General features: G+C 42.1%; 5 protein-coding genes across 9 annotated transcripts; 1 reads left to right on the top strand and 4 right to left on the bottom strand.

Moving 5' to 3' along the window:
• Window positions 1-2,970: 2,970 nt before the first annotated feature.
• LOC143337823 (inactive phospholipid phosphatase 7-like) lies at window positions 2,971-11,135 on the bottom strand. Its single transcript, XM_076757710.1, has 3 exons — window positions 10,909-11,135; window positions 9,997-10,747; window positions 2,971-4,468 (listed from the first exon to the last, which is right to left on the bottom strand). Exons 2-3 carry the CDS (start codon window positions 10,481-10,483, stop codon window positions 4,080-4,082), a joined length of 876 nt encoding a protein of 291 aa, XP_076613825.1. The 5' UTR covers window positions 10,484-10,747; window positions 10,909-11,135; the 3' UTR covers window positions 2,971-4,079.
• Window positions 11,136-11,574: 439 nt separating this feature from the next.
• Window positions 11,575-23,355, top strand: fam78ab (family with sequence similarity 78 member Ab). 2 transcript variants are annotated; one of them, XM_076757709.1, is made up of 3 exons: window positions 11,575-12,051; window positions 12,840-13,143; window positions 17,994-23,355. In XM_076757709.1, the coding sequence occupies exons 2-3, from the start codon at window positions 12,881-12,883 to the stop codon at window positions 18,517-18,519; spliced, it is 789 nt and encodes a 262-aa protein (XP_076613824.1). In that variant the 5' UTR covers window positions 11,575-12,051; window positions 12,840-12,880; the 3' UTR covers window positions 18,520-23,355. The 2 variants fall into 2 exon arrangements, with proteins under 2 accessions (XP_076613824.1, XP_076613823.1); XM_076757708.1 differs by having other exon boundaries at window positions 11,585-13,143.
• A 9,067-nt stretch (window positions 23,356-32,422) lies between these two features.
• Window positions 32,423-60,673, bottom strand: nup214 (nucleoporin 214). Of its 2 annotated transcripts, none has more exons than XM_076758281.1 (35): window positions 60,524-60,673; window positions 59,539-59,734; window positions 59,227-59,381; window positions 58,546-58,744; window positions 58,385-58,455; window positions 58,210-58,273; window positions 57,918-58,021; window positions 57,225-57,331; window positions 56,993-57,059; window positions 56,319-56,442; window positions 52,287-52,445; window positions 51,242-51,686; window positions 51,030-51,160; window positions 50,835-50,923; window positions 50,317-50,400; window positions 49,768-49,917; window positions 48,944-49,102; window positions 48,741-48,844; window positions 48,481-48,660; window positions 47,930-48,105; window positions 47,288-47,596; window positions 46,978-47,145; window positions 46,430-46,541; window positions 45,027-45,090; window positions 44,273-44,339; window positions 44,022-44,106; window positions 43,774-43,826; window positions 42,154-43,671; window positions 40,468-40,535; window positions 40,196-40,373; window positions 39,942-40,094; window positions 37,974-38,145; window positions 36,126-36,274; window positions 34,949-34,982; window positions 32,423-33,527 (listed from the first exon to the last, which is right to left on the bottom strand). In XM_076758281.1, the coding sequence occupies exons 1-35, from the start codon at window positions 60,563-60,565 to the stop codon at window positions 33,491-33,493; spliced, it is 5,973 nt and encodes a 1,990-aa protein (XP_076614396.1). In that variant the 5' UTR covers window positions 60,566-60,673; the 3' UTR covers window positions 32,423-33,490. The 2 variants fall into 2 exon arrangements, with proteins under 2 accessions (XP_076614396.1, XP_076614397.1); XM_076758282.1 differs by having other exon boundaries at window positions 40,196-40,370.
• A 4,419-nt stretch (window positions 60,674-65,092) lies between these two features.
• nacc2 (NACC family member 2) lies at window positions 65,093-89,852 on the bottom strand. 2 transcript variants are annotated; one of them, XM_076757843.1, is made up of 7 exons: window positions 89,627-89,852; window positions 71,732-71,913; window positions 70,848-71,606; window positions 69,022-69,198; window positions 67,647-67,752; window positions 67,307-67,404; window positions 65,093-67,211 (listed from the first exon to the last, which is right to left on the bottom strand). In XM_076757843.1, the coding sequence occupies exons 2-7, from the start codon at window positions 71,841-71,843 to the stop codon at window positions 66,679-66,681; spliced, it is 1,785 nt and encodes a 594-aa protein (XP_076613958.1). In that variant the 5' UTR covers window positions 71,844-71,913; window positions 89,627-89,852; the 3' UTR covers window positions 65,093-66,678. The 2 variants fall into 2 exon arrangements, with proteins under 2 accessions (XP_076613958.1, XP_076613959.1); XM_076757844.1 differs by lacking the exon at window positions 89,627-89,852 and adding an exon at window positions 72,941-73,337.
• A 2,833-nt stretch (window positions 89,853-92,685) lies between these two features.
• Window positions 92,686-97,129, bottom strand: tmem250 (transmembrane protein 250). 2 transcript variants are annotated; one of them, XM_076758983.1, is made up of 2 exons: window positions 96,910-97,129; window positions 92,686-96,650 (listed from the first exon to the last, which is right to left on the bottom strand). In XM_076758983.1, the coding sequence occupies exon 2, from the start codon at window positions 96,439-96,441 to the stop codon at window positions 96,022-96,024; it is 420 nt and encodes a 139-aa protein (XP_076615098.1). In that variant the 5' UTR covers window positions 96,442-96,650; window positions 96,910-97,129; the 3' UTR covers window positions 92,686-96,021. The 2 variants fall into 2 exon arrangements, with proteins under 2 accessions (XP_076615098.1, XP_076615099.1); XM_076758984.1 differs by having other exon boundaries at window positions 95,254-96,650; window positions 96,938-97,105.
• Between the last annotated feature and the right edge of the window lie 11,188 nt (window positions 97,130-108,317).

The following is a 108,317-nucleotide window of genomic DNA, read 5'->3' as shown; positions in this document are numbered from 1 at the left end:
TTTAGCAGCATGATAGCACTTGTTGTGATGTGATAATGTAATATGTACAGCGTGAAAGCAGAGGTAAAACAGATACTCTACAGTAGACGAAAGGAAGGCGACAAACACACTAAAGTCACGAGTCTCCGAAGCTGATTTGACTAGAGCATGTTTCAGCATCGACTTGCAAGTATGTTGTACTGCATGCTAATGTTTTGGTTTATCCTCAGTGTTGATCTCTTTCCATGTGCAATGAGTGACTTATTTCAGGAATCATAACAAGATGAATCTGCAGTGTCTTGTGCATTCTCAGCGGCCACAACTCACTCACTGATGCATCCTCTCAAAAGTTAAGCCTTTCATTTCAGAGAGCTTAACAGTGAACTCGGCTGTGTCTATGGTTACATTCACATTGTCATATCCTGGCTTTGATCTCATTCTCGGTATGACTGATTCTTCTTACTGGTATGACTGATCTATTACTGAAAATGTGCCCTTTATTGAATCAAAACATTTCCCCCTATACGTAGAATTTACCATCCTCTCCTCCCTCGTCATGTAAACATACTCACCTGTGCAATTATGTAGCTCTTACAACAATAAATGATATGGTTTTAATCCCTATTGCATTAAAAATTATTTTATTATATTGGAAAACAATCCTTTCTTTCTTCTAGTTTTTCACTTATCTACATATTTACTCATTCACTCACCCTGGTTCTCTGGATCCTCAGAACCTAATAACAATGGGCATCTCTAATTTTTTAACAGCATGGCATCATTTTTACTTCACAAGGAAGTTGTCTGTAAATGAGCAACTTCTGCTTCTGCTAGCGCTCATAATGGTCAGACTGGTTCCTGATGATTCCTCCAGAGGGCGCACTTGTCTTTCCCTTCGTCAACCGTTCGTTTGAAAAGGCTGCAAATGTCCTGTATGCTTTTTAAAAATCACAAAAACTCAGTTGTGTTGGTGTTGCTCTCGTATAAAGTCATATTTGCGGTGCGCACATTTCAACTAGAAACAAAAAAGAACAATGGATAACATGAATTATCAATAACATCATAAATGTCTATTAACAGTGAGCCATTAAGATATATACTTATTGTGTGCCACTAAACACTCAACCAGTTTGGCCCAAACCAGTTTCTTGGGGGTTTATTTAATTTTTATGCAGCTATTTTGCAGACTACTGACAAATGCTTTAATTAGCCTGCAGGGATTTCAGGGGTGATATATTACACAAACAGAAGAAACATTTCCAAACATACTAAAACTCAAAAACCACTGACAGTCACCAGAATACCTGTGTGGGCTTATAACATGCTCAGAGCCACATACCTGCTGCATGCACAGATGTTGGTGGCACCTAGAGGGTTGTGGTGTCTAATGTTTCCTCTATCTATTGTATGCATAACTCAGAGCATGGCACAAAGGGAGCACAAAGACACAACAGTAGGACATGTGGTGTCTGTTGAGTCAGTGCATGTGGACCCTGCAGAAACAGGCCTGAGAGCACTATCAGCACTTACTCACAGGGATATTTTGGGTACATGCTATGCAGGGTTGTGGAGGCCTGGAATTTGGCGCAGAATCAAACAAACCTGCACTGGGACAAGCTGTAATTTGGTGATGCTGCTCATGTTTTGCAGAATAAATCCACATTTTATTTCACCTTGAGAAGCCTCATGTAACATGTGAAGTTAGGCTACTGCAGCTGAATAACTACTACTTCCTCTTTTTGTAAATGATTCTTTATCTATTTCTGTGCATACGTATTGATATTAAGTGTGTTTATGTGCAAAGTTTGTCATGGTGGTGGTAGTAATAGACATGAATAATCATCTTCTGGGAGCCACAAATGTCCACAGTAAATTTAATGGAAAACTGTCCATTATTTCTCAAACCTGCACTGGTCAAACGTTGTTGTATGATACTGTTTCTTGCTTTGTACTGAAGTGTTAGAAGGACAAACCAAACAGCTGACTGACAAGACACTGTATGCCAGTTTGCAGCTGTGGTACTTAATATCAAAGTTTAACCCCGTCTACGCCACATCTTTTGACATGTGGTCCAAATGTGCTTGAAATGTTTGACAACTTTTTCTGATGTCTATCAGTGCATACATGACCTGGTAACACATAGACTCTGTCTGCCAGAGGGTATTTCTGTAAAGCAGTTTCTGTTCCTGCTATCTGAACTGTTGCAGAGCGCACACACCAATGCATTGGTGTTGTTTCCTGTCAGATCTTTCTGTGGTAAGAGTAGTGTGACAGGAAGCTAGTGTCAAACCTTAGTCAGAAATATTCTTGCGTCAGTGTATGAATGTTAGTCAAGTAAACAATTAGGTCTAAAATGACATGAATGCAGTTAATGGGGAACTGCAAGACTAAGACCGAAACACTATTTATTGATTAAAAAACACTCAAGCTTTATGCCAATTGAATCCCTAATTTGCATGCTGCACAGAGCTCTAGTTGCATTGCAGCTGAAAATGTAATAGTGGATCTTCACATTTCTTTTTTAGTTTGATGCCAGGATACCAAATATTTTCGTATAAGTATACATTTATATAATGTATTTTAAACATACAACGACTAGAAATGCAAATGTCGGATGGATTCTAGTTCAAGGCTTTAACTTCTCAACACAGATCACTTTATTTCCTTGAAATTTACCTGAAAAGTACAATAACCACGTCAGAGCTGCCTCATCACTTGAGACCATGGACCACACTTCTTTATTCTTTTGCTGACCACGTTGTGCAGCATGTGATGCTTTACTGTCCATGTGACATTAGAAGCAGTCAAAGCTATTTGTCATGGACTTAACTTCCTTCAGCTGATTCATCAACATGATTTATCAAATCACGTTAAAGGGTGTCTTCCTTATTCTAGTCATTTAAAAATGAATTTAAAAGCAAATCGTGTTGACTGTAATCGGTCTTTTTGTGTTCACACATACAAATAAAAAAAAACAAAACACAAAGGCATCAAATTTTACTGACAGCCCACCTCGGTTTATTCATGAGATGGAGAAACAAAGTGAAAACATGATATACAGATCCCTGTACAGAAAAAAAGCAAACTAATGTACACAAAACTGTATTTACACACCAAACCAATGCACTGAAATATGTTTGCCACAAAAAAATAGCAGGTTTCATTCAAAGGTCCATAAAAAAGAAAAGCATTCAGAAAAGAAACATATGATTTATTCAAAACTGCTATTTTATATATTTTACTTTGTATGCCATCATTCACACACACACACACACACACACACACACACACACACACACACACAGACTTCATTTGTTTTGTGGGGCACATAATCAGTATCGCTCCTGAAATTAAAGAGCTTATGAGAAATACATTGTTAACAAAAAAAAATCACTTCATTAAACCATAAATGGCACATTGAAGAAAATTATACTCGACCCCATACAAAATAAAATGAATTTGGCGGCATCAAAAATAAGTTCATATTAGATAAACATACAGTAAAAAGATCAGAATCCAATCAGAGATAAACAAATATATTAGTCATGCCAATCAGGAATAATGTGGAATATCCAAATAACAATCACATTATATTTCATGTTACATCCAATATGACAGCCGTACACCAAACTCTATTCAGTGTTCAACACGGTTTCACTGTCCCAAAACTGAAAGCACTATTACTAGCCCAAAAAAAAAAAAATCCTTGAGGGAGGAGCAAGAGGTTAGAGAGAAGGAGGAAGTAAAAGGAAGTAGCATGGTAATAAGAATGAGTTCAGTCATGGATGAATCATATCAATGTTCATACTGTGAGAATCAAAAACTCCTACACGTACTTGTCAGTTTGCAGTTATCTGTATTTTCCCTTTATTAGTTGTACCTAATTTAAATTAAGCAGCAGTAGAGGCGTTAGACTTGTAACGGTCTTGTGACCTGCTTGTTTAGGGCATTACATGCAAGCATCTGATTTCAAATATTAATGTTTCTCTGTTCAAACCCTGTGATAAGAACCTCAGACCCCTGCAAAAATAACTACACAAGACCGTGATGTTACGACGTTAGTGTATCAAATAAGCCTTGTGTGCTAGCATATCAAAAGCTCAGGAAAAGGGGCTCCAGCTGAGCGTGCTTATGGAAATAAGAGTCTGACAGGTGCCTGATGAGAGCCACACCGTCTCCATCAAGGAAAAATGGAGCATGCCCAGTGCAAAGCCACACACCATGTCAGTGAGGTGGTGTTTCCCCAGCAGCACCCGGGACAAGCCCACCAGGAAGGCCCACAGCACCAACAGGATGCGAAGCGGCACAGCCAGGACCAGGTGGGACAGCAGGAACTTGGAGACCATGGCGGCCCGGCTGGCGTGAGCAGCAGGGAAGGAGTAGATGTCCATGGCGACGCAGTCCAGGAAGCCTGGCGTCATCTCCCAGGGTCCCCTGCGCTTCACCAGTCTCTGGACTCCAGCCACAGTCATGACATCAAGAATGAGGGCTGTTGTGAAAAAAGATGCGTTACTTAAACACAACAATGTAAAAATGTTAGCACTGTCATTGTGAACATGCTAGCATTGTTGTTGTGAGCATGTTAGCACTGTCATTGTGAGCATGTTAGCATTGTTGTTGTGAGCATGTTAGCACTGTCATTGTGAGCATGTTAGCACTGTCATTGTGGACATGTTAGCATTGTTGTTGTGAGCATGTTAACACTGTCATTGTGAGCATGTTTGCATTGTTGTTGTGAGCATGTTAGCACTGTCATTGTGAGCATGTTTGCATTGTTGTTGTGAGCATGTTAGCACTGTCATTGTGAGCATGTTTGCATTGTTGTTGTGAGCATGTTAGCACTGTCATTGTGAGCATGTTAGCATTGTTGTTGTGAGCATGTTAGCACTGTCATTGTGGACATGTTAGCATTGTTGTTGTGAGCATGTTAACACTGTCATTGTGGACATGTTAGCATTGTTGTTGTGGACATGTTAGCATGTCATTGTGAGCATGTTGATGTACATCCATACACACACAGCACCTTCCACATTATTTTTAACTTCTATTTTTAGATTTTTTTTTTTTTTATCATTGATATTGCTATACTTCTGTTTTATTGTACTTTTAAGCACAACTCTAATGCCCTTACAGTTTCTTATACTTGTAGAATCGAGAGGTAACGCTAAGGAAATCTTGATGTCAGCATGTTGCTAAGTGGGCCTACAGCCTCACAGAGCCGCTAAAAGGACTTAAGTAGACGCTAAGTCTTGTTAATTCTCTAAATAATGGACAGAACAATGGAGTGATGTACAGATAACTAACAGGAACATTGTGGTTTTATCAAGACCTTTCATATAATACAGTGACTCTTCACAAAAAGCAAAAGAAAAAAGACCTATAGTCCAAATGCAAACAGATATCTTGGCGACCAAGAATAACCAATAAGGCATACAACACTGAGCAGCATTTGCTTTGAGCCCACATACCAGACATTTGCAGATGCCTTTTATAGCTCCATAGCACTCCCAAAAATATCCCTACCATTGCCACCTTTAACTTCTGTTCAAGTCTGCCATCTTCACACACACTCAACCAGCCCTGCGCTAAATAACTGTCAGTCATCTGACATATTGGTTATGCTTCCCTGCTTCCCATTTCAGTCGCCCACTCGCTGTCCTAACGGGGCCATTATTTTAAACTTCTATTCCAGCTCCTTAAAGGCAGGCTAGTGGTGTCATGTTCAGGTTTGCTGGGGAAAAAATCAAAATGCTCAAACAAGAGATGAAGGAACAAAAGAGAGGTGGGCAGACAATGAAACTGGTGAAATGTGAGGGAGGACAGTTGTGGAGTTTGCTCCATGGTGTCCTCTGGTAGTCTACAAAGCACTGAGGGGAGGAAGAGGGTGTGCCAAGCAATGATGCATCATATAATCAGCTGTAAGGAGAAGCCTTCAGCTGACTAATACAACAGTGACAATATAGTTCATTTAAGCAGGTTTGTTTGGCCTCATCGGCACATTAAATGACCAAACTCTTCAGGAATGTGGGGATAATTGTGCAAAATTATGTTTTTTTTTTCCCAGAACAAAGCTCAAAAGTGCCTCCTGTGCTGGCAGATAGTGTGGCTCCTTCTTCCTAGTGAAGATATTATGCTGCAGTGCTGCTACTGTTAAGACTTTTTCAGCGTTATTGGCTGTGAAACACTGCCAGGACAGACAGCACAACTGCAGTCAGCACAGTGCAATAACATGTTTGAAGTCAGCCCCGGGTCAGTCAGTCATTGATCGCACAAAAACTGTTTCGAGCATCCAGACGCTCTCCATCAGTGAGTCAGATCCTGGGCGCTGCGCAGATTTACTGTTCAAGGGGAAACTGCTATATTGAGAATGGAAACTCTATCCCTAAGATGTGCAACAGGTGTGGGCAGATGAATGGCCAGGCAGCCATAAATCAACTTGCATTGTGAGGAAATCCCATAATGCCCATTGTTTCTCAAACTGGAGAGCTAAGACGAAGGAGTGCAAGAACAACACTTTATTCTTCTTTCCAGTGTCAGCAAAGGTGAGAGTCTCCCTGAGTATAATTCAACTGTGGCCAACCGAGAGCGGTAATTATCCTCTGTGGTTTTGTCACTACGAGCGACCTCTTTCACACACAAGTAGTCATGTGATCCATCATTGATATAAAAAAATACTGATTAAAGCTGCATTAATGGTTGTTATTGCTGAATTCCTCTGCTAAGAGAAAGTCAAGAGGTGCACACAGCAAAGCCCCTTAAAATGGTATGTAAAGCTAAATACTAAGCAAAGACAAAGACAAAAACAGTGAGAACATGGCCAAACCATGTGTGGTTGTTACTGTCACCACCCATGCAGGTTTCAACTACAGTACAGGAAGTTTGAGTTAGATTTTCTTGCAAAAGTGGTGATAGTGATGTTGATATATGACAGAGCAATTGTGCAATAAGCTGAAACCATTTCTGTAATGGACGCATTTTTACCACAGGTCACTGATGTGCATTTAAAGAGTGTGTTAGAAATCTACTCACAAAAGATAAACTTTAAATATGTCAAAATTAGACAAATGAAAAGTGTAGTTGCAACTAAAATGCGACCTTTTTCGTCTTTATATGAGTTGTCCACATATTTATTCTTTGAATGATTGTTAAAATGAGAACTGTGCGTGCTGTGAGGCAAACTTGGATTCTCTGAGAAATGGAGTAAGTAGGTCAATGGAGCAACTAAGTTATACAGAAGAAAAAAAAAACAACAGAAAACAGCAAAGAAGAACTACACTGCAGCTGATAAGGATGGGAACATCCTCTGCGCAGTCAAGGTCTGCAGCATGCCCAGTAGTCTTTCAGGCAGTCCCAGTTACTGTGTGACTACAACTGTTTTCAAAACAGTCTATGGGAAATATTTCTGCACTGCACAGTTCATACACTCATGACAGCGGACTGAACTAAACTGTTCCTGACAGGCCAGTCGGGGCTGATTACTTTCCTGTTAGGTGAAAACAAAACAGAATTTCAGTCAGCATTAAATATCAGTTCCCCACCCACTGTTCAGTATATTCATACATTTTCTGCTGAGAGACCTCAATAGGCCAGAAATGATCCCGGACCTGCAAATAATGAACAAGCATTTGGGGCTGAACAATGTCCCAAACACAATACAGGCATGTCCCAAATCCAGAGATTGACTGGCTTCCAATCAGAGCTCAATGTAGCTACAGCCTGCAGATTTGCAACTGCTTTTTGGTCAATAATCGGCGTTTGGGTCAAGACTGTGCACGTGTGCACGCCCGTACACACACACACATAGATCATCTTAAGATTCATTCTGAAAAATTTGATCTCATGTCGTCTGCTATTTGCTGCATAAATACGTTTAGATAAAATATGTTTGGATACGTTAAATCAACAACTCTCTCAGACAGCTGAACATAAGCTCATGAGATGATGATGATGAAGATCCATAAAGGTATGTATTATGTGGCTGTTGCACTGAATTGCATTAGACTGTGGAGGATGCTGGTAAAAACACAATGCCTTCTAGTTTTAAATGGATTAAATACATTTGGTACATCCACATACATATTTGTTGAGTTCCAATCTTGTGTTTTAAATTTTGGTCATGGGGCTAATTCTTAGTTTACATTTGTGTTACAGAATGTGCCTTTTTTCTCGAGTCCAGCTGCTGGCAGAGCCATTAATGCTGTTTGAAACATAGCTGATCGAAACTTCATATGAAGTTTTTACAAGATGCTTTGTGACTGTGATTCGTTTCATCGATTGTCACCTAAAAGAGGCTATTCAGAGCCTTTTTAAAATTCCTTTTTCTGGAAACTGTCTTCTGATGGCAGACACAACACACAAGGGTAAGGACTTCTTAATGTGCCTACCCAGAATGCCTTAGGCCTGGCAGACAACCTGCCTGTAAACTGCGAAGTTTATCTGAAACACAAAGGCACGCATGCCACAAAGCCTGGATGCAGCATCAGCATCAGTCTGCTCTGGGGTTGAGATTCTCCATCGGGGCCCAGAAGGCATCCACCTCCCTGCAGCTCAAACTCTCCAAAGCTGCAGCCACAGACTGGCATTTCGCACACAAGCACCTATAAAACAAGTCTATCAGGAAACTGTTTCATCTCGCTCCCTTTCTCTTTCTCTTTCTCTCAGCACTGTGGTACAGCACTCTAAAACACAGTGTGGATTTATATGAGACACGACTGACACAAGCTGATACTCACACATTAGCCTCAATCATGGGTAAGTATCAATACTCCTTCTGTCTATTTCTTCTTGCAAAGTCTCAACTTGCTGTTTTTCTTCTCTGTCAGCACAATATTTCTAATATGCCACTCATGACAATGATTAACAAAAGCTGTGTTGTACAATAAAGTGGATGAGTCTGAAAATACAACATGGTACCACTTTAGTCACAACTTATGAAGTATAAGTTTTAGCCAGTGGTAGTGAGGGAGGAAGTGCTAATACCACACTGTTGAAGTACAAGTTAAAGACCTGTATTGAAAATGTTATTTAAGTAAAAGTATGGAAATATACTTAAAATATTTAAAGTAAAAGTACTCAATGTAGAAAAATGGTACCTGTAACTACTATTACATATATATCATTAGATTATTATTATCTATATGTTAATGTAAAGGCAGGATTATACTGTTGCAGTTGGTTGATGTGATGCTTATTTTAATTTATTTTGTATTGGACTGCTACTAATGATTATTTTTATCATGTTATTAATCTGTGGATTATTTTCTCAATTATTTGACTGATTGTTTGGTTTGTAAAATTCTGAAAATAGTGAGAAATAATAATTTTCAAAATAATTGCCCATTAATTTTCCATCAATGGACTGATCATTTCCACTGTACCTGTATACACTGCTGGGTAGTTTCCTTTAAAACAAAACATCATATTTTAAGATCTTCGTATGTCCTGTGTGCAAAAATCTCAATCTGCAAAGCATCGAACTAAAACTGTCAAACAGCTGTTGTGAAGTTAAAAGGTACAATGTGAAGAGAAGCAGAAAGTGGAATGAAAAGAAAAAAAGCCACGTAAAGTACAATCACCTCAAATTCTGACTTACTTGAGTAGACGTAATTAGTTACATTTCTACTCTGCCTTATGGAGCAGTAATGAGTACTATTTTAAGGCTGTAATACTGTCTCTCATCCCATAATCTCTATTATCATACATAACATATTAATAATTTAAGTTACCAATGAGAAAGCCTTTGTAAAATATACCTTGTCATGAAGTCTTGCCCACACTCTTGCACGTAAAAAGTGCAATTTTACTAAACCCTTGTTTTTAACTATGTAGTGTGGACATGTGACTGTGGCCAAAGCCTTTTTCTGAGACTGTCACAGCTGTCTGACTTCGAACCCGGGCTGCAAAGACAGCCTTTAGACAAAGACATGATGTGAGTGCGTTTCATTGGGGACTGGCTTCTCCTGTGTGGTGCATTCTGGCCATTGACCTGCTGGTTGGTGAGTGTGGTGTGCCATTTACCGAGCAGCAGGTTGACCAGGACCTCTTGCCCGGCCAGAGTATTACTCCTTGTGAGACACACAATAGTCCCAATGATCCACGTGATGCCGTGCCCTGTAAGCGCCAACAGGGCCACCATGGAGCGGCAGCCGCCCCAGGAGGACGACGTGGAGGCGCACACCCCCATGCGCTTGGACAGACAGATGTCAATGGCGAGGAGGGAGTTCATCGCTATTCCCTTGAATGAAGGGTTCAGCTGCATACAGTCCTCCTCTGGCATTTTGCTGGGCTCTCTCCTGTCCTTGCTGCCACTGTCGGTTGGTTCTTCGCTTGGCTGGCTTGTTTGGTGCTTGATTTGACCCGGTCGCTTTGCGCTGCCTCGGCTCTCCGAGAGGTTGCCACCGGCGGCGCCGCGAAGGGGCTGATGGTTCAGGGACATGAACTCAGGTCTGCTCAGGACGCTGTTCCTCTCCCGCGCCCTGGATCTCGCATTTTGACTGGAGGGCATGTTTGGATCGGGCCGAGTTCTCCCTTGTGGGTGCAAAAGCCGATTGTCAATCTCGGGAAGATAATTCAAGTGGTGCGAGTTCACCACGACGGTGAAATGTCCCAGGATAAACCCCCTACTCCAGTCCTCCCCCTCCTGTGGCCTTAATAGATATATTTAGAGCCACTGGAATGTGCGATGGCCATGCTGTTTATACCGCGACCCATGCGCGCAGGCAGAGTGTATTGAATGGCATTTGCCTGGGCCAATCCCGTGAAACCCGATCTACAGCATGGAGATAACATAACAACATGAGCATCTTGTTCCGCCACAATATGGCACAACTACACAGCTGACAGGTGCTCTACTGCGTGTGCTGCTGTGAAAAACAAGCTCAGTGTCGAGAATGTGCAAGAGATACGCAAGACACGGTGTTGTCATCTTACCAGGCGGAGGATGAGTACAAAGCGCAAAGCATCGCTCTAAATGTCCCCCGCAGCCTCCATAACGCCTCTGATCTCCTGGCAGCGAGGGAAGGGGACTCTAGTTGAAAGCGACGCAGGCAAAACCTGAAACAGTTAACAGTCAGCCAGCATCACCAACAAAGGGTGAGGACAGGGCAGCGCAACATTCGCTTCTTCTTCCGGATCCGACGCAGTTTACGCACAACCTCGATTCAACATCTGCGCTGCGCTCGGCTGTGGAGCGGAGTTCTCCAAGGTGCTTAAACAGACAGCGGCAGGACAGAGGAGCGCACTGTCATCTGTGAGCTTTACAGAGACAAAGGGAGGATTTTCTGAGTGCTACCAGACAAAAAGCGAATAAAAAGAAAAAGAAGCGAGCCAGTAAATAAATAAATACATAAATGAACGTATTTTGTGGAACACATGACCGATCACTGAAATAAAAAACTTTTGACTTTCCACATGACATGACAGATATAGGAACAAATAACGCCACGAGGACCAGATTCGATTATTGATTAGGCTCCTCAAATGTCATACAGCAACCGGGGCTGCCCCGCATGCCTACATTTCCCAGAATGCCTGCAGCTCAGAGCGGAAGTGTCGTCTCAGAGACACTTATAAAGCTGCTCCCCTGGCAGCTGAGGCAGACCAATGCGTAGCGGGGTGAACCTGCCGTGGCAGTGATGGGACGAGCGCGGAGAAATGACGGGTCGTGCAGGACTTTCGACTGAACCGCATCCCATCGCAGACAGGACTGCAACTGTCGGCTCGGTCCCACTATGTGACAGCTGGCAGCTCTCCCCTCCAGAGGCGTGATTATTTTTATTATTATTACTATTCAAATGTAAGAATGGATCCGGTGACACGGGCGCTGAAGTTGACCCGGCGGTGTCATCTGAATGTCGCGGTGCTCCGTCTCAATGCTTGTGGAAAGGCTGCCTCTCTCTCTGGACGGTGAAATCATTTGCAGCTCTGGAGGAGAAATAACGGGAGCGGGTGTGAAGGAGATAACGGAATTACCTCTCTGACCGAAGAACTGTGCGAGCCGCCGTCCGCTCTGGATTTCTCCACGATTTCTCCCCGCTGAAGACACCGGAGACTTTCCAGAGAACTGTTGTCTAGGTAGACTTCTTTTTTGCATGTTGTTTTCGTCGGCTAAAAATAGTCCACAATTTGTGCAATTGCACCGCATGAGCCGTTAATCCGCACATGTGTAAAAACGTCCAATGTAACCCTCTTAAATCGTTAAACTACACTTTTTATTGTGAGGAATTGAGGTTATTGCGGATTAAGTGAACACCAGGCTGCTCCGCATATGTGTGAGCGTCACCTCTGAGCTGCCGTTTGTCATTTAGTGACTGGCCAGCGCAACATTTTTGATTATGACTCCAGCTGGACATACGGAGCCCCAGCCTTTGCATAGCGCAGGGATTATCTGTTAATGACATAAAGAATGACACAAAAGAGAATATGACGCCAGGATGTCACAGTAGTTTTTGTTAATTATTTAGCTCATAATTAACTGGAACCTTTTACGCGCACCTTTCCTTTGGATGCATGTTGCCAGAAGTCATGTTGTGATGAAGCACATTTAGGAGGCAATGACTCGTTGCATGAAAACATCAGTGCACTGATAAAGAAAGTTAGTGCACCTGCGCTTATTTGCTGAAGTTGCGTTTACGCACCGGAAAGCATGCGCTCCACAAATACGAACATTTTCTAAGCCTGTCTTCTTCTTTTCTCAAAGTAGTTTTGCATCGAAGATGCATGGCTTTTTTTTTTTTTTTATGACAGTTCGCTATAAGTAAACACTTTTTAAACTGGTAAGATATTTTTGAGGGGCAGAGCATGATGTGGATCCATCTGTGGTGATTTTCGTGCTGTATCCATGCGTCTTTCTTCTCCTCCAGACCTCTGGACTTTGTTGTGGACTGTGTTGCTATTTAATGCAATGGGCTGTATCCAGAGTATCAGATGTAAGCCCAAGAGTTTCCGAGACAGTATCATCGTCCTGGAGGTGAATAGTTCCATCGATCCCAACCCCACCAGCATCGACGAGTCATCCAGCGTGGTCTTGCGCTACCGGACACCGCACTTCCGAGCTTGTGCCCGGGTCCTGGTGCCGCCAGTAGCCGGCAAAGAGACATGGACCATCGGCTGGATTCAAGCTTGTAACCATATGGAGTTCTACAATACGTATGGAAACAAAGGGATGTGAGTATGAAGGCCACTTTCTTCATTCTGTCGCCGGGCTTTGATAACTGTCGTTGTAAGGTGACCAGCAGGTGTTGAGCACATCTGGTTGAGCTCCAGGGATGAATGAGAAATATATGCCCCATGTCTGGTATATTGAACACCAACACTAAAGCCCTCTGTTTCGTCTGTGCAAATGTCCAAAGTATTCCGTTTACTATCATACAATATGTGACAAAGAGTAGCAGCAAATCCTAGACGTTGGAACCAAATACTTGCTGATTAATGATCTGTTGATTGACTAGTTCATTCATTGATTAATGGTTTAAGCTCTAGTTAACATAAATAAATGGATATGCTGTATTTTGGAACATGAGATCACATTTACATATATTTTGTTAGTTGGATCCAACTCTGGCTAAAACATGAGCTCACTTTAGACACTTTTTGAGGAAGTGCTGTCACCCAAAACAGAGAATTACATGGAGAAACTTTAGGGCCACAAATTCTACAATGAACTGTTTGCGATATTAAAAGAACAATTTTAGCCAGATTGGACTTCAGGAAAGGAAACCCAACTCAAGCAAAACCCTCATAATGGGTCATGGAGAGCATCAGAAAGAGTCACACATGAAAAGAGAACCTGTGTTTCAGTGTAACTCCATGGACGGAGTTATGAGAGTGTTGGTGTTCCTGTTTTTTGTTTTACAGTAATGCTAAAATGATTCTTAAGTGGAAATATTTTAAAGTAGTGAAACTCATCTGTGGTTGCCCAGTTGGACACCAGCAATCAAACTATCAGACATAAACGTCTGCATTCAGGAAGATGAGATGAGAAGAGTTAAATAAATTGACTTGTCTCTAGGACTGCTTCAATATTCAATAAGGAGCTCGGCTATCCGGGCATCTGGCTGTGTGCCTGCAGGCTACAAAATACTCCAAAACCTGACAGATATGAGAGCAGGACATTGTGATGGAAAATAATTGGTATGACCTTTCAGATCCCTCCACTTGTCAATACATCGTTATTCTGCACCAGCGGTTATAAATGAGACAAACGTGGGCAAATTTCAGCTTTAAGAGAATCTGCTTGTGACAGAGAGAGGGTTGCTCACAGTCTATTTTTCATTCTCTCTCCCTTTTCTTTCTCTTTTTCATCTCACTGGGAGTGTGTGTCGGGGAGATTGGGACAAATGTCAGACAGGCAACATTCATCTTACATCCTTTAGTGGGCAACCACAAGCTGACATGTACCCAGACTATGCTCTATCTGTAGATACTGCAGCTGAGGATGTTTGAGTGCTGCATGTCTAAGATTAGAGGCAGAGTCCCCACCCCAGTGTGGCCCTGCATATGTGTGTGTGACAGTGAGTGAGACAGTGAGAGAAGCCTGTTACTCTCTATAAGTCCAGTATGATCAATGCCTTTTGTAAACTGCATGTCTGTTTACAGTAATTGCCTCATTCATCCAAGCTACATTATTGCCTTGCAAACATTCACTCTATTATCTAGCTGAAAGTTAATTGGCTCTTTTGTCAAAAATATCCAGCTTGGAAACACAATGTGAACAAAAAGCAGAATAGTTTGCTATTTTGAAGGCCGAAACATAAAATTGGAGACCAATTCCCAGCATACGCGGCTGGGCTCACAGTGGAGGAATGAACAGATAATCAATATATCGCCTTTCCCGTCTCATGTTTCAAGTTGCGAAAGATTCCTTCCCTGACAGGATGCCAAATAGAGTGATCTCTTCATTTAAAAGGACTTTTATTCTGAAGTGCGTCACGTCAGGTCAAATGTCATGTTGTTAGCTATTAAACGGTTATCAGCGCTTTCACACATGATGTGTACTTTAAGGCTAAATTAGACAAGACACGTAGTTTTAAAATGATCTGTGCCTAAAGTGCAGCCAAAAAACTCAAAATAAAGAGACAACCTCCTCAAAAATCACTCCATTTGTCTGAATTCAGACAAACCACTTCGCCAAAGAACAGTGATCACATGCTGGATCTAACCAACATGTAACCGATACACACATACAGAATATATAGCACTATATATAGGGGTGCTGGAATGCACCCACCCACCTTTGCAGCAGTGCTTGCAAAGGCAAATCCCCTCCTTTTTTTTTAGCTCGCGCACTGAAAATATGAACTTTTTATATCACCATGTTCTAATATTAAAATCATGAAACGACCACAGCAAGGCCACCTATTCTTGATGTTCATTTTTAAGTCGCTCTTGGGATGCAAGAGATGAGCCTGCTCTCACTGATTCTCATACTAAGTAGTTTCTTTGATGGCAATGAAGCTTCGGGGTGCCGTAATTGGACAGAACAGCCGAGGACGGTAATGAGGATGATTCCTCTGTTGGCTCTGAACGATGCGTTCAGGTTTCTGGACACATTCAACGCCTCTCCTCCCGTCTGTCTTTTAGATTGTAGGTTTGTCTGTACTGTATTCCTAAACAGGCACACACACACGCACACGCACGCACACACACACACACACACACACACACACACACACACACACACACATACACAAGCACAAGTGTGTTTTGACTACACCCTAAAAATGTAAAGCTGCTAAAAGAGGAAGTGTAGATGTGAAACTGAAATTCGTTTTTACCTGTTGTAAGTTTGATTTGTTAGCAGCATTTATAGCTGTAATGTTTCTTAAAGTGACACAAAACTTACTGCCAATTCTTGGGAGAGCAGTGTGGTAGTCTCACACACACACACACACAGGTGGTGCAGTTTAAGCTGCTGTAATTGGTTAATTAATTGCCTTGGCACTCTATTTCTTCTCTTCCACCCCTACAAAGTTGATCCTATCTTCACCACCTATGAAAGAAAGCATCTCTTGGACGTCTTTATTCAGTGTTATCAAGCGCAATTTTCATGATCTAAACCATTTGCTGTGAACATGCAAATGAATGTGGCTGGAAAGTCACAGAAACAGGAAATGAAATTCGGCGTTGCTCAGTAGAAGCACAAATTCTCAATGAAGCTGACTGCAAATAACTGCAATTTCAGACCTCATGAAATCGACTTCCACTTCGAGATTTGTCAAAGAACAAACAGGGTTCTTATTTTATGCAACATGTGGTGGTGACTCGGTGAATTTGAATCACTTAATCCAGAATTTTAGCAAACGCTTTGAACTGTTTAACTTCATTTTAATGTTGGCTATCTACTTAAGTTCAACACTTTGAACTATTGACTGTATCTCAACCATTTATCCGTTACTTTGAGGAAACTCTTTAGACTTATCTGCTCACTTGCTAACTAGTTCTAAAATCTTTCAGTCACAACCTGTGGTGTTCTGATGTGTGGACATATATATTTTTAGTCAGATCATAATTGACATTTTTTGAGCTTCTCTACAAGCTTTAAAAGTACCTGCTGGAAGCTGCAGAAGTACATCTTGTCTATAAGTACTCCTGGATGGGAATCACTGTGCTGGAGTGCATGCAACATTTACAATAAGTGACATGCTCAGGAGTCACAGTTGAGTGGTTCTTTTGTTTTCTTTGAGTGGTTAGTTTTGAACATCCCCTCCGTCACACACACTCACACCATCTATTGCAGACCATTCGGTTGTGACAAAGCAGGCAGTGAAGACACAAACAGGAAGTGAGCCATATCTCTGCAATGCTTTCCTCACTCATGATCAAAGTTCCTCAGCGGGTAGAAGACTCCACGTTGTGAAGTTTTTTCATTGCGAATCAGATGCACTTATTCACTGTTGAAATATTTTGGGTGTTGAAGTCATCTGAGGTCATGGCAAAACGGAAAATTGCTGCAAATTGTTTTGGAGGCACCAGTTGAGAGGATTATGTGATTTTTCAGAACAGAAATGTACATATGCACACACAAGAGCACGCATGCACACTGTCTCACACACACCAGGGCCAGGCTATTATCATGCCCGACATGCTAATCTCACCCCCTGGGTGAATACATAAATCACAATTTGAGGCCAGGCCAAGCAGGCAGTAAGTCATGTGGCTGTTGATCACACTGTTATCTTCTCTGTCCTGCTGATCCGCGGCTTCAGGGAATGAAAGGTAATCTTTTTCCTGCTGTGGGCAGAAAATCGATAGGCGGACAGACCGGAGGTACCAGGTCACTTAAGTTGTTCTGTGTCGCCTGCTGTGTGTGTCACAGTATTTTATTGTTGTATTGTATTTTTCCTCAGCGGTTTGAAAATTGGTGGAAAGATCCAGCTGTGAGGCTTTGAGTCAGTTCTGTCATGTCCTGTTAGATAGATGGTGATATCAAGAGGGACACTGGTCACACTGTTGTATTTTCAGCTATCTGTACAGAGAGGATTAGACAGGAGAGCTTTGTCATGTGGAATCTCTGGTTTGGTTTAGTGTGCCAGAGATTCATTTAGAGGATAATTTTGGTTTAGAACAACTTGGGTATTATTTTTATAGTTTTTGGTGTTGATTTAAACCAGTAATAGAAAAGATAAGATCAATAAAAAAGTCACTATGAACATTACTTGAAGAGAAAACAAAACCCAAACTGCCACTTGTACGTCCATTTCAGTTTACAGACAACTTCCTGGTTAAACTTTGGCTTTCTGTACTTTCTGTGCATGCAGGAGTTTTCCTGTGCACTTACACATTTCACGTAAGCTTACTTGCAGTTGCACCTCCAAAGGAAGTGGTTTGAGTAAAAGCAGCCTTGTTGTTTGTGTTTTGGATGTTTCACATGATGATAACCAATACAAATGATAAGCAAAACTATGATCAAACGAATGACCAAAGTAGTACTGAACCGCAGTTATCATTTTATCTCAACAGCCACTTCTGCTACATATCTGGGTAAATCCTCATCTGTGACTCCTTTCAACTTCCAGGTCAAGTTGGGAGCTCCCCGACCTGCGGGATGGTAAGATCCAGGCCATCAGCGACTCGGATGGAGTGAACTACCCATGGTATGGCAACACCACGGAGACCTGCACCGTCGTAGGCCCCACCAAGAAGGACAGCAAGTTCACTGTTAGTATGAATGACAATTTCTACCCCAGCGTGACCTGGGGTGTCCCCGTCAGCGACAGCAACGTGCCTCAGCTTAGCAGCATCCACCGCGACCAGAGCTTTACCACCTGGCTGGTGGCCATCAACCAGGCCACCTCAGAGACACTCGTCCTGCAGACGATCCGCTGGAGGATGCGGCTTCACATCCGAGTGGACCCGGAGAAGCCTCTGGGTCACAGGGCCGTTCTGAACGAGCCCCTGGCCCAGGAACAGCCTCAGATCCTGGGCAAGAACGAGCCCATCCCCACAAACGCCATGGTCAAGCCCAACGCCAATGACGCCCAGGTGCTGATGTGGCGGCCAAAGAATGGTGACCCTGTGGTGGTCATCCCACCCAAATACTGACCTGTTTCACTGACCAGACTGGCCTTGGATACCTTAACAGTGTCATTCTTTCTTTCGTTCCTGCTCGTCACCAGCTCTCACTGCTTTAACCCTTTCCCTGTTTTTAGCCTCTATATTCTTCTGTCTTACGTTTCAAAAAGACCGACAGAGAGACAAAAACAGGCAGAGACAAATGAAACCAGCTCTGTGTATAAAGACCAGCTGTCGCTTTGAGGTGGGGGCTTGAACACACTTTTAAAACTGGAGCGAACAAACTGCAACCATTCTACCTTCAAACTGGGTCGGGTCGCACTGTGCTAAATGAAATCATTGCAAAAATGAAAAACTAGAGCGTTTGTTTGTTTTTTTAAATTTCATTTTATATTTTGGCTGTTTGAATCAAGTGATATGGGGTTTGTGAGTGTGTGTGGAGTTCAGTATTTACGTGACCATGTCTGCGCACATGCTACATACATGGATATGCACAAACCTTGTGTATGAATACCAGTCGTGTTTTTATTTATGGGATGGGAGAGAGTGCATTCAGTTGTTTGTTGTCACACGGCGAATTGCATTGGGTGACATTCTAGATTTTAGTACTTTTTTAAAAAACATGCAAGACATTCAATCCATGCTGCCTTAAGTTTACATCGCTTTCCACTGCAAACTTTTTAGCCTTAAACAAAGTGCAATGCAGTGTTTCGCTCATTTGTCCCGACTCTTCCAGACTGTTGGTGCTGGCTTGTGTGGGTTTAGGACAGGAACGACACCACAGAAGAAGATCCGGCTCTGAAGCTTTGATGCTCAGTTGCTTTTACCTGACAAACGTATTGTCTCACGAGTACAACCAGCGTTATGCGTAGACGCAGTTACACAACCAAGTTAAGTAGCTGTGTTTCAAGTGCATTATGCAACAGAAGAGATGCTCTGACAGACGAACAGAGAACATCAGCAAAGCCAACTCTTGTCAATAGCACTCAACACGATAACGTGCAATAACAACTTGAGCAAAAAGTACTCAGAAGCACTCCTCAGTTAACCTCATTTCATTCACTTTATGCTGTGCATCGGCAGTCGTAGCAGCTTTTCCTTTCTCTGTATCACTCCATCTCAGGGCCCCCTTCTCACTTCCTTCCCTCCTCTTTTTTCACCCATCCCCTCTGACTTGCTCTCTCTTGCCACAGCGAATAACTCTTTGCATTGCTCACAGTCAATACTTTTATTAACAAGCAGTCACACACAGGGGAGAATAACTCAGAATAAGTGAAGAATAAAAACAGGATTCTCACACACTTTGTAATTGTTCCTTTAATTCAACAACATCCCTTGTCTTCCTATTATATTAAAATCCAAACATGTCTGTCTCTTGGCCGTTTTTGTCCCTCATCCTCAATCATCTTCATCTACACCACTGTTCCTCCTCCTCCTCCTCCTGCTGCTGCTGCCTTCCTCTCTTCTCTCGCTCTCGTTTTCATCTGTTGTCTGGGCTGAAAAGCAGAGCAGGAGGCATGCAAGTTTGATCCTGACTGCTCGGTTGGCATATAGATGACCCACTTCTGTGCTTTGCCAGTTGTAGCCCTCGCTGCAGAAATGTGGGGCTTTCCTCCTTTCATTTCACCGCCAGCAAATGCACAAATACACGCAGAAACAAGCGGCTCTGGTCAGCTAAAAACCAACTTTAGATGAGATGACGCCCATTTAACCTTTTAATCTTTGAGAAGGGCTTCAGCTGTGCACTGACAACTCTTTTAAAAGCAGAGAGAAAAGCTGAATTTGGCATCAGGCCGTTTTATCTCCTTATCACAGGAAGCCAAAATATGAGTAAAAAGTTACTTCTGTTCACATGCTTTCTTATCTATTAATGACCAGTTGTCCACTTTGAAATGTTAACATTAAGCAAGTGCACTGAACCCACCGAGTCCCTGTGTATTTGGCTCCAACCAAAGAAATAATTTGCATGCAAGTCTGATCATGTATTTCACAAAGATCAGTAAGCTGCTGCTGTTTTCAGTGTACAAGCTTCTCCTTACTATCGACTGTACAAAGCAGTCATACATCAAACTTGGTTCAGACTACATTTGTTTTTGTGTTTTATAGGATATTCTCTTCATTCTGCTCTAACAAAACAGAATTATTTTGTGATTTACCTCAATTTGATTTGGCTGCTATTTCTACAACATTTTGGGAACCACAAATATTCACTTTTTTTGCTGGTAATTAGGTGAGACGATCAACAGCACTTTCATGTTTGTATGCTAAATATGAAGCTACAGCCAGCAGTTAGCCTAGCAAGGTGTGCAAGAAGGGGGAAACAGCTAGCCTGGCTTTGTCCAAATGTAATGAAATACCCTATGTGTACCTCTAAAGCTAAGTAATTACATTATATGTAATTTGTTTAAGCCATACAAAATTTAAACATAGGTCTTTATGCTAAGACAACAGTCTCCTGGCTGCTGCTTCAATATTTAGCACACATATAAAATCAATCTTCTCATTTAACTCTCAGTAAGAAAGTTTCCCAAAATGTCAAAATATTTCTTTAACTCAGAGTGAAATGGTTTCACTGTGTAAATCCAATAATGTGAGAGCGCAACCTGACACCCGATGGAGAGTTAGCTCGCTAAAGGCTCTGCAGAGCACCATGCAGATTAATGCTGTAAAAGTCAAATAATATCTGGCTGAAGCAGAGCTCGAACATCAAATCACGATGTCCACTTGATGCCACCAGCTAAACTGTTCAAGTTACAGCCACATCAGACACTCCTGCTCAGCTTGGTTCAACCACGATAGCCTGTGCTCCAGGCTGGGTCGCAGGGCCTTGGTGGAGAAGGGAGAAGGAGAAGAGGAGTTAAAAAGGCTACTGGGTGACTGCTGTCATAATTAGATCTGCAGTGACACACTTAGATGCCCTAGATGGACTGCACTGTGCCGAGTCGTGCTGTGCAATGCAAGGGCTAGCGCGAGTCATGGGTGAGGTTTGAGTGAGGTCAAACAGCAAAGGTCAGGGTCAAAGTGTTTGAGTGAGGGGGGCTGTCAGAGTCTTAAAATGTACTTGTAGACAGTCGAGCGGCTGTGAGGGAACGAATATGAGGGTGACAACAAACTGAATCCATTCAGACATTAAAGCCAGCTCAAAATAACGTTGACATTTGCAAAGCACAACTTGGATGTCAACCACGAGTCATTTCAATTTGTGGTTCATTTTGAAGGCAGCAGAGAAAGCTGCAGCCTGCAACTCAGTGACCTTTAACCTAACGTAGCGCGGGGGCCATCTTTGCATCGTGGACTGCCTCGTAATGTGTTGCAATGACCTATGGACACTAGTACTCGAGCTGGACTACACGTAATGTAATTAAACCTTGACATGCAGAGTGGCACTCGGAGTGTGTGTGTGTGTGTATTCACGTGAGCGTGTGTGTTAAATCCAATCTGAGGGATTTAGGCAGGATGAGGAGTTTCACTGATTCTGCTGTTGTTGAGTCATGATTCCTTCTCTCTCTCACACAAACAAACACACACACACACACACACACACACACACACACACACACACACACACACACACACACAGTCACATTGCAGGGAAGGTAATGCCCTTGTCATAAAACAGGGACAGAGCTTGCCCTCGCAAACACACACAAACACCCTGAGGGGAAAGGAGCAGGCCTGGCGTGGTATCTGATTGTCACAGCAGTGTCACATTGGCAGTGCAGACTCATCTATCAGCCCTGCACGTGGACCATCTGCACACATGCACATGCTAACAAAGCCATATGCACAAACACAGCTGTTTACTAATAAACAGGAAGTGAGATATGTGTGTTTTGTGTCGTTAAACTAGAGTGAGGCTTTAAAAAGAAGGGGAAGAATTCAGGTCATTGAGTGGATGCCTGTCAACGATGAACAGAATTTCATGTTTTATTGTAGGAAAAGAGCACTAATTGTCTTCCATGTGTGTTCAAATTTGTTAAAGTTGTGCTCCTGGTGTGTTTATGTATGTTATGTTCACATAACAGAAGGACTTCATAGATGCTTCATGTGCTTCCTTGACTAAGCCACAGAAAAACAAAACCTCACACTGTTCATTTGCTGTATGGAGGGCAAAAAGTGCCAAAATTGGACAAAGCCAAAACTATGCAGTAGCACGCTGTGAGTGACTCAAAAACCTCTCGGCACTTGTCAATTGTTTTTGATCATTAAAATGCATTTAGCATATTTGTATTTCCAGAAAAACATCACAAACGCAAATTGCAGTCATGTGGACGATTGTTTGTCGTTGTGTTTTCTGCTTGTAGGGCTGTGCCAAGTGAAAGAAAGCCTCCTCTCCTAAACCCACGCCATTACAGTTCTTCTGAGGGCTGCTACCTTCACTTCAGACCTTTATGTCATTATTTAACCCCCATCAGAATAATTATCCCATTACTTAAACCAATAAAACATCCCAAGCTCACACTCAGGACCACCTGCCTTCATTTCCTTGCTTTTATTTTTGGTTTTGTCTCATGAAGAATAAAAGTTCATCTTGTTTTCTCTGTACTTTCAAAAATAACACAGTCCTATGGGTTAAATACAATCCTGATTATAAGACACACATAAGATCACATGAGCAACGATGTATGTTTCTCATTTCATTGGGTTTGTTTTATGGAAATACTGAAATAGTTAAAGCAGTTTGTGTTCTTTTGTTCAGCTTTGACTTTTACACCGATACTTGAAAATGGGTCAGTTCTGGCAAATATTTAAAACTGTGAAAATGCACAACACTGGGGAAGCAAACCCTGAAAAAAACACAAATAAAAATGATATATATTATAAACAATGGTCTTTTTCATTAATAAACAAAATGTATAAATATTATCAGTTGTCTTTCTTTGTCTTTTTAACTTAAATGTCCCACAGTGACATTCAAATACAATATGTGTGTTATTAAATATATTTTATTTTTATGTAAAGAGCCTTACAAAAAACAAGCATTCCAAAATAAAACAATATGCAATGTTTGGCAGAAAGCTCATATTGTCATTTTAAATTCTCAGAGATAAAAATACATGGAAACAAATGATCTTTTTGGGTTATTTTATTTGAACTAATATAGGCAATATATGTCCCCTTAGAAATTCATGTTCATTATTATTGCACACTGCTGGTCTGAGTTTAATAATCAAACTGCAACCGACAACCTTTGCTCTCTGCATCTCCTCCTTAATGACTAATTACTCTGCATGTGCCACTTTGGGGTGATTCCCTTTCCAAACATGTTGTGCTTATTGCACAAATCAGAGAAGCGGATATGCTCTCAGCCAGGACAACGATGCGCAGCCTAAAGTGCTGAATTGAAAACTCTGAAAAGCCTGCACGCATATGAACAAACCTCGAGGCTACGCATATACATGGCTGAACACATGATGTACTGTGCAGCTCTGTCAGCTAACAGATTTCAATAGCATCAGAATGGATGTTACTGCTATATATAGGTCTCTCTTTGCTGATGACAATGATGAAATGCAAAGACGATACGGTAAAGAAAGGACATATAGTGAAATGGGATATAATCAAGACCGGATAAAAAAAAGAAAAAGACAAATAACACGGTAGAGATTAAAACTCCCACGGTCAGGGATTATGTTGATTTGACATACATACAGTGAGGTGACAAACTAAAGGGAAAACTGAATCAATGACAGAAGACAGTTCAAGTCTTTCCCTCAGTCACAGATCTCAAACTACTGGACACATACAAGAGATTTTGGACCTATTTCACAGCACTGTGATCAGTCATCTGACTTCCCTTCCGTGTCTGCAGCAAGCCATCTTTAAAAACATCTCACTAATTTAAAAAAGGCTTAATCATGTCCTAAAACAGCTGGGCAAACCAATACTCAAACAGGAGTAAATAGAGCATTTGTTGGGGACTATTTTCAGCTGTGGACTGATACACATTAGCCATGCTAGTCAGTATTTTAAGTGTGTGGGATTGACTTAAAATAAGCTACAGTGTTGATCCTGATCAAGGAATGTGTGCAAAAACATGGCTCATTGATGTCTTTTCATTGGGTTTTGGAGAGCAGTGGAGGTCTCCAACAGAAAAATAACTTAGACTTGACAAAACAGCTTGTTAGCTGTAGCAATTCATTGCTAGGATTGGTCCTTTAATGGGATTTTAATGACAATAAGAGCAATGGAGAGTATCTCTGGCCTTATCCTTTCATATAGTCTACTGTTGAAACATACTGATTTAAATTAAAGCTACATTATATAAGGTGAGGCACAACGGAGCAAAATTAATTAAAATGTATGAATCTGAATTAATTGAAATGCTAGAGGACAAACAGGTATGCTGAGCAGCAATAATAGAAGAGGCCTTTTTTTCTCCCACCCCTTCTGCACTGCACCTCCATTATAACTCTTTAAGGAGTCCTAAAATGATTGCAAAGTGCTCCGTGGGGTTCCTTCATTTTGAATTCATCACTTGGTTTCTAATAGTGCCACATTCAGCATGCAGGTAAGGACTTAAAATTAATCTCTGATCCACAGCATAAGCAGGGAGCTGATGTTTTTCCTTTCAGCGCAGGCTCAGAGAATCCCTGCAGATATGAAGGACACTGACGCACAAATTTTAAGACAAGGTTGGGATTTAGCCGCTGGTGGTTTTCGACAGAGAGGCTGGTAAGGTTAAGTGATACTGTGCTTGGATTTAACTCAGAACTCCTCCTCCTGTCCTATGATGTGTCCATTTACCAAATAAAGTGCTGCATGTGATTCAAAGTGATTTTCTAAGTGCTACATTCGTCTGTCCAGCAGCAGATACTGTGTGCCGGTTCAGCTGGACTCAGATCCAGACCTGCAGCCTCTGTCTTTGCTATCCTGGTCACATTCCTGAGCTTGCAGCTATATTTACTTGGCTCAGCGTCTGTGAGTATGTTGCACTGTCTCTTTGCATCCACCTGTCCCTATTTGTAATACCAAATAATCACTGTATCACTGTATCTTCAGCCCCAGACGTTACTATTAATACTCCCATGGTGCCAATGTTAGAGCTGTGATAGCTCTCCGTCATTCTTTGAGATCTCTGGGCTAATACTGGGGCTGATTAGCGACTGATCCACAGAAATGTGCTGGCTATTTTGGTTGAAAAGACTTCCATCTTTACCAGGACTGACCTCTGTATAACTTTTCAGTTATAGCACTTGTAAATATGCAAGTATGTTGCTTTGATACATTAAGTGGTGTCAGAGAATTTGGGGGGTTTCAGCAACCTCAGAGGATTTACAATGTAAAAGCATACACATGGTAGTCATTGCATAGGCTGATTCCACTATTTTTAGACTTTGACACAGAATTTAGACCTTCAAATCCTGGCTTTAGTAAACCTTCTTTCTGGATTAATGCCAGCCAACGAGTGCTCCTGCAGCCAGGTTGTTTGCAGCAAGAAGGAAGGTTAAGGAAGAAATTATTCTTAATGATACAATTCATTAAATTTTGCAACCTGAACGCAGACAAGTGGCAAAAAAAAGTCAATTAAATTTTTGATAAATCGACACCTGCACATAATGAGACCATGAGCTGCTGGAAGTGGTGATAGTGTTTGCTACAGGTCTAATATTGAAACTTCATAACAAAGGACTGAACCTCGTCCTGCTGGTGTCAGTCAGTGTTGCAACAATATCAATCAATACAGCAAAAAGCACTCACACACAAAACAAAGTAAGTTTGTTTGTTTGACTTTTTGACACCTTCTAACACATTTTAAAGACTGTACCCTGCAGACAACATTATGTAACTTTCATTTAAATGCAATGCTGCAGCAAAGTAGATCAATACTACACTTAAGCCTGGCGTTCCCATCGAGACCTGCACAGTTATGTAAGAGATTGGCGTTCAAACAGCGGGACGACATCTGGACTGTGACTGAGCCTCGAATGGGGACAATAGCTGCTTACTGTACAGTGTAATGTAATTTTCCATTTAAATTAATGATGGCCATTAAATGCTGAACATCCCACGAGCTGGGACGGGGGCACTTATTAGCAAACTTTAATTGCCATCGGTGTAATTACAGCATGCGATGCCGCTGGATCCCACACTCTGCCAGGGCTGTTGTAATAAACCCAGACATCAGAGGCAGCTCAGCTCCTCGGGGAGAGCATCGAGATCTGTTACACAATTATAAGAAATCAACCTGAACACCTCATCTGACCTGCGCCTGCCGTGTCCATGATTCATTTCAGTGAATATTAATACCTTCACTCATATGAATAAAACATAAGACTTTGTCACTTTTCACTTGATGGTTACTTTAATTTCTCTCACTCCACAGATGCAGGAGCTCAAAAGAGGTCAGGAAAATCCATTGGGATGACCGCAGGTCTAAAACAGGTGAAAAAAAAGCAGATTGAGCCACGTTTTTTAAACCATTTCAAGTGATCCCATCAGAGAGTCATTTCACTGAGGCTGCATTGATAATTCTTCACACCGCTGTGCTGATAGGCGGTGATGAAGGTCCCGTTTGGGTTTCTGAGTGGTGACAATTGGCCAAAACATCCAGACATTTCTCAATGATTTGCAGCAGTGAGGACAAAGTGTGAAACATTCTTCGGCGCCATTTTGCTCAAACAAAATTCACTGGTGTGAGCTGTCATGTCTCGTCATTCCACGCCGCTGCGCCATGTGTAGCACCTCCATGTGTCAACAGCAAGCCAGGCTGCCCTCCAACCATGAAGTCCAGTCAGGTGTCACTCAGTAAAACAAGTCTTGGTCCATATTTCAAGCTCTTCTTTTTTTAAATTAAGTATTTTTAAGCTGTATATTGGCTTTATTAATGGTTAATGAATGATTTAGTTTTGTTTTATACACCAGTCAAATCAATGAGAACACATTTTGGGTTGTTAAAATCCCAACAGCTGGTGTTTGTCCTTTCTATTTTCTAATAATGCCATTATATTAAATCATCCATTAACAAACTCCTGGGTTTGTCACTTTCTAAAACTCATCACCTTTGCAGGTATAAATGTTGATGAGTCATCAATAATGTGTTTTAAACATCAAGTCTGCAGTTGTAAGTGTTACTGTGTTGTTCATAAATTGACTTTGGCAGCGAAGGAATGTTCAATAACTGATCTATAATGCATTAGAACTGAATTTTTGAACAATCATTAGAGCCAGTAGTTGTGGTTTTTAACACCTTCGTATGTTTGCCTTTTGAAAACTGGTCAGTCCAACTCAACAAACAATGTATTTAACGTTAAATTCACACACAAAAGCAGCTGTAGCAGCTAAATTTATTTTTTTTTTATTTTTATTTTTTTAATAGACGAATTAAAAATAACCTTCATTGAGCCTCTTCTATTTTATTTATTGACCTTTCCTTTATTGGTTTTATGTGGTATATTTTTATTTTCTTGATTATTTCCCTCTTCAAAACCTATTTTTTATGTCAGATTTTACTTCATCACATCTCCTCTTAGTTGTTTTTTTATTTTATGCTCTTGTTATTTTACCCTTGTTTTCCTTTTAGTGCCCCGCCTTACACTTCTGGTTTTACACACATTATTTATTTTATGACTTATCTATTATATTTTATGACTCTTTCATTTTTTTTTATTGCATTTTATTGAGTTATTATGAATTTTTAGATGTTTATCCTTCCTCTGGGGTTTCCTCATTACAGATTCATGAAAAGTCATGATAGTATTTCCTGTTTTTATGGAGTCAGTATTTATAATATCATCAGTTAATGTTTGTACATGGATCGGGGTGGTGCGGAGGGAATGGATGTGTCGGGGGTCGGGGTGGGAATGTTTCTTCTTTGTTTGTTTTAGTTATGTAAAGCACTTTGTGTAACATAGCTCTCTATGAAAGGTGCTATTCACATAAAGTCAGTGTGAATAGTTTTCTACCATTTGCTAACTGAGCTAAAGCTAAGAAACAATAATGGATTGGATCAGTATATATGCTGGCGAGCAGACTCATCCGCAATCAAACATGTTTCAATGTAATTAATGTAAAAGCTTAGCGAGCACATGGCCCATGAGTCCTGTGCTCATCCTCTTTGACCTATCAGAAATAAAGCAACTGGTGACTGCTGGTTTGGCCGCATGCCTGTTTTAAATGAATATACTATAAAGATGCAGATGTTGACATGTGACATGCACAGTAACATTTATTTCCCAGATGCACATGTAGCACATGATACAAGCTACAGGTTCTGGAGGTGACGTGTGCTGCCATGCCGCTGTCTAAAAAAGATAAAAGCTCATAACGGTGCTGAATCTTTTGCTACACTTTGTCTCATTGATGGAGGACAAACACAGGTATAATTTTAGGGGCGGATATGGATTCAGTTAATTTATGTACCACAAATTTGGGCAGTACAACACATCTGCTGACACCAGCAGTGTTTAATATGCATTCAAATGCAAGATGCTTGCTTAGTGAAGAGGGGAAAGTCCAGGATTCAGCAAATAAGAAAATTAACTCTGTGTTGACTGAGATTAAGGAGCTCGACCTGAAACACTCTCAAAGCCAAATAAGTCAAAATCTGATTTAATTATTACGAAACCACTGCAATCAAACTAAACCCGAAGGACTCTGGACGAGCCGTCAGCACAGTGACTTCTGGGTTCTTTTCTGACAAAGCTGATGGAATACGTGTGAAGCTTCAGCTCAAACTGGACGCCCAGCACTATAGAAACAGGGAATGCTCACCTGAGTGGGAAATTTAGAGATGACGCTGGGAAGCCAGCTGTGGCTCAGCTCTTTACACCGATAAAGAAAAACAGCTTTTGTGGCCAAAGCAAGGGCCTGACCTCAAGTGCCCTTTAGCGCAAATGAAGGAGGACTTCTCACATCAGTGGTGCAAGCAGCTTGTTGAAGCCATCTGCGATGAAGGTGATGACAGAGTGGAGCTGCAAGGTGAATACTGTCAGACGCAGAGATGTAGGTGTGCAGATATGTGCTAAATCATTTATCTATTAGAATAAGGCTTCCTGTGTCTGCCTCTATATATACAGTATATATATATATATCAGGTATCACATATATCCAGTTATCATGGATGGATCAATGGTAACATTAGCGGATACTTGAGATATTGTGATGGCGAGGCATGCACTTACACATCATTCTTTCCTTCTTCTGGTGTTTACGCTCTTATTTTAGCTGTTCCATAACGTTTACGTTTGAATAAAGGGAATGAATATAAGAAATTGGGATTAACAGTATTAAATGTGTGTCATGGGGACACCAGAAAGAGTAGCTGTTGTCTTGGTAGGTGTGATTACAGAAACAGAATCTGTCTTCAAAAGCTTAGCAACTCTGCAGCTCTGGTGATGCTCAAAGCCTTCCCCATGACATCTGTGATAACGCCTGACATCCATGATCAAGTCTATTAGATAAGACTTTAAGCCCACTCCGTAATCCATTCACATGCAAAGTACATGTTGAAATTGCATGCACCTGTTTACGTCGTGCCACATGTTAACGGAGAGGGAGCGTCGGCTTCTTCTGCAGGAGAAGGGCACTTTGTGCACACGTGGAAGAATAACTGGAGTTTGAAATTAAAACTTCCCGTATAAAGCTGCTTTGAAGTATCGGGATAAGTGATGACACTGAACTGCGTAATCCCCGTGAGTCAGTTAAAGACAGAGCTGGGAAGAGAGTGAAAGAGGAGGAACTGAGGCAGGTGGGTAATTAAAGGTCGGGAGGTCGGGATGGACTTACTGGTACAGTGGCTCCGGTGTTATTTATCATGCATTATGTTCACGTCACTGCAATGCTACAGTGCTCAAAGCTGTGCTTAGCATTTACGCATGAATACCAGCATACAAAGTGAGCATGTCCTTACATCCACCTGTGTGGTGGGAGTTAAAGAAGAGACATAGCTGGAGGTGATTAAATGTGATGATGCTTGATTATGGCAAAGTGTAATGCAAAGGTTGTCACTTTGGATTTTGGCTCCTTTCATATTCAGGGGAAAAATATATGATATGCCAAAGCCAAACTTGGACATGAATACATCCAGTTAACTCCAGTAAAAGTTGGCTTCATGCTGAGGGGGACATGAAAGTGTGGACCGAATCTCATGGCAATTGAGCCGATGTTGAGACGCTCAGACCACGAATGTAAACCTCGTGGTGGCACGAGAGGAGAATTCAGGGGCTCACCAAAGTCTTTACAATACATCCTCAGCATTGATCCATCGTGCAGATGTTGAGATATTTCACAGGACGTTTGGACATTTTGACCTGCTGGTGACAAAGTGGCTCTAATCTAAGGTTTTCTGCCTTGAATTTAGTTGATGTTTACAGATTGATTTCCTTTGACACACAGTTATAAATACAAGTGGTCTTGGTCTTATTTTGTTGCTCAGCAATGCAAAAACTGTCCTCACCGGTCAATTTTCCTACCTTAAAAAAAATTCAAAGAAACATTCAAACTCTTCATAACTGCATGGCTGCTGGACACCCCCAGGTAGCCAATAGGAGGCCTTAGAAAAAACGGTCTGCAGTGCACCACCCAGTCAGCACAGTGTGCATGAGAAGAGAAAGAGGGGGCGAGGTCTCCCTTGTCTGTAGGTGGATTATTGGATTTGGATTATCTGTGCAGACAAAATTACCCATTAGGGAAAATTGTAGCATGCACTTTCAGTGGAGCCGGTGCTCGCTAACACTGGGTAGCACTCAACTCACATAACAGTGTGTCCTGAAAAGCCCGGCTGGTACATGACGTACAGGACGGGAGACGCCCGAGTGACCAGAATCAGCAGCACACAGTTCATAATAATGCCTGAAGACCCAAAAGATGCTCACGCTGCGGAGCGCAGTGGCACATGTAGGGATGATGAATATGTCAGCAAAGCAAGGCGGGATGTGCTCAAGAGCTGCTAATCATCACTCACTTGGGGGGTGGGGGAGAAGCAGAATAAGGTTGGGGGCTGGGGAGGGGTGGTTTAGCTATTTTTATCTGGATTCCATGAAGACAGCTGTCATCTTCCCGAGTGTCTGTGAGACTTTCCTGCAATTTCCATCACCAGCGACGGTGACACGAGAAATAAGAAATGAACAGTGTCACTATTGTTTCTGTTATATTGAAAAGAAAAGGAAAACAACACCCCTCCAACCTTTAATGCTTGACCATGGAGGCCAGTTGTGGAGTGGGTGCTGAAAATCTCATAAGCTCATCCGCTTTAGCTGAAAGCATTACAGACTTTGGGCTCTGTAACTGCCCGTGTGCCTCAGTAATCTGCCATTGTGTCCGGTTCTTTACCTGAGACATCAAACAGATCTGCTGCTGATCACGCACACAACACTGTCTGTTCGGACAGAAACACATATCCAACTTAGCTAATTAGAAAAAAATAATAAAAATCCACTCTTATATTGATTTATGGCCCCTGGCTCCAGTTGACTGTATTACAGACTATTTGGGGAGCGTGGATTTGACCATTTCAGCAGGTGGGGGCTTCAGGTCACATTTTATGACCCTGACATTCCCGTGCCACTTCAGAGCGACCGGGACCTCTGCCGCCCGAGAGACGGGTGGAGATAAGGGTGGACAGAGTGACAGTGACATGCCCCACACGCAGCCATAAGCCGGGAAACTAATTCTGTAGATGGTGCCACAAGCCATAGATCCCCATCAGCATTCTCCCACAGCCCAATTTAGCTGTGACTCAATGAATTCCCTCCTCAAGAAGGAGGAACGAGCTGCATATCAAGAAGGATTTAGCATTAATTAGTGAACCATCTAAACATGGCCACGGGCTTGCTGCCACGCTATTCTTCACGCCACCTTGAATTAAACTGTGTTTCATTTTGCGCTGCTAATATTCACATTTCATTTTCGTCTGTGGTGAGGAAACACTCAGCAGAGCTTTGCCCTGCTTTGACGTGAAGTGCTGTAATGTACGTCAGGACGGTTTAGTACGAGTCTCTCTGTGCGCTAAATTAAATAAAATGGTAGAAAATTTAAGTAACGTCTTTCCACTTTGCCAGATAATGTCAGTTCTCCAGGCGGCGCGCTGAAGGCTCTAGATAAGAAATTGACTATGAGGATTATTCCCATTATGATCCAACAGTAATGTTTGCTTTGGTTCGCCGCTTCATTATCGCCGGGAAGAATCAATGAACCATTAACACGACCGAGTGAAAAAACACACTTCTGAGAAGGCAAATACGCTGTTGGAGACATTTCATTCATTCATTTCCACTTTTCCATGTAAAAATATACATCAAGCAGGAGTTTACTGCAAAGATCGTTTGAAAAAAAGAAAATAGAACTTTTTATTCTCACATCGAACCACAATCATTTCTGTGACAGCTGAAGATGTTGGGTTTGCTTCATTTTGGTACATTCTGCATGCGTGCACACGTTTGACCGTAGACTGTACTGCAGTAACTCATAAAGCCACGCTGAGAAGACCGTCCTTCCACAAAAGGTCGAAATGTTTTGAAGTAAATTTCAAAGCGTTTGCATGTTAAAAAACTACAGAAACAAAAAGTTTAGAAGGCTGGACACAAAATTCATCTACAAGCCAAAAGTCACACTGGATGTTATGACGATAAAGTCTGTAAGCTGCATCAAGGTGTAACAATGCATGATTCTTTCTGAAGAAGGTCATGAATCAGTTTACAAAAAGCTCATTTTTAGTTTCCTATGATTCCCATAAACGCTGTAGAAAATCTGTTTTTGCGGGTACCTCGCACTACCCGACCCCCGTGTTCTCCTACAGCATGAACTTCCCAAATGAATATACATATATGTAGAGAATGAACGACACTCTGCGAGCTGCTTGGAAACTTTCCTTAAACTTTTCTTAAAATATACAAAAGTTTTCTACAAACCAAAAAGCATGTAAATTTATCCTCTAGTTCACTTTATTTACTGCTTTAACCCAAGAGCGACACAATCTTTCCCTTCCCCTCCGCCCACTGTGTGGCACAGAGAGCTTGATTGCAGAAAGGAGTGACGTCTAGCTCACGGACGTTTAATAAAACTAGCTTCTCCAACTGGCAAATGTTTGAGGCCTTGATCTGGAAGAAGAAAGGACAGACAAAGCAGAGAGGGGAGATTATTGAAAGAGTTTTAAATGGCACTTGTAGCAGTATTATTACCACAAGACTGCACATGTTTCCATTTGATCTCATGGCGCCGCTATTAGCATATTGCATATTGAATTGTTTTTATGAGGACGGTAAGAGGAAATTGGGAATTTTAAGAGGTTCAAGATAAAGAAACGAGCAGTGGAGCTCTATGTGTGTGTTTCGAAATAAACGCACACAAACTAAATATTTAGGTTTTTCCTTTTGTCTTGTGTAATTTATCAAACGTCACTATAAATGAAATGGCAACATGACTTTGAATGAATTAGATTTTCCGCACAGTGAGTAGAGATGCATCAGCTCAGGATCCACAGTGAGTCTCTGTTCATCTCTTATCTAACTGTGACGTTTGCCTTGTTGTGGATTATTAAACTGTGGTACAAATTTGATCCCTTTTTTGTTTTAGTCTCAGTCAAAAATGATAGAAGTTCGTTTTGCATGAAAACAAGTGTCAGCTATTTCAGTGTTGCAGCAACCCCTGAAACGTGTACGGGTCAGAATCAGAAACACAATGAGCAGGAAGCCGCATGTGCTGAAGACACAGAGTGAAAAACTGGAAACAGAACAAGAGAGAAGGATTATTAACAGCATGTGAACGTGTCCGGTAGGCTAAGCCTCGTCTCCACACACTCCTGCACACTTCAGAGTGCATTCCACTGGAACACACCCCGGGGAACGCTGGCTGCCATGTGACACACAGCAGCAGACGCAGGCAGAAGCAGCAACAGAGGGAGAGGTAGAGAGTGGGATCGAGGGATGAGAGACCAAAAAGAGGGAGAGAGAGAGAGAGAGAGAGAGAGAGAGAGAGAGAGAGAGAGAGAGAGAGAGAGAGAGAGAGAGAGCAGGATGGGAATGAAAATCTAATCGCAACAGGCCAATTAGTAAGGAAGTGCTACTAGAGCATTTAATCATGCATCAGCCACTCAGGGACAGCCACTTTCCACAGGGGGACGCAGCGTATGCAGCATTGTACAGTATTTACTGTATCATGCATTAGATCACCTTTTTAAATGCTTTCATGTATAATTTGTTTATGTTTGTGTTTTTTTTAATCCAAGGTTGAAAGCGAAGGCAAAAAAAAAAAAAAAAAATCCTGTATTTCAATGCAATGAAATAGCAACAGAGCTCAGTCTGACTGTAAACGGGCGAAGAGAAAAGATCGAGAAAAGGAAACAATGGAGGTGGGATTCAGTCTGAAAAGGTTCTACGGGGAACCGCGTTGTGGAGGAAAGATGTGAGCTTCAGCAGAGTTCAAGCACCACAGGCACAACACGCTGCTGCCACGGAGAAATGTGGGTCTGTCTGCTCATTAGTTCACACACACACGCACACACAGTGTTGAACGCACTTACTGGTTTGCAGACCCGAAGGTGTTTCCTGAGAATCCTACAAAAAGTGGGAAAAAAGGGATTAATTGGGCGATTGTAGCAATGAAACAATATGAGTGTCAGCGTGCCAAAAGGTGAAAACTCCTGAAGCAGTTCTCATTTCACAGAGCGGGTTTTCTCTGACCGATCTGTGCGTTGTGTACGTAACGTGACCTGACACAGGCAAAGCTTTGGAAGACCGAGGCAGAGGAGGTTTAGAAAGGTGAGGGGATAAAAGGGGGAATTGGACGGTCTGATGTACAGTATGTATACGACTGACGAAAGGCTGCAGCAAAGCAGACAAAAGACAGAAAAAGACACGATGATCACACAGAAACAAGCGGGGAGAAGACGACCAGGGAATTCTGATGAGCTGACAAATTTAGGTCAAACATGCTAACTCAGACGCGCCTGAATCGTCTCTGCAGTGACACGACGCTGGGACATTTCTGAATCCCACAGCATGACCATCATTTGGTGCTGTCTTACCTTATGTTTGCTAAATTCATACTTTTATTAATACTAGTGCTGACTGATGAAATATTTCATCGCTGCTGAGATATGCGCGATAAACATATTGCAAAAGACTGTCTGAAACATGATGAACGAGAAAGATTATTCATGTAAATGCACCTGTGGGTCTGAAATGAATCCCCACGAAGTGCCAAATCCGGGTAGATTTTCCACTGGGCAAGTAAAACTCACTGGCGGGTAAATGCTTGCACCAAAATAGTCACGCACAACACCACACAGGGACTTCATGGTGCATTCAGGTGCACCTTGTAAACTCTGTAATCTAAGCACGAATGGCCACATTTAAAAAGGGAAATTTGGTGGAATGTTTGGTTGTAAGAAATTATTTAAGGTACGCGACAAAAAACTGCTGTTCTGAATATTCATTTTACTGAAAAACAAACTCTGTGGTGCAATTGATTTCATCACTACCCCGACCACAAAACTAAGCGCACAGAAATAAGACAAACCAATACATAGATGCTTTGTCGTCATTACCACATCAGTATACTGATGTTGGAAGAATACCGACTCCAAATGACGTGCTGCTTTCAATCGGCAACTTAGTGCTGATAAGCAAGACAACATTTGAGGATGAAGGGGAGAAAAGGAAAAAAAAAAAAAAGGACAGCGACAGTAGTCGTCTCACCTCCTGCCTGTGGCTGTTGTCCAAAGCCTGAGAAGCTGCTGGGCTGACTTCCAAACCCAGGGCTCTGCTGGGCCAAGCCTCCGAACGACGGAGGGTTCTGATTGGCTAGAGCGCCAAAGGAAGGGGGGGCACTGGGAGGTGAGGCAAACCTGAAAACGGAAGCAGACACAGTGATGTGGTACACAGTTAGAAAAAGACTACTCAAACGAGCACATGGAAATAAATATGTGGCAGCGACCGAGGCTGATGAGACACAATGAACACACTACGCCGCGGGGGCTGGATGCCATTTAACAGCCCTGCTTTAAACAACAACAGCACTTTATTCACGCAAAGGGAGAAAAAACGAGATAAGAGAAATGACTATGGTGTAAATATTCCATGTAAACAAGCTAGCAAGGAAATAAGTGTCAGATGGTGTTTGTGAGGATTGAGCGATGGGGGTTTAAAGCAGTAATCCCTTCTACAGGACCCACGCCCACTGACTCCCAAGGGAAAGAAAAAGGAGAATACGCAAAATAGAGCAGGAGAGAGAGGCTGAGAGAGAGCGAGCCAGTTTAATCTGCAGGCAGCAGTGAGATTATGTGAGGCGAATAATCTAGTCCTGCACGGGGCTCCATAGTTTTGGGCTTGCAGCCATGCGCGCCGTGACAGAACACATGCACACTGTGGACACACAAGGTTGATAAAGAAGCTGGAGAAATCATTAGAGTGGAAATGATGGAAAGAAGGAAAAGGTCAAATAATCCCTTTTCCTGTATCTTAAAATGAAATTTCAGATGGAATAAGGCGGACTTGCTGGGAGCTGTAAAGAATTCCCCATTCAGTAAACTGGCGTGGAGTTCAGATCTTTTTTAATTTAAACCTCCAGTCTTACCTGTTGGAGTAAGAAAAAAAATATGTGTGTGTACTAGAGCAGTGGTTTCAACAGTGTGAAAGCATGCAAGGTTTCACTGGGGCTTCCAAAACTTGCTCCTTTTGCTTTATTTCACCACGTCTTCAGGATAATGTTAAAAGAGTGTTTAGCAATGTACTGAACACTGCCCTTCAGTGGCTTTATGTGTTGTGCTTGTGTGATGGCGCACTGAGCGAGAGAGATCACAGATGTTCTGTTCAAAAACTGCTGCAGGCAAAATCCTGCTGCTGCTCCTCTCCTGTGTCTGTATTACGCAAAGGGCCTGGCGATAGTCAAATGTTTAGTCTGCGACAAGGTAACAGCAGGCTGTCGATGAATATTCTGCATGATGGACAGGAGTCACAAAACCGAGTTTCTGCTGTGTAGCAATTATCAAAAATCTGTTTAAGACTGACAGACTTAAATCGCTACGGTCACAATGTCTGGTTAAAAGTGAAAATTTTCGTCTCTTCACGCCGTTTGCCCCGCTGCTTCTCTGACATCCGCCGTCTCTCTCGCTCCTCTCCTGATACGGTGAATTAAGAGTTTATTTCAACCAAACCAGAGGTGGTGGTGATTGTTGGAACAGTGGACAGACGAACCAAGAAGGATTTTGTGAGTCTTATTTTTGTTTCTGTCGAGTTTGGATGAAGTGTGTTTTACAGTGATAAAATGACTGTTTCTGTAAATGGAGTCTGGTGGCTTCGGCGAGAACGATATCGCAGCTGTTTCTGGTCTTCAAAGGTCTAACTCCGTAGAGATCCTTTCCATGATGTTTTCAGACACTTTTATAACAGTCAGAGCTGTCAGTGGCAAAAACAAACACTTTTCGTGGATGTACACTGACGGTGTACGAATGCCCGGAGGGATTACATTGCAGCCCATTTCGTGGCTATGTTTACAGCAAACCTTTCTTTTACAAAACCTTCCACAGAACGTCTTAAATTTCTTACCCAAATCCTCCCATGTTGGAGGCCGCCGTTCCCTCTCCGAACACTTTACCACCAGCGGAACCCATGCTGTTGCTGAAGGAAGCGTTTGAGCCAAATGATGCTCCGGCGCCAAACGCTGGGGCGCTACCAAAGGAAGGGGGACTCCCAAACACTGGTGCACTGCCAAAGCCACCTGCAGAGGGGAAAATAAAGCTTAAACAAGCTTCTGTAACAGAAAGCAGCAGAATATGTAAAGGGAGTTACAGCCAAGCTTCTAGACAGGAAAAAAGAGTTCACCTGCGTGGACTCTGTTAATATGACCACACATACATTCTACATGTGGTCTGTCAAGGTGTTAACTCTCTATTGTTTCTCACAACTGAACATCTGATCATGGCATATTTTTGTCTTGCTGTGCACAGGGCCTTATTGTTTTGGAGCAACACAATGTGACAGCTTAATGACTTCAGTCCAACTCTGGCCTCAGAGGTTGGAGTAGCAGGGGTAGAAAGGGTTTACTGAAATTACAGCCTGGCCACCAGCATGCCCCAGTAAATAATTGATTGAGCTAATGTAACAAGATTACACTCCCTGTACGTGGGCCAGTGATAGGGCATTAGTGTGCTGAGTGGTACCGATATCCCAGTGGAGCTCAGGGATAGCTTGGATGCTTCTGCTATGACTACGTGTCCCAAGAACTGCAAAAAAACAAAAAACAAAACCAAAACCAAAAAACAATAAAGAGGCTCAGTTTATATCCTGAAGACCAAGAAATCTATTTGTGCATGAATCAAGTTAATACTTCATACTTAAACCTGCTCTACACCTAATTTCATTTGCACTTGATCCACTCCAACTTGTTAATCTGCCAAACAGTCTTGGAGCTTGGGTGTACAGGAGCATAGTAGGTAGTTTGGACCATATGAAAAATAACATCCTTTTAAATTTCTTTTTCAGTTTACTGAGGACAGGATCAGCTGTGATGACTGACACCGATACAAAGTGATTTGCCAGTCCTCTGCTAAGTAAAGCAAAGCAGTTTTAAAGCAGTGAGAGCACGAGACAAACTAACTACATACATGACCGGACACTTAAACTCGTGGAGCAGCCCCTGTCCAATAAGCATAGCATAGCAAATCAACAAGGACACAGTATCAAATTATACTTATATCCAGCTGTCTTCACATGCTCTTAACAGAAACCAGATGAAGGCAAATTATAGCAGAAAATTGATACAGTTTCTAACCAGGCATGACAAATCTACACTCTTTTCCCCATGACATAGCAGCTCTACTGAATAGTGCTAACTAAAGACATAAAACACTCATACGAAATAAAATTAGGCAGTTTAAATAGATAATGTAAAGCGTTTCATGTATCAAACACACATCTGATACTCAAATAAGTACATGACATGTTGAAGTCATCGCCCTGTGACTTAGCGGTGTTGAGAGGAACATTGCATCAGCAGTATGCAGGCAGGTAATAATGCAGCCTGACTAACTCACTTTCTGCTCTGCTGGGGGGAGGAGATAAGGGCACTAGCTGTAGCACAGATGATAAAGGAGAAAGCAATGTCAAGAGTCAGCTGCTGTGAAAAATGCGATTATGTATAGGTGACGGGGCTTGTATCCCAGCCGTGCCACTATCACTGAACCTCACACATCACTAACCCAGAGGCCCTAAGCCAGACCCCGAAAAATGTGAAAGGACAGGGGATATCAAAAATCACTAAAACGAGGCCCATCAGGTGAACATGATTGGAATTATGTAATTCTATAATTACAGAATAACAGCACTATTTACATTTGTGAGGTCCTTTGCTCAATTCTAATTAAGAAAATTAATCTCTACTCAAAGGAAGAATCCACAGCACATGGAAACAAAGCCTGATCTGAAAGTAATCAGCAGTATAAATCATGTGATAAAAAGTTAACTGCAAAGTACAAGCAAGCATCACTTTCAGTGAGGTGAGGACTCAAGCTGTACCTGGTTTTGGTGGCGTAGAGAAGGAGCCAAACCCCTGGGATGCTACACTTCCTGCACCAGTGCTGAAGGTCCCACTGGGTTTCTGCTCTCCAAAAGAGGACTGTCCAAAACCAAAGGTCTTGGCACCACTATTCCCAAACAGACTGTTGGCACCTAGAGGAGACACAGGCAGGTAAGTGTATCAGTATAAGACAGTAAAATGGGGGTTTGCTTAACCTCTTTGTTTGTTTTTTTTCCAGATTGCATTAGCCCACCTGTCGGAGCAGGCTGCCCAAACCCTCCTGTGGCAGCTGTGGTGCCAAATGGGTTCTTATTGGCGGCATCTTCGCTCGGTTTACCTCCCAGGCCACTGAAGAACCCTCCGCCACCGGCTGAGCCTGCTGCATTGGTTGAACTTGCACCAAACAGACTCCCACCAGATGATGGCTGCTGCTGCGAGAGATGTCAGGTATACAATGTGTCCAGAGGAAGGGGATTTTTTTTTTAATTTAACTTTTTATCAATCATAAAAATATGTGGATGGTACCTGTCCAAACAGGCTCCCACTGCTTTGCTGTTGGCCAAACACAGGCGTGCCAGAAGAGCAGCCAAAAGCTGTAACAAGAAGGAAAAAACAGTCAGGATTGACAGATTCACTGTTCTCTCAGCACTACTAGATGTAGATGTAGCTGTCATAAATTTCCTCACGACCACTGCATAGCTTCCTCTTCTTCCCACAGTGTCATAAAAACGAATGAGCTGACTCTGGAAACTCGAACCCCCCTTTAAAATCTGTAGACAGCAGTGACAGGCTGCATCTAACTGCTGAGCTGATACTTGAACATCAGCTGTCTGCAGAGACACACATTCCCATATTGTGCTGGGAATTTAGAGAATGTTTGGGAATAGGACAACTCCCCTCATGCCACCCTCCTTCCTCAGACTGCCACACCTTCCCAAATCCCACAGCCACAGCCACACCTCCAACCCACTGGCAGAAGAGCTGCAGGCAAAACTGGGCATCATCTCTCCTGCATGATGATGGCATGTCGACCAAAAGAGGAGTCCCATTTGACTTCAGTGACTACAATACGACGTTTCACACAGCCTCCTTCACTGCTTACTGCCCTTACAGACATAATATTTGGGGTGGTGGTGGTGGTGGTGGTGGTTTGCAGGTGTTGTTAGCTTAAACACCATTTGGTCCTGATTAGAAAAGATAACACCACTTTGAGTGACAACAATGTCTATGGCTGACAGGTTTTAAATTGAAAACTTTGTACACCCCATTACTCTGAGAGCTGGAAGGTGTCATCTTTCTAATTTATAAATAAACACAGTATGGAATGATTCCAGGGTGAATTTGGTGAAATGAAGATGCTGTGTTCAGGTGAAATTAGGAATCGCATGGCTTCCCTTGAGTGAAGCTATAATTTGCATATGCCATAGCATAAGAAAAATGAGAATGACTTGACAAACAGGCTGATAAACAGGAGACAATGGATAAAAACATGATGTAGAAAGCAGCACAAAAGCAAGTTTTGGCAAATATTTTCAAAACTGTTCACAACATTTTGAGAAACTCTTCTCACGATCAATAACATTACTGTCATAAGACTGACAAAGTGCAGATCTGATCTGGCTTTTAGCAGGTAATAATTCCAACTTTTGTAATTTACACTATTTAACTAAAATGAAGCAAAATCCAGTCCTCTCTTTACTGTTCAGCCTCAGCCTACTACTGCTGCATATATGAGTGTGTGGATGTGAAGATGCTAATCATTAGCAAATAGCAGTGTACGAAACATTCACGTAGCAGCTTTTCTCCTTTAGCTGGTGTTGAGAGTTGCTCTCTCAAGTTCAAATGACAAACAGCGGCAGAGGTAGGTCATATCAGCTATTTGATATATAATGCTTGCTCTCAAAGATCCTCTGTGACAGCATTGTACAATGGAGAGTGGACTGACTGTGTAAAGAGTGATATATCTTTCCTGTAGCGGATCAGATCACGTTAATTTGAAGGGTCACATTCTCCTAGTTAAACTTTCATTTATATCATCGTCAGCTTAAAAATCTAAGATTTTCTGGACCAGAACCCCCTCTTTACAAATCACCTGCTTCTATAGCTATACTACTCCTGTATCCCACGGATGTAAAGCAGAAATAAAACCATTGGCCACAAACCATATTTTACCAGGGACCAGTAATAACTCAAGATCAGACCTACACTCACCTGAGGGCTGTCCAAAGCTGAATCCCGAAGATGAGGATGTGGTGGTGTTACTCCCAAACACAGAACCCTGCCCAAATCCAGAGCTCTGGCCAAATGCTGGTGTGCTTTGTCCAAACAGCCCAGAGGCTGTACTGCTGGCTGTGTTGGCGCTACTTGTGCCAAAGGAGAAGGAAATGGCATTGCTACCAGTAGAAGCACCAAAGAGACCTCCTCCAGTAGTCGCGCTGTTGGAACTTGCTCCAAATGCTGATTGGCCAAAAGAAAAGCCACTGGCTGTTCCTGTGTTGCTGGCAGGCTGGCCAAAGCTACTCGCCTGGCCAAATACAGACTTGCCAAAACCAGTTCCAGTTGATGCACCAAACCCAGCTGAGCCAAATGCTGTTGATACTGGGGCTGCCGGAGCTGCAGGGGCTGAAGGAGCTGAGGATGCTGGAGGTGCAGCAGGTTGCCCAAACACAGTGCTAGCAGCAGTAGTTGTACTGTTAGCAACAACAGGGGTGGGAGTGGTGGCTGCAGGGCTAACTGTGGTGATAACTGGTGTAACTCCAAGCGAAGTGCTGTCTGTTACTGCAGGGGCAGGCTGGGTAAAAATGGAACCTGGTTTGTCAGAACTGGGCGCTTGGAATGCTGCTGGAGCTACCTGGGAGACAGGTGCCCCAGCAGGGGTGGCAGTAACCACAGGAGCAGTGGTGGTGGTGGTGGTGCTGTCTGCGGTTGCTTCTATTACGGGAGCCACACTGGCTGGTGTTGGAGCTGTTGCTTCAGCTGGTGCGGTGATGGAGGAGGGAGGGTCTGGGGTAGGTGCAGTTGTGGCCAAAGGAGGTGCGGGTGATGGTGCTGCAACTGTGGCTGCTGTGGTTTCTGCAGTGGCAGCATCTGCTGTGGGCTCATCTACTACCGGGGGACTAGTGTTATCTGCAGCTGGTTCAGTAGCAGGTTCTTTTTCAGGGGGTGGTGTGGGTTCTGAAGGTTGCGGGGGAAGTTTGGGTTCCTCAGATGCATCTGAAGACGCTGCAAGAATACTACTGAAAGACATAGGTAACGCTGAGGCAACAGAGCTGGGCTGGGGAACAGAGAAGGCCGGCTTGGTGTTTGATTCCGGAGGCTTGAACAAGCTGCCTGATGCTGCCCCCTTTGACAAGTCTGCTCCAGTAGAATCTTCTGCAGCCTTTTGGAGAATTGCACCAAAGCTAAACTGTGCCGGTCCCTTGGCTGTACCAAGTCCAGTTTCCCCAAAGGCAAATGAGGCAGCAGCTGATTTAGTGGATGAATCCTTAGCTTCTTCTCCTGGGCCCACACGAAGTCCAGAGAAACTGCCCAGAGTTTCTCCTCCAGCTGTCTTTGGGGGCTGTGGCTCTATCCTGAGGGCAGCAGTCGTGGAGGTGGGTTTGTCTCCTGACGTGCTTGTAGGCAAGGTGGGAGACCCAGTGGACAGAGCAGGCGAGAACGACTCCTCCACAGTCTGGCCAAACATCATCTTGCCATTTCCACCAAAGGAGAATTTACTCACATCTTTCCCTGGAGAGACACAGGGGCAAAACAACAGGACAAGGTGAGGGGTGTGTACGCTTTCCACCATCCCACAACAATCGAATACAAAGCTGCTGTGCTGTTTTTTACCTTGTGACATTCCAGCTCCCTGTGTAACTGAAGCAAAACTGAAGCCTGTAGACCTGCAAAAAACAATTGAAGTCACAATGAAACTACACATTTCTGAGCGTGATGTAAGATTAGGAATCAGAGCAGAGGGAGAAATTACAAAATTAAACCACACTCTTTTGGAAAAGTACAGGATCCAACTCCAATAACTACAAAGACCCAGATTTTAATATATGGAATGGTTCCACCATTTTGATAAGTTGACTCACCCTGATGTGAAGGAGAAGCCTTTGCTCGTGCCCTGCTCTGCTGGGCCAGAAGGAGCCACGGAAACATCTGTTTTGGCCGACTGACCTGAAGGACGCAGAAGTTAATGAAGTCAGTCAAAATCTATAACTTTGCAAAATAAAATGCCAGGATTACCGAACGCACAGCTATGGTCAAGAATCATGAGCAATGACTGCAATTTTGTTTATGTGTAACCAAATCAGGGAAATGCATTAATCTAACCAGTGCTTACCAAACACGAAGCTTCCCTGAAGGGTTGTACTTTCAGCGGGCATCTTCGGAATACCTTGGTTCGGATTCTGCACAGACAGTTTCAAATAGGCAGCGGCTATTATACCGTAACACGGAAAAACACTACATATCTATTGTGTATGAGATTAAAAAAAATTACTCTGCAGGTTGCAGCGCAGGTGCAATAAACAGCAATCTTTAGGTGGATGCAGAGAATAAGCAAGTATGTATTAGTATGTTCGGGTCATTCCCATTAAACTGAACTTGGGCCTGAACAGTGACGAAGATTTGCGCGAGGGGTTCCCCTGTCACCAAACTGCAATTTCTAACATTAACATGGGAGGGAGCTGGGACATTTCTCACCCAAGCAGTTAATGGCACGTCTTCACATGCAAAACTAACAGCAATATGTGAATTTTCACAAGTTGAATGTACTTTAAAGTTGCAGGGAGAGGGATGCTGACACTCAATTCGCTTGAGTATGAGTATTTAGCAGATGGTACAAGTGGCAGATATGAGCAAAAAATAATATCCTTAAAACATTTCACATATTTTGACAATGCACACATTTTTTTCCTGTTTTATCAAAAATATTTGAATGGTGAGCCATTCAAGGTACATTTTATAAGCTACATAAATGACAACGTGTCACTGAAATGACAGACGTATAGCAATATAGTTGTGTGGGTGAACAAATATCTGAAAAGATGAATGACAGCTTGGTGAGTGATGGACACAGGAGATATAACACTCACTCGTTTGGCCTGGTTAGAAGCAACTGTTGCAAAGACCTGAGCGGCTGGATCTGCTACTGATGAGCTGGGAAAGACAGCAGAAGAGGAAGAGGTATGACAATCACCAAACCTTTCACTGTGTGGAATTAAAAATTCTTTGGAGCATATATTTTTGTGATTTTTTTAAAGATTTTTCTTGTTCTAGTAAAATAAAATATCCAGTACATGTTGGTTCTCTATATCAAGCTGGGAATCATTTGAAGAAATGTCTGAAACATTACTGTCTGACAGAGATAAAGAGAACGTTAAGCATGGAATCAGGGAAAAGTCCACTTTCATAATCGTCTTCCTCACTCAATGCTTTGCTTTCCTAGTTTGTTATTGTGAGCAGCCTTTATTTGGGGAAAGCCCCAAGGAGGGATGGCCTGCTGAAATATCAAGCACAAAAGTGGAGCACTGCCCAGTGAGGCAGAAAGAGTAAGGTGCAGGCAGCAGGAAGGGGCAAACAAGAGACTGTGAATCATGGACTGAATAAAGAGCCAAGTGAAAGACATGACGAAAGGGCAGTGAAGAGGATAATGGTATGAAAAGAGACCATTAGACAGTGTGCATAAAGTGCATCCCACGTATTCACACAGTTTTATTTTGGCTACACTCTCCAGCATACAGGAGTTTAGATTAAACTGTAAACTATAAGGTTACAGCATTACCTTTAAGCTGTGCCCCTTTTTATACACCCCAAGAGGTAAAAAGACCTTCCTACACTATTCACACAGTAAGCACATGAACATATTGTAGACGTACTTAAAAAAGCTGGAAGTCGACACTTTAACACCACTGCTTCATTTTACAACACTGCAGCAGAGCCAAAACAATTAAAAACAGACTGCAGTGTATGTAAAAGAGAAAGAAGTAAAAACAGTATTACACATAGAGATGTGACGCTTGAAGAAAGAAGCTCAGATGTAAATTTAAGGCGTCCTCGCAGACTGTGGGCCTCTGCCAGTCGTGGTGTGCATTGGCTAAGACTGGGTGGAGTCAGTGACCTGATAAATCTATACCGAGGAGACACACTAAAAACAAACACTGGACCGCTCGAGGACTCATAGTGACAGACCGTCTACTCACTGTATCAGAAATAGATCCAAGTGGATAACGCTATAAATATTATATAACATGCTTGGTATCAAACAGGAAATATATGAATAGGACAGATTAGATAGTTAAGTCAGACAAAGAAAGGGTTCAAAATGTGAAATGATCTCATTAACTTTATCTGCCACATATCAATTAAAATGCCTCCTGTGCCAAATGGACTGCATTTCAAATCAAGTGAAAGGAGCACTACCAAATGAATCCAGTTTCAGTAACCTGGAACTGGTAGACATTCACGACACTGAAGACATAAATGAATTCACTTTTACCTGATGATATTGGGCACCGGTGCAGGAGGTCCCTTGTCCTTCAGCTCCTGGACATTGACCACCTGAGGAACGGTCTTCAAAGTGGACTCTGTCAAGGAAGCACTGACGACAGCTGAAACACACACACAGATGTAACAAAGCCAATGTTTACATTAGAAAAACATGCACCTACAGACACACACACAGCCAGGGCTTAAATTCAAAGAAATACCAGACAGGTGTCGTAAAATGAACTGAATGTTTCCATGGCAATTTAAGCCCTGAATTATCTATTATTCATTATTATATATTTTAGTAAGTGAGTCTCAGGTATGATGGGGCACTGAGTTGGGACATAAAGCTACTAATTTCATATTATTTGGAAGTCTGTGTCTCCCCCTGGTGAATAACAGTGAGCATAGCAATACAATATTATCAATATCATACTAACAACTTCTTCTACACACTGCCCCTAACGACTTCATTCATCTTCATTACTGTTTAAAAATAAACGTATTATTGTTTTTGGCTGCAGTCACAGGCTGGTGACCGTGGCATGTTCTTCCTACCTGTCTTCTGATTGGCCATCTGCCTGCGTAGAGCAGCAGTGGCTGCAGCCTGCTGGGCAGGGATGGTGACAGGGATGGTCCTCTCAGCTGGTGGGGCTCCGTGTTTCACTGTCTTGGTGGCGAGAGCAGTGCTATCAGCCCCGCTGAGGTTGATCTTATTGGTTGGGACTGAAATATCAATAAAGTGAGGAACATTTATGAGACAAAGCAGGCCTACCGGTGTTTATCAGCTGCATTAAAAAGCTGACATCTTGTGGCAACTGTATGTTGCATCACATCTCTGATGTAACAGTAGTTCTGATTGACTCACCCGGGCTGGCAATAGGGCTGAGTCCAAAGCCCATACCCTGGACTGAGTGAATTTTGGTTAAAGGGGTGGACTGGATGGCCCCGAAGCCTGGCTGGATAGAGGGGGTCCTCACGACTGTAGGGTGTCGGGGCATTGACAATGCTGGGGGAATGACAGGCATGGGAAGAGGCTCTGGCTGTAGTTCCTCATCCTCCAGCTCCAAGTGAGCTGGGTGAGGCTCCAGGGACTGGGACAGGGAGGACGTGGAGCTCACGTCATCCAAGTCCTCATAGTATTTAGGTGAAAGGAAGGCAGAGCGAGACAGGTTGGCTGGAAGAGAATAAAGAACATGTAGATTACCAATAACTGCAGCTGCATTGCGGCAATATTTTGTTTATCTCTCTGCATTAACAGACCATCTACTCTTGTTCAACAGCCCTATTTAAGTGAATGCTCCTCCCAACATTGAGACCTTTTATTTGTTTGATTATTATTGGAGCCTCACAGAGAATTCAAGGTAAAGATTTACTACACTTGTACACTTTCACGCAAGCACAAATTGCTAGTCAGTAAAGCAAATTTACACAAGAAAAACTGATGAAGATTCCACTTCCAGACATCAGAGTAATCCTTCTTAAATGAGTCTGAGCAGGATCTGTGTACCTGGTGCAGTAGAGCGGACAGGAGGCATCTGTCCCTTTGAGAGGAAATTACGCAGCTGGGATTGTTTCACTGATGATATCTTGGCTGTTGGAGATTCGGATTTGGTCTTAGGAGGGGTGGTGTCCAGCTTGGCCTGCTGGAGCGCGTCCCTTAAACTCTTAAGCTCACCTTCCAAACTGTCACAAAACACACAAGCAAGTTGTTTAAGTTGCAAACAACAACACCTTTTCTAAAACTGATGCACTGAAAGAAATGAGGGCAATCTTTGTGTAATTCATGGATCATGGCGATTACATTGTTAGCTATTATGCCACCCAGTTACGAAAACAAAAGCTGAATTTATTCAGTTTTAATTATTCAAAAACTGCTTTGGATTCAAATTTCAGCCCATTCAAGTTCAAGGTTAACTTGAACTGTTAAGTCTGTGATTTCCGCAGCTGCACTGCAGAGTCCTCTTCCTCAAAACAAACTCCAAATGTACAACATGTTATACTCATTAACACATTTTCACATAACTCTGCTCCTACTGCTCGTTCTTTGCCAGCTCCTACCCAGTAGTTGTTGCTGTCTCAGTACTGAGGTTTATAGTTGAAGTGGAGGTCTTGTTATAGAGGCGCAGTGAAGTCAGTTTCTTAACCAACTGGTCCAACTGGTTCTTCTGCTGGTTGATAATGTACAGGTTGTTGCCCAGTGTAGTGAACAGACCCTCGCGCCCTGGCACCACCATGTGTCTGTGAGGAAGACAAGCACTTCAGTACAAATGACACTCAACCATATCTTTTCACTTACACAGCTGATCTTTGGAGCTTACTTCTGCTTTTTCTTCTTCTCCAGGTGTTTCTGCCATTCCACATCCAACACGTCATTGACATCTTCCACAGCAAACGTAACATACTGGTACAGCCTGCGAATCTCCTGAAGGAAATAAAAAAAAAAGGAGTATGTAGATGATTCATGTAAGGGCTCTGTGAAGCATCCATTCATGAAATCATCTTTCATCGTCCTGCTTGTCACCTTGAGCTGCTCCTCGTTGCGTGGGTCCAGAGGTTTTTTGTACAGCAGCTGTCTGTAATTTGGGTCTCTGCTCAGCTCACTCTGGGTTTTGGCTTCTTCTGCTCCAGCAAAGCCGTCCAGTAAGGTGGTCTTCAGTGTACCAATGTCCCCGTGGAGAGACTGTGAATCAGGGAAAGAAAACAAAAAAAAGGTTGGAGGAGGATATTCATGCTAGAACAGGTTTAATTCAACAAAGAGACCACAACTGTTGAAATAAATGAACAAAACAGGTAAAAATACACAACAATCAATTCAGAGCCGCTTTTCTTTCTGAATCAAAACTATTGTAAATAACTGAACCCAAAAGACCAACACACGACATGACACTTTTGCTGTGTTGAGTGCCACGTTTTCCCTACATTTGTTTTTGCGAAATACAGACAAGACTAAAAAGGCTTGTCTGCATATGGTATATCCTACAGACAAGTTATCCAAGTCAACATATACTTTGAAGAACAGAATATATGGAGCAGAACATGGGCAACGTACTTTTGAACATTTTCTTATTTAAGAGTTAGCCCAGACAATAAAACCCAAACTCTGAAACTTTAAGCATTGTCTTCTGCAGCCACAAGAGGGGAAGATGGCACACACGCTGGTATTTTTATCTATCATAACACTGTCAACTTCTAACAGTGAGTCTGTTATTCTAAGACAATTTCATTCTGAGTAGGAGGCAGTTGTTGGGGGTAGGGCTTGACTGGCCAGAGTGGTTTTACTAACAGCGATTTGGGTCAGACCAGGCAGTGTCTGAACCTGTTTTGGTTTTTCAACCATGGTCTTACCTCTGTCGTTTCCTTGATCTCCAGGGTGAAAACATGGAGGTCCTCTGACTCCTTCCTCAACTCCTTCATCTCCTCATTGGTGCCAACCTTGAAGTCAGCTTTTGCATTTCGTGCCTTTAGGTCGTCTAACTCCTTCTGGAAGTGTGCAATCTGATGAGAAGTCAAAGACGTGCTCAGTTATTTGCACGTTTTCATGTTAAGTCCATCCTGAGCACCAACATCCTGATATACACCAACTTGTTAAACATGAAAATTTCAAATGAAATACTGTTTACATCAAACATGCCCTAATCGGAAAAAAAACGGTGTACCTTAGTCAAAATATGACAAAAGGTCACAGCTACTTGAAAGATAATTCAAAGATTTCTTATTACATTTTCATCAAGAGCAAAAATTATCCAAGAACACCTGCGGTGTGCAGTCATGAACACAAGCGTCTAGCTAGTATTTTTCCCCATATGGTGTGAGCCACGAGTCTCTCACCTTCTCAAGCTCACCAATTAAAAGTGGTACATGGTACTCTAGTGTTGACTAGACGATATGTCTCACCTCCTCCAATATACCAGCCATAATGGGATCAGAGTCCTTCTTTTGCTGTAGCTGCTTCTCCAGAGCCTTCACACTTACAGCTGCCTGCATCGAGAAGTAGTAAAGTAAGAAACACACACCAACAAACACACACAACCCATATATCAAGTCTGAACAAAAAAATTAAAATATGTGTAATCTAATATAAACACTAACGCTACGCTTTCCTCCCGCCACTGACAGCTCTTTGTACTATTACTACGGTGTCCTTCCTGTGGGGACTGAATGCTCTTCTTTCATTTGTGAGATATTAACAATTAACAATTACAGCCAAGCAAAAGTTGCAGGGAATGGGTGAAGAGGATGAAAATAGACAGCAGACAAAGAACACTGAAACTATCTCGTTGAATATTTTTCTTGTCCTTAAAAATCTCGGGGAAGCCGAGGGTTCTAACAGAGGTTCTGTGCCTTCACTGTGTTCCTATGGTGAACATGTTTGTCAGGTTTTTGAGCAACACATCAACAAAACCAGTCAGGACCTGTGGAGTTTGGACACGGCCCTGGGCAGCAGGAGCAGGTTTCTGGACGAGTGCGGGTGGTGTGCTGGTTTGAACTGGACGCACTGGGGCTGCGACACAACCAAGAATATCAGAATCACAACCCAAGGTTTGAAGATTAAGGTTTAAAGAGCGCTTTGATAAAAAAGAAGAATGATAAAGGCAGGACTTTCTTACTTAATACAGCTGCTGGCTTAGTGACCGATAGTGGAGGGGTGGTCAGACTACTGGAGTTGGAGACAACGGTTTTGGGCAGCGAGGAATTGAAGGAGAAAGACTGTGGTGCTGGGGTCTCCAATGCTGAAAACCTTGGGAAAGAACAGAGAGATTTTTTGTCTTTGTATAGTCTTTGGTTTTATAAATCATGTCAGTAAAAAATAATGATTTACCTCTCATTTAGATTCAGTTTCACCGTTGGTGGGGAGGGGGCAGCAAGGCTCTGGGGAGTTGGGGCGGGAGCTGGAGCTGGAGCCACCACTGTCGATGGTTTGATGGAAGGGGTGAAAGAAAACGCTGAAGGCGCTGAGGGAGTGTCAGAGGGTGGTTTGGAGGCAAAGGAGAAGCCTGAGGATCCTGAGCCGAAAGGCGCGGATCCCCCCAGAGAGAAGGCTGAAGGGGCAGAGGTGGAGCACGTCGTAGGTACTGAGAAAATGAATGAAGACGATGACGACGACACAGGAGCTGCGGGAACAATGCTGAATGGGGCGGCGGAAGTAGAAGCAAGAGGGGCTGGAGGAGTGGAAGCAGCTGTAGAGGCAAGGCCGAGGTTTGGGAATGTCGCTGGGGCAGATGGGACAGAGGCAGCAATTTTGGGTGGTTGGGTTGCCAAAGAACCTGTGAACAAAAAAGAAATTTGTTTTCATTTGATCTCATCACATGTTGCTCAAGTTATGTCTTTGAGCAAAGTTTGCTAATTCTAGAAGCAAATGGGTTAGCCTTAGAAAAGTCCAAATTTTTCATGGTTAGATGCTCACAGCCACATTTCTCCCAGACTTCAAAGGATGTTGTGAGGCCTCTTTCTGAAAGAAACTGGCTGAGTAAAAACACTGGTTTTCCTGATTATAGAAAAGAAAACTCTTCACAGTCTTGCCAAAGATCCCTGCATGATCACAACAACTGGTCTCAGGCAATAAATGTTAGTGGAAATAAAGTGAAAAAAAAAAAAAATACATCTAAACAACATTTTCCTTCAAAAATATATAATAAATGAACTGATCAAAGAACTCAAATTTTATGCAGAATGAATGTTCCTTGAAGACTTTAAGATAAGCATAAACAGGGATGTATTTGGATGTGTGTTTGCTTGATTGACAGGTCTCTCGGGCTGTTAAACTGAGCTGTGGAGCCTGCCACTTGTATGACGATGAATAATTGTGCCCCACTCTCAACAACACTTTAAGACAAAACATCTGTTGAGTACAATGGCACGCCTACCTGGCTTGGGCAGTCTTTCCCCCTCCAAGGGGAGGGTACCCGGGGGTGTGACCAGTTGTTTAACCCCAGGATTGAGGTTGAGCAGAGCAAATGGGCAGAGTAGTCCCTCGGTGGATAGCATTAGCATAGTGGGCGCCGGAGGCAAGGTCTTCTCATCAGCTTTGAAAGGGTGCAAAGATGGGATACAGACAGAGGCAAAGAGAACAGTCATTTAGACAGAGAGATACCACTTTCTCAATGATGCGCAGTGAAAGATGAGAGGTTTGCTTTAATTTCACAGAACACACCAAACATATAACTCCTCAGTTAAACGCATCCACTCGCCCACAAACACACAGAGTCCATTTCCCTCATTTCCTCCCCCTGTGGCACATTTTGTAACCCTCCACAGATCAGAGAGCCAAGAAAAATCTCTCTGGTAGGAAATTTTGTCTTAAGTCTATTAATTAAGCGCCACGTGCAACAGCAATCTACATTATGCAGTAACAGAATTTTGCATTCTGCACAGCTTTCTGCTTCCAAATCACACCACTGCACGAGGGAGACAATTAACAGCAAGTGTCGTCTGCTGTCTCTGCTTTCTCTGTTCGTGACGACAAAATGCTGTTTGTCACTTCAGTCATGAAAGTGTTGACAGTATTCAAGCACAAAGCCTGTATGTATGTTAGTGCTGTAGTTATCTTGATCTTGGCTTATTCCACCCTCCAGTGGTTAAAATAAGTACCCAGCGTCCAGTCCAGAAAGGCACACTGTGGTCGTGCACAAAGACAACTGTCCTGCAATGTCTCATTTGGTAAAACACAGTCCACTGCGTTCCTCTTCTTGCCAAACCCCCAAACTCTTTCCTGCTCTTCACACCCACTTTCCTGCACTTTCCAAAATCACGCTGTGTGCTGTGGGCTGCAGACAAAATGGCATATCCATCCTAAACCAACATTTCAATGATAAAACTGAGTATTCACACCCCAAATTAAAGATGCATTAGTCAGAGTTGATAATAGTCATTTCAGATACGTCGAAAAAGCAAACTGAACACGTTGTCCTCTCTGTCTCATATCTAAAACCACTCCTTGAGTGTCACTTTCACGGTCATCAGGGGATGACAGCAGCGGCTGCTTCTTACATTTCAGTGTTTGATTAATTACCACTGACTCACCTCTTGGATGATTTTCCTGTATTTTGCATCTACTGTACATTCAGTCCATGAACTGCATGCACGCTTTGACATGACAGTGCATCAGGATTTTATTGTCTGCATAAATTCAAACCTATATCTACCGCAGACACGTACACCCACACAGAAAAATCCACATACATATTCAAGCAAGCACTGATTAGCATTATGTTTCGAGAGGTAAAGTGATCCTAAGTTCTCCACAAAATAAGCACGTAATGCAGAGCATAAAAAAACAAAAATGCAGCATCTAATGTTTAGCTTCATCTCAATTAAGAAAATATAGTTTGAAAAATAAAGAGACGCAAAGAGAGAGAGAGAGAGAGAGAGGGTGAAAGAAGGAGCGAACAGAAGGGAGAGGCACAAGGTAAACCTCATCAGCATTCTGCAACAGGATTGTCTGGGCTTTGTTGTTTGTTGTGGTCCTCTAGCTTGTCTGAGCCATTTTAATGAGTGCATTTTTTTCCCCCTCCACAGATAACTCTCTCGTTACTCTCCCTTCGCCTTCCCTATCTAATGTCTCACTTCGGATAAAGGTTTTGATCAGACTACAATCATGTCAAAATGTTCCTCAAATTGCAGGTTCTTTTCTTGCTGGGGAGGGAGTTCTGAGAGCGAGCGGGGAGAGATGTGACTAGACAGCAACAGCAGCTCTACGTGAATGTCTGGCAGACTGGGCCATTTAAGATAAAACAGTGTACTGAGACGGTAGCTTATCACTATTCTTTACACATGCTGCAATAGAGCACTGCAGTGGATGCTGTATGCACAAAGAAACTTGGCGGATTTCAGCTTCATTTGGTCATTAAGGGAGTGTTGCACATAAAATGCTGTGGTGCCTAAACGAATGCATGGTATGCAGTACAAGAGATAATTAGCAAATTAATGTTAACTTCAATATGCCAACAACTTTATACCACAGGAATCAGGAGTTTGCTGAAAAGAGGAAGCTGAAAAGAGAAATTGAGTTTTTCAAGAACAGTAAAACATACATCTTACCCGTCTCAGTGTAAAATACTCTAAGCATGCATGTTCATTAAAACAGGCTTATCAGGGTGGGCGGTGCTGCTAGTGGCAGATGGTGTAGAAACCTGCCTAAACTGGTTTAATTTTCTCCTCACCGTCCATACTGTCATTTCACTATTTTCTGAAAAACCCACGGAATTCATTGAGCTTCGCTGCGGACGTGCCAACACCGTTTATAATTATTAATGCTGTGAAAATTAAAGCGATATCCAAAAATAAAAAAACAAATGGCAATTGCAAGTGGGAGAGATCGACTTTAATACGTTCTGACTGTCGAAGCGGGAGATGTTGTGATGTTCGCTTGATCATAGCAGAGAACATGGTTGCAAATAGGGAAGATACGCCTAAAAATGTCTATCACAGTGTGTGATTTTATATTGTTACACCAATAATAGAAAAGTGGGAAATAGCACATTTTCTGAATTCATAAACCACATGTCTCTTTCAGCTTATAACATGAATTAAATAGCTTCCAATTGAGCGTTCACCTCAGAGATGCATAAATCCTGTTAATCCAATATTGCCATAAACCAACACTGCAACACTGTTCTGAGTAGAAATGGTATAAAAAAAGAAAATCTACATCAGCTTTACTTGGAAAAAAACCTCAGCTGCACCAAAGTGACACTGGTGTTAACAGTCTTTTTTTGCTGGTGTTCTGGCACCAGTATAAAAACTGTCCCACCACAACAAGATTGATTAAAACAACATAACTGTGGTAAAATGCATATGACCTTTACTCAAACGCTCTTACTGTTCCTGTTCAATTAGCCTATCAAAGGCAAACCTAAAATAATTTGACAGCTGTTCTCGAACCATCTGGAGTAAATGCATGGTTTTGGTCTCTTTTGAAAGGGAACCCTCTGGAGTTTTATCCACAGCAGCCATAATCACTGTCCTGCATAATCAAAGTCCTACAGGCATTGAGTAATAGATGTAGAAGTTTTTTTGCAATCAGATGACTCTATCTGAGCCTATTGAGCTGGAAAACACAATTGGAGTACAGCATGAAGGCTTACCATTGCCCAAGATCAGTAACTATTGATAATAATACCACAGAAAATGATTATTTTATATATGTTTTTCTAATGGTATGTGTAAGCTTTCCCCCACGAAAAAAGGCCATTCACTATATTTATCTAGATAAATATCTATATTTATATTCAGACCATGTAAATTTATATTTAGGTATCTATATTGTAGTCATAGTTTCAAGTCATTTATAATACCCCTATTCCTTGTATTAGCTGTAAAGTTACCAACTGAAGCTGCACATCCTCATTTTCAGATTTCAATAGCTACACAAAGCACCACTCATCTGCCCAACTGGCTGCAACTGGATTGATTTTTAGATGAAAGGAGTGGATTATTATAGAGTTTAAAAATAAGTATTTTACTGGCATGGATCATCTGGACCATGCCAATGTAACAAGACCGTTTTTGTAAGAGTGTTGTAATCGGTGGATTACTGAGACTTTCAAGGCGACTTGCCTCAAATTTGGAATCATTTGATTATGGCATTGACTCTAACAGCTGTTGAGAATAAGAATAAGAATCTTAGCTTTCCAATGATGCGTCGTGTGCATACAAACTTAAACATAGTAGTTGTGTACATAAACGGGTGGTGTACTTAACACTGACAGCCTACGCACAGGCCGTGTTAATTCCTTTTCAAAGTGCTAAAACAAAGTTTACTGGGCTCTAAATTGGTGTTAATTTGCCAACTGATAACCATCTTTGAGCGTCGGCTTTGACAAAGGGAAATTAACTTTAACGTTCAACAACAAAGATTAGGATAAGTGTAGTTGCACAGAAAATCCAAATTCACTTACTGATGTGTATCTCCTGCTGGCTGGTGTAGTCTATGGCTAAGCCAAGGGGAAGAGTGTCTTCACTTGTCTCGGTCACGGGAAGCTCAGCCCTACTCGCATCCTCCAGGATCCAAAGCTCCCAGATCTAAAGAAGGACAATATTCATCGTGGTTATGACAATCTACAAACATTTGATGTGTTTTCCTCACCCCGCACAGAAAGCACTCATCTGCTCTTATGTAAAACAAAATTGAGCATCAGAGCTATATGTAATTAGTTGTGGTTTTGACAAAATCAACACCGAAGATCACATTATTTTTTTGCATTGGAGTCCTGTTACAGCAATTTAAAAACTTCAGCACATCCACAAGCTGGCACAACTGTCATCAAGAGGACTGGTTAAGTATGTGGCATTAGGTTCGTTGAGTGTAGATGGGGGAAACTCGGCCGGCACAAATGATCTAATCAGAAAGTGTTTTGAGTGAGACAAACTTTGTAGAACAATTATGTAACTCTACTTGATGCGTCTGAGCATCGCAAACATTCACAATGGCATGTTTACCTTTCAAAACTACACCGATCTCATAGTTTACATCTCTGCTGGAATTTAAATGGAAATCCGTCATAGTTAGAGACACTTTTCATTGTGCGCATTTTCAACTCAAGATTTCTATACAGTTGTTTAACTTCATTACCTTGTCCTCTTGTCTGGCTATGACACTGACTTCAATGGAAGCTGCTGATGCCGCAAACACAAGGTCCCTGGATGAAATAAACAATGAGGCAAAGCAACACATTTCACTAATTTAACGTGACACTAAAACAGTACAACTAGGAGTCTGAAGGGATAAACAACACATTTAGTCTCGAACTTGCCTTTGGGTGCTTACCAAACCACCCATGCCTGTAAATTGCGATCATTCTTACCAGTCCTCTACATGGTTAAGGAAGTAGTGGTGCTGTCGCTCAACGCAGCTGCCGTACACCGTGTCACTAAAGTTCAGATACTTTGTCTCCATCTTCTCATCCTTCTTCTACAAAAACAAACATCATCATTTGCTTACAGTACATTAACAAGATGGAACAATGGATGAAACATTTATTTGACGGCAGCATATTTTAGCTGCTTTATAATCTATCATTTGCCAGGAAAAGAATGCCACTACATACACTGAGGAGTATATGCATTAACATGCTCAGGTACAAGAACAGGTATGATACGCTGTGACCTAAGAAGCTTGAGGACAACAAACACAAAGACTTGTAGGACTTCGTGTTCAGCTACATGAAGGATTCTACTCAAGTAACAATACATGAGGAGGTGCATTTCAGCTGCAGCAGAAGCCTCTATGTGATTGCAGAGCCATTACATAAAAATATGGTAACACCACAAAGCATTTGACCTGCAAAGCTAAAATGCATGACCTGCATTTCTTTCTTCACCTTGTTGTTGAGGCCATGAGGAGAGAATATCATGACTAAACAGATAACACTCGAAATTTATGGTCAAATGTATCTACTGAGGCAAAGAGCAAGACAGCATTGAAGACTGGAGGGGTACAACCTGACAAAAATCCAAATGGATGAATTAATTGGACTGTGGATGTAGGGCATACTCACAGGGAGGGAGATCAACACAAGCTCAGGGGGGGTCTCAAGTGACCCATCTGCTGCAGCATATACCACAGCAAACACAAATGTTCTCAGCCACAGAACATCCAGAACTGTGAGAGATAACAGGAAAGAGAGGCGTTAGCACAGATGTGGCACAGTAAACACAGTGATGAAAGTAAAACGCAAGCAAATTAGAATATGAACGATACTGGTATTATATGCCATTAATAATCCAGCTCAGTATATAGGCAAACAAATCAGATCTTACTTAGTTTTATAGGTACACGATTTGCTTTACCTTTGACGGGTTCATCAGAGGTGTAGAAGTGTGGACATGGGATAACTTTCTTTTCCTCTAGAGCCTTTCAACAAAGGAGAAAATCAGTTTTTCATCTTGTCATTCATTAGATGCTGCAGCTCTCAGGGAGCAATAAGTGATTAAGTTTTAATGATCGTGAATTAGGTTCACTTACTGGTGTGTACTGACAGACTGTGGCATTCATTTTTCCTGCAGCGACTTGTTTTCCCTTTGGACTCCAACAAACTGTGTGAAACAAAGTTCATTAAAAACAGTTGAGCTACAATAGAGATATGGACAGGCAAACCCAGCTTTTATGTTTAGAGGCTCACTCACTGCATGTGATGCCACTCGATGCAGGTGCCTCAGCCAGCACTTTGACACTGTCAGCAACATCCAAAATCTGCATGCTGCCATCAGACATACAGGCAGCCAACATGGATGCCTGTGCAGGATTCCACTTCAGGTCCTGCACTAAAGTGCCAGGGGGTACTGCTGGTAGCAGTGATGCAAAAGGTAACTTCTGTGGCCTTGTCTGGAAAGGAAAATAAATAATTAAATAAAAAAATTAGAATTAACAAAAACAACAAACAGATCAAATGCTTAAAGTGACTAAATCTGGCAGAATTTAGGACACTTAATAAATACTAAATATACAGGAAAGAGACATTATCACATTTAAGATGAAATTTGTGAATTTGGAAATCTTGATTTAATTTCCATAAAATTATTTGAGAAGAATTAATATTTTATTACTTCCAATAGTATAATTGCCACATATTCAATATGACCATCCGCAGTAAAAATGTGCAAACTGTGTATTTATAAAGGTCATCTGCACTGGACAACTATAATTAGAATAAATAATTAACAACACCTTCTCTCATAGTACAGCACAACAGGCAAAGTGTCGCTCTGTGTTTGTTAACCCCACACACACACACTGGCAGAACCTGAAACAGGCATGATGTATGTTTAATACACTGGCACATTAAATACACTGATGAAAGTAGTCACCTTATTCACGAAGGTGCGGACATCATAGAATGTGAGGGACAACCCTGCCTCCTCAGACATGCCACAAACTGACAAAGTAAGTTCATCGCAACTGAGAGCCAAGTGGTGCAGAGCCAGTTCCACAGTCACCTCCGCCAGTGCTGCTATGCCCTCGACTAGAAAAATGAGGAAAATTGGAGTGAATTGTGAGGAATGGACATTAAATTAAGCTAAAGATATATTCTTAGCTCTTGACGGTGAATTACAGAGCAACGTAGTAAAAAACAGAATGGATAAGTATTCAAATTCAAAGCTGTACAGTCAGGTTCATACCTATTTCATTGGGGTTGCCATCAAATTTATCAGCAGTCAGAATGTCTTGAGTTCGAAAAACTTTGAATGTTTTGTCGAACCCAACAAAAGTTAAACCAAATTTGTTTGAGATGGTAAGCAGACTTGATCTTTCTTTTGGCAACTCGTCAGCTGGGTCAAACACTCTTGCTTTCTTCATCTGACGAAACTGAAAATCCTGAAAAAGACAAGCAAGCACTGTTTGGTGACCAGTTATGGGTGGTAAACATGTAAGGTTCTTATTCAATAACTGTAAACTTGGAACTAAACCGTACCTCTTTCTGAGAAGAAAAATAACAACACACTGTACACATGTTTGAAATGGCTTGTGCGCATACAGTATGACCTAGCAACCAAATTACTTTACCATCATAGCATAATTGCCTTTTAAACAATAGTTTGGTTGCTTTCAACTTGACTGGTTTGTTAGCATAAACAGGGATGCGTAGCCTGAAAACGAAAGTTAGCATTCTGTCTGATAGCCAACATGCCGTGCTGTCACGTCACGTTAGTTAACGATGCTTAGCTGTGTTGGTAACGTTACAGCAACATTCACTGAACGCGTATTTTCTGACGTTATTTCACACACAAAGGAGGTTGTTAATTCACCTAAACTCAAGTTAGCAGTGCACTCTCAGGGGTTCAGATGATCTAGCATCTATATGCTAATAGCTACTATTAGCATAAGTCGCTAGCAAACTTACAAAGATAAAAGTTGCTGTAGCTTAGCAGCTTTTTGTTGTCAAACTTTTAAACCGACCTCTCCAACCATTAATTGCGTTTGTTATTAATACGGCTCTGTAAATGCCTTACGGCACGGTTACGGGTAACTATACAGAAAACTTAAACCCACCAGCTAGCTAACATCAATGATAGCCAGTGCCATTGAAAATGAACTAGCACACTGCTAGCAAACATTAGCTTGCACATGCTAACCTGTCAACACAACTAAGATAAGACAGCATACCTTCATTTCCCTCTCTGGAGGGGAGTCTGTGTCGTCACTCATTTTGAAGCACAGAAGCTGTTGCTTTTCCAGTCGATCTGTTGTACTAGTTTATTCCCTCCAAGTCTATACTTAAGACAAATTTCTGGTGAGCCACATTTGTCCGTCAGGAGACCTGACAACACGCCGCGCGATTTTGCTGTAGAAAACGTCATAGCAACGTAGGATGACAAATAGATCCCAGAGCACCCTGAGAGCACAACGTTGAGTTCAAACACGTAGTACCCTTTACCAAATGGCCATGTTTTGGAATCACTGAGAGAACAATCAGTGATAAACAACAATTTCATTCAGTTCTTAAACAAGTGTAAAAGAAACACATGAATTTATGAGGAAATATAATTTGTCAGTTAACTGAACGCACCATCACCGAGGCATAACTCCACTCGTCCATCCTGCTCAGATTAATATCCATCCAGCAGTGAACGAAGGACTATACAGTGAAATTGTAAATCTTATAGTATTTAATCTCAAAAAAGGTTCTTTGGAGAGATATTTCTGGGTCAGCACTGTGTAAATCCCTGGCCACTATGCTCTGCCTGTGGAAACAAAGCTGTCTTAAAGAAATAACTTAACAATATACACACTGAGACAAAAGAGGAGAGGAGGGCATGATATGGTGAAGTAAGGACTTTTATTAGAAAGCAGATTTTTCTGTATTGCATTTAAAGAAATCAGGTACTCTTGGACTACACAACTGAAACTGGTGATGGCAAATACCATGATGGGAATGAAAGGTAGATTCTTATGCAACATCAAAAGTGGCAACTTGCATTTCTGTTGTATATATTATTGATGCTTGAGTCAGAAGGCGCATAAACATTTTAACATTTTTCATTTGAAACATAAAGCAGTATCAACATTGAAATTGTCCCATCCCAGTTTGCCTGGTCCAAGCCCTGTTAATAGTGAAGAACATTACCATGATCAAAGTGTAGGGTTGCATGATAAGATCCTCAGTCTTTCGACTGTTGTCCATTGAGAGGTTACCAATAAGCCCAGACGCTTAACAGAGCTTTACAGATATGGTCCATGTCAACATGGGACAGCTCTGTTCACAAAGCACCAAGGTATCAGTCAAACGTCCCCCAGTCCTTGTTGCAGAGACACACTTATAACCAAGAAGGCTTGAGTTAACATCACCATGTCCCTCCACTCTGAAAAGTAAGCTAGCACAGACCGAAGCAAGCTGGAGAAAGACAAAGCAAACACCAAGAGCACAGCAAGTCATGTCAGATCTCCCATAATGCACTTTGGGTCTCATCCCTACTCTGATTGTCAGCGCTCTGAACACATGGCTTTAAAAGTTGCGTTTTCTCCTCATTCGCCAAACCCTCGGTCACCCTATTCTCTTTTCTTTCATTTGTCTAAGTAGTTCTAAAGTGCTGGCATTATGTTCAAGGACACATACATACACATACAAACTTTTAGTGCATTTTTTTCCGAGTCTGCTGAAGGTTCAAAAATACACTCAACTGGATAGTTAGTCAATGTATTCCACTCTTTATCACTACTTTGCTTTCATGACTGTAATAGGTTAAACTTTACCTAAAACATTCAATAAAAGGCCAGGCTGTGTGATAAAAATACAACCCCTCTCATCGCAAGACTCCACAGTCTTTGTTTGCTAACAGTGACAACAGTTATTCAGCATAAAATACATGGTGCATAAAGATCAGAGGTTTCATTGGGTTAGAGTGAGTGTCTCAATGGCATGCATTTTATGATACAAGTGTCTCTTTGCATATAAATGTGTTGTTTTCAGGATAAACCCCTCAGTGGAACAAAGACTCCTGTGCCCATTAGTTTGACAGCAATGGGGGATGAACAGAGCACTGTGTTAAGTTTTTAGAAGGTAACAATTTATTTGCAAAGAAATGTTTGTGAAAATAGGTTCTTTTCAACTAACAATCCCACCCAATCTCTGATTTTATCATTTTCAATGATCACCTGGGGAAAGGCAGATACTGCAAAAGACAAATTTCTGTCGCTGAATAAAAAAAAAGAGCTGCTTGAAGGAGACAGGGGTTTCAACCAAAGATACGGTATATGTAAAAATACATAACATTACATACATTTTAGAGGGCCTTTTTTTCTTTCAGCCACCTCAAACAGAGCTCATCCTCCCAACGGTTAGCCATCAGATTCTCTGGAGAATTTCTCAGTTTACAGTATAGTGCAACATCATTCATGTTCAAATTCACTCTGCATAAGAAAAAAACAGACCCGAAGCAGAAGAGAGGCCAAAAAAAACAAAACATATTTTGCAGTAAGGCGAACAAAAAGTGACCAAGCTGAAATGTGAATCTATCAAGGGAAATAAAAGTAAACTGTTTATACGTGCATTGGATTTTTTTTTTTTTTAATTTTTTGGATTTTTTATTTTTTTTTGCAAGGACTGTTCCAAAGTGTCTCAAAACCAGGTGTGACTACAAAAGATATCAGATATTCTTTATCAAATTTTTTGTGTTGTCGGTCAATTGTATGAATGATGCTAATTACATAATTGCTGTTGAGAAGTGTAGCAAATCGATTTTCATGGGTTTGTCTGGGCTGGTGCTCACTTTCTCCTGAAAGAATGAGATGATGACAGATGGCAAACACGAGAAAAGGAGTGAAAAAAAAAATAACATACATTAAACTATATGAGCAAAGGTTCTTAGAGGCCCAATTTTAGTCAAATTATAACTTAAGTGAAGGAAAAAAAAAACTGTCGATCTAACCCTACAGGTACTTTGTTTTGTTCATCTCTGAATATAAAGGTCCACATCACAACATCCACACCCACACAGTCACAGTCTAAGGCACTGCTCCACACCCCACTACAGTGTAGTATATCAATGTTTCCCAGCCTATATTATTTACTGCTTTGTGTTAATTGAGGTTCATATCAAATTCCTCTTAGTTAAAGTGGTGACCCAATTCTGTCTGTTCCATAATAGATCTCAGTAAAAACCAAAACATAGACTTATGTGCATGAAAACACAAAGAGAGAAAAATAGGATAAACGTATATGTTATATTTCTGCACAGTTTTAACAGTGGAGCTCACAGACTTTCATTTTTAAGGCTGATTAAGTTGGAAACTATTTTGTAATCTAGCATAATAACTGTGATTTTGTTTTAAATCCATAATTGTATGCATTTTGGGAAGGCTGTTACCTTGGTTGACAAAATCAGAAGTGTAGGCGATCCTCTCAAAAGTCCAGTAATTAAGGTAGTGGCTCCGATAAACAACTGAATATCTTTATTTATTTTTTTTATTTTTATTTTTTTTCACAAGAGCAACTTTAGGAACCAAAGCTTCATAAATTGATTAAATAAAAATGAGATAAAGAAATGATTTGCTAAATCTTGACGTATATCTATCCAGAAAAGTTCAGGATCAGTTCAGAATATTTCAACATTAGAGACATACATAACCGTCAAAGTATTTTTAAAAAATGAGGAGCGTGTTGGGATAAAAAAAGAATAAACAATATTCTACTAAAAGTCTGACTTCGCTCAGTTTTCTGTATATTAGGGAAATGCTCCCCACCACATTGGAAGACCTGTTCACTTCAGTTTAAAAAAAATCACAAAAGCTTAAGGTTAGGACATCACCCTGCCTCACAGTCAAATTATATTATATTAGGCCCATTTTTAAGAGTATACAATTGAAGAAAAAGTGGGTCATATCAAAAAGCATTTGAGTATTTGAACATATTCTGTCAAGGCTTGGACCCCTCGCCAAAGCAGTGCTACAGTTTACATTCATTCATCATCTCAGCCATCCTATCACGGCCCTGGTTTCTCACATTTCTTCCAAAAGAAAAAAATAAAAACAATATATTGTAAACGTATTATCATTACCTAGTGCAATTACAACCCTGTATTTCTTGTGCAGGGCCATCTTAAAGCTTCCCCTACAGAGTCACAAACAAGATATGTAGAACGCAGACAGAGAATAACCTGGCCCATTCTTTCATGTGGCGCAGCACTGAAGCTTAAACAGACAGATTAAATATATGTTTTTTGCTTGCTTGTTAGATTACGTCATCAATTTCTGCAGAGGACAAAAAAAAAAAAAGTTGGATTCATTTAATTTTTCAACCTCGCTTTCCAAAACATTGGTGGTTGAAAATAACTTTGGGGTTCATTCATCTAAATTCGACGGTCTGAACTTGTGATTAAATGTGCTTTGACACTGATCGGGAACACCCAGAAAACGGAAAAAAAAGAAAACATACAACAGTGTACTCTTAAAATCAACCCACAAAACAACAAAAGAAGGCTGTTTGGACTGTGTCCCTATGCGTGGCAGAAAGCATGAAAACAGATGTCAAAAAAAGAAAAGAATTATGAAAATACAGGTTTAAGTCCCTGTTCGACTCATTGCCTCACTCCAGTTTTTCCTTCCAAACCCACAATCCCCTAATTCAATAACTTATCAGGGCGATGTGGAGGAAATTTTCAGTCTTTAATACAGTCACATTTTGCCAAAACGCCTTAAGTTTCCCACCCTTTCACCTCTTTTTTTTTGTTGTTTTTTGAGTGCAAATGCAATGAGCCAGCAGAAATTGCTCTTATAAGCTTAATTCAATAATAATTTACCCCCCAAACCCCACCCACCCACCCAGGAAAAACAAAACAAAACAAAACAGGATGGAAGCAGGACTATGTCGGCTTGGTGCCAATCACACCACCACATCAAGGTGAAGCAGTGCTCCTCTCTGACATGTTTCCCTCTGCCACTCAGTGTAGTGCACCTCCTCCTACTACTCCACACATTCAGTCTCCTCTACCCGTGGTGACAGCACGCTCCATAGTTAAACAGGAAAATCCAAAAGACACTGTGTCAAACACAGTCAATCCTGGGTCACACCCAGGTCAGTTCTAACATGTGTCAGACTGAGGTCAGATCCCAGTGAGAAACGGGATAAAAAGTCCTTTTGCGTATTAATGGCATACGTCGAGGCAACAGTAGCTGTTTTCTTATTTAGATGCAGGTTTGTGGCTTTGTTGTCGTTTTCAATAATTCTCCATATCCGCTGTTTGTATTCATGCATGCAAGCCGTTGGTTTCTTGTTCATGTGTCTCTCTGTAACTCGAAGACAGAATGATGCAATCTAGATGATCTTTCAAGTTAAAAAAAGCATTGTTATATATATTTTTTGGGTGGAGGACAGTGTATTTTTAATGCATTGGTGCAGACATTAAAGGCTAGCATCATAAGGTGAGAAATGCGTACGTGTGTGTGAGTATCTGTGTGTGTGGTTGGGAGGGGCCGTCTGGAGCAGACACAGGCATCACATTGACAGTCTAATCCGATATGTCACGGGCAAATGTGCATGAAAAAACAAGTCCATGTGATAGATTATTTGTTAGATGTTGGCGAAGTCTTTAGCGTTTGCACAAAAACTCTTCCTCATCTTTATCACAAAATGAAAACAAAAATTGGTTTTCTGGTGGTAATACAGTACTTGACCTTTAATTATAATACAATCTTTGTTATATAGTCACACATATTTATCAGACAACGTGAAGTGAGGTGGTCAAACACGGCAAATTAAGCTGCTTTGGAAGTGAGCTGTGTTTGTCTCAACTGTTTTTCCCAAGGTTACATGGGTTACTTTCGGATGCAGCTTTCCAAGAAAAAGGAATCATTTTACAAACCATTACACCACACTCCCTAAACTGCCAGCAAAGCGGCTGTTGCTGTTGTATCGCGCTGAAATGATGAATCATTACAGCCATTTGTTCTGCTATCAGGCCTTTGTAATATTGCCGCGGGTGCCGAAATACTGAGTAAATACAGAATACACGAAGAAAAGGGCGGAGCAGAAAGGGTCGATTTTCTCAGTGTGCAAATGCCATGCCTGTGTCTACTTCTAGTATCACTGCTCTACTTCCATTTTCAGTATTATGCGTGTACACAAGCACGTGTGCACATGCATGTGAGACAAATTCCTGTATAGAAAGACCTACGAGCGCAGCTTTTTGTGCTGAATAATTCCTGTTGAGGAAGCACAGAGGAGAAGAAAGAGTGGTGGACGAGATGTTAAGAGTGAGAGAGCAAGCAAAAGAAAATGCGGTGTTAAACAGATTTCACAATGTGAGAGGCAGCCCGAGGGACATTCACTGTCCGTTCACCCGCAGACCCTGTCCAAAACTTTCCACTTCCTGCTCAGGCGGCGTGTCACCACAATTGCCTGCCTCAGCTCCTGGGATCAAAGTTGGCGCCCCCAGTGATCCATCTACACCCTCTAACCCAGCTTCATCCTCATCTTCCTCCTGTTCCTCTTGGACTACTCCTTCACCTTCACCTTCAGCCTCTGCACCAGCGGCCCCAGACCCGGGGCTGCCCTCTGTCAGCGGTGGGTGAGTCCTGAGAGGATCCTTGCGATCTGGATACAACCTTTGCTCTAGGGTCTTGAAGTCAGACTCAAAGGGGAGGGCTACCCCTGCTTGAGGGGCGCCCAGTGCCAGGCCCAGACCAACAGCAGCACCCATGCCCATTCCTGCGCGGTACACATCCATGCCATCGGGCAGCATGGACTTGATCTTGGGCAACCATCTCTTGCGGACACGCCTCGCATTTGTGCACATGTCAGCAGCAATCACATTCATTTCACTCTCCTTGAAGTTAGGGTTGAAATTTTGACAGTAGACTGTAAAAGAGAGAAGACAACAAACTCCATGTAGACAAACTGTGCTCTTTTCAAATTCTATCATAAATATCAGGAGGTTTGGACAATAAACCTACGTTTGACAGCGTTGAGGACCCTGCTGTCCAGGGGTTTCCTGCTGGGGTCACTGGTAGAAGAACGGATACCTGTCCCACAGCTATTGGCTAAAGTGTTTCTGCAGGGATAGAGAGTCAACACCAGGGGGCAGAGTCAGCAACAGGCACTTACAGTACATTAACATGGGAACACACACACACAACTAACCGCATTGCACAACATGGCCACAGATGGAGTGTGAAAGTTGGTTTGAGATAACAGTGGTAGTGTTGGAGTCATACACAGAAGTCAAATCTTGCTGTAGGCCTTTAAAGACTAATACAAAGTGTTCTGCTTAGTCGTGCATGCCTTTATACTCACCTATCAAAGAATGTGGCGAGCAGGCGGCGGAGCAAGACTTTGTGTTTGATACCAGCACATAGATGGCAGTTCATCAGCTGGCCTCGAGTCATGAACACCTGTGTACCTGATGTAGCATAAATAAGAGGATCATATTACTCTCTTTTTCCTGTCTTTGAGGATTCTGGGGGTTTGTCATGTCTCTCTTAGGCGCAGTCGCCAGTTCATCTTTTTATTCTTCAGCTACATTTGAAAGTCACGTTCAAGGAGACCTTAAACAAAGCCGCGGCTGTCCAAAGTAGAAATATGGGGGTGAGGAATTGAAGTTGAAGGCCATAAAAACAGCAGAATTACATCACTTGGTTTTACTTTCAGAACTATCTCTTTCACATTCGTGCATCATATTCTGTATCTTACAGGCAGAATACAGAACTGAATTACACGTTTCCACTGCGCTCCATTCAATTAAATTACGATCTGATTGATTCTGAGCAAGTTTTTTGATTGATTGCTGACTACATCTTGCATCTGCTCGTGCCATCGTGTTCTGCTGCGTCTGTCTGTTAAGTACACTGGCCGGTATTCAGGCTCTCACAGATTCTTTTATCAGAAAAAGATCCAATAATACACTGATTAAACTTTTTGCCACATTCCATTGTAAGAATTATATTAAGCACATGTTGAGCTGTACCTCGTCTCTTCAAAAGTCTGTGGTCTGACTGCCAAGAGCGATATCTGGCAGTCAGACAAAAGAGTTCAGTTTTTGTCTCATCATACCAAAAAATCTTTTTCCTCATGCTCTCAGAGGCCCGTAAGAGCCATTTGGCAAACTCCCGGCAGGCTGTCATATGCTTTTTACTCCAGAGTGACTTCTGTCTAGTCACTCTACCATAAAGGCCTGATTGATGAGCACTGCAGAGATGGTTGTCCTTCTGTCACGGTCTTCAATCTCTGCAGAGAAACTGCAGCTTTGTTCTTTCCCTTGCAGATCAATACAGTGACGTGGCTCAAAACAGCTGCTGCGGCCTATCAGAATCTGGTTGAACGTGGGTCAGATGATGCTCAACAGTGTTTTCACTAGGGACGAGAATTTAACTGAATTTTGTGATTATATAAACATACTGTGACTGGGTTGTGGGTAACCTCCCCAATCAATGGCCTCTTTGCTGCAGGAGAAGCCTTGATTTTAAAGGTTTTCTATTTTACAATGTGGTGCTAAGCTCCTGAATTTATTAGCTGAAGTGAATTCAATCAGTTAAATATAAGTTTCCCAACTATTTATACTAGAATTTTAAATTATTTAAATGTGCAAATGCGTACACCTCACTGCGTACAAGTTATTCTGTGCATGTAATAAAATGTGAGCGGATGCATGTCTTTGTATGTGCGTGCCTACCAGCTACCAATTCCAGCTTCTCCCCGGGGTCCCCCTCAGTGTAGAGCTTAGGGTGGCAGCGGTAGCCTATCTGGCTGATGAGGCTTGCAGGCAGCGCCACCAGGTCCCTGCGGATCAGCACACAATTGCGGTTCTCCAAGGCCAAGGGCACTGCTGCCATCTCTGGCTTGTCCTGGACTGATGAAAGCAAGCAAGAATAGAAAGAGTTCAGAAAACTGGGAGGGTTTTGTGTTACACAGCTAAGCAGATAAATGTGCATGGATCCATACATTCTACAAATGAAAAAAAACATAGTCATGCTGTCATCCATACCCTCCGTGCCCCCTGTTTAGACAGACGCAACAAAATATAATTAATAAAGCAGGTTGGTGTAATCTCATACAAGTTTGTTGTGTTTCATAAATGTTTCAGAGCATTGCAGATGTATCCTAGATAAGTCACGATGCTGCATCAGCAACTTGAGTTTTAGAGGGGGACGGATCCAAAGCTGGGTGTTAGGTTCTTACTCACAGAATTGTTTCCCCTAACCTCTGAGATGACTTGTGAGTGTATGCACATGCATGCACTTGCTGTGCACACACATGCAAACACACACACACGGAACAGGAGAAATTAATCCATTAATTGCCACACACACATGCACATAGTGTATACAGAAAAGTGTGGATTAATGCATTTGCATGTGTATTTACACTGCGCGCGCACACACACACACACACACACACACACACACACACACACACACACACACACACACACACAGGAAAGACGTGCATGGATCTCAAATATCCCACAATGTCACCCTGGGGTGCTCTGTCTGATTGCAGATAGAGTGGATTTCATAAATATCTGAAACTCTAGAATTTGACAAACCTGTGTGATGCCTTTAAGCTGCAGGATGCTAAGACTGATCAAAGTGTGTGTGTGTGTGTGCTTGTGTGTGCAGGTGAATCCGAGTTTGAAAGTGTCCACAAGTGGTGTCCAGACTGTATATTTTACATGCAAATGCAAAAACAAGTGAATGTATGTCTGCATTTATCAGCAAATCAGCACCAGAATGAAAGTAGGGTAGAAAACCATAATAAAAAGCAGTACAGACCAGCTTTTGGAGCTGTCATAAAGAGTATATTGTTGGTCACGATGCACTCCAATCATAACTCCATAAAGCTATCTTTATGCTGAGAGAACCCACACACTGGAGGCACAACATCCTGCTTTTTTAAGATGTGCAGGATACATGATTTATGAAAGATTAAATAATGTAACTGGGATGAAATGAATGAGCATCATTCTTTTTTGCACAATAAATAGCAAGTCTGGACAAGGAGTATCTATGTTCCGAAAACCCTGCATTTATGGTTAGTTTATAGTTTCTGCAAGTCATGCCATGTTTTACTTTTAGATTCGCTTGATATCAAATGAATTTCCTCCATCTGAGCAAAGGGCAACTGAAAAAGTACTTCACTTGTTCAGCTCTTACATGACTAGAAACATATCACTGACGCAGGTTTTCCATCGAGATCTTGATGAGTCTTGTTAGCATCATGAAGCTACTTACATTTCCAAAAGAAATAAATACCATAAAAGTTAGCGTAATAGAACAAATTATTCTTGAGTATGCTGTAAGATAAAAATGTTAGTCATTTCTGTCCATGACTGAGTACATACTGTATTTTTAGAAGTTTTTAATGATGAAAAATATTCCAGAATAATGCTTCAGTGATGAGTGCTCTCCACCAAATACAGCAATGGTGTTTGAAATTCACCTGAGCACTGCAACAATTCACAAAGATCTAATAAAACCATCAATATAACACAATACTCACTCCCATAGGGGTTAGTTGAACGTCCATAGAGATGACTGTAGGCATCCTCTGAGATCCCATCATACGGCTCCTCCTCAAACTCCTCATCTTCATTCTGGTAGGACGTCGGGCTGTCAGTGGTTGGCAGGCTGGAGGCTCCAGGACTGGACCTTTCAACTCCTCCTCCTGCTCCACCCCCACCGGTCCCCTGTACTTGGTAAGAAGGCATGCCAGGGATGGAGGTCCCACCAGCTGTTGAATAGAACAGTGAACTGGTTCTCGCCAGCCGACTCCCCAGCTCCGAAGACGAAATCCTGCCTTGTGTCGAGGGTACTGTCAGGGGCGTCGGGTCACCTCCTTCTAGTTTAATCTTCCGTTGCGGCATGAGTAAGGATGGAGACCAGCCCGGGGTTCCCAAAAGGGCAGCCACCGCTAGTCCGTTACCATTATTACAAGGACTCTGCGGCTCGGATCCTGTTTCCTCTAAAGACCCTGCTGTTTGCGAGTCACAATGAGGTGAGTTCGCCTTGAACATTAGGTCCATGCCTCTTTCAACTATATGCTGAATTTGGAGGTAGCCAGCTGTGTACATGACCACCAGCTGTTCACTAGCTGCCATTGTTAGCTTCCCTGTATAGCAGAAAGTGAGGATCTGCTCAAAGCAAGCAGGTGTGACTGAGGAGGGCAGCTCAAACTGGGTCTTGGTGGAGCTGCTGAAGAGGTCACGAAAGTACAGGCTGCTGGCAGCCAAAACGGCCCGGTGGGCTTTGAAAGCCTGACCTGGTGGATAGAGATAGCAGAGAGCAGTTGAAAAAAAAAAAAAAAAAGAGAATAATGATAAAAAAAAAAAAATTCTTCATTTAAAAGTTCTGTAACAAAAATCTCCATCTTTCCTACAAACTAACCTTTGACCAGGATGGAAACATCGCAGTAGTGTCCCAGCAGGCGCTGCTCATTAAGGGAGCCCAGAACTGTGGCTCCAAAGTTCGGGATCTCCACATGGAGCAGCTGGGACATGTTGACCGCAGAGGAGGAGGAAGATGGGGTTTCAGATATTCACTGCAGACTCCACCACTGAGAGAGGCATCTATATATATAAATAAAAAAAAAACAGAAGGCATGGAGAACACGTTGGAGAAGAGAAGTGCAGTGATGAAGAAAGGAGTGAACAGAAAATGCGCGAAAGATGAAAAGACATGCCACAGGGAGGTAGAGAGGCGAGAAGGGAAAATTGAGAGAACCTTAAAGGAGGCAAAGAACAAGATTGAAAATAGAGTTGAGATAACATGAGAAAATGAATACAGTTGAGGCAGAAGTGAGAGGTGTGTGAAAGCGAGATGGATATGCGGTGATAGTGGGTGAGAGAGTCGAGGCAGGAGAGAGAAAGGAGGAGTCAAGTCAGTAAAGAATACAATGCCGTGCCTACTGTACATGAGAACATTGTGAAATACTTTAAGGCTATGTTGTTTTACATGACTTAAATTCCAAGAACCTTGGACTCATTCCATGTATTGCACTCAAGGCATCAAAACATTTCTCCCACAGCATGGACTTTGATAACCTTTGTCAGCATTTCTAAACTCTGACTGGAAAACAAAACGGCTCAAGTCATACACACAATTTTAGATTTTAATAGCTGCCTTTATCTGACGTTCTCCAAGCATGTTTGCACCTTCTTTCCTATCCTAAACCTTGTGTCATTGTTTTTTTTTTTTTCCTCCCCACCAACCCACACACACACATACTTACATATACGCACTAGTTTCATTATTAAGCAATGCTGCAGAACAGTTTCCAGGAATACAAACTGAAAAAAAATGTCACCGCCTCTCTTACACACTCTCTTTCTCTCTCTCTCTCTCCCACTTCAGGCACTCCATACAGACAGGCATGCACTCTGGCTTACTTACATAAAAGTGTGCGCGCATAAACACACATGCACACACGCACACACATATACAGTACAGCCTGCATAAGGAAATTACTGTGTACTCTGGCATGCAAACTCTCACCTGGAGAAACCAGCACACGACTTTCCTCTGCTAACAGTCTCTCACACATGCACAAATGCAGGAAGAAAAAAAGCGCTCACTGTTATCCCAGACAGTTCTGACCTGTGTAAGCCAGTCCTCTGGTTAAAACACACCATGGAGCCTTGGGCACACACAAACACACACCAGCAGCAGTCAGGACCAGGACAGGAGAGGAGTAGTTAGAGATGGGAGGAGAGCACTCTGATGCACTCCGTCTGGTCGACTCTCTCTTTCACTTAAAGTGTCATTCCCACTGTCTCAAAGACGATTCTCTCTGCTGTCTGACTTTTCTCTCTCTGTCTTTCCCCAGCCGTCTTCTTCTTCTTCTATCTCTATATCCTCCAAAGCCCCATTCTATCTGCTCACTGTCTGTTCTAGCGCTGTCTCAAAGCCTCCCTCTGCCTCCCTGTCATTATCTCTCTCTGTTTCTCTCCCCTCTCTCTATTCTCCAAGGGTTGAATTCAACAAGTGCCGCTGTAGAGAGAGAGAGAGAGAGAGAGGGTGAAAGAGAATGGGGAGGGAGAAAGAAAGAAAGCAGAGCAGAGCAGAGCGAATCAGTGATGAAAGGAGTAGGAGGCTCAGTGTGTGCGTGTGTGTGCATGTGTCTGCGCGCGTGTGTCTGATCAATGCAGTATCTATACGTCGCAGGGAGTGGGAGGGAGAGAAAAACACAGGCTACAGTTACAGACGGAGACAGAGACTGGGCAGAGCTAGAGAGAAGCAGAGGAGGGAGGGAGGGAGCGAGGGAGGGGAGAGTTGAGACAGAGAGAAAGTCATTTGAGGACAGTACGAGTAGAGAAAGACAATTAGGTTGAAGCAACTTCTGCCACTTGCCCCTGGACACAGATGCCTATATGGCCTACCAAAAAGAGGAGGAGAATGACTAAGACAAAAGAGAAATGAGAAAAGCTCGCGGAGGTCACAGCCACCATTAATTAATTAGAACATCGAATAGTGAAACTTCTGAAATCCCTGTTTGACGCAAGTCTGGAGAGAATGCGTCACATCTTGGTAAAGCAAAGCTTTGCTGAACTGGAAGCTTTCATATACACGATGCAGTAATCCTCTAATCCTTCCAATTGTAGAATTAAAAAGGTCAATCAAAAACACTGCAAGGTATTCCCCATTTTCTTACAATCTGTGGAAGACAATAGTTAAAAAAAGAGCTTTTACTTTTTGAGCAAGTGTTGTGCATTTTCTCTGAATCATGCAAGGACCTCTCTGCCAAACACCTACACACGAGCGGAGAGAAGTTCTGTCTTCACGCAAGACTATTTTGTTATTTCTACATGAATTGATAAATTAAATGATTAATTTACGCCTCCACCGTGGTGGCTCAGCTTATTCAGGTGACATTTCGCCGTTTTCTGTTTTTGACCAACACATGAAAGGCCTTGCTTGATGTGGATGAGGGAGGACAGGAGCCAGATGTCACAGCCTGTGACAGGCAAGGAAAGATAAAAGACAACAGCTAAGAGAGAGGATAACTTCCAGAAAGATGTGTGTGGGAGGATATGAATGCAAAATTGCTGTGACAGATGAGTAAATGCATTTTTCTTACTGTATATGTGCACACACGCATGTCAATTTTGTGTTAATCTAGCTAAACATAGTGGGGGAGGCTCTCTGACCTCTGCGCTGCATTTTGGTAGAAGAGATACGATGGTAATAAACCTCACAATATGCAATCTGTTAAAAGATAAATAAAAAAGCTGATGCAGATCATTTTCATATCTGAGCGCGTCCCCAGAAAGTATCCAGACACATTGCGCTTCATTTTTTGCCAAAGAAACCTCAAGTGGAGAAAGTTGTGCTAAACTGAGCAAACTTTTACTCTTCAGTCACAGCGGAAATATGAAAGGGAGGATATCACAAAGCGTTGAATACAGTGAGTCAGTCTTTGGTTTAGAGAGCTTTGCCCCAGCAGTGTGATATCTGCACGGCACATATAGACACACATGAGTGAGCGCACACAAAAAGCACAGTCAAACGCAGGAGACACAAATCCGCAAACACACTAATGCAAATGGGCATAAACACACTCCCTCTGTTCTCTTACACACACGCCAACACACAGTCAGGTAATCTCCCTGTGCACACTCAGCAATACACATTCTGTTTGTTTGTCTGTCTGTCCCTCTGTGAACCCGCCACACTGCTTGTCCATCGGTCCGTCCGTCAGTTATTGTGACTATTGTGTCCTTGCATCGCCTCTTGCTTCCCCCCCCCCTCCCTTTTCTCTATCCTTCCCGCCCTGCATACCACATACCCACTGTCTCTCTGCCAATTAATGCACACAGGGCTGCATTGCAGTGAGGTTGGCGCGTGCCACGGCAGCAAGCACAGTACAGAGTCTACAGACATGCATGTACGTGCCAGCCGGGCAGAAGAGCGAGGGGAGAGGGGGGGTGGGGGGGTGGGGGGCAGTGAGGGGAAAGAGGAAGAGGGAGGGGGAGAGAAAGAGCAAAGGAGAGTGAATGGAGAATATGTTGAGTCAGGCAGACAGGACGGCGGTGTGCCACACTGCACATATACAGAGCGCCATGTAAATGTATGCACGAATGAATATAAAACAAACATGCATGTACATGTGAATTATGTGCACGCACACTCACACGTGTACAAAAGCGCACATATACGTGCACACGCACATAAACAGTCACACGGAAATTGCAGCCTCCTCCTCCCTGCATTAAATATAGACTTTGCACATCCCCGATAAAAAAATATAAGGCATGAACTCCCTCAACTTGTTTTCCTAACGAGTGATTATGTGTGTGTGTGAGCGTGTGCGTGTGTGTGTGCGTGCCTCTCTGCTGCTTGTGTCCTCATTTCCTTCAGTGTGTGTTTGCATTTCCATGTCAAAGTTTCTCGCATACCAAGGCGTGTTTTTATAATCATTGTTATATACCCGACTGTGACTTTTGGCACTGTATATCAGGCATGTGTGTGTGTGTGTGTGTGTGTGTGTGTGTGTGTGTGAAAGACAGCATAGTTTGTGAGTTGATATATGAGATTTGAATGCTGTTCTGATTGCTGTTGTCTGCTTTGTTGGAATGTGTTACATCCATTTTAATCAAGCATTCATACCTACGCACAGTGTTATTAACTGTAGCAGCAGGTCCAGGCATATTTGAATAATATGAAGAAATGAGATGATTCGCCAGATGGCACACACACACATGCACACGCACACACACACACACACATACGCACAGATTTAATTACTAGTTATACTGTAGCTACCAAATGACAATAGGGTAGCATTCAAACATAAAACCACAAAAGTCATACACAATTATGATTCATGCATTCGCCATCTAGTACTTCATGGAACAGTTCATATAAGTTCAATGTTGAAGTGAAGTTGGTGCCAACTTTTTTTTTCAAGATGCAGACAGCAAAAAAAAACCTAATCAACCTAAAGACACATTCAGGAGACAAACACAGATAAGTGAGAGCATCGATTAATATCTCAGCTGAAGTGCAGCGATCCACAAAAAAAAAGCAAACTACAAGAAAATTTTGAAGTGAGCTGAAGAGGAGCAGCTCCTTCCCCTCTTGCTTATGTTGCCTCTATACAATCTCAATATGAACAGTCCCCTCGTTATAAATATTCAGATCCTGCAGTTGTTCTCATGTCTAAAGTGTACCAGACAACAGATTCTATCCACGTTGAGACGGCAACGCTCCCTGGCAACAGTTCTACCAATCGGGACCGAGCGGGTGTCTGCCTGAGTCTGTCTGAGTATCATTATGGGATGTCGAGAGAGAGAGAGAGAGAGAGAGAGAGAGAGAGCGAGAGAGGCTGCTTATCACTGCTTATAATGCAACATCATTCTCTGAGCATAGACCCCGCTGGGTGAAGTTGTCTGCACATAGTCAGGATCAAAATCATCTTTTCTTATAAAAAAAAAAAGTCTCCCTATGATTCACACAGTTATGTAACAAACAGACAACTATGAAATGATTTGTTGTGGGCTGAATATTGTCTGGTATCTTTCCACTTGTATTCACTCAATATGCACCAATAATGTAACTCTTGGTCTGACTAGGAGGGGAAAAAAAGGCTGAATTTCAGGTTTAACTAATGCCACAATGCTGCCTGTGGCAATAGAAAAATGACAATGTGGATATAAAGTCGTGTAGGAAAATCACATACTCGGGCTGGATGGTGACCTAAAACCTGTGTCTTGCCGCAATTAGTTAGATAATATCAAATGAAACAATGAGGGTTTTTTAGGAGTTTATCAGCGCCTGATAATTGATTTCTTGTGCTGGCTCACATCTAATTCATTTATCCTGGTTAATACAGAACAAGCATTCAACAGTTTTCTGGACTTTTGGACTGGACTGTTGGATGTATATGTAACATTACCCTAACAATAACTCTGAGGTATGTTGGTTTGTCACTTAAAGCAGCTATAATCAATAAGAGTCAGTCATAGTGACAAACCAATAGAATTACACATCACTCTGCAGTTCCCCTCAGATGTGTGGAGCGTTATAGCTTTCTTTAGCACATTGTTTAGTTTTTCCTGCCCACAACTTTATCCTTTTGGTTCACTCTCACTGTTCTCATAGCATTGTTTTGGCCAGAGCAGGCACTTAAGTTCTGCAAGAAATATCTGATAAATTCCCTCTAACCCACCTGGACCTTACACCAAAAAGCAGGAAAAGTTAGCGGTTAGCAGTACCCACGAGTTAAAGAGCAAGATATTTTCCTCAGCAGTCGGTAGAGACCAAAGACAGTGATAAAAGGAGAGTGAATATTGGGCTTATGTTTACCAGGTGGCCAGAGATACGACTCAAAATGAATGCTAATGGTATTCAGAATCCGCTCAACTGCATGCTAACAAGTTAGCCATATGTTGTTTGCTCCGAGTGGTCAAAAATGAGGCAGCAGTTACACTGCATGTGAGGTGAACTCTCAGTTCTACAAGATAGCTCAGAATACGCTATGTGGGTTGTGCCCCAGTTTATTAGGACAAATATTTTATTTCTTAATCATTCAAAGTTGATTTTTGGAAAAAGTGACAGCCCTGCTGGTTTTTGCAGCTGTCCTCAATTTGATTATCTGTAATTCAGACAATTCAATCAGCAGTTCGAGACTTGGGTTTGTATAAGATTCTTAATTTTGCTAAATTGATAAATTTGGTTTATTGCCCAGCCCTATCACATACAATATTATTGCCTGCTGCTGTTGTAATTAGTGGTCACCTTTTGTTTCCAATTAAGTCAGACAATCAAAGGCTCAATTCGTGCAAAATGAACAATAACATGCATCCATCCATTTTCTAGTGCAGGGACAAGGGAAATGCTCAATACTAACATGCAAACATGTGTACACATCGTTACTCCTGTAACAATGGGATACCTGTCAGTTTAGCTTGTCATGGTGATTATGTGCATGAGGAAAAAACAGACAGTGGAAAAGACAGAGGACGAGCATGTATGTGTGTGTGCATTTGTGTGTGTGCCAGTGATTCTCCTGAGGCAAAGGCATTGCTAATGAACTCCAAGTGGCTGTGGGAGGTAAACAAACAAACACTAGCAGCGGCTACTACATCACACCAAACTCCGGTGACTAGGACATCGGCGTGGCTGCATATACACCCATACACACAAACACATCAACCCACATACTCTTGAACATACATGATGACTTTTGGGCGTACAGTGGAGAGTTGAAGAGCTACAGACAGGGGAGGGAGATTAAATTGAGAGAGGCGAAAAGGAGGAGTGGAATTGAGGAGGTAGACGAACAAAAGGAGAGAGGACAGAGAGAGAGGGAGTGTGTGTGTGAAAGATGCAAATAGAAAAGAACAAGAGAGAAGTTGACAGAGCACATTCACAGGGTGAAACGAGTTAGAGAGGGATAGGGAAATTAAAGGGAGTGACAGAAAAAAAAGCAAAGCTCAGAAAGACTTTTGGACGAGGAGAAAAAACTGTGGAAGCCAAGATGACAAAAATAAAAAGAGGCTGGAAAAAAAGAGAAAAATAAATCAAAATACTAATAGGCTAAACAGACCTGATTGGCTGTTCCAATCATATTCCCATTCAAAACTTGATCAGAATGGGCAATAACTTGGTGTGTGGTGTAATTTCATCTCATTTCATTCGGTGTCTGCTTTTCATAGCGAGGCAACAGACGAAGCCAAGTGATATCAACAAACTGACACTTTGTTCTAATCAAAAGAGATTCCACCTCCACATTACTGACTCCAAAATGTCAGCTCCACCAAAGAGGCTTCCCAGACTGCCATTTTCAGGGACAGAAAATCCTGCTATACGCAAAGCAAAAGGGAACAGAATTCAGTCTAACATGAGAACGAAAAGGGAACGCGTTAAAGGACAAACGCGGCTGGATTTTTTGGTAATACTAAGCTCATATTGCAGAACAACGGGGGGCCCGCAGGTCGTTCCAGTTTATAGCAACACATATGTGTGACGTGATCTCAGGCCCTGGACTCACGTAAGACTGAGATATTTTGAACAAACGCTGACACAAGATCGAAAATTCCCCCTATTTCCAACTTAAAAGGGAAAGTACGTGAGTGGCACAGGAAGAAAATGAGAGAAGAGAGAGTCCACCAACACAAGAGACGATTCAGGAGGCATCAGCAGAGTCAATGTTTGTATGTTAAGCAGCAGCATTTGTGCATGTACACAAAGATAAAATATACTGCACAATGACTGCAATGTGATACCCCTTTTTTTTTTGTACAGTTTCTTACTAATAAATCCTCTACATTGGCATCGGCTTGCAGCTGACATGTGACTGGTGGGTGTCCAAAATACAACACAGAACTGTACATTTTCCATAAGCCCAAGGGCCCTAATTTCATGCAGACTCGCATTAATCTTCTGCCAGCAAAGTATCAGGTTTGATGGGCTTGGGCAGATTTGTTTCTCACCTTTGTTCTATTTTCAAGGATCGCCCTGACAACTTCAAAAGAAATGGAGGGTAGACTGATATTTGTTTCAATTCCGGTGCACATGGCATCTTCATTTGCAGTTTAATTGCACCGTTAGGGACTGTAGGAAAGTGATCGCCCAGAAAGAAACCGGGGGAGGGGGTTTCATTAGTTTGAGCTGGGTGTACCTAAAAAAGTGGCAACAATGTAAATGCTATATAAATGAAGCCGGAGAGAAATATATAAAATATATACAAATATTTGTCATGGTACAAAGTCAGATGGATGTGAACAGATCTCCAGAAAATTGCATTTCACTTTAAACAGACATCATTTGCCCTTGGCATCACAGTTCAGGTGTTGTACTCGTGCCTTGTGACTCCGCTTTGACAAAGATGTCGGTTTACACTCTGGAGAAGCTCTTGTGGCATCTTGAATGTGTCTCCTCATTCTCTAACTGTGATTGTGCCATGGTAGGGAGTGCACTGGTTTAAGGAGCTAATTGGCTGTAGTTGATGCCTGACTTTGGAGTGCCATGATAATTTATTCTCGCAAGTACAATAACAAAGCAGGTGTGTCACTGCTGTGCTAGCACTCATGGCCACAAGACATTTGATACTCGAGTATGCTAAAACACGGTGGATTTGTGCAGCTGCTTGTACTTTGTTTCAAATGCACAGGGCCCTAAAATCTCATTGATATCCTCCTTAACGTGACCTTCGTCTGGGGACAAGAGGGGCCATGAGATAGCCTGCTGAGTGTCACTGACTGTCACACAAGAGCTGCAATTAGGTTAGATTTCACAGGATGTCTGTATGTTTGCGGGCGCATATTAGTGGTGACACTCCCTATGCATTTGCTCCAAGCCAGATTTGATTTTCATGGTGCATGAGATAGTAAAACATGGAGGAAATAGAAAGAATCAGCATGTAATGGAAGCGTATAGGTGGTAATCCTGCACATTCACGTACCACAGAAAACAAATGCCAAGTGAATGGACCCAGTGAGAAAATGTGCAGATTCCATTTGTACATGCCATATGAATGGAGTGAGTATTGCTTTTTAATACTATTTATGAATGTTTTTTGCCTCAATTTATCAATATCTCTAAATGTCTTATTGTCCAAGCCCTACTTAAAGGTGTCCGGTGAACCAACGCATAACACAATGTGAGGCCATATGAAGCCTAATAAACCCATTGAGAGTGTTTCTTTAAAACAACTCACATTATAAAATCCTGAGTTGTTTGCATCCATGTTTGCTAGCTTGCAGTCTTCTTTTTCTTCACTGCCTTGGTTGGTGCATTGTGATGTTTCTTTGCAAAATAGTCAATTGTTGAATGACAAAAATGAAACAGGGATCCTAAAATAAAAAAAATGCTTCACATGGCTATAAGTGGTCAAAAAGACAAGGTACCTTTTAGGGTGATACTATGATGAGAATATTTTTAGGTGTTTACTACACCTAACATTCTTCTTCCACTCATGTCTTTCATTTTTAAGTATGGCAGTCTACTGTCTCCACATGTGGCTGGTGGATATGTTGGTCCCTATATTAGCTTTGTGATCTTTGTCTATGTGGATTTTTAGTCATCCAGGTCAAATGCTATCTCGATGTCAAAGCCAGCTGGGTTTGCTCTTTCAGACTCATCCAGGGAGCGTCATCGGTTCTACTGACTGGTGGGTGGTTCCCGCCAACTTCAACCGCAAACAGCTTAATTCTTGCTGGGGGAATTTCAAGGCTAGACCACAAACAAACAAAATGTATTATTTATCAGTTTTGAAGTTTCACCAATCCAAAACCCTCTTCAATACTAAAATGCAAGTCATCTGAAAATAACACGCAAGAGATTTGGGGGGTGGTGCCTTTGAAAGAATGACATGGTCTTACTTGTTATCCAGAAAAATATTGGAAAATATAACTAACATTGTTAGAAAGGCTGGTACCACATTCACATTCTTGTCGTTGGTGAGGCACACACTGAAAAAACTCTCCCGGGAAAGACAACAGTGCAGACTGTTTAAACACCGTTTCATTACCTTCTGTCATGGCTTTTATTTAACTGGATCATTTCAGAGCTTCAAACACGAATGAGTCCAAGTTTATTCCCTTTAGCAGTTCAACATTAGCACGTGTAAAATTTCACCTGTTGGGAACATGTCACAAGTTGCCACACAATTTAAATGAAAAGGTCGATATGTATTCACATGTTGGAAGAATGTGGCAGGTTATGCCAGTGGTTATTCATCCAAGAAGAATTAAAAATCGAGGACAACAGTTGCAGCGACATTGTCAAACAAGTAGGGGCGTGCACAGTGAGAGGAATTTAAAGAATACATAAAATGAGGTTTGGCTCTAATAGGATTGTCACACCTTGAAGTGTGTATGTGGCGTTGGATTCCTTCCCAGTGAAACCAGTGCTTTTTACCCCTTGTGAGATTCTAGTGGGGGTGGATATGGGGCGCAAAAATGACAAAAAAGACTGTCCAATGCACATACCGCCGTAAAAGAATGAGTGGCAGACACAGAAGTAGCGAGAGGGCGAAGATATGGAGAGAATAAACATGCCATTTTGATCACCGCGCGCTGTCGTTTCGGAGCTGAATGTTCGGCAATGACACATGCGTGACATCAGAGCAGCCCAACATGACCGCCAGAGGAGCCAAGTGCAATGCAAAAATGAGGACACATCTTTCAGCATCAGTGCCCCACTGTCTACAGACAGGCATACACAAACACACACCCACACACCCACACAAAGACATACAGAGAGAGAGCAGTGCCCACATCCACTGTACATTTTTCAATTACAGCACACAGAATGCTTTAATTCACTCTCTTGCACGGAAAGAAAGAACAGTGTGGGAACGAAATGCTGTTTGATACCATGATCGGGGTAGGTGACTCAAAAGAGTGTCTCATGACATGCAGCAAGGATTTCCCATGATGAAAATCATAATGTTGTCTAGTGTTATAATGTGACATAAAAGAGGGTTTGTTCAAGTGCAAAGCAATACATACACATTTATTTTGAGTGCCTAACCCCCCACCCACCCACCAACCCCCGGACACACACGCACACACTGTGACCTAAGAATCTTTCAGTCAGCACCAGACTAAGCTAGCATACATGTGCTCAAATAACATGTCACCTTGGTTAACCTCATCACACACTGAGAAGGACCCGAGCTCACCTATGCGCACAGAGCTTGTTTATCTCTGTCTCAAGTCAGAACTGAGTAAACATGGACAAAAGCAGCACACAGCAGCTAAAACATGCGGTAGAGCACATTGGTAGCTTTTTATTATTACCTCGAAGTGTCTCTTGGGTCATTTTAAATTGATAGCAAGAGGCTTTTCCTTTCCTTTATTCTCTGAATTTGCCCATTTTAAGGATTGGGAGCAGTGGGCAACCACTGAGCACCGCCTGGGGGACCAACTCCAGTTCTAGGAACACACATGGACCTTCTTGCTAACTACTGTGCCACACGTGCTACCTAGCATAAAGATCTGTTCTTTTATGTAGCTGGAAAGGGGATTTTTATCAATGAAAATATGACTATTACACTAAAGCAAGTGTTTTCTGAAATACGCTTAAATGACAGTTCGGCAAAAGTTAGACATAATGATTGATACCACTCACTTATGCACAATACACATATGACTGGTTAGCTTAGCTTAGCACAAAGATTGGAAACGGGGAATAGTAAGCCTGCTAACTGTCCAATGGTAAATACAAAAGTGGCAACCAGAACATCTAAAACTCACACATTAACACATAATACCTCATTTGTTTGATCCCTCCAAACCCAGAGTGTACAAACAACAAGTGACAGTGGTTTTACGGGGGGGTTGCATGCTGGATTATTTCTTGGCTATGAGCAGTGAGTATTGTCATCATTGTGAGGCCTCTGGATAACCAACACTTTTTGTATGGATGAAACAAACAAAGCATAATTTGTTAAATAGTGAGCTTCAGTGGTGCTGTTTTCTTTTGCTGGGCTAGCTATTTCCTGTTTCCAATCTTTATGCTATTAGTACTAACAATCTCCGAGCTGTAGCTACATATTGAACGCACAGATATGAGTGCAGTATTAATCTTCTCATCTAAATCTTGGCAAAAAAAATGAATATGAATATAATTTGGAATCTTTAGAAATAACTGTACATAAACAGAGTACATTGGGGGATTGTAAAATGAATTGCTGCCATTAGAAAAACCACAAAACAAATGACTTTTCTTGCACTTAAGTACATTACAAACCAATAAATGTCAGGACAACATTGCAGGTGAGCGTGGCTTTCACCTTCTGCAGGGATCACAATTGTAATCAAAGCATCAGGTAGGTAATGCTGTGATTTAGCAGTAATTGCTAACGTATGTTAGCTGTGGAAATGGGAAGGGTGGGGGGTGGGGGGCGGGGGGGGGTGGTGGTGGCTGTGTAGTGAAAACTACCCGCCTCAGATTCCTGTCTTTTTCCACTGGCCCCTACCAGCATTCTGCCAGGCTGTTAGGACATGAAGAGCACATACAGGACAGGTCATCGCCACAGAAAGGGGGTCAGCCTATTTGCTTCCCTCACTTATTACCTTACGCACTAATTAGCAAGCTTTGTTTACCGGCAGGAGTCTTGAGAGAGGCTTTAAGTTTGCAGCAATTTAATTATGTACATCACACAGCAAAAGAGCATGGAAAATTGAGGTGGGCTGCAAGGATAAATGCCATCCACAGTGCTCTCTCTCTCTCTCTCTGTCTACTTGTGAGCGAGCGTGTGTGTATCTGCATGATTCTGTGGGGTTTATTTATGTGTTTGTGAATGTGTGTGTGTGTTTGTGCATGTCTGCGTGCGTCATCCCCCGAATTATAGGTTTGACTTTCACAGTAAATCTAATGTCCCCTCACTGAAACTCAAAAGGATCTGAGAAAATTGTTCTAAACCTACTCAGGCTGTTGTCTTCAGTTACACTGAAGCCTTCGCAAAGATAGGGGTGGTTAAAAGTTGATTTGAGCCCACACATTTTTTCCTCCTGACTTATTTAAGTGAGTGGCAGTGACCTTATTGTCATGAGCCCTGACACACTGTAAATTAAAGGAGTTCAACTAAGGTTCCCCGACCTGCAAATCAAGTGACAGGTAATACTAAGGGTGATTACACAAGTACGAGCAACTTGGAAATCTTTTAAGCTTTTCAGAATACCTCCTAATGCATATTACATTAACACGTGAAATAAGCTCTCTATAAGGCGAAATAACCTTCATGAATTTTTAATGTGCTTCTGCCACAAATATCAAACATCAAATGAGGCAAAATAGCTTTGACTATGAAGTATTATTGTGCAAAATCTAATTTTCCATCCAGTTTGAGAATGCGATCTCATGACTGTATCAGAAACACATCCTCGTCATACTTCTCAGCACTCTGTAATTCTCTGCTACGGCTATGTACTCCTATTCATGCTGAAAATACTTGGAACAATCAAATGTGCACAGGCTCCCTTTCTTTTCTTTTTTCTACTCAAGCGCAAATGCACGGACATACACAATCTCTCGCTCTCACACACACACACACACGCACACACTCTCACACAAACACAGGCACGACATTCATGCCATGTGATCTTGCTAGGCATTATGCCAACGGCCAAACATGTCACTTACCAGAAATCTCTCTGAGACAGAGTGAGATAGAGAGAGAGAGGGAGACAGAGAGAGAGAGAGAGAGAGAGAGAGAGAGAGAGAGAGATTCTGCACATTTGCCAGTTTGTGAGAGCTCCTTGTCAAGTGTAAGTACAGTGCATACACAGGGAACATGAAATGTAGCTGCTACAGTTATCTGCAACGTACTGTGGTGTGGGGGCTGTCGATTCTGAGGAAAAAAAGAGAGACACGTGATCATTGAGATCTAATGTGGAATTGTTCTGAGGAACATGCCATGTTTACTGTTCATTGTCTAAATTCTTGGAAGGCTTCCTGAAAAGCACGTAGCGAGCCAAAGCAGCCCAAATCAGTTACATTTCAAGATTCCTAATGGCTTTTGCTGATCCTCTCTTTCTCTCACTTGCTCCCTCATTATTCTGCCACTTTCCTGCATTTCAGCGTGAACATAGATGGTCAGTACCTGCGTGTTTGAGTGCAATAAATGACGAGAAAGCTGAAACTTATACGTTATGGTATCAGAAACTTAGATCTGTGTGTGGACTGCAAAGCGCTGGGGGAATAAGACAGTCATTTTAAAGCCACACCTATGTCTATACGTTTTGTCTTATCTTCAAATCTGGTTCCCCCCATGAGGCTGAATGTAGGAGGAACAGACAAAATCTCGTAGCAAATTCTCCCAAAAACTAAAGCTTTGGAAATCACCCTTCAAAGCAAAAAAATAATAGTGTCCTAAAAATCCTCTGGTGCCAACTTACACATACACATAGATCATCAAAAGACAAACAGCTGATCTCTCTTTTTTTTTGGCTCTTTTGTCTCTTTCCGACCAAATCTTCTTTACGATTGACTCAGGTGGGAATCATACCAGGTTGTATTAGTGGGAAGACAGACCGATGTAACACTGGTTATTTGGAGGTAATTTAGTTTATCTAAGTAAATCTATCTTTCAGCAGTGCTGCCAAATTCACCCATGTAGTAGTCAATCTGATTTGATGTGACTCCAGATTTAATTTTGGCTTTAATAAGAAAACATGTGGACAAGGCGAGGTCACTGGGGCCTCCGGCTTTGCTTGTTATTCATTTATATTTCAGGAGTTGAGAATTTACACCTTTACACCCACATGTGGACTTGAGCGGATACTCTTCCTTCACGGGTAACCGAGTCATGTTTGTGTCTTTCAAACCTTTTGTATGGCTTACAGACTTATGGGCGTTAATACTGAAGTCCTCTGACACTGACTGGCCCAACAAGAGAGCAAAGCTATCTTACTTTCCTTTCAGTTTCCGTAAATAATTTAAGTGTTCTGCGATAAATGCCGCATGAGGAAAAACTACAGGACAAAACATTTGCTTGTTGATCAAACAGAACTAACGGCACGCAGACCTGGAAATAGTTAAGTATAATTTGCGAGCAGATTTCAAATGTTGCCACCACCAAACCACCTTGACACCTACACACTCAATTAGAAACTACTGTGTGCTGGAGCACAGACCAACCGTTTTGTCCAGAAAATGTAGATGAAGTTAGAATTAGCTTCCAATTAACTGCATGGTTTACATCTCCAACAGCAGTGAAACTGTGTGATTTCTTGATCTGTGCTGGATCTCTCCGGCTTAACATTCAGACAAAACACATTTCTTCCACTTCACTGTTTGAATTTTGGTTCCAATAAAGCAACCAACAAGCCTGAACACATTTTTTTAAAATTATTTTATCCATCGGGGTTTAACTAGAACAGGGTCTACGCTACAGAGAAAACACAAGACTAATGTATGAGAATATGATGTATGACTGGTGCGCTGTATCGAATACCATCAGCAGTGACTCATTACTGTCTCAGGAAAGGAAAATCATACACACGTAAACACACTCCCCACTTGAGTATACACGCATATACAGTACAAAGAAGAGTGTAACGAAGCCTGAGGGCACACACACACACACACACACACACACACACACACACACACACGAAAAGCAAATGAAGCAGGGACAAAAACAAGTCTCCAGGTTTTAAATGCAGCTTGGATGAATAAATGTTTTTTTAATAAAGCAATGGAACAAATCTCTAGTTACAGTTTTTAATATCTTTACAGTGTTGCTCTTCTACCTTGTATCTGGGGGAATTTTACAGAGGTTGCAACCTGAAGGTACTTTTTTTTTTTTAAACAGTGAATCTGTTGAGGCAACATTAACTCTAGTTCATTTATGGGTTTAACAAGAGATGAGGCAAGACCCTCAATGAGGCAAGAACCTCTCTGTCTTTGTATTCTCTCCCTCTTTCGGTCTTTATCCGCATCAGCTGCATTTGAAACTGTGTTGTCGTTCTCTCTCCTTGACACTCCCCACTTGCACATAGCCTCGGGCCCCCTTGTGGAATGCTGTATAGTGTAAGGCCTATGGAGGAAGGGCATCCCGGGACACAGCGAGAGCACACACACACGCACGCACGCACGCACACACACGAACACACGCTAACGCACTCATCGACACACGCAAACACGCACACACACAGACAAATACAGCTGTTGAGAGCCATCACAACCCTTTGGCAGACGTCCAAGTCAAAGACGAGTGGTGTTGGAAGAGCTCCGTTTAGAGAGAAAGAGAAAAAAAAGTCCTGCATTTTCCATGTATGTTGTGTTAAACTCTGAAGATAGAAACTTGGCAGCACAAACCCGCATTACCCCGAACTGATTTCCACGTATTGCAGAGGGGGTGGTTGGGGGATATCATAAACTACCTTGATAAAAGCTGCCTTTGTGTTGCCTTAGGGCTGGCAGGTACACCTGTGGATACATACTGATTTAGTTATTCAAAAGGGAAGTACAATACATCTCGTTATCCGTCCCATGATATGTTTTTTTTTTTTTTTTTTTTTTTCCACGGGAGAAGCAGAAACAGATGGGCACTAAAACGCTCAAACACTCTGAAGTGGCATTCAGCGCTGTAAAATGATAAGGGACGTGCTTTTGAACACACCACGCTGCCCTAAGCCTTGTATTAACCTCTGACCTGTGCGGCACCTGCTAGATACACCACAACTCACACCCTGGGCTGTTCAGCCTATGACAAAGACAAGATATAGACCGTAACCTACACGCAAATATTTGGGATATTTTTGTCATCTTGAGAGAATACACACGCCTCGACTTGACAGCGGAGGATAAGAGCGAGAGCACGCAAGAGGGAAGGAAAGTGACAGGAAATGAAGAAAATTGCTACATGCACACTAGACTGCACCCATGTACACACAGGAGGAGGAGGAGGAGGAGGAGGAGGTGGGGGTTTGTATGTATAGTCAGATGGCAGGGTTCAGGTAAGGTAAACACGTCCACAACTGACACTCCAGCAGGCAAAGTGGAAAAAAAAAATAAACTTTTTGAAAAAACATAATGACTTTAAGGTGCTCGACCCACTCTGGCTCCTCACACCTCAAACATTTTATAGCATTTATCATGAATGTGACAGACAGCTTAGTTTCTCTTGTCAGGCAACATTTTTTTTAAAACATTAAAGAAGCAAATATCTTGAACTAATTTGAGCTCACGGTGTACTCACATGTCTGACAATAGGTCTGACAAGACGAGCAGCCTCAACTGGTTGGTGTAAAATATGCCTCACAGCACACATGCACCATATAGCACCACAATGGATGCATTATGGGTGGAGATTTTTTTTTTTTTTAACACTTCATCGTGACGCAAGACCGATCAAATCACACCACTTTCTCCACTCGCACAGCAGAAACTAATAACAACACAATTTCCTGTGGTGATGCGTTTAAAAGCGCTGGCTAACGTTATAATTAGACTCCAGTTTCTGGGTGATAACGTGATTAAATTCCTCCAGCGGCGCGTGCTACAGTATGCACTTTTCTGCGGGAATCACCTACCATCCTCCGGCGGTGAATAATAATAGTAAAAAACCCTACATTCACATTTCCTGCTAATACTTCATAAAAGTTGAAGGGACTAAGTTAGTTTAGCTGCTAGTTGGATCAAAATGAACTCTCACGCTGTAATGTCAGCACATTGTCGGGGTATGCAGCTGCCTGTGAAGAAGAAGAAGAAGAAGAAGCAAGAGAATAATGCCAAAAAAAAAAAAAAAAAAAAAAAAAAAAAAATCTATGCGTCATACAAACCAAGCAGTGTAAACATCAAGCCAAGACAGAGGGGGGATATATTTACCCGATATGTCGCTATTCCATAAACTGCGGCTGTCAGCTGGCGCAGATGTGGCAGGCTTTCTCTCCGGATCACCTCTAAAGTTTGCGGGGTGTTTAAAAAAAAAGGCAGGCCCCGGTTTCCCCCTCGTCCGCTGGCTTACTCTATCACTCTCGTCCTATCTTGGCCGTTCGTCCCCCATCTCTCTATCCCACTCTCTCTCTCTCTGCCCGCTTCTGTCCCTTTGCAGGAAGTGAACGCCGCTCACATGAACAGTAGACGGACTGCAAGCAGCCTGACATCATGCACCACTCGGCAAAGAGTTTCTTTTTAAAGACACAGACATTTCGCTCGCTCCTGCCAGGTTAACTGTAGGTACGCCGTCCTACTGTAGTCTACGCGGTGAGCGGTGCTCGGTCATATCGTGCCGCCTTTATGGACACATGAACTCGGTGCACTCTGCGGGCTTAAAGGTGCAGACTATTGTAGGTAGAACAAACCCGCCGGGCGGTTTCGGCTGCTGCCAACACCGATTCTAATGAGTTTGGTGAGAAGAGAACATGTGGGGACACATTCGGATCCACAAGTACGTCCGGGGCGCCTTGTTGTGCTCCTAAATCAGATTTCCATGTGTGGTTACCTCACGTGTCCTTTATGTGATGACAGCTCAGGCGAGTCTACATGATGCGCATGTGTGTTGTTCTGCTAAATTATAAGCGCCAACTGCTGGCGGTGTGACCTCAAGTCAACTTTTCTTTACTGCAGGCATACAGGATGACAGAGCCACAGCTCACTAAATCACTGCCACAAGGTACACAGTGTCTCACAGAGCAGCATTCCTTCCCTAACCTCTTTCAGGCTGCATAACATGCAGCATCAAATCTCAAGTATTACATTAACCCTACGTGAACGTTGTGTTTTTTACCACGCTTGTATCTGGTAGGTAGGTCATGACTTTTCCTACATATCCGTGGCAGGGTATCACCCACAGTCAACAGCTGGAAGTACATGTACTCAAGCACTGTTCATAAGTACAATTTTGAGGTTCTTCTACTTTACTTGAGTATTTTTATTTTCCATTTCCTGCTTCTTTCTTCTCTTTAAATATTGTACATTTTACCCCACTGCATGTATTTGCTGGTTACTAATTACTTTGTAGCTTCAGATTATGAAAATAAAATAGAATCCACAAACCAGAAGTGAAACTTTACTGATCCCTTGCTGAAATTCACAACCCGTGCGTGTATGCTGATGCTTTGTACCGAAGTAGTTTGTGAAGAATTGTCCCTTCAGGTGTTGAATAAACTTGTATTCTCTTGTATTTTAATCTTGTTACTAAGTAAAAAGCGAAGATGAGAGAAATGTTATAGTTTTATGTTGAAATGTTTCCATAATGACCTTGTGACCCCTAAAATATATCCCCCTGGAGGGGTCCCGACCCCCATCACTATTGTGATAATAAATAATGATAATATATTTTATTTACAGAGCACCTTTTAGGGTGTTCAAAGACACTTTACATAAGGTAAAATAGTCAAAAATACATTAAAATATACTTTATAACACATAACATTAAAAACAGTTCTGAAAAGATGAGTTTGGGGCGAGAGTTCCTGAGGGAGGGGGCCGCTTTGGAGAAGGCTCTATCACCCCAGGTCCAGGTCTTGGTCCTCAGTGGTGGAGACAGGAGGTCGTTGCAGGAGTCGATCCTGGATGTGATGAAGTCATGGATCAAAGTGAGGGCAGGAGACAAGAGGAGTGATGGGCGGAGGTGAGCTGTGTTTTTTAGGTGGAAAAAGGCGGTTCTGGTTTGATTGATGTGGTCTTGTAAGCGGTCCAGCTTAAGCTACATCATGCTTATGATATTTTATCTTGTCATATTATTTATTACTTCATTAATGTATTTAGTTCTTCCCTTCCTCTGCTTAAATATTATTACTACATCTAACATTGCGGTGTATCACTTCATATATTATGTCTTATTTGTGTGTGAAAGTGCTTGTATGTGACACCCAGTTTCCTTCAAACTTTGCACCATGTTGAGAAACCACTCCATTAGTCATGTGATATTTCCATTTAAGCTTACAGGGGGTGGATGACATTTAGTTTACAGTGCTCTTATTGTGCCGCTTGATATTTAAGCGATATTTACCACTATGATGTTCCTATAGAGACTATCATGTGTCTGCGGTACTCAGTGGTGAGTTTATAATGATCTCATTGTACTTAGGTCAATGCCATTAGTACAGTTACATTCTCATTAAGGAAATTAAAGACGCTTTGTTATGGCTCATTATTCAGCTAAAGCAGTAAAAGTGCAACTGTAGCCTAATAAAATGACCTCGTGGTAGTGACAACACAGTATGTCAAATTTTATAATCAAAGTAACGCAATGGGATGAATGCAATTGATATTCCTTGACGGATGTTTCTAATGAATTGGGATTTGACATGTGCTCGGTTTTCAAACGTTACGCGCCGATTAATAATAGATCATCCTGTACTCTATATTCTTTGTAAATGTGGCGTTCAAGATCTGAACCGGAAGAGGCCGGTTAATGGATGAAACAGGATGAAAAAAAAAAAAAAAAAAAGGCAAGTCATTCAAACTAAGCAGACAACTTCAGCTTTTCAAACAAAAAGAAGAAATGAAAATGAGCCACCATGACTTAATCATCGAGCCTGTACCTATTGCACTATATTGACATCACAAGACAGTCCATGTTCTCTCGTTCTCCTCTGGTGCAAGCGGGGCCAGCTCAGAGTACAAGGCATATGATGTGTTGATCCTCGGAACAAAAGCTTATTGTTGCCCCCTGATTATCCATTTACAGCCTGAGGCCATACCAGTCTCAAGCATGTCTGCATCAGGCCACCAGCCACTGTGTCGAAAGTTCATATCTAAAGATGGACTCCTGGTAGTTTCCAGCCTCTTTTTGCTCTGTTTCCTGCACTGGTGGATGATAAACACGGAAGTCTCAGCTGATGCTTGTACATGCAGGAGTCTAATCCTTACAGTTATACCAAGTTAAGTGTGAAAAGCTCATTTTATACTATACCAAGCTGTAAAAATACAAGTAAAAGTGCATTTAAAAAGTAATTTATTAAAAGTATGTGAGTATAACCTGGAAAATGTATTGAAAAGTATTTAAAGTCCTTATCACTCAGGCCTTAATATAAAAGCAGGATTGTACTGTTGTAGTTGGTTGACTAATTTTGAACAATTTTGGTCTCGGACTGCACCTAATGATTATTTTCATGATGCATTAATCTGCTGATTATTTTCACCATTAATTGATTTTTTGGTTTGTGGAAATTCTGAAGATATTGAGAAACGTTTTTACAGTTAAACAGAACCCGAACTGACAACTTCACAGTGCTTGTTTTGTCCAAACCTCAAATTCTAAAAGTTGAGAGGCTGGGGCCATGAAATGATCATCAAAATAGTTACCAATTCATTTCCTCTTTATCGATTATTTCAGCATAACATATGATGGTAAGATAGTACTGTGAATAAAGCTGTCAGATAACTTCAGTGGAGTAAAAAGCACAGTCTTTTCCTCAGCAACATAGTAGAAAGTGGCAAGAATGAAGCACAAGCGCCAAAAAATGCGTACTTTAGCACAGGAGTTGAGTAAATGTAGTTATTTTCCACCTCTGGCCCTCATTAGATCCTGTAAGCATACTTCATGCCCTGTGAAAATGAAGCTATATAAGGTGATTGGGACACAGCCATTTCCATTGTTATGCTTGGCAGAAACACTGAGGTCTAGTTGTGGCAGGCGTTCGCATGCTGGAGGAAGCCAAACAGAGAAGTCTGTCAGAGCAGCTCTCGACTGATGGAACACTTGACCCAAAGACGTTCTCAATTTGAACTGTCACACACTCTTATGACACAGCCCGAGGCATGCCATCATGGGTGTTACACAACATGGTGAGCACTTTCAATCAGGCGGTGCGTTTTAAAGCGGAAACATTTCATCAACAGAAAATTGATTTAATAACTTTACAAAAAAAAAAAAAAAAAATAAAGGTTGTTTGTCACGTATACAGTTTGTCAGTTTCTCCTATTCTGGCCCACAAAAGCACATCACACACACACTGTTGACAACTTGTTTTTGGTGACTTTACCCACCATAAGTTACTATATATCAGCTTCACGTCTGTGGGACATGTGCAGTGCTTAACAAATGTATTAGACCACCTGTCGTAAAAACGAGAAAACATATATATTTTAGAAACCTTTCAAAAACTTGTTTAAAACTAAAAATGTTATCGTTATTTATTTGGCAAATAACAAACTGAAACGACTAAATAGTCCTTTTACACACATAATAACCAAAAAGCTTAATATTTTGTATGGCCTCCTTTGGCCTTCATAACAGCTTGCATTCTTGCTGGCATTGTTTTTATGTACTTTTCGACAGTCTCTTTTGTTATTGAGTTCCAAATAGTTTCTAGCTGTTCCCACAGACTTGCTTTAGATGAAACTTTTGTGCGATCAATCTTTGAATCTACTAAATCCCAAATTTGCTCAATAGGATTCAGATCCGGACTTTGCCTTGGCGAGTCCATCAGTTCCAGTGCTCCAGATTCCTTTCTCTTGGTCAAACAGTCTCCGCACAGCTTTGAAGTATGCTTGGGGTCATTGTCTTGTCGGTATATGAACCCATGGCCAATCAGATTCAGTCCAGAAGGGACTCGATGATGCACTAAGATGTTGTGGTAGACGGTCTTGTTCATGATGCCGTCCATTTTCACTAATTCGCCCACGCTGTTGCCACAAATGGAACCCCATACCATAATGGGATCTCCACCGTGTTTCACTGAGGGTGCAATGCATCTGGCATCAAAACGTTCTCCAGCTTTTCTGCTGACATAAACACGACGATGCTGACCGAAGAGTTCAAACTCGGACTCGTCCGTCCAGAGTACCTTCTTCCAGACATCAGCAGTCCAGTGTTTGTGCTCCCTGGCAAATCTGAGGCGTTTCTGGATGTTTGCAGGCCTCAATAATGGCTTCTCAGCAGCTATTCTTCCCTTTAAGCCTTGTTCCGACAGTCGTCTACTTATGGTCACTCTGGAGACTGTCTCAGACTCTGATCTAGGAGCATTCATCTCTGCCTGAAGATCAGCAGTGGTCTTCCTTCTGTCTCTAGTACTTAAAATCTTGAGGTGTCTGACATCTGCTTCAGTAAACTTTGGTTTCCCGCCTCTTCCTTGGCACATTTTGTAAGTACCAGTCTTGGCAATTGACTCCAAAGCATACTTGACCACACTGTGAGAACACTTTATGTCTTTCCCTATTTGTCTCAGAGACCATCCAGCATCATGAAGTGCTTTAATGCGGACTCTTTCATTTTCAGCGAGCTCTCGACGTTTTACCATTTTGAACAGGAATGAGGAATTTCAAACTGAATTCAACCTTTTGATACCCAAATTAGAGCCGGCTCACTGGGTTTGTCTGAGAAGTCAGAAATTAATCAAGCATAACATTGGAATTTCCCCTCGCGGGACAAATAAAAGAATATTGAATTGAGCATTCAACCACTAAAACTTTTTTTTCTGTTCAGGAATGCAAGTAAATAACTATAATTTGACATATTAATCGAGAAATAATAATGTGCTTTACTATTTTTTCTGTTGTTTTTTGTAAATCAGTAACTTTGAAAAATTCATGAATAACAATTATATTTTAGCATTAAAAATATCATTTCGGTTAAAGAGCTTCTACATATTGGTGTATTAACCATTACAGAAACATAACAAATGATTTGGGTAATTACCAATGCTGTTAATTTAGGTCAGCTGTGGCATAAAGCTTACTTTGGGTGGTGGTCTAATGAATTTGTTAAGCACTATATGCTTACATGATACTATGTTTACACAGGACATTATTGAAATAATCTCAACCTCATGGTACACTTCTGCGTTTGAAGCCCAACTCATGTTTTGGCACAAATGACTGTCTTGCATCACACAGCCACGATGCACATCAGTCATGTGTTCAGTCACTTTTCCATGCAACTTTAACATTAACATTTTCCATTGTTGTAACCAAATGAGTTTCTAGTCCAGATGCCCTTCAAAATGTATGAAAACAGTTTACAAACGGAGAGTCCGGATGACTCAAAACTGGACTCTCGTGCGCGGACTCATGCATCATTTTTAATATTCAGGAACCAGGTGCTTCTGTACGAGATATACGGGACCAACAATTTTAAAAGATTTTACACACACATGTGATTCTTATTGGCTTCTATCATATCTGAAACTAACCCAATAAGATTTGCGAGATGACGTCAAAAGGGTCTGCTGGACCAGAGCCGAGAGCGATACAGATCGCAGTGCACAGCCCTGAAGTTACAGTGTGAAGCATCCACGTCACACACTACCCTTCCCACGGCGCTCACATCGCAGCTACATGTCCACGAACACCATGAAGCACCAGCCGAGCCCCCCCACCAGAAACATGGTGATCTGCATGCTGTAGATGATCAGGTCATTCAGCACCCCGAAGTCCAGGCGCCTGTGCCCTAACAGCAGCAGGATGACAGACAGCTTGTACTGCAGCCGCAGGAGTACGCGCACGCTGACGTACTGCAGGAAGAAGAGAGCAGAGAGCGCCACCCAGAGCAGGGAGGTCAGCAGACTGCAGCCAAAGTACAGGAGGAAACGGAGGAAGCTGTACATGCAGCGTGAGCGCAGGTACAGGTCAAAGTTATTGTACTTGGTGCGCACTAGCTTGGAAGCGTGCGTCGACCCACAGGCCGAGTGCATGCAGGTGGTGTGGGGGCCATGGAAGCTGCGCACCCGCCGTGGGATGGGGATCACAGGCATGGGTGGGCTACTGGAGCCCAGCACGGTGCACAGGGGTTGCAGGTGGAGTCCTCTGCCAGCGCTGCTCCTGGGGAGGCAGTAAGCGTCATTTGGTTGTGGAGCAATGAGTGGCTCTTGCAGGAGCCAAGGTACGAGACGTGGCAGCTGGCAGGGTCTGTCTGCTGTGAACTCCAGACGGCAAGGTTTTCTGCTTCCAATGCAACGACGTCCTGTGAGGAAATGACACCGTTACTGTATGTTTGTTGAGACATTTTCAAAAATGCACTGGTGCAAGCCCAGTGTAATGAATGCAGGCCTGTGCACACAGATTCTTAAGATGAAAGCAGCAGGTAGAGATTCATTTAAAGAGACGGGTTTTAGCCTATGGCTGAGCATAACATCTTACAGTATCCGACCCAGAAACGACCCTTCATGCAAATTCTGGGTTTAAAGAAGTAAGTGATCGTGCAGAACCAATGGTGCTCTTACTGCAACACTACGACGTCTTCCTCCTCACCAAAAAAGCTGGTGTTTGACTCTCAGACCACCGGAGCATTGTATCACAGTCTAAACAGTTGGCTGTAACATAAACACACGGGATTTGTTTTCTTTTTCTGCCCCCACGACGCTGTGTTTCACAGCGGCGGAGAACAGGCAGCGAGCCGGCGCTTGTACGTCCTGTCGCAAAATATACGAGTCATCCTGCTGTGACGACAGCTGCCGAGTTAAAGGGGAAGTGCCTCCCAAGAAAGGATGCTCGCCTTGGGTTTCAGCTTAAAATACTTACTGTTCTGCCAACATTATGCACGGATTATATGTTGCATGTGTGGGTGTGTGCAGTTTGGCCGCAGTACGTTGGGAAATGAAAGTCAGATGATGTGAGATTCCGTCCTGGTTCAAAACTGCATTGGGAAAATGAGTGATTTAAGGTCAGTTCACAACTAGTTAATGTACAGACCCATTTCCAGTCGTCTATAACATCATCATGTTTGTAGTGTGCTGTGAGGACCCCAAATCTCTAAAAATTCAACTTTTATTTTTGCTTTGTGACGATGCATTTTCCAGCAAACCCAAGAGGGGTTTTAAGTAGTTTATTTAGCCTAAGAAATAGGAGAATTAATAACCAAAATCACCAAAATTTGGCTGAATATGGTTTTACTGGACACAAAGGGTATAAAAAATGTAATCTGAAAAGTAACTAAAGCTGTGAGACAAATGTAGTAGTAAAACTTCAAACATTTCACTCTGAAATGTCGTGGAGTATAAAATATCACAAAGTGGAAATACTTAAAATGAAGTACAAGTGCCTCAAAATTGTACTTAACTACAGTACTTAGTTACATGTTACTTACAGCTGTTGCAATGTGAGAGAAATGTGACCAGAATTATGCAAAATTCAGGCACTAAAACATCACAAAAATCATACAGAAACCAGTTTACAGCCTCACATTTCTGATTAACATCACATTATTTTTCAATCAGCATTTCTGCCATCACCAAGATACACATGCAACATGGATGTGAGAGTGCTGGGAAACGTTTATTTCCACACATATATCACACATCATCATCACCACCACCACCAAAGGCCACGTGTACATTTCTATTCATGTGTCTGTAAACCTCACACAAGGTTGCACAGTACACTCACATGCACATGCTCAGAAGTGTGTGAGCCACATAAACGTGCTGCAGCCTCTCACTCTGTAGCCTATAACAGGTAACCTTCATTGGGCCGATTTATGGGTCGGCCGAGTGATTACATCTCGGCTATCTGTCAGCAAGCCAGATGGCAGCAGGTGACGATAAATCATAATAAATACAGGCTTTACTAAAAGAAGAGTTTATTACAGTTGTTAATAGTGCACTGGATGACTTTACTGGGAATTTAAAGGTGTATTATGCAAAATTAGAAAAACAAACCTTATAATATTTAATCAAACATGCATAAAGCTGTCACTGATGCTGAATATATTAATCTGTGTACTTTGCTTTCACATTATGATTGAGTTTGGTAATGGGATCCATAGCATAATAATTTGAGTGGCAGCCAAAGTCTAAGTCAGCCCCGGCCATATGCATTAAAATGGCTGCATTTGTTAAAATTAAAAGTATTTCCTTTCTCCACAACGTGGTGTTCACTGCCCACTACTTAGCTAAGCAAATCTGAATGCTTCAAATTGATTATCAAACATTTCTGAGGTTTCTGAGGTTCTTAAAAATGTCCAGTATTATTTAATGAAAAAAGCTTCTATACCGTCATACTTCACACTTCAGGCTGCCACAGTGGTCTGGACTGAATGAATCTGTGCAGGAGATACCTTTTCTATTGAATCCAGCTTCACAAATCGTCACTTCATCATATCTCATCTGCTCTCATTCAAGCATATGAAGTTTCATACCTGCCAACATCAAACTTATGGTAAAAAGCATGTGTTGCCTTAAAATCCAGTTACCACCAGCCATCATTGTTCGGTGCGTTGTTGATGGTATTGTTAGATGATTTACCCAGAGGGCTTATGTTTCTGAAGTATTCCCTATGAAGGTGATGTGATAAAGACTTTTTGAAAGCCAGGGTCAAGCCAGCGCATGTGTGGCATTCATTTGAAGAGCTGCTTTCAGCGCTCTCTTTCATGCGCCCATGTAATCTCGTTGCTCCTGTGCCAACTTGATCTTTGGCTTATCTGTGCCATTACTGTGACAAGCAACCTTTTTAACCACGGTGCTGAAGTTTGAGGCTTCATAAAGAAGAGAAGGCTCCACATTTTCAACACGAATAGATAATGTTACATCAGAATATTTGACACAGAGGGCCTGGACTTCATACAGCCAACAATAGTTCAGTTGTAGCCGCACAAATCAAATCCCTGGACTATGAATCACAGAGTTATCATACCCATTTGGCTTTAACTTGGTTAACACACTTCCTTTCAGCTGGAATCTTTCTTCTATCTTTGCTCTGAATTGGATTTTTGTATCTTAGAACCTCTTTGGGACCAGAACCTGCTGTACAAGTTGTTGCACTTCTTTGACAGTAAACTTTGCTGCCTATCTTCCTCTGCAACTCCCTCGAGAGGTGTTCTTATAATGGGTTTCACTACAGCATTTTCTAGTTAGAAGATTAATGGTGGCCATTTAGAAAAAAAAAAAAAAACCCTTGAAGGTTATCCTTGCTTGTCAGGTAGTGAAGAACTAGATTCCTCTCTCAGGGATAAGTGATGCGGCACAGTTGAAGAGGACGCAGGTAGATCAAAGATAAAGGACAAAGCACCGGAATGATCGACATGTGAGTTCATGTGTCTGTCGGCCAAGTGCTTTGCAAACATGAGCATTCAACGTATGCGGATATGGATTTATTTTATCGGTTGAGGATAAATCTTTTTTAAAATACAAACTTCTTCAACCGACCGTTGGCCAATGCAGATCAGCTGTTCTTTTTCTAATGAGTCTTGATCAAATGAGTTCACCTGTTTACAAGGCTCAGCGATCAGTCAGAACAAAACAACGTCTGCATTTAGCTGTTTTGGTGTTTCACAATGGGAGATCTGATATAATCTGCTCACAGCAAAACGGGTGAAGCTTTTCCATTGAATCTTACATGTCAAACAGTGCATACTATCTGCAGAGACACATCTTTCATATTTGTTTGTGGTGTCTAAAACATTTCATGGTATTTTCATGTATTCATGGGAAACAGTTGAGAGAAACTATGTCGGCCTGGAAGACGAGCACACCAGGGAAAACATTTAGATTTTCCACCACTTGAGGGAGCCGTTTGTTCAGGTTTCTCTGCTGTTAATAACAGCGCTTTCCAATCCAGTGCTTGTGGGGAACAGCATTCAAGGGCACGGCCCCAAGCTGTCTTATATAGGCGTATTTGAACAAAATCCAACTCCTGCATTATTGCCGTTTTTGATAAATGGACACGTACAGCAGTATTACGGCTGCAAATGCCACTAAACAGTGCCAAGTTGAGATGCTGCCTTTCCCCCCACATCTGGTTAATAACTGCATCCAAGCTGAGGAAGCTCCTCTGTCTTGTACCATTATCAAGAAAAACGATGTCAATAAAGTGGATGCTGGTGATTTAGGCACCCGAGTGCCCCTGTAAAGGATGTATACTGGTTCTAATCATGCATTATGGCAATATTATCGACTCATATTTTTCTCTTCCAAAAAATGAAGACCTGTGAAGTGTTGCCTCATCTGTTTGGTCAGGGAAAGTACATTTTGTGTGGGTTTAAGTTTATTTCCAAGTTTGAAAGTAACTGAAGAATGGTGCTTTAAAACTGTTATTTCGCCAAGGCTAATTCGTCACTGACAAACTGCAGAAGGCCAAATCTACTCTGTACCTGTAGCCTTGTGGAGTGGCAGTTGCAATCCACAGCTATCCACCCTTCACCCCCTCAAACCTTTGCCAATGCATTACCATCATAACCCAAGGAGTGTCTGGAGTAAGCGAGATTAAAGGGGCAACATGTTAAAATCCTCTTTGACTCCTCCAAATACACTTGGGCTAAATCAATTAATTCATTAACTAAGTAGAGGTCACAGCCGATAGTTGAGCTAAGACAAATTAAATCAATTAGATGAGCTAATAAGATGAGGGAGACTTTAATTAGTGAAAGTTTAATCAAAGCCATGTTTGGGCTGTGCTGTGTTATGTGAAGCAGCTCAATAGATCTCCTACAGAAAGATCCATTAAGCCTGTCAGACGAAACTCGGGCCACATATTTGAAAATATATGCGTGTTTACCATGTTCCATTTTAGTAATAGCAGTTTCTGTCCACTTTTATCTGTTTCTAAGAGATGTAATGCATGTGTTTGCCAATCTGTCCCTTGGGCTGAGCATGTTTTTCTGTTGAGCAACCAAATTATTCATGGAAAACTTTTGAAAAAAGTAAAATAAATAAAATTAAAAGATGAGAGAAGGGCCTAACACTGATCCACTTCCAGGACAGTTAGGTTGCAGAAGATGCCAAGCCTTGGAGAGCGAATTAAGTACCCAATTAAACTAATTAAAATAAAACATGATGCAGGCAGTCGGGTCAGACAGTTGCTTCCAAGTTTCTTTGCTATATAAAGTTGAATTATTAAGGAAATAGCCCTGAGTCTTTTCAAACACTTTCAATCTCCTTCAGTGTTTTTTCATCTCTTGAGCATGTGTGTCTGTTAAGTGCACACATCTGTGTGTGTTTCATAATCCTGTCAAGCCATCTGTTGTCATTAAAACCTGCTCCTGTTGCACCATAGATCTCAAGTCCTCATCTGCCCAGATGTTACTTTGAACTGTCTCAAAGTTTTGCCGGTTGTTTTGCACAAACCTCAGCAATGCTGAACAGCTTGGTCCAATATCTTAAGTTCAAATGTGTCCACAGTGGTTTGTGTGTTACTTTGGGAGGACTCGCATGAAGGGGAAATGCTTAAAGTTGGAATATAAGAGTGTTATTAAACGTTTTCATTTGAATGCACACCTATGAATTGACAACAATTCTTGAATAAGGCATATTAAAGCTCACAGGCCTCACTGATGCAGATGTTTCCTTTTTGGTCTGTCTCGTCTGTCTTCCACACCCCCCCTCCGTCCCCTGCCACATGTGGCTGGATTGGGCCTGACTGGTGTTAATCCTTGGCATAAGGGGGCTAGGCTGGATTATCAACTGATGTGGAAACATCTGTATGGTCGGATGTGAGGGCTGTGAATGTTGGACCTAGAAATGGAGGAGGGGGTGTTTGGAGTGTAACCTATGGGAGCACACTGAGGTGCCAGGAGTGGTGAGGCTGCTCTAAGGTGGAGCGTGGCTGGAGACGAGAAGGATAGTGAGTCAGAATGTGGCATTTCCTTTGTTCCTTGGCTGCACTGAAACAAAAAAAGCATGCTTCAAAGAAGTCTTTGTGAATGCGTGTGCATGAAGATCATCATCAGATCATGTGTGTCCCCCTCTCAACTTGTCATTTTAGCAATGACAGAAGCAGAACTATGAGAAAAAAACAGCATTGAAGGTTTAACATACCTGTATGAAGTGTTGCATCTTTCAATCATTAAGGAAATGAAAAGTCTTGGCTTTTTTAGGCTTAACTTGACCGTCAGTTTGCTGGCATACGCAAAGAAATCTGTCTCTCTTCTTGCTCATCATGAGCCTCAATAAGACCAAAGTATGGGTTTTGTGTTTTGCATATTTTGCATACAGACTCATTTCTATCTGCATAGAGCCATTAATATGCAGGGATGATTTAGAGGGCAGGGGAGACTGGGGGATTAGGTCTGCTTCAGTCCTCACTGGGGGGAGTTTGAGGAAGGAGGAGGTTTGCATCAACAAGCCCTGATTTACGTTGGTGAACAGATGGTGGAGAAATTGCTCTGTTTGGAAAAGATGTGCAATTTATTTCAGTTGATACTGACGAGAGGGAGAGAGAGAGAGGGAGAATTGATTGTTGCACAGAAAGAGAGCTGAGATGAAGTTACTCTCGAACCGGCAGGGTGAACTTAACTCTCTTTGTATGTTAAGAAAACAGGTGAACTTTCTAGATGAACATAAACCATGATTGATGACAAGGACGTGGCAGTTTGTTTTTCTTCTTCTTTAGAAATGAGCCGCATTATTGTGAAGTAAATGGCAAAAACAGTTAGACCGCTGTCACGTGTAACAGGCAGCTGTGCTGCTGCAGCTCTGCCGGAACCTTCCACCGCCAAAGCACTGCAGACCTTTTACTGTCAGTCCAGACCATGAGGAGTTGACTTAGTCACTGAAGTTAGCAGCCAACCATCATCCTTCATGTTTATGTTCTCAAGTATTTTTGTTGGCAAAGCAGCTGTAAACATTAAAAGACTAGAAGAGAAGAAGATCAGCAATGTGGTTAGACAAAGTAGTGCAGGTATATTACAGCTTGTGCACCTTTCCTAATTAAACGTGCTGTCTGTGTACAGCTGCATGCACCAGACCATGACCCCTGTACTGTGAAGGTTCGGCATGAATACAAGAAACATTACGGCGCGAGTGCTGCTGTATGATGTGATGCTGTGATTCAGACATGTCTAATGAGTGGCAATGAGCACTTCTTGGTACCTGCGCTCAGTTGGGGTTTGGATTCTGACCACTCACCTTAAGTTTGGCCCGTTCCCCCCTCCACTGTGTCTGGAACAGCATCCCTGATGTAAACCATCTCATCAATTAGGGATCCATACACTACCATTACATCAAATAAGTGAAAACATGATACAGTTACCACATACTGGATCTGATCAATACAGCACCTACTGCCACTTAACACACACACACACACACACACACACACACACACACACACACTCACACACAGAAAGAGTATTTTACTATATAATTGATTTATGGAGATTCAGCCGGCAGAAACATATTGATCCACATGAGGTAGTTTTGATGGAATATGGTGATTCGGCATTTTTATGATTAATATGTACAAGTGGTCCCAAATGGAGTATTTGGTGCATTTTCCACATGACTGACAACAGTGACAGCAAAAAGTTAGTCATGATTCCTAAACACCTACTGTGTTGTTGTATTATAAAGTGAACTGATCAAAGGCCTGTTGAGTTTAACAGGCTTGCAGAGAGACAAAGGTCAATGCTAACGAGAGTCCTTCAGTGGAGAGGGTGCCAATACAGGCAGTTAAAACTGAGATGGGTTAGAAACCTCGGGTGTGAGAGAGGACTGGATGTCAGTCTGTGTTCGTTTGTGTGTGTGTATGCACGTACAAATAAAGAGCACAAGTGGAAGGATACTAGGAGTTAAGGCTCGCACCGCAGCCACCATTAGCCTGATTGGCCGGAGAGGTCCGCAGGGGTCAATTGATGGGTCAATCGCATTGTCGATTTGATGACCCAACCACATCGGTTTGGCAAATAGAGGGCTGGACGCTGGACACACCCGCTCTCCCTGCCTTCGTCTGAGTTATTGTGCATGCCAAAGCTACGTTACATTAACACAGAAAAATCTATCCGATCACTTATGCTGATTTACGCGAGGACTGCACTGCCCTGTCAACCCCCTTGACCAGCTCAAGAGAGCATTTTAATGCAAGAAGATTTATGCTGCAAATTACTTCACAGTGGTAAAATATGAGTGCATGAGCTCTGATGTCTGAAGTGTATTTGCGTTGGATTTTTTCAAGGCAGACTCAGTAACTGAATGAAAAAAAAAAAAAAAAAAAAAAAATCACTTTCTTACAGCAATTCCTCCTGACTTTCCTCATATCGCTATTGTCACTCAACATCTTTTCACTATTGTATCAATTACGGCCATCAATTTTAAAAAAGCCAGACCTAGATGTGATTCGAACCAAAACGTGGCCTAGATTGAAAACACAAGATAAACGCATCGGTTTCGCAGCCTGTCTCCTAATCTGTAGCAAAGTGCCAGGAGATCTGCGTATCTTTATCGGCGCTCCATTAATGATACAGCAAGTACAAAAGTACCCCAGCTCAGATACCACTCTTCCTTTAACCTGCCAAGTCCAGATCCGCCTGAGGCACCGGGAAGAAATAGCTGCACACGCTGTTCAGAGAGATGATGTCAGGGGTCAAAAGGTTAAGGGTCAGGAAAGCAGGTGACCTAACCTCATTGCATCATTACCAACAACGCAATAAAGAAAGGATGAAAAGGAGGGAAAATAGTTAGCTTGTAAATTTCTTCCTTTTTGTTTATTAGTCCGTCCCTTTTCTTGTCATTTAATGAGAAAAATATGAATTTATAAAAAAAAAGTCATTCAGAATCCTATTGACAGATGTATTCAATGAAATTAATAACAACAAAACATTGAACATAACTTTATTCAACAGCATGTTGTGTAGTCAAGTCCCTATGTCTAAAGAAGGAGGGTCCACTTTTAATAAGTTATACTATAAAAACATTGTAATTATATACAGCCTTTAATTAAAATTATTTCCCCATAAGCCCTAATGTACACCCTCATGGGTAGAGCATCACCAGTTTAACAGAAGAACTGAGTCCTGGTCGAATGGTGTATTAGACAGCAAAGATTTCAGCAAAAAAATCTGAAAAGTCCTGGTGGATATCATGGAAATGGTTACAACGTGTAAATACGTGCACTTGCAAAGTTATTTACGCAAAGTTAACTGATTTTCTGTTCACTTGGGAGCATAACAACAAGCTATTAACAGTGACATATCATCATCTTCTGGAGTTTATATGGAGAGCACGTTATCAAAGAGTTGCCTAGGTATCCGGCAGATACGGAACGACGTTAGCATTCGCGTTTATGTCAGTCTGATTAATGCACGTCCAACATTAACTGCTAGCTTTGATCTGGTCTACAGCTGAAATCCCCAGTGACAGACTGCATAGTGGTACAGAGGCTACTTAGCCGTTAGCTCCAGTTAGCCCAGAGGTGATGCCAGGAGTTTTACTGTCTATACTTTCTGTATCTTCTGTACCCCATGTTTTGTTTAATTTATCTTTCACATTTCATTTGCTACTGCTCCCTTGCCACTAATCCTACACTTCACTCATCCTAGTAGATCCTTTTCTCCTTGATCCCTCCACCCAGCAGCAACAGTTTACTTGCTGTGTAGCTGTCCAAACCTTCCTCTTAGACCTCCCCTCAACATCTTTGCTCCAGACATCAGCAGAGGGCTTTAAGTAGCTGATTGATTGCTCTTGTACCTCATATTTCTTCACTAGCTGACAGGAGATAACCCGTGTCAATTAGTGTATATGGGATTGCCAAAACTCTTAACAGTCTGAATCTTATTGGAAGAAAGATGCAGGATTTTTCGCATTTTTCTCCTCTCTATATGTCTCATTATTGCCATTTCACATGCAAACACTTCACATGAAGAGGAAAAGCAGCATGTCAGCTTCGAATAGCGACACTGCTTCATCTTCTCTACCCTCTAACACTCATAAACTGTATCACTGAGTGAAGCAAATGAAACAAAAATCAGGTTAAGGATATCAGTCCTCCAGGCTGCTGTTTTTACAATAGCTGTGTTCAGCAGTGCTGCAGATCAGGTGTCCAGCTTCGCACACGGTGACCCCAGGTTTGCAGGTTTGCGGTTACCTCAAACTCCTCCAATATTAAACACAGACGTCTATTATCTGCAGCTGGTCTCCCTTTACACAGCAACACACGCAGAGACACACATACACAAGCGTCCACCTTTACGTGCACACGCATGATTTGTTTGCTTGTGCTGTGTGCCTGCAAGTGTGTGTGTGTGTGTGTGTGTGTGTGTGTGTGTGTGTGTGTGTGTGAGCTAAGGACAATGGATGGGCTCGCAATGAAATATTCAAGAAAGAGCAGCACGTAGCCTGTAAGGTGTTAGAGGTCACATCGCAGGGAGAAAGAGGAGGAGAAAGAGGAAGAAACAGGTAACATCAAACTTTGTGGTTATGTACTTAAAACTGGATCGGCCCCGGCAGAATTCACTTCCTGTCCCTTCCTGCAGCCTTTTCCTGCTACTGTTAAGATAAGATAAGATAATCCTCTATTAATCACTCAGCAGGGGAATTTGCACTGTCACAGCAGCAAAAGAGGATAGTGTGATAGTAAGAAGCATCAGTAAGAAAAAAGCAACATATGATACGTAAGTCAACAATCCAATAATTAAAAATAAGTAAAACAAGGCAGTGGTTGATTTACACAGAAGTAAACAATATACATAGCTTTGGCATTAGCACATGTGTTTAGCTTAATAATTGTGTTCATTTCTTGAGAGATAAATTTTTATTTACTTGAAGTGCTTTGTGGTCTTTGTCTCCCAAATTGTTCAGTAAATCAATTATTGTTACTTTTTTAGGCCTATATGTCCTCATATTGAGATAGGCCAATGCTCTCCTTCATTCAGAATGAAAAATGCTATTTTCTTATTTTATATTCTGTGTTAAAGCTGTGTTTGATTTATTTAAAAAACAAGTTTCCCTCCTTTTCAAAATCAGCATTTTTGCCATCATCACTTCCTCCAGAATTCCGAGCATGTAACAACATGTTCACGCTACAAGAGCAGACTTGCTCCAGAGCTTGTGGTGGTTTATCCTGCCCAGGTGGGGTTTTGTCCCGCTCTGCTCGCTACAAAGAGCGTTTAGCCTCTCCTGAATAATCCAATGAGACCATCCGGTAGATGGAGACCTGGGGTACGAAACTTGAGAGCGACATCTGACACATAGACACGGAGGGGACCTGGGGACTGGATGACTTCGGCTGGTTGGTGGTGGCGGTGGTGTGGCTTCTGGACATGTCACCTAACCCACAGCTCTCCCTGCCCCCCTTCCTCTGCTCCCCTGTTGATGCTTAAATGGGGCAGAGTGGGTAGTTGCTGGAATAAACACTCTCTCTCACCTGGCCTTCAAGGGTCCAGTGTCCACCAGACCCGTCTCTGGTCTCTCTTGGATGTTTTTCCCTGCTCTGACTGGATATTTTCCCTCTGCTGTATGTGTTTGTGTGTGTGTGTGTGCATCTGTGTTTGATCTTGCAGATGAAAGAATGCGCTGAAGAAGAAATGCTAAAAGATGCTGTGACATTTGATATACAGCATTACCTCATGTAACAAACGCTCATGACATCTTTTTAAATAACTGCAAAGAGCTAGATGAGAAATCAAATAAGTGATAAATGAATACATGCAAGCATTTGAGAAATGCAGCGCTGCACCTTTTTCATGCATTTCCCACCAAAGTACATCATGGCGCTCAGCGCATGGTGCAGCCGCCACAGGGGTTGGTGTCCCAGCTGTCAAGCAATCACAATTACTGTGTATTTGTTGGCCACCTCTACGACTCGCCCTGAACGCGGTGCTCAGTAACTTATCGTCCCGTCCCTAACCTTTCTGGGCAGAGGCCGCATCCATCATCTTAAAGTGCGATCTATTCCGGTCCACCTTCAGTCAGGAGGGGAAAGGCCT

The sequence above is a fragment of the Chaetodon auriga genome, chromosome 19 (assembly GCF_051107435.1).
Source record: "Chaetodon auriga isolate fChaAug3 chromosome 19, fChaAug3.hap1, whole genome shotgun sequence".
NCBI classification, from domain to species: domain Eukaryota; kingdom Metazoa; phylum Chordata; class Actinopteri; order Chaetodontiformes; family Chaetodontidae; genus Chaetodon; species Chaetodon auriga.
Note: the sequence above shows the minus strand (reverse complement) of the source record. Positions and strands in the feature narration are given on the sequence as shown.

Bases quoted from the DNA above. Each gene is read 5' to 3' on its own strand.
- LOC143337823 (XM_076757710.1), bottom strand. From the start codon at position 10,483: ATGCCCTCCAGTCAAAATGCGAGATCCAGGGCGCGGGAGAGGAACAGC. The intron at 4,469-9,996 runs GTAAATGGCACA...TTTTCACAACAG, and splicing joins CCTGGTCAACCTGCTGCTCG to CCCTCATTCTTGATGTCATG.
- fam78ab (XM_076757708.1), top strand. From the start codon at position 12,818: ATGCGTCTTTCTTCTCCTCCAGACCTCTGGACTTTGTTGTGGACTGTG. The intron at 13,144-17,993 runs GTGAGTATGAAG...TTCAACTTCCAG, and splicing joins ACGTATGGAAACAAAGGGAT to GTCAAGTTGGGAGCTCCCCG.
- nup214 (XM_076758281.1), bottom strand. From the start codon at position 60,565: ATGAGTGACGACACAGACTCCCCTCCAGAGAGGGAAATGAAG. The intron at 48,106-48,480 runs GTAGGAGCTGGC...GTTTTGTGACAG, and splicing joins GAGACAGCAACAACTACTGG to TTTGGAAGGTGAGCTTAAGA. The intron at 46,542-46,977 runs GTAGGAAGAACA...TGTGTGTTTCAG, and splicing joins GATGGCCAATCAGAAGACAG to CTGTCGTCAGTGCTTCCTTG.
- nacc2 (XM_076757843.1), bottom strand. From the start codon at position 71,843: ATGTCCCAGCTGCTCCATGTGGAGATCCCGAACTTTGGAGCCACAGTT. The intron at 71,607-71,731 runs GTTAGTTTGTAG...TCTATCCACCAG, and splicing joins TGTTTCCATCCTGGTCAAAG to GTCAGGCTTTCAAAGCCCAC. The intron at 67,212-67,306 runs GTAGGTTTATTG...TCTCTTTTACAG, and splicing joins GGTCCTCAACGCTGTCAAAC to TCTACTGTCAAAATTTCAAC.
- tmem250 (XM_076758983.1), bottom strand. From the start codon at position 96,441: ATGCCTGTGATCCCCATCCCACGGCGGGTGCGCAGCTTCCATGGCCCC.